General features: G+C 40.3%; 3 protein-coding genes and 3 non-coding genes across 6 annotated transcripts; 4 read left to right on the top strand and 2 right to left on the bottom strand.

Annotated features, from left to right (window-relative positions):
• Positions 1-2,778: 2,778 nt before the first annotated feature.
• Positions 2,779-2,885, top strand: LOC125996872 (U6 spliceosomal RNA). Its single transcript, XR_007491539.1, has one exon. It is a non-coding gene; the product is annotated as a U6 spliceosomal RNA (small nuclear RNA).
• Positions 2,886-16,902: 14,017 nt separating this feature from the next.
• STEAP2 (STEAP2 metalloreductase) lies at positions 16,903-29,922 on the top strand. The gene is given in 10 exon segments (XM_049769003.1): positions 16,903-17,046; positions 25,353-25,538; positions 25,540-25,569; positions 25,571-25,777; positions 25,779-25,857; positions 25,860-25,879; positions 27,911-28,438; positions 28,694-28,858; positions 29,470-29,564; positions 29,566-29,922. Coding segments are annotated over 9 exon segments (1,467 nt in total). The 5' UTR covers positions 16,903-17,046; positions 25,353-25,385; the 3' UTR covers positions 29,756-29,922.
• Positions 29,923-46,705: 16,783 nt separating this feature from the next.
• Positions 46,706-116,126, top strand: CFAP69 (cilia and flagella associated protein 69). The gene is given in 28 exon segments (XM_049768902.1): positions 46,706-46,825; positions 58,456-58,521; positions 61,485-61,538; positions 64,998-65,107; positions 68,509-68,585; positions 74,598-74,696; positions 77,228-77,377; positions 77,662-77,839; positions 80,676-80,799; positions 82,212-82,260; positions 82,941-83,062; positions 87,368-87,584; positions 91,923-92,087; positions 93,511-93,629; positions 94,839-94,859; positions 94,861-94,893; positions 94,895-94,959; positions 102,584-102,605; positions 102,607-102,666; positions 104,567-104,587; positions 104,589-104,762; positions 105,145-105,151; positions 105,918-106,049; positions 107,809-107,885; positions 109,686-109,883; positions 110,935-111,021; positions 113,098-113,202; positions 115,669-116,126. Coding segments are annotated over 28 exon segments (2,823 nt in total). The 3' UTR covers positions 115,840-116,126.
• Positions 63,700-63,806, top strand: LOC126025244 (U6 spliceosomal RNA). Its single transcript, XR_007501284.1, has one exon. It is a non-coding gene; the product is annotated as a U6 spliceosomal RNA (small nuclear RNA).
• Positions 116,127-119,043: 2,917 nt separating the features above from the next.
• On the bottom strand, positions 119,044-119,176 carry LOC126031625 (small nucleolar RNA SNORA51). Its single transcript, XR_007503463.1, has one exon. It is a non-coding gene; the product is annotated as a small nucleolar RNA SNORA51 (small nucleolar RNA).
• A 10,006-nt stretch (positions 119,177-129,182) lies between these two features.
• FAM237B (family with sequence similarity 237 member B) lies at positions 129,183-130,134 on the bottom strand. Its single transcript, XM_049769179.1, has 2 exons — positions 129,744-130,134; positions 129,183-129,292 (listed from the first exon to the last, which is right to left on the bottom strand). Exons 1-2 carry the CDS (start codon positions 130,132-130,134, stop codon positions 129,234-129,236), a joined length of 450 nt encoding a protein of 149 aa, XP_049625136.1. The 3' UTR covers positions 129,183-129,233.
• Positions 130,135-144,179: the final 14,045 nt, after the last annotated feature.

Genomic DNA, 144,179 nt, shown 5'->3' with positions numbered 1-144,179 from the left:
TTTTATATCACAATTTGTAGAAAACGAACTGCAACTTTCCAAAACAAACTAGGCTGGATTGCAATTATATAGATGAGTTTAGTCGATAGTTAAATAGTACTGCTACAACCTAGCTACATGCAATGGTTAGGTTTACCATATTTTGGTTTATTGCTATTAAAAGAACCCATTTGGACAAAACATTCTAGATACAAATTACTTTCTAAAGAACTTCAGCAGTTTGTGTCTTTGGCCATAATTACCTGAGTTTTGGCTTTCCTGGTAGACACAATGTAGTCACAATAACCTACCTGCAAATATGCCTCACCAAAAGGAACCCACACAATTCATTACAAAAAGATAGGTTCTCTCTCAGACTAAATTTTGGTGTGTACTAAAAGGAAATACACCCATTCATCATTTACCTACATCCTTACTAAAACTCTTCTGGATAGTGTTTAATAACACTGTGCTTGGGGCCAGAGAGATAGCATGGAGGTAAGGTGCTTGCCTTGCATGCAGAAAGTCAATGGTTCGAATCCCGGCATCCCATATGGTCCCCTAAGTCTGCCAGGAGCAATTTCTGAGTGGAGAGCCAGGAGTAACCCCTGAGCACTGCCAGGTGTGACCCAAAAACCAAAAAAATAAAAAATAAAAAAATAAAATAAATAAAAATAAAAACACTGTGCTAAGATATTACAGATACACAGGATTATCTAAGTGTTGCTCTAGAAAGAGTTGCCCAAAATTTAAAAAAAAAGGATTAAAAATAACTTGGAAGAGGTGGGTCTCTTAGTAGAGCCCAACCAGGAAAATAGAATATATATATATTGGTTTTTGGGTCTCACCCAGGGGTTGCTCCTGGCTCTATGCTCAGAAATCACTCCTGGCAGGCTCAGGGGACCATATGGGATGCCGGGATTCGAACCACCATCTTTCAGTATGTAAGACAAATGCCCTACCTCCAAGCTATCTCTCCGGCCTCTGTGGAAAAATAGAATATATTTTAAGCATATAGGATATAAGTAAATAAGGGAGCTTATTGAAACTAGGTAAATAAGAATACATTAAAGATTATTTGGGAAGTCTGGTTTTTAGTTTTGGTTTATTTGGGGTTTTGGGGGGGTTGTTTTGGATTTTTTTGTGTTGTTTGGGCCGCACCCAGCAATGCTTAGAGCTTAGTTTTGGCTCTGTACTCAGGAATACTTTTGGCGGAGCTCAGGAGACCATATGGGATGCTGGTGACCAACTCTGCCCCGTGCAAGACAAATGCCTTACCCACTGTATTATCACTCCAGTCCCACTGGTGATGATTTTAACTGTTTGTATTTTATCCTCTGGACAATGGAGATCTATTGGTTTTAAGTCAGCTGCAATAGTGTTTTTTTGTTTTTTTTTTTTTTGGTTTTTGGGCCACACCCGTTTGATGCTCAGGGGTTACTCCTGGCTATGTGCTCAGAAATCGCCCCTGGCTTGGGGGGACCATATGGGACGCCGGGGGATCGAACCCGCCGGGTCCCTTCCTTGGCTAGCGCTTGCAAGGCAGACACCTTACCTCCAGCGCCACCTACCCGGCCCCGCAATAGTGTTTTTAATGTTCCCATTTGACAATGAGAATTAAATCACCTTGAAATAGAGGCATAGGTATAGGAGAAGAATGAGCTTGCCTTGCACAAGGCTAACAGTATCAAATACCCAGGATCAAATATGGTCCCTCATGCACAGTTTTGAGCACCTCTCAAATCAAACTCTCCCTCATCAACAAGAAAGAAAAAAAAAAGAAAGAAAGAAAGAAAGAAAGAAAGAAAGAAAGAAAGAAGAGAAAGAAAGAAAGAAAGAAAGAAAGAAAGAAAGAAAGAAAGAAAGAAAGAAAGGAAAGAAAGAATGAAAGAAAGAAAGAAAGGAAAGAAAGAAAGAAAGCAAGAAAGAAAGAAAGCAAGAAGAGCAGAAAGCAAGAAAGCAAGAAAGCTAGAAACAAGAAAGCAAGAAAGCAAGCAAGAAAGAAAGAAAGAAAGAAAGAAAGAAAGAAAGAAAGAAAGAAAGATAGAAAGAAAGAAAGAAAGAAAGAAAGAAGAAAGAAGGAAAGAAGAGAAAGAAAGAAAGAAAGAAAGAAAGAAAGAAAGGAAAGGAAAGAAAGAAAGAAAGAAAGAAAGAAAGAAAGAAAAAAGAAAGAAAGAAGAAAGAAAGAGAAAAAGAAAGAAGAGAAAGAAAAGAAAGAAAGAAAAAAGAAAGAAAGGAAAGAAAGAAAGGAGAAGAAGAAAGAAAAAGGGAAAGGAAATGCAAATTACATTAGCCAGTTAAGTAGTCCCCAGATTCATACATGGAAAAAGCTACTTGCATATAAATTATAGTTATAATAAGTAATTTACATTCCTAATGACCCAGTGTCATGAAGAAACATAAAATTGCATAGCATTTTATTTAATATTGTGAAAGATTATTATTTTATTTTTAAAACTTTGAACTTAAAAGGCAAAATTTTAATTATTTAAATAATTTCATAATTATTTCAAATAAATTGTAAATTCAAAATAATGAGCGTGGAAAGTGGCATGTTTTTTTTGTTTGGTTGGTTGGTTTTGGTTTTTTCGTTTGTTTTGTTTTGACACATGGCAGAGCTCAGGGGTTACTCCTGGCTAAGCACTCAGAAGTTGCTCCTGGCAGGCTCAGGGAACCAAATGGGATAGAACCCCGGTCTGTCCCGGGTCATTGGCATGCAAGACAAACGCCCTACCGCTGTACTATCTCTCTGGCCCCAGGAAAAGTGGTATGTTTTAATTGGATAAGTATAAAAATTAAGTGCTCGCTTCGGCAGCACATATACTAAAATTGGAACGATACAGAGAAGATTAGCATGGCCCCTGCGCAAGGTTGACACGCAAATTCGTGAAGCGTTCCATATTTAAAAAAAAAAAAAAAAAAAGTATAAAAATTAAGTAATACAATAGGGGCCAGCCCTGTGGGGCAGCGGAGTTTGCCTTGCATGCACTAACCTAGGACGGACTGCAGTTCAATCCCCCGGCGTACTATATGGTTCCCCAAACCAGGAGAAATTATTGCTTTTTTTTTTTTTAGGGGGCACACACGCTGACGCTCAGGGTTTACTCCTGGATATGCGCTCAGAAATCGCTCCTGGCTTGGGGGACCATATGGGACATTGAGGGATCAAGCGATTTCTGAGCGAATAGCCAGGAGTAACCCCTGAATGTCACCAGGTGTGGCTCAAAAAAAAAAAAAAGTAATACAATAACATAAGGTATATAAAAGTTGCAATTACCTTAAATGTCCATATGACCTAAATTGTGACCTGTAGAAATACCTGGAATATACTAGCTCAACAGTCATTATCTTGTCAGATTTATTTATTTATTTATTTATTTATTTATTTATTTATTTGATTTACAGACCTGTAGAAATACCTGGAATATACTAGCTCAACAGTCATTATCTTGTCAGATTTATTTATTTATTTGTTTGTTTGTTTGTTTGTTTGTTTTGGTTCACACCCCACAGCACTTAGGGGATACTCCTGGCTCTTCATTCAGAAATTGCTCTTGACAGGTCGGGGAAGCCAGATGGGATGCCAGGATTGAAGCCATCGTCCTGTCCTTCTGCATGCAAGGCAAAACCTCCGTGCTATCTCTCCGGCTCCTTTAGAGAGTACTTTTTTTGTTTTGTTTTGTTTTTGTTTTTGTTTTTTGGGCCACACCCAGTGACGCTCAGGGGTTACTCCTGGCTATGTGCTCCTGGGCTTGGGGGACCATATGGGGACACTGGGGGGATCGAACTGCGGTCCATCCAAGGCTAGCGCAGGCAAGGCAGGGCACCTTAATTCTAGCGCCACCCCCCCCCCCCGGCCCCATTCCCGGGCTGTGCTTTTTTTTTGGGGGGGGGGCACACCCGTTTGATGCTCAGGGGTTACTCCTGGCTAAGGTGCTCAGAAATTGCCCCAGGCTTGGGGGGGACCATATGGGACGCCAGGGGGGATCGAACCGTGGTCCTTCTTTGGCTAGCGCTTGCAAGGCAGACACCTTACCTCTAGCGCCACCTATCACCGGCCCAGAAGTACTTTTAATTTAATTACAATGTTTCTCTAATGAACTGGAGATATAATAAGGTGGATAAACACTTGTTTGTATGTTTGATTACAGCTGGATCTCCAGCACTGTATATGGTCCCCCAAACAGTGCACTAGTGCTCTCTTGAGCACAGAGCCAAGAGTAAGTCCTGAGCATTCTTGAGGGAATAGAGGATAATATAGGATGTAGGACATTTGCCAGAGCAGGAGTAAGCCTGAACACCAATGGGTGTGGCCCCAAATCCATAAATAAATAAAGAAATAAATAAATAAATAATAAATACATCCTTTTTGTTCATTTTGGGTAGTTTTTCATTCTCTGTCTCTCATTGCAATGCAAATGCTCTACACTAAACCAGTCTTCGAATTCATTTTTATTTATTTTTTGTGGGGGAGGCCGACACTCTGGTGATGATAAGGGGTTACTCCTGGCTATGCACTCAGAAATCGTTCCTGACTTGGGGTACCATATGGGATGCCAGGGGATTGAACAGCAGTCTGTCCTAGGTTAACGCTTGCAAGGCAGACACCCTACTACTTGCTCCACTGCTCCAGCTCCCTGAATTTCATTAATTAATAATATTTGTGCTTCTCACCATAAAGAGCTTGCATGTTTTTTATTAGATTCTTTAACTATTACTTTGAATAACTATACTAAATGCATCTTTTCTTTTTATATTATTTAGGTATAATATTTTCCCTTTCATATTATTTTTCATTAATCAATTATTATTAATTATGCCATATTATTTTCCTTTCATATTATTTAGGTGGTTTTTTACTACTTTACAAATATCTTAACCTAGTAATTTTATAAACTCTTATTAAATTTTGGGTCCAGAGCAACAGCACAGTAGGTAGGGTGCTTGCCTTGCAAGTGATCAACCTGGGATCCATCCCCAGCATCACCAGAATGGTCCCCTGAACCCATCAAGAATGATTTCTGAGCGCAGAACCAGGAGTGAGACTGCCAAGAGTGACCCCAAAACAAAACAAAAAACTCTTATTAAATTTCATACATTATCTGTGGATTCTTGGGTTGTCTATATAAAGTCATTTCATTTATTTATAATAACAATTTTCCCCCTTTTCAACCATCATACCTATTTTTTCCTTTTGTTCCTATATACTACAGTACAATCAAGACAAGAATGATGATAGAGGGGCCGGAAAGATAGCATGGAGGTAGGGCATTTGCCTTACATGCAGAAGGACCAGTGGTTCCGAATCCTGGAATCTCATATGGTCCACTGAGCCTGCCAGAAGCTATTTCTGAGCTCAGAGCCAGGAGTAACCCCTGAGGGCTGCTGAGTGTGACCTAAAAAAGACAAAAAACAAACAAACAAAAAAGAATGATGATAGAGGCTATGTCTTAACCCCTGTTTCATCTCTCTGGCCCTTTCTTTTTCTTCTTTACATAGAAAAAAAACCTTTTTGTTTACTATGAACTTAATTTTTAATATGTATTTAGTTGGTTTGGGACTGCACCTGGGAATGTACAGGGATTACTTGTGGTTCTACGTTCGGGGAATTACTCCTGTCAGTGATCAGAGGGACCAGATGTGCTGCCAGGGATCAAATCTGGGTGGCCACATGCAAGGCAAGTACCCTACCCATTGTACTATGATTCTGACCCTATAGAAAAAATATTAAGTGTCATCAATAACTTGTCTTTAGCTTGTGTTCTCCCATTCTCTGAACCAACTCCCATGAGATACTAATGATCATCACATTTCAATTCTTTTCAATCATGCTTGATCACCCAGAAGCATTCTGACACAATTACTCTCCTTTCCTTTAAAATATTCTCTTCACTTGGTTTCCAGGACACTGATTGTCCCACTTTTCTTTCATCTTATTAGTGGCATCATCTGAATTTCTTTTGTTCTTTATTCCTGTCTCCCTCACTATCATTCTTTGGAATTCTTCTCCTTACTAATTATTCTCATTTCATTGGTAACTTTATATGACTTACATACTAATAGCTACCAAATTAATATTTCTTGACTAGATCTCCCACCTGAATCCTAGACTCATATTCAAATCCCCATTTGTCCTATGTGTTCATTACTGGCTCTTGCTCAGGGGTCACAGCTGTGGAAAGTACCTTACCTCCTGCTCCCCTCTTTTTTTGTTTTTTTGGGTCACACCCGGTGACGCTCAGGGGTTACTCCTAGCTATGTGCTCAGAAATCGCTCCTGGTTTGGGGGACTATATAAGAAGCTGGGGTCGTTCCTGGGTCAGCAACATGCAAGGCAAACACACCCTACTGCTGGGTTATTGCTCTGGTCCTGTGATCAAATCAAGCACTTCTCAAAAAGCAAATGAAAAATCTCTTTTCAGAAATGGGTTGTCAGGGCCGGAGAGACCCAACCCCCCCCAAAAAAAATTACAGAAATTGGTTGTCTTTGAATTATAAAATTCTAACATTTTATCTTTTATTTTATTTGTATTATTTATTTATTTATTTGGTTTTTGGGTCACACCCGGCAGCGCTCAGAGTTACTCCTGGCTCTATGCTCAGAAATCGCAGCCTGGCAGGCTCTGGGAACCATTTGGGATGCTGGGATTCAAACCACCTACCTTCTGCATGCAAGGCAAATGCCTTACCTCCAGGCTATTTCTCTGGGCCCCCATTTTATTATTAATTTTTTAATCTAACTTTTTTTTTTTTTTTTGGGCCACACCCGGTAATGCTCAGGGGTTACTCCTGCTATGCGCTCAGAAGTTGCTCCTGGCTTGGGGGGACCATATGGGACACCGGGGGATCGAACCGTGGTCCGTCCAAGGGCTAGCACTGGCAAGGCAGGCACCTTACCTTTAGCGCCACCGCCCGGCCCCTAACTTTTTATTTTTTGGTTTTTTGGGCCACACCCGGTGACTCTCAGGGGTTTACTCCTGGCTGTGCGTTCAGAAATCACTCGTGGGGGCTGGAGAGATAGCATGGAGGTAGGGTGTTTGCCTTTCATGCAGAAGGTCATTGATTCAAATCCAGCATCCCATATCATTCCCTGAGCCTGCCAGGAGAGATTTCGAGATAGCATGGATGGTAATGGAGGTAAGGCATTTGCCTTGCATGCAGAAGGCTGGTGGTTCGAATCCCAGCATCCTATATGGTCCCCTGAGCCTGCCAGGAGCGATTTCTGAGTGTAGAGCCAGGAGTAACCCCTGAGCACCGCTGGGTGTGACCCAAAAACAGACGGAAGGAAGGAAGGAAGGAAGGAAGGAAGGAAGGAAGGAAGGAAAGGAAGGAAGGAAGGAAGGAAGGAAGGAAGGAAGGAAGGAAGGAAGGAAAGGAAGGAAGGGAGGGAGGGAGGGAGGGAGGGAGGGAGGGAGGGAAGGAGGGAAGGGGGAGGGAAGGGGGAGGGAAGGAGGGAAGGAGGGGAGAAGGAGGAAGGAGGGAAGGGGAAGGGAGGGAGGAGGGGAAGGGAAGAGGGAAGGGAGGGAGGGAAGAGGGAAGGAGAGAAGGGGAGGGAGGGAGGGAGGGAAGGGAAGAGGGAAGGAGGGAAGGAAAGAGGGAAAGAGGGAAGGGGGAAAGGAAAGGGGAAAGGGAAAAAGGGAAGGAAAGTAAAAAAAGAAAAAAGAAATTGCTCCTGGCCTTGGGGGACCATATGAGATGCAGGGGGATTGAACTACGTTTGGTCTATGCTAGTGTGTGCAAGGCAGATGCTCTTACTGCTAGAGTCACACTCCGACCCCCAATTTCTAACATTTTAAAGGAGATTTTAATTTTATTTAATGAGCTTAAAAGAAATGAAGTGAAAAAAATGAAGTGGAGCTAGAGATAATACAGTGGATAGGGCACCTGCCTTTCACATGGCCAACCTAGTGGTCCCCAGAGCACTGCAAGGAGTAATTATTGAGTGCAGAGCCAGTAGTAACCTCTAAGCACCACTGGATGTGAGCCCAAAACAACCACAACAAGAAGAAGTGAACTGGGCCAGAGAAATAGAGTGTGTTAGATACTTGTATACACGGCTAACCTTGATTTGATCCCTACGTATGGCCGAAGCACAGCCAGAAGGTATCCTGAGCAAAGAACCAGGAGTATACCCTATGCATAACTGACTCAAAAAAAACTAACATATAAATAAAGAAACTAAGTAAAATAATATCTTAAAAATAGATTAAATAGGGGCCGGAGAGATAGCATGGAGGTAAGACGTTTGCCTTTCATGCAGGAAGTCATCGGTTCGAATCCCCGGCGCCCCATATGGTCCCCTGTGCCTGCCAGGAGCAATTTCTGAGCCTGGAGCCAGAAATAACCCCTGAGCACTGCCGGGTGTGACCCAAAAAACCACAAAAAAAAAAAAAATAAATAAAATAAAATAAAATAGATTAAATAGTTCCTTTTTCACTCCAATCCTCTCTGATCCCTTTATACTCATGAAGGTCAATATTTTATGTTTATAGGAATACTAGATTTTATTTCTTAAGCTTATTTAAAACTTACTTAAAGCTGATTTCCTGTGCCAAGTATTAATATCAAGATTTGTGAAGTTGGGATGACTGACTCAATTATTCTAAGAAACAGGCTGGGGCGATAGCACAGTGATAGTGCATTTGCCTTGCACGCTGCTGACCCGAGACAGACCCAGGTTCTATCCCCAGCATCTCATATGATCCCCAGAGCCTGCCAGGTGAAACTTTCAGAGTCGAGCTAGGAGTAAACCACTGAGCGCATCCAGGGTGTGGCCCAAAAAACAAAACAAAAATTATTCTAGGAAATTATGTCTAAATTTAGACATCAGAATGATGAGAAAATGACAGGAAACAATGAAATAAGGTCTTTGCAATTTTTTTTAAATTCTTGTTGTTGGGCCACAGAGGTAGAACTTAGAGATTACTCCTGCCTCTGTACTCAGAAATCACTACTGGTGGGGTCATGGGACCATCTGAGGTTCATGTAACGAACCCAGGTCAACCATATGAAAGATAAACAACCTACTCGCTGTACTATTTTTCCAGCCCCATCTTTGTGATTTAAGAAATTCGAGGGGGACCGAGTGGTGGTGCTAAAGGTAAGGTGCTTGCCTTGCCTTCGCTAGCCTTGGACGGACCGCGGTTCGATCCCCCGGTGTCCCATATGGTCCCCCAAGCCAGGAGCAACTTCTGAGCACATAGCCAGGAGTAACCCCTGAGCATTACCGGGTGTGGCCCAAAAACCAAAAAAAAAAAAAAAAAAAAAAGAAATTAGAAACAACCCCCCCCCCCCAAAATACCCAGAATGGTCAGAATGATGACACCAGGGGGGTAGGGCACCATAAAATAAATAAAACAGGGGCTGGAGAGATAGCATGAAGGTAGGGCATTTGCCTTGCACGCAGAAGGACAGTGGTTCGAATCCCAGCACCGTGAGCCTGCCAGGAGCGATTTCTGAGCATAGAGACAGGAGTAACCCTGAGTGCTGCCGGGCGTGACCCAAAAACCAATAAATAAATAAATAAATAAATAAATAAATAAATAAATAAATAAATAAATAAATAAAGCAGAAGAAGATAGTCTACTGGGGTAAATGACTAATGGCTGTAGTTTTTTTTAATTGTATGGAGAAACATAGAGAATATCTTTTTGATATTTCATCAGAGTAGTGACCACAACCTACCACTAAATTTCTTCACTATCTTTTTTCAAAATGCCAGGCTCTTTATCTCTACCTCTATTATTATTTTTCATTTTACTAAAGCATCATGTTTGTACAAAGTTGTTCATAATAGGTTTTTTGTTTTGTTTTGTTTTGGTTTGGTTTTTGGTTTTTTAGGTCACACCTAGCAGCACTCAGGGGTTACTCTGGCTCTATGCTCAGAAATCCCTCCTGGCATGCTTATGGGACCATGTGGGATGCCGGGATTCGAACCATTGACCTTCTGCATGAAAGGCAAACGCCTTACCTCCATGCTATCTCTCCGGCACCCCCCATAATTAGGTTTTAGACACACTATGTTTCAGTATGGACAGTGGGCATTTTCTTTTTCTCAGTAACAGTAAAACTACAGGATTTTAAACAAAAACATTGATCTGTACCTGTTCTATGAGCTTTTTAATCCAGCAACCTCAGTTTAGTACCATATGTGTGTGTGTGTGTGTGTGTGTGTGTGTGTGTGTGTGTGTGTGTGTGATGCTCAGAAGCCCTGGTTGCCCCTCAGAGTGATTATCAATTATTGGTCATCCAGACTGCTGATTCAGTTTAAGGGTCTGAGGAGGATGTTGTGTGGGACCCTTTGGTGCTGGGTATTATTTGTGACTTAGCACAATTTTTCCTGATTCATTTGTTCTTCATCATCTGCATAAAAAGGCTTTCTGAATAATACCTATAATATGGCTATCCATTTCATTATGCATTCATCAATTATAAAGATCTAGATTGTTTCTGCTTTTGAGATATCATAAACAATGCTGCAATGAGTATTTGAGCAAAATTTTTTTACTAGATGTTTCAGTTCTCTGAAGAATATAACTAGAGCAGAAGTATTGAGCTATTTTTTGGTTTTGGGGACCATACCCGGTGATGTTCAGGGGTTACTCCTCTGCACTCAGGCATTATTACTACTGGTAGTGCTAAGTGCACCACAGGGGTTGCTGAGGGTCAAATCCAGGGTCAGCTATGTACAAAGCAAGTGCCTTATTCTCTGACTATCAATCTAGTCCCATGTCAAGCTTTTTTTGTTTTGTTTTGTTTTGTTTTTGGTCCACAACCAGGCAGTGCTAGGGGGTTAATCCTGGGTCTGTGCTCAAAATCACTTGGAAGATTGTATGGAATACCAGGTCATCCATGTGTAAGGCAAACACCTTACCACATGTGCTATCGTAATCTCTCTGGTACATTTTTAGTACTTGATATGCTGATACTTCTTTGTGAGTTCTGGGGCCCTACTCTTTTTTTTTTTTTTTTTTTTTTGGTTTTTGGGCCACACCCGGTGACGCTCAGGGGTTACTCCTGGCTACGTGCTCAGCACTCAGAAGTCGCTCCTGGTTTGGGGAACCATACGGGACCCCAGGGGATTGAACTGCGGTTCGTCCTAGGCTAGCGCTGGCAAGTCAGACACCTTACCTCTAGCGCCACCACACCGGCTGGGGCCTACTCTTAACACAGTACTCTGAATCACTCCTGGCTGTGCTTGGAGTATTGTGAAGTGCTGCAGAATTCAATCCATGGTTACCACTTGCAAAGTCCATCCTTTATATGGAGTACCCATGTAATGAGTTAGTATGCAGTCCACTCCAGTTCTTTGACGCATCTATTTTTAGGCAATTGATTTGCATTTCAGTAAGGTCTAATAATGTTGATCTTTATTCCCCATGTTTTTATTGATCATTTATTGCTAAAACTCATATAGAGCATACACCCTGTTTTTTCCTAATCCCCTATGCCCTGTTTTCCTAATCCCCTAAACACAGGGCACACACCTTGTTTTAATCCCCTAAACATACAGAGCTCACACCCTACTTTCCCTAACCTGATTGGTTGAGACACACTATAATCCAATTCCCACCTAAAATAAAGTGAATTACCACCCAAAACCCCTGTCAAGTGGCTCTTGGGAGTTTTTTTGTAAACTCTCTTCTTTGGGGAAGTGGGTGTGTGTGTGTGTGTGTGTGTGTAGTGTGTGTTGGTGTGTGTGTGTGTGTGTGTGTGGTGTGTGTGTGTGTGTGTTGGTCTTTCTGGTGGAGGTCTTTCTGGGCTTGACCTGGCTCCTGCTGCCCCCTATAGCCTGGCAGGTCTGAAGGTTGCAGGATGAGGGTGGAGAGATTCATTAAAGCAGTCAGATGAAGTTCCAGGAGTCAGCCAGCTTTATTTCACGGTCCTAACCTAACATCTACATTTTCTCACTTGGTTCTATGCTAAGCCTTTTCTAGCAGCTACTTCTCTACTTCTGGCTCTCTGGCCTCTGTCTCCTTTTCAGCTGCTTTTCTCAGGCTTCCTTGCTGACTAACTCCCTTTACTGATGATACTGCTGCTGCTTCTTTGCTGCTGCTGCTTTGCTGATGCTGAATCTGTTGCTGAATTGCTGATGCTTGAATCTCTCTGTTGAATCTCACTGTTGATTCTCACTTCTGCCACACTTCTCTCTCTAACTCTCCTTCTTAATCCCTCTCTCCTCCCAAGCAGACTCCTCTACCTGCCCATTCCAAGTGTGGGTGGTTCTGATCATTCAGTTGGTACTATAAACAATTAGTTGGGGAAAAGGAAGCCCACACTAATCTCAGATTATATGTATTTATAAATCTTTTAAAATATAGTGAATGCACATCAGCAAAGTAAGGTAATTTTATTTAATTCAATGAAAAAATTTAACTTTATTTTATTGAAATGGATTATCAGTATAAGGACTTATAATTAACACAAATTTTTGTTTGAACCATTATTTATACTTCCTTACTTATATATTTACTTAACTCACCAAACAAAATCTATAAGAACAGGTATATAAATCTGTATCTGTTGCTATTTTTTTTTTTGTTTTGTTTTGTTTTTGGGCCTCAACCGCTGTCACTCAGAAATTGCTCCTGGCTTGGGGAACCATATGGGATCAAACCATGGTTCATCCTAGGTTAGCGCGTGCAAGGCAGGACATCTTGGAACTCAAATATTTTTGTGGTGAATGAATTGCAAAAGAGCATCTGAAGGGACTAGTACTTGAAGTTACACAATTTGGAAATTACTACTCTACATGATTCAATTGTATAATAATTTCAAAGGAAAAAATGTTAACACCTCCAGGCCACTAGAGATCCATTTTATAAATTATTGCTGTGCTTCAGTGGAATCAATTACTACTTCACGGAACTAAAGAGATTTCTCAGAGAGCAAGTCATGACCTGGAAAATCTTGCGAAATGTTTTTACTCCGAAGCTCCCAAAGTAAAACACAGCAAGAAAAATGACAACTTCCTTGGAATAAGCTCAAAGGAATCATGTATTGGTACATCACCATGTAGGGTTTTTTTCCTAACACATTAAGTGACATGAGATCTTCATAAAAGACAGATGCCATTTTAATAATTTCATGAAAAAACATATTACCTTGGGGCCGGGCGGTGGCGCTAAAGGTAAGGTGGCCTGCCTTGCCTTCGCTAGCCTTGGACGGGACCGCGGTTCGATCCCCCGGTGTCCCATATGGTCCCCCAATGCCAGGAGCAACTTCTGAGCACATAGCCAGGAATAACCCTGAGCGTACTGGGTGTGGCCCAAAAACCAAAAAAAACCCAAAAAAACCAAAAAAACAAAAACATATTACCTTCTGATCTAGTTGTTGCTTAATCTCTTTTTTAGGATGAATTAAAGGGATTAGTTAAAGCCTGAAAAAGATAGTTAAAGCCTGCTTTAAGAGTACTTTACCTTCTGAGCTAGTTTTCTTTTATTTTTCTTGTTTGTTTTTTTTTGTTTGTTTGTTTGTTTTTTTTTGCTTGGTTTGCTTTGGTGTGGGGTTTTTTGGGTCACACCCCGGCAGGGCGCAGGAGCTACTCCTGGCTTTATGCTCAGAAATCGCTCCCTGGCAAGCTCGGGGGACCATATGGGATGCCGGGATTTGAACCACCTATCCTTCTGCATGCAAAGCAAATGCCCTACCTCCATACTATCTCTGGCCCCCTATATATAATATATATATATGTTTTATATATATACTAATCTCTGCAGACAGTTCTCAAAAATCAAAAAAGTTCTCAAAAATGTCCTGGTTTGGGACCAGAAGTTCTGGCTGCTTCTAGGACCACCTGAAGTCTTGGGGATAAAAAATCAGCTTTAACCTCTAGACCTATCTCTCAGCTCCAGGTTTTTAAAAATATTTACAATATTTGGCTAGCCTATATATACACACACGTATGTATATATATTATGTGTGTGTGTGTGTATATATATATATATATATATATATGTACATATATATACACAAATACTCTTTTTTTTTGGTTTTTGGGCCACACCCGGCGGTGGTCAGGAGTTTTCTCCCTGGCTGTCTGCTCAGAAATAGCTCCTGGCTGTCACGGGGAACATATGGGACACGGGATTCGAACCAACCACCTTTGGTCCTGGATTGGCTGCTTGCAAGGCAAAGGCCGCTGTGCTATCTCTCCGGGCCCATACACAAATACTTATATTGCTTGAAAGTGATTGGCGGGCCGGAGAGATATCATGGAAGTAGGGCGTTTGCCTTGCATGCAGAAGGACAGTGGTTCGAATCCGGGCATCCTGTATGGTCCCCCGAGCCTGCCAGGAGAGATTTCTTTTTTTTTTTTCTTTTGGTTTTTGGGCCACACCCGGTAACGCTCAGGGGTTACTCCTGGCTATGCGCTCAGAAGTTGCTCCTGGCTTGGGGGACCATATGGGACACCGGGGGATCGAACCGCGGTCCGTCCAAGGCTAGCACAGGCAAAGCAGGCACCTTACCTTTAGTGCCACCGCCCGGCCCCCCCCTTTTTTTTTTTTTTGTTACTCCTGGCTAAGCGCTCAGAAATTGCCCCTGGCTTGTGGGGACCATATGGGACGCCGGGGATCGCACCGTAGTCGCGATTTTTCCTTGGCTAGCTCTTGCAAGGCAAACACCTTACCTCTAGCGCCACCTCGCCGGCCCCAACCAGGAGTGATTTCTGAGCGTAGAGCCAGGAGTAACTCCTGAGCGCCGCAGCGTGTGGCCCACCCCTCAAAATAAAATAAATGCTGTCTTTTTTTTTTTTTGGTCCTTTTGTGAAAATCATATACTCTTTTTCATTTAAGCTGAGCACTTTTTAAATTAAGATTCCTATTTTTCTAGAAGTGCCCACTAAAAATCTAGAAGTGCCCACTAAAAACTGCTAAAGCAACTATGTGAAAAATCTTGTGTGTGGTGAATAATAAAAAAGTATTTATTTGAGGGGGGGACCAGTAGTACAATGGATAGGTGTTTGTCTTGCATATGGCTGACCTGGGTTTGATCCCAGCACTGTAAGCCTGCCAGGAGTGATCTCTGAATGTAGAAGAATCTGGAGTATGTCCTGGGCACATCTGGTGTGGGCAAAAACGAAACCAAAAATTAATTTCCCTAGTTACCAAAAAATTGAAAGACTTTTCTTCCATCTGTCAATGCCCCCATCCATTAAAAAAGTAGCTTATTGGGGCCGGAGAGATAGCATGGAGGTAAGGCGCTTGCCTTGCATGCAGAAGGACGGTGGTTCGAATCCCGGCATCCCATATGGTTCCCCACCCCCGTGCCTGCCAGGGGGCAATTTCTGAGCGTAGAGACAAAAGTAACCCTGAGCGCTGCGGGTGTGACCCAAAAACAAACAAACAAACAAACAAAAAGTAGCTTACTCCTAAACTTTAAAAGGCCAGAGAGATAGTACAGGGGTTAGACAATCACTTTGCTTTTGTTTGTTGGTTAGTTGGTTTTGGGACACACCCTGTGGTGTTGGGGGTTATTCTTGGCTCTGCTCTCAGATCACTCCTGGAGTGCTAAAGGGGACTCCATGGGGTGCCAAGGAAGAACCAGGTCGACCTCCATATAAGGCAAATACCCTCCTACCTGCTGGACTATGGTTTTGCAAGCAGCTGCACTGATAGGAGTGGTCCTTCAGTCTGAAGTCAGTCCTAAGCACTCTGGCTGTAATCTCCCTGTTCTTTACCCATACCCCTACAAACCTCCCCCTCCCCCCCCAAAAAAACCCACAATCCTTAAATCTATTTAGCAAGAGGGGAAGAGATACAGGTGAAATCAACAGATATTTCCAAAGCAGACTTTGCAAAGGTAATCCCCATGGACCAGAGGAGGGGAAAGTGCAGTGTCCAAAGCTCGACCCAAGACCCCTTCTTAGTTACCCAAGTCCACCCCCACTCCCGGATAAATCACCTGGAGATAATTTCTCAAACTTAATTTACTGAAATGGAAACATACTAACCCAATTTTTAAATCTCCCCAGTTCAAAGAGTTTTTAATAGATTAATTTTATATCTGAGAATGTTCTCTTGCCTCTTCGACACAGAAGAAAGAGGATATCTGATGGTTTGGCAATCTGCAGGGAGAACATTTACAGAGTTCAGAGACAAAGGTGAACTCCCAAGGCCACAGAGGCGAGTGGGGAGTTAAGTGGCTCCCCTGAAAAGACTGTCTACCCAAGTCTTGTGTCTAAGGGCGCCTTTCTCGGATACCCCAAGTTTGTGCAGCGCCAGCTAGAGAGTGAAGGTCATAGCCAGCCGACGCATCTAGGAGAGCGAGCTGTGGGGGTCTCCGACTGCGCTAGAGATGCCAGATGTGGTTCATAAAAGGGCTCGTTTGAACACTTTTATTTTCAGGTCAAAGTCCTGCCCAATGATAAGTCGCAAGGGGTAGAGGTGAAGGAAAGAGCGCGTGCAGCAGAAAATACGCGTTCTTGCAGACTCGTCCAGGAAGAACTCGGCCGCCGCAGGGGGACAGGGAGGCGGGGCGGAGCTAAGGTGGAAGCGAAGAGTGCAAAAATGAACATGCTATTCAAAAGTAGTGGAAGAAGGGACTTAAAAAAAAAAAAAGCGGCTTGATTTCAAAAAAGAATTCCGCGAAGAAGCCCTGCAGAAGCGGTCTGGGGCCAGCAAATAACAATGTTAGGTTACTCAGACTGCTCCCACCTTTGGGGTGAGTCGGGGAAGTGACTCTGTAGCTGCAGGGCTCTGAGCCCCTCTACACTCTCCGGACTCCCCTCATATTTCCTTGGGGGGGGGGTGGCGGGTTAACGCAGCGCCCCAGATCTGCCCGCTGGGTCGCTGCGCTGGGCTCCGGGTGGGCGCGTCACCGCTAGGGCCCGCCCCCGTCCCACCCTCCGCTCCTCCCCGTTATAAGCCAGCCGGCCCGGCGAGGCGGGGAAGCAGCTGCTGCCGGAGCACAATCGCCGGCGCCGGCTCCCCTGCAGCCACGGGGTGGCCCCAGGCGCAGTCGGTCCCTAGGCCCCGGGCCCGAGCACCGGCCGGCCGGAGAGTCGACGCTACGCCGGGACAGCTGCCAGGCTCGTTCATTCCCCAGGCCCGGCGCAGAGGGCGCGAAGGTGAGTGGCGAAGGGGCGTGCGGGGCGTGCGACCAGGTGCAGCGGGGAGGTTGAGGGGGAGCCCAGATGCTGTCGGCACCCCGCGCTACTGCATCCCTCCTCCGGGGGCTCCCGCGCCCTCTGCGGGCGACCTGCCTCCTGGGGCTTCCTGAGGCTCCTAGCACCTCGAGGAGGTGTGGAGTAGGAAAGGTGGGAAGAAGGATCTCATTGGGGGGGCCCACCCCCTTTTGCCTGGCTCCCGAAATTCTCAAGGTTGGGCCCCAGGAGAAAAGGACCCCCCCTTCCCCCCGGCAGGACGGATCTCCTCCCAGGTAAGTGGATTCCCAAAGGAAAAGCGGCGCAGTCCCCTCAGGCTCCCCAAGAGTATGCTTGCCCTTTCCTGGAAGATCTTGCCTTTGGGGGTGGGGGACACAGGTAACTGTTCTCTTCCCTAATTATGTGCTTAGGGCCATTATAATGTCTCCCAGGGCAGTTTGGTCGATTGCCCGTGGGTTGTCTTTAAGCTATTATAATGTCAGAAGGTAATTTACTTTTTACTCTGGGTGTCCTAAATTATTTTTGAGCCCTGTTTCAGTCTCGCTAAAACTTGTTGAAAATTATGCCCTCAAAATCCGCGCTTAAAATAGAGCAGAAAGATGTAGAGTATTTCTTGTGAGATTTCTATTTTTCTCCACCCCATGGAAGAAGGTTTGAACTCCTCAGGCAGCTAATTTATTAAATAGAAAAACTTGTTTCAGGCCAGGATTAATTGTCAATCATTACTATAGCGGAAATTGAGAGGAGGGGAATATTGTTTTCCCCTACCTCCGTCCTAGTGCCTGACCTAATCCTACTATATAACCAAGTTTAAGATTTTCAGATTAGAAAGGCCCCAAGGTTAGTACAATGATGGTCTCTTGGCATGCATTCCCCGCTGGGTTTCTAGCACCTCCCAGGGCCCTCCAGGAATTATTCCAGAACACAGACCTAGGAGTGAGCCCTGAGCCTGCTGGGTGTGGCCCCAAAACAAAACAAAGATTATTTCTAGTCTTACCATCCCTTAATCATTGTGTTCTCACTCCCCTCCCCCCACCTCAAGGGGTGTTTTTTTCTTTGATTCTGTATTTCCTACTTTTTGTTTTGGGCCATGCCTTGCCCCGGTGTCTCATATCTTGCACAGAATTCCAAATGGAATTCCAAATGGTGCCAAGGATAGAACTTGGGTCGGCAGCACGTAAGCAAATGTCTACTTGTACTATTGCTCTGACCCCTGCACAATTTCTTTTATTTTTAAATTTTTTAAAACTTATTGATTGATTGGTTTTTGGGCCACACCCTGTGGTGCTTCAGCGGTTACTCCCTGGGCTCTGCACTCAGGAAATCACCTCTAGCAGGCTGGGAGACCTAATGGGATGCCAGGAAAGGAACCGGATCTTCCTGGGACAGCTGCATGCAAGTCAATGCTCTTACCAACATGCTATATCTGGCCCCTCCTGCATCATTTGTTTAAAAGTTTAAAAATTGTTTGTAGAAGAAAAATACCTCATATAGTATATTTATATTGCAGGCTATTTAGACATATAATTGGGATGGCTGTAGTTTGCTTAGGCAGTTTTAGCGGTTGGTGATGGGATGAGCAGTATCAGTGTTAAATTGAAGGTAATTGAACAGAAAGGGAAATTAAAAGCTATCAGTTTTCTTTTTCTATATTGGTGACATTGAAACTCTACATGTAGTGTATGAAATTAATTATATTCTAAAATATTAGAGATGAAGGGTGAATGCAGGGCAGGGGTCCCAAGTGATGTTCTGGAGTTTGAAGCCTTCACCTTCCATTCTCATCTAACCTGTTACTGTTCTATGCAAGGGCCTGAGGATTCACTACTACTCCAGCCTTACAGTGCTTTGTGACAACAGGGTCACATCCAGGGGGGCTACTTGGAGAGCATCCTTCATGCTGAGTTGGATGCTGAGAGTATGTGTGTGTGTGTTGTTGTGTGTGTGGTGTGTGTGTGTGTGTGAGAGAGAGAGAGAGAGAGAGAGAGAGAGAGAGAGACAGAGAGACAGAGAGACAGAGAGACAGAGAGAGAGAGACAGAGGCAGAGGCAGAAACAGAGAGAGAGAAAGAGAGAGAGAGAGAGAGAGAGAGAGAGAGAGAGAGAGAGAGAGAGAGAGGGAGAGAGAGACCACACTCCATGGTGCCTATCCTAGCTCTGGACTCAAGGATTTCTCATATGGGGCACCAGGGACTGAACTTGGGTCCAACTGTGCAAACTAAGTATAATATCCAGTGGTAACTATCACTTCATAGTGCCAGGAATATAAACTCCAGTCAGGGGTGCCTGGCAAGCATGTTCCATAACAGTTTGTGCTGTTATGCACAGTACCAAACAAGTTCAATTACTGCATTCAGGAATCTCTCCAGCTCCACAAATTTGAAGAAGAATCCTAAATGAGTTAGAAAGATTACAGAGTGCCTGGAGAGAGTACAGCAGGTAGGGTATTTGCCTTGCACAGGGCCAACAGATATCAATGGTTCCCCCCAAGCCCTCCAGGGGGTAATTCTGAGGCCCAGAAGATTAGAGAAATAAAGGACAAGAGTTTACAGTTTTAGAACTGCAACTTTGATACAGGATGCAGTCAGGATATCAATAGCTTCTGCTGTACTCACTAAGCAACAAACCATACTGAGATGAGCATGATATTGACATCTCTTACCTCCTTTGGTTCCATGTGTCTTGATTAGTAAAAGGGAGGATTTCACTTGAAGACTCATTACATCCATTTGGGTCTTGACAATTTATATTCAGTAACAGAAACTTTACTGAATGCTTATTTACGAATTGTTAGTATGATGAGGCAGTGATGTCCAAGATACTGTTCTACCCTCAAGTTAACCCTGGTGTATGGGGGACAGGAGTGGGAAGACAGCAAAAACAGTTACATACAATAATTACCAAAATACTTAACAAGAACTGAAAAGTTCACATAAGATACCCATAGTGGGGGCCGGCGAGGTAGCTCTAGAGGTAAGGTGTTTGCCTTGCAAGCGCTAGCCGAGGAAAGGACCGTGGTTTGATCCCCCGGCGTCCCATATGGTCCCCCCAAGCCAGGGGCGATTTCTGAGCATTTAGGCCAGGAGTAACCCGCTGAGCATCAAACGGGTGTGGCCCGAAAAACCAAAAAAAAGAAGAAAAAGAAAAAAAAAAGAGTACCATAGTGAATCATTCTACTGAAGAGATAACAGCATGTGAAAAATTCCCAAGACAAGAAAGTATCTATTTTTTTTTTTTTAGAAAAGGAGACTAGGGTCAGATTTATTAAACTGTTAATTGGAGAGCTGAGCAGAGGCTAGCTAACTAGCTCATTCGGACTTTCAAAGTTCTGGTCAGGAAAATTATTTGGGAGCCAGAGTGATAGTGGGTAGGGTGATGGCCTTTAACATGGTTTACCTGTTATTCCTGGCCCCCTTATAGTCTCTGAACCTACCAGGAGTAATGCCCTGGAGCAGAGCCAGGAGTAAGTCCTAAGTACTGCCAGGTGTGGGCAGAATGGAAGAAAAAGGGAAAGTAGCTGTAGTTCTTTTCTGTGTGTGTGTGTGTATGTGTGTGTGTGTGGTTTGTTTTGGGTCACACCCAGCTCAGCACTTAGGAGTTACTCCTGGCTCTACGCTCAGATATCACTCCTGTCATGCTCGGGGGACCATATGGGATGCCGGGATTCGAGCCACTGTCCCTTCTGCCTGCAAGGCAAATGCCCTACCTTCATGCTATCTCTCACAGTTTTGGCTGGAGTGATAGACAGGCAGAAAAAGTGCTTGTCTTGCCTATAGACAACCAGGTAAGATTTGGATTGCACAGAAATATGCCCTGAGCAACGTTTGGGTGTGATCCCAAAAGAAAAAAAAATAAGCTATGATTTTGTTCTGGCTGAGGGTATTTGGGTCACTTCCCACCACCAGTGTCCCAGTTTCCCTCTCACCCTTCCTAATGCCTCTTTCCTCCTCTTTCCCTCCACTGCCTGCTTCTGGGACAGGCATTTTACATTTTACTTCTCTCTTCTCTCTCTTTTTTTTCTCTCTCTCACCCACATTCTCTCGTCCCTCTCTCATTCTTTCTCTCACTTTCAGTCTCTGTCTCACACACACAATGCACACTCTCACTTTTTTGACACTGGTTTGCACTACTGTTAATGAAGGGGTGCCATGCATGTCATCTATCCCCTTTCAGCATCCAGCATCCAGTTCCTGCTATTCACTTTTCATGGTTGACAGGGGTAGTAGATATAGTAGACTTCTTATTTATTTATTTATTTATTTATTTATTTATTTTTTTATTTATGGCTAGTCAAGTGAATGCAGTGGGAGTGGAGAAGGAAACAAAGAAATCTGTAACTGGCTGTGATCCAATTAATTGTAAACACCACTATACTCGGACCAGCCTATGGTAGACTTATTAAGAAATGGTTCTGGGGCCCAGAGGAGATAGCACAGTGGCGTTTGCCTTGCAAGCAGCCAATCCAGAACCAAAGGTGGTTGGTTCGAATCCTGGTGTCCCATATGGTCCCCCCGTGCCTGCCAGGAGCTATTTCTGAGCAGACAGCCAGGAGTAACCCCTGAGCACCACAGGGTGTGGCCCAAAAACCAAAAAAAAAAAGAAATGGTTCTGCCGTTTCAGAAAGAAAGAGGATATTGCAAAGATATGAGTGATTCAACTTTCTGATTCCACTCCACAGTGGACAAGGGGAAAAAAACTTGATGCATGTTTATGTAGCTTCCTACACTCTAGAGCTTTTTGTCCTACATTACTTGATAATCTCAGCAACTGACTAGCACCAGCCATGACGAATCTAAGCCTTCTGCGGACTCTGGCATACAACTGTCCTCTCCCTAGTATTTTCCATTATTACAAAGTTACTCAAAGTCATTCCAATGTCTGACTAGGGTTGAGAACCACTGCTTAGTGTGGAAAAATTGCTATTCTGTGGTTGTAGCAGTTCTGGTTGCATAGTGGGAACCTGCTGTGATTGTAGCTAGCAGCAGGGTGCTGCTGCCTGTGGTCACACTCCAGGCATGAAAAGGAAGTAGGGAATATTTTTCAGAGGTGTGTTTTCTCTCAAACAATTGTGTTAAAATTTGAGTATTAGGCAGTTACAGCAGATAAAATGTTCTAAAATTGGATTGTGACAATGATTGTATGACAGTAACTTTTAATGAAAATCCTTTATTTGTACACTTAAAATTGCTTTATTTCAAGATAAAGCTTTTTTTATTGCTACATATGAGTTATACTCATAAGAATTCGTAATTTAACCCATCAAGTTAACTATATAGCTTAGAAAGGAGGGGCCTATTCTGTGCCTTTGAAGTGTCTTACTTAGCTAAAGCCTGGGGATAAGATTCAGTAAGATGGGGCTGGAGTACTGCAGGTAAGTGCTTGCCTTACCTGAGGCCTACTCTGCCTACAATTCCTGTATGGTCCCCCAAGGCCCACCAAGAGTGATTCCTGAGCTCAGCAGGAATAACTCTGAGCTCTACCTGAAGGTGGCAAAAAATAAATTAGAAAAGGACTCAGTAGTAAGATTCTTGATAGCTGGATCATTTGGGAATAGAAGGTAGATGGATCAGAATCATAATCTTTAGTTGTAGACTTTATTTCTAAACAGATATCAGAGTTTCTGTCTGTTTGGGGGCCACACCCAGTGGCACTCAGGGTTTACTCCTGGCTCTACGCTCAGAAATTACTCCTGGCAGGTTCAGGGGACTATATGGGATGCAGGGTATTGAACCCTGGTCAGCCATGTGCAAGGCAGTTGCCCTACCTGCTGTGCTAATTGTTCTGCCCCTTCAAAGTTTCTGGAAATGTTATAGTAGTTTATGCAGTCTGATGTCCCGGTTATACCTAACCTGGTAGGTTAATGGTGTTATAGATTATGGCTGTTGGATTTTTTTTTTTTAAAGCGGGGCACAACAGAAGCATCAGGGGTTACTCCTGGCTCTGCATTCAAGAAATTATTCCTGGCTGGGGCTGGGGAGAGATAGAGTGGGAGGTAGATAAAGAGTTTGGCCTTGCATGCAGAAGGACGGTGGTTCAAATCCGCATCCATATTCTCTTCTGAGCCTGCTAGGATTGATTTGAGTGTAGAGCCAGGAGTAACCCCTAGAGTGCCTGCCGGGTGTAAACCCAAAAACCAAAAAAAAAAAAAAAAAAAAAAAGAAAGAAAAGAAAAAGAAATTAATCCTGGCAGACTTAGGGGACTATATAAGATCCTGAGAATCAAAATCTCATTAAGAACATTGCAAGGCAAGCACCATACCCTCTGCACTATCATTCTGACCTCAAATGTGATATCACTTTGTCACATTGCAAATTAATCTTTTATTGGTTTTTTGGAAAGAGGGGGAGGGTTATACCCAGCAGTGATTCACACTTACTCCAGACTCAGCACTCGAGGAATCGTCAGGTACAGTATTGTCAGAGATCAAACTTGGGTTGGCCATATGCAAAGCAAGTATCCAATATTGTGCTAACTCTCTAGCCCCATTTGGGGGGGGGGGGGGGGAGATGAACACACCCAGGACTGCTCAGGGATTACTCCTGGCTCTGCTTTTATGAAATTATGCCTGGTAGTGCTCAGGGGAACCATATGGAGTGCTGGGGATAGAACCCAGGTTGGCTGTGTTTTAAAAGGCATTATGTTTCTCAATGGTATGTTCTCATTGAATAAAGGATGAATGACAAGTCTATGTATTTTATTATATTTTGATAACTTTGTTTTTTTAAAGTATGATTTAAATGTCAGCATTTGTATTTTGCTCTTTTCATCATACTATGTTTTAATAATTAAGTACAGTGAAGATTATAGAATTCACCTTAAAGGACTCTAGTTTTCAGTTACAAAGTTATGGTTTTTTTCTTTTGTTTTGTTTCTTTGCTTTATTGGGCCACATCCAGTGGCAATTAGGAATTACTCCTGCCTTGGGGGACCATATGGAATGCTGGGAATTGAACCGTGGTTTGTCCTGGGTTAGCGCTTGCAAGGGAAACGCCTAGCTACACTGCGCTATTGCTGCTGGCCCCTATTTTTTTCTTAATAGTTTTCCTACTCTGTCTTATAAGCTATATCCATCAAATCACAAGCTTTCCTACTTTTAGTGACATTTCTGATTATCTCTGATCTGCTGAGAAGCTGGGTAATCCACATGTGTTTGAGCTGATTGAAAAGATGTTCTGGGTGAAAACATCAATCTTTGTTTTGTTTTGTTTTTGGTGGCCACACCCATCGATGCTCAAGTTACTCCTGGTTCTGCACTCAGAAATCACTCATGGAGGGGCTAGAGAGATAGCAGAGCAGTAGGGCATTTGCCTTGCATGCACCCGACCGGAAGGGTACCCGGTTCAATTCCCGCATTTCCATTATGGTCCCTGAGCACTGCTGGGTGTGGCCCAACAACTAACCAACCAGTTAATCAATAAAGGTTAAAAAAAAAAGAAATCATTCATCGCAGGCCCGGGGATGCTGGGATCGAATCTAGGTCAGCCGCCCGGCAAAGCAAAACACCCTAACCACTGTGCTATTGCTCCAGCCTCAACTTACTCTTTCCTTCTTTTATGCTGCAGTACCTTGCTGCTCAAAGAGGAGTCTCTAAACCAGGGGTATGTGCATTGCCTTATTAGAAATGCAGAACATTGGGCTTTGCCTCATTCCTTATTCAAAATGTAAATTTTTACAAGATTCTCATGTAATTCCTGCACACCCCTTTTGGAAGAAGTTTAAGAAGATCCACTTGAACTATCAACTTTGTGACACTTTGATTATTATATAATATATTTATTTTATTTTATTTTATTTTTGGTTTTGGGCCACACCCAGTGATGCTCAGGGTTTACTCCTGGCTATGCTGATGGGGCCACAGCAGTAGGCCATTTGCCTTGCAAATGGCTGGACCTAGGATAGACTGCGGTTCAATCCCCCGGATCCTGTATGGTCCCCCAAGCCAGAAGCTATTTCTGAGCACATAGCCAGGAGTAACCCCTGAGCATCATCAGGTGTGGGCCCAAAACCAAAAAAAAAAAAAAGAGAAAGAATTTGCTTCTGAATCGAACCCAGGTCTGTCCTGGATCAGCGCTCGTTCGTACAAAGCAAATGCCCTACCACTGTGCTATCACTTTGGCCCCTATTATACAGTATAGGTAAGAGGTGGTTTTAAGTTTATGTTGTTTCTTGGGATATATAGTTGCCTTACCTTCAGAACAAAGAACATTGATATTCAGAATACTTTCGTGTTTGGTAATTGGTAATAATTAATATTCTCTTTTCTCTCCTAGAGTGTCCCTGGCAACCTTGGAAGGATCCATATCATGGAATCAATCTCTATGATGGGAAGCCCTAAGAGCCTTAGTGAAACTTTTTTGCCTAATGGTATCAATGGAATCAAAGATGCAAAAAAGGTCACCATAGGTGTCATTGGAAGTGGGGATTTTGGCCAAATCCTGACCATTAGACTTATTCGATTGTGGCTATCACGTGGTCATTGGAAGCAGAAAACCCTAAGTTTGCTTCTGAATTTTTCCCTCATGTAGTAGATGTAACCAATCATGAAGATACTTTAACAAAAACAAATATAATATTTGTTGCTATACATAGAGAACATTACCCGTCCTTGTGGGACCTGAGACATCTGCTTGTGGGTAAAATTCTGATTGACGTGAGCAATAACTTGAAGATAAACCAATATCCAGAATCTAATGCCTGAATATTTGGCTTCATTATTCCCTGATTCTTTGGTTGTCAAAGGATTTAATGTGGTCTCAGCTTGGGCACTTCAATGTGGACTAAAGATGCCAGCCGACGGGTAGGTATTTTTAAATTCTTATTTGGTAGGAATTTTGTACCTAAAACTATTTATTTTTCCATAAGATTTACCCAGCAGTGCTCAGGGGTCACTCCTGGCTCTATGCTCAAAAATAGCTCCTGGGCAGGCTCTGGAGGACCATATGGAATGCCAGGGGAATCAAATCAGCATCCATCTAGGGTTGACAGTATGCATGGCAAACATCCTACCTCTGTGCTATCATTCTGGCCCCTCTAAAACAATTTTATTTTATTTATTTATTTGGGGAGGGTGGGCCACAACCGGTGATGCTCAGAGGTTACTCCTGGCTATGCACTCAGAAATCACACTGGCTTGGGGGGACCATATGAGATATCGGGGTATGGAACCACAGTCTGTCCTGGTGTCATCAGCATGCAAGACAAACGCCCAACCATTGTGCCATCACTCTGGCCCCTTCTAAAATTATTTTAAAGCCAAATTCTTGGTTCCATCCCTAGGAATGATACTCAAGAATATTGCACTCAGAAATCTTTGAGTGGTAAAAAAATATTTTGATATTAATTTTTGGGCCACATTTGGCAGTGCTCAGGGCTTATTCCCAGTTCTGTGTGCAGGTATCACTCCTGGCAGGTTATGATTATATGGGATAGCAGAGTTAGAACCCAGGTTGGATGTTTGTAAGACAAGACCCTTGACCTCTATATAATTTTCTAGCCCCATAAAGAAAAGTGTTTTTTTGGGGGGATGGGTGGTGGATTCACCCTGTATTGTCTGGGGTCTCTGCTCAGGGATCAATCTTGGTGGGGCAGTTTACCCTAACCATTATTTGTTTTTGTTTTTGGGCCACACCTGGCATTGCTCAGGGGTTACTCCTGGCTGGCTGCTCAGAAATAGCTCCTGGCAGGCACAGGGGACCATATGGGACACCAGGATTTGAACCAACCACCTTTGGTCCTGGATCAGCTGCTTGCAAGGCAAACGCCGCTGTGCTATCTCTCTGGGCCCTACCCTAACCATTATACTATCTCTCTAGCCCTGAGTAGAAAATTTAATCAAGTTGTTTCCAAATTGAATACACAGTCAACAGCCCTATAACCTATCATTCATAAAATTAAAAAAGGAAAATTTAGGTTCAGTCCTTAAAACAGATAATCCTCAAAGTAAATTCTTACACTTTCAGTTGATTATCTTTTTATATGTAGGAGCTTCAGAAAATATATGTTTGGGGGCCGGAACAATAGCACAGCAGGTAGGGCACTTGTCTTGCATATGACTACAGAAGGTTCAATCCCTGGCTTCTCATATTCTCCCCTTAGCCTGCTAGGAGTGATTCCTGAGTGCAGAGCCAAAATAACCACTGAGCACTACTAAATATATATATATTTATATTTAACCTTGACAGGACACATTTCTGTTCCCAAAATGTGGGGAAAAAAGAATATTTGGATCATTGATTTTTTTTTTTTTTTTTTTTTTTTTTGGTTTTTGGGCCACACCCGTTTGACGCTCAGGGGTTACTCCTGGCTATGCGCTCAGAAGTCGCTCCTGGCTTGGGGGACCATATGGGACACCGGGGATCGAACCGCGGTCCGTCCTAGGCTAGCGCTGGCAAGGCAGACACCTTACCTTTAGCGCCACCGCCCGGCCCCAGGATCATTGATTTTATAACAAGTTAATTTAAGAAAAGGCATGAGTGACTTGTCTCTCCTCACTTCAGAAACAATTTTTTAAATGTCTTTTTCCCTCCTAGCTATCCTTTCTTCCTCCTTTATTGCTGATAGGTATTCAATATTTCATCTCTGTATGAATGCTATTGGATATAAAATTTGAGAAAATATTGGTGATTAAGTAGAACATCTGATGCTTTTATTTATTTATTTATTTATTAGTTTGGGGTTTTTGTTCACACCTGATGGTGCTCCAGGAACCATGTGGATTGCCAGGGATTAAACCAAGTACAAGGGTATAAGGCAAATGCCCTATCCATTGTGACCCTTGATGTTTTTTAAAAAGGCTAAAAGTAATGATGAATCTTGTGTTTTTCTGCAGGTTTATATATGCAGCAACAATATTCAAGCACGACAGCAGGTTATTGAACTTGCCAGACAATTGAATTTTGTTCCTGTTGACCTGGGATCATTATCATCAGCCAGAGAGATTGAAAATTTACCTCTACGACTCTTTACTCTCTGGAGAGGGCCAGTGGTGGTAGCCATAAGTCTGGCAATATTTTTTTTTCTTTATTCTTTCCTTAGAGATGTGATACATCCATATACCAAAAATCAGCAGAGTGACTTTTACAAAATTCCTATTGAGGTTGTGAATAAAACCTTGCCCATAGTTGCCATTACTTTGCTGTCCCTTGTATACCTGGCTGGTCTTTTGGCATCTGCCTATCAACTTTACTATGGCACCAAATATAGGAGATTTCCTCCTTGGCTGGAAACCTGGCTACAGTGTAGAAAACAACTTGGATTACTAAGTTTCTTCTTTGCTGCAGTTCATGTTGTCTACAGTCTCTGTTTACCAATGAGAAGATCGGAGCGATATTTATTTCTCAATATGGCTTATCAACAGGTATGCAGCACTTTTAGAATAAAATACATTATGATTTGGAGACCATATGGTGTGCCGGGGATCAAACCCTGGTTAGACTCATGCAAAACAAATGCCTTACCCTCTGTGCTATTATTCCAATAGTGGTATTAGAGTCAGTAAAATTAATGCAACTTATGTCAGGATATGACAAATTTTATTGTAAGAATCAACTCTATGCTGAACCAGTTAATGGTTCTATTAAATGAAGTAAATTCATATTTGCTTTCTTGCTAGGTTCATGCAAACATTGAAAACTCTTGGAATGAGGAAGAAGTTTGGAGGATTGAAATGTACATTTCTTTTGGTATAATGAGCCTTGGTTTGCTTTCCTTGCTGGCAGTCACCGCCATCCCTTCAGTGAGCAATGCTTTAAACTGGAGGGAATTCAGTTTTATTCAGGTAAGTGAGATTTTATTTGGTAAGGCAAATAAGTGGGTAAGCTTTATAACATTTATGGTTTATTAATATCCTTAAATAAATCCTGACTTTTTTTTTGGGTTTTTGGGCCACACCCGGTAACGCTCAGGGGTTACTCCTGGCTATGTGCTCAGAAGTTGCTCCTGGCTTGGGGGACCATATGGGACACCGGGGGATCGAACCGCGGTCCGTCCAAGGCTAGCGCAAGCAAGGCAAGCACCTTACCTTCAGCGCCACCACCCGGCCCCAAATCCTGACTTTTTATAGTTATATTATCAGAAATCATATAGCAGGAAATAAACCTATTACTTACAACTGATTTCAGAGTAAATTATCAGAAAGGAATATTATAGCACATCCATCAATATAATGTAATATAGCATTATTGTATTTCCACATGCAATTATTTTAAGGTTATTATAAGATGTATGCAGATCTAGCCTCTCTAAAAATTCATACATATATGAAATGTAATAGTAAACAAAAAAATAGCTCAGCAGTTTAAAGGTCAAAAGAGTTCGCTATAGCTAGCTGGATTTACTTATGAGTTTGAATAATTCTGTTTTGTTCTGTTTTCTTCCTTTTTCCCCAAGTCTACACTCGGCTATGTTGCTCTGCTCATAACTACTTTCCACGTTTTAATTTATGGATGGAAACAGGCTTTCGAAGAAGAGCACTACCGGTTTTATACCACCAAACTTTGTTCTTGCTCTTGTTTTACCTTCAATTGTAATTCTGGGTAAGATCATTTTGCTTCTTCCATGTATGAGTCAAAAGCTAAGAAAAATTAAAAAAGGCTGGGAAAAGAATCAATTTCTCGAAGAAGGTAATCAAGGAACAGTTCCACATCTTTCGCCAGAGCGGGTGACGGTCATGTGAAGATAAATGGTGCTTGGTGATGCCATAGAAAAGCCATTCTACTCATGCCATGTTTTCTTGTCTTCTGTTGGAAGTACAATGCAAATTAACTGTGGATAGGCTGAAATCTGTTCAGTGAGATCTCATCTAAACTAATGATTGACTTAAATAAATTTTCACAAATGTCATGTGTATATGGATATTTGTAGTCAATTTTTGTTGAAATTTAGGTATGTTTTGCATAATATTAAAATTTTTTGTTATTTTAAAAAGCTATTCTATAGTCATGAAATGTAGTTAATCATATTGGTACACAAAAATGTAAAAACTTTCAAACCAGCAACACACACAAATTTGTTTCAACATAATTCAGTGGATTTTTTCTGAAGGTTAAATAGGGCTTCACTTATTCAGCATATAAAAAAGAAATGTGCAATTATACATTATTTTTTAGGAAGAATAATTATATTGCCATTTAGTAAGAGTTGTACATGGTAACAGTTCTCTTTGATGAAGAAGGATTTGAATATTAGTTGATGGTAGAAAGTGATTGAGCAGCAATTAAAGAAAGAATGAACCTAAAATTACAAGTGCACATATGTACTGATACCTCATAGAAGATCTTATTTATTTTGTTAGAGATACATTTATTTGCATATTAATAATTGTAAATTAGTATTTTGCTTAAATGTGCATATTGATCAGTGGGATAAATGGCCATATTTGACCTCAAAATGATTTTTCTAATGTATTATGAATCCTGAGAATCTTGGTATTGTTTTTGTTAGAGGGAATGTGTTGATTTTGTACTTGTCATCTGTTTTCCTCTCTTGCACCTTAGCCAGTATCAAAGGTACTATTCATACTATCAAATGACACAGATGAAATCAATCTTTTTTGGTTTTTTTTTTGGCCAACCCAGTGATGCTAGCTAAGGGTTACTTCTGGCTTTGGGGGACCATATGGGACTTGGGATTGAACCCAGGTTTGTCCTGGATCAGTCATGTGCAAGGCACTTACCACTGTGCTATTGCTCTGGCCCGAAAACAATCATTAATTTACTATTTTTTATGGTGTAAACTATAGTTCCTAACCCTGGAGACATGCAATTAAAAGGCCATTCTAGGAGATGAAAAGGATTAATAGAGGTTATTTGTGGGTGAAGTGGTGAGGATTATTTGATACTCAGGTTTTTCCTTGGCTCTGTGCTCAGGGATCACTTCAATATTTCTCAAGGGACTTTATGTGGTGCCATCAATTGAATTGGGTTGGCCTTTTGCAAGGCAAGCACATAAGCCCTGTACTATCTCTCCAATCCAGAACAATAATAGTTAATAAATAGCAGAGGTTCCATTTAACTCTGTAGGTCTCTACAGAGCTGTTTATTTGCTTTTCTTACCCTGAGACATCCTCCAGTTTGCTCAACAGTTCCTTAGGGAACCATTTTTAAGTCTACAGAATATTAGGATTAAATGAATAATCATTAATCTAGACAGAATTATTAAAATATTGTTTAATTTTCTTATGGGAAAATTGTATTTTGTTCAAATTGCTTTCTATGCTAAACATTTTTTAATTTATTTTCCTTATTAAAATAGCTGCAGACAAATTACAATTATTTGCAGTCTCCTTCCTGAATAGTATTACATCTAAATTTACTTGATGAGGTATTACTAATCTTGCTACCAAAAATAGAAGCTTTAATTTAATGGAGGGTTCTCCTCTCCCTAGCAAAGCTTTCTTCTGATGTTGCTATATGTTTGGTACACACATTCTCTTGATAGTCTCTTGGTGATTTTAATTTCTTAGGCCTTCAGCTGTACCTTATTATTTTCTTTATTTCAATTGGTCTTCCCTTGATAATATTTCTTAGAGATTCATTGGGTAAAACTTGAAGGTAAATAAACACCTATAAACATGAAATAAAGGAGTAAAAATAACATATTTTTAGTATTTTCTTATATTTGTTTCTTTTTATTTATTTTGGTTTGTGGGTCACACTCGACAGAACTCAGGGGTTACACCTGGCTTTATGGTCGGAAATTGTTCCTGGCAGGCTCAGGGGACCATATGGGATACTGGGATTCAAACCATCCTTCTGCATGCAAGGCAAACACCCTAACTCCATGCTATCTCTCTGGCACCCTTGTTTCTTTTAAGATCTTTTTTTCTTTTTTAAATGATCTTATATTTTTTTTTGTTTGCGGGCAATATCCAGTAGTGCTCAGGGCTGACTCCTGACTTGAACCCCTGGCAGGATATGGGTCCAGAAGGAATACTGGGGATCAAACCCAGATTGGCCAGGTAGTGCCCATACCCACTGAACTATCACTCCTGACACATACAAACTTTTTCTTAATTAAAAGTTAGATTGTGGGGGCCAGGAAGGTGGCGCTAGAGGTAAGGTGTCTGCCTTGCAAGCGCTAGCATAGGATGGACCGCGGTTCGATCCCCCCGGCGTCCCATATGGTCCCCCCAAGCCAGGGGCGATTTCCGAGCGCATAGCCAGGAGTAACCCCTGAGTGTCAAACGGGTGTGGCCCAAAAACCAAAAAAAAAAAAAAAAAGGGCAAACAAAAAAAAGTTAGATTGTGGGTGGGAGTACATGGTCAACCTAGGTTCAATCCCCAGCCCCCTACATGGCCCACCAATCTTAGGTGTAATCCTGAGTTCGGAACGAGGGGTAACCCCTAATCATGATCAAGAGAGGCCCAAAAAGCACTGCTGCATGTGAATATAAGTAACCAATAAAATAAAATAAATCCCTATTTTAAGAACACGTGACTTCTAAAAATATAAAATGCAAAAGCTTACAAAAACGAATGAAAGAGATAACTTGTTTTAAATGATACTGCTTTCACTACTACGATGAGATTTATTTTTAGCTTTATAATGAATTAAATATCTAGAAGTATAAATATCAAAATTTGTTTTGAGGGCCACATCCAACCATGCTCAGGGATTATTCTTGGCTCTGCTCTGAAGAATCATTCCTGGCAGTGCTGGGGAGACTATATGGCATTCCAGGGATCAAATCTGAGTCAGCCACATGCACAGCCACTTGTACTATTGCTCTGCTCCCTCAATTGATTTTTTGTTTTGGTTTTTGAACCACTTCCAGTGGTACTCAGGAATTAATCATAATTCATTTCTCATTCATTCTCTCCATATGGAATGAAATAAATCCTGGTTGGCTGCATGTAAGGCAAGTGCCTTACCTGATGTATTATTGCTCTGTCCCCCAAGCTGATTTGGGGGGGGGTAGTAACACTCGGCGGTGCTCAGGGTTGCTCCTGGTGGGCACAGGGACCATATGGAATACAGGGATTTAAACCACAGTTCACCTGCTTGCAAGGCAAATGCTGTACCACTATATTATCTCTCTGTGCCCCCTCCCCAGCTGATTTTAATTTGCCTAGCATAGCTTTATTTTACTATTTCCTACCCAATTGTCTTTTTCTTTTTTTGCTTTTGGTTTTTGGACCACACCCAGTGGCGCCCAGGGGTTACTCCTGGCTATGCACTCAGAAATCACTCCTGGCTTGGAGGACCATATGGATGCAGGAGGATCAAACTGCAGTCCATCCTAGGTTAGCATGTGCAAGGCAAATGCTCTACCGCTTGTGCCATCACTCCAGCCCACCAATTGTCAAAAACATTTGCCCTCAAATGTAGGATGGGATTCTGCCTTTACAATATGTGAGAATAAGGTGAAAAATTTGTTTGTTTTGTTTTTGAGCCGCATTAGCTGTACTCAGGGCTTACCCCTACTGGTGCTTGGGAAACCATATGGAATGTTGGGGATCAAAGCTGGATTGACCATGTACAAGGCAAGTGCTTCACTCACTGCTCTATTGCTTTAGCTTCAATCCTTGGTATCCCATATGAGTGATAGACTGAGGGCAGACTGCCAGGAGTAATTTCTGAATGCAGATCCAGGAATAACCCCTGAATGCTGCTGGGTCCCCTCCCCCCCCACCACCAACAAAACAAAACAAAACAACTAAGCATTCATTTCTTTGTCATGATACCACATAAAACAGTTTTAATAGATTCAGTAATTTTTATCTTTAGAAGTTTTTAAATGAGTAAAATGAAAATTTTCCATCACTTGTCATTTTCTTGATCTTACATTATTTTTAATCTGCTTGGGAAGAAGTCTTTATATTGTGTAATTTGCCAAAACTCTATAAACTAAAATTTTGTTCTTAGATCTTGCACCATTTTCTTACTTTCCTCAAGAGATCTGCCTTACATCAAATTAAAAGGTAATATTCCATGGGTCTTAACTCGTCTTCTGAAATACTATTACAGATGGATTTTATTTTACAGAATAACTTCAATAAAATGGAAGCCATATAATATTTTTACTTTTGCATTCAAAAAAGAACATGTTTTGGGTTGAAGGGCAATGTTTTTTCCCACTAAAACTATTTTTAAAAGTATTCCATGCGGGCCAGAGAGATAGCACAGAGGTAGGGTGTTTGCCTGACACTCAGCCATCCAGGACCAACGGTGGTTCGAATCCCTGCATCCCAGGAGTGATTTCTGAGCTCAGAGCCAGGAGTAACCCCTGAGCATTACTGGGTGTGATCCAAAAAACAAAAACAAAAACAAAAAATTATTCTGTGCATTCATTAGTCCTCCCTCCCTGCCTCCCTCTCCCTCCTCCTCTCTCTCTCTCTCTCTCTCTCTCTCTGTCACTCCCTTGCCCCCCCTCTTCTGTATCTTAATTATTTCAATTATTTCAATATTTATTTCATATTATTATTTATTATTATTTCAATTATTTCAATAAGTATTAGTCAGACTCATTGTTTTCACACTTGGTCACTTAGTTTTTGTGCAATACCAGTATTTACAATTTGAACTTTTTAGGGACTACATTGTAGTTATGCTCAAGACAGTAATTGATATATACCTGGTCCCTGAGGGTTCAGACCTGGCCCCTTGATACACATCTTTTAATGCTTATATACATAATTGCAGAGCCATTGGTGCTTTGGTGTTCAACTATTCCAGAACCGTATGTCACAGAAACCCTTTGGATGGTCACTCAGTATCCAACAGAATTTGTTTCACGGGGCCGGGAAGGTGGCGCTAGAGGTAAGGTGTCTGCCTTACAAGCGCTAGCCAAGGAACAGACCGCGGTTCGATCCCCCGGCGTCCCATATGGTCCCCCCAAGCCAGGGGCGATTTCTGAGCACATAGCCAGGAGTAACCCCTGAGCGTCAAACGGGTGTGGCCCAAAAACCAAAAAAAAAAAAAAAAAAAGAATTTGTTTCACGACTCCACTTTCTCCATGCCAAAATCCTTAGGAGGCCAAAGTGATAGGATAGCGGGTAGGGTTTTTACCTTGCATGCAGCTGACCCAGGCTCAATCTCCGGCATCCCTAAGCCCGCCAGGAGTGATTTCTGAGCACAAGGCAGGAATTACGTGTAGCTCCCCCAATAAAAACATCACACCTTAGACCTCAAATAATCTAGATTATTTCAATAACCAATGAAGTGAAAGTACTTTGTATGTAGTTATGTTATTTGATTGTTTTGGAGCCACACTCAGTGGTGCTCAGGGCTTACTCCTGACTGCACTAAGAATCACTCTTTGGACTTGTCGAACCATACAAAATGTAAGGAATCAAACCTGGATCAACCATTCAAGACAAGCACCCTACCCCTGTGGCATCACTCTAGGCTTCATTGTTATGTTATTTAGGGAATAACAAGAAATAAATCTGTACAGTTGCAATCATCGTAGCCTAATTATGTAATATGTGTTTTCCATTCATGGTTGATCAGATTTGCAAATTGAATACTGAGAACTGAACAAAAATATCTAGTGCAGTTTGTTTCTAAGAAACCAATGAGACATTTAATAAAAAAAATTGTGCTATTTCCTCAATGCGTATGATTCCTACCAGTGCCCTTATATCTATACCCCTCCCTTATCTGTCTTCACTAGTGAAGATTGAAATCTAAAGGACTGTGGGGCTGGTTTTAAAGTTATGTAAGGGGCCAGAGCAATAATAGTACAACAAGTTGGCCATTTGCCTTGCACGCAGCCAATCAAGGTTCAGTCCTTAGCATCCCATATGATCCCCATGCCTCCCAGGAGTGATTTTTCCCCCCATTTTTCAAGTACACTTTTATACCTCTTTAATTTTTTAAAAATATATAAATTATTTAAGCATAATGATTACAAGCATGTTTGTAGTTGGGTTTCAGTAGTAAACAAAACACCCCCCTTCACCAGTGCATCATTCCCATCACCAAACATTTCCACCACCAGGAGTGATTTTTTAGTTCAGAGTCAGGAGGAATGCCCAATTGCTGCCAGTGAGGCCCACTACGACCCCACATACACCACACACACAAACCATTGATGTGCAAGAAAAAAAAGGCTAGAGAGATAGTACAGTACATCGAGCAATTGTCTTGCATGTGGCCTGTCTCCAGCATCTCTGAGCTGCTAGGAAACCTCTGAGTATTGCCATGTTTGCCCCCCTTTTCCACAAAATAAGATATTATACACCTGTTTGCAATAAAGTATTCTGTTAGAAACGGAATTGTGTTCATTGGTGAGGAAGTGCCACACTGCTGGCGGATTGTACATGACACCAGGGATGTCGGATCCCAGTTTTCACCTTAGGAGAGTCTTAGATAGAGTGCTTACAGATTCTCAAAACATTCATGAGTAACTTCTGGAGATAACTCAGTTTATTTTAGGTGAGAGTGGTATGGCCTCAGCCAATCGGGTTAGGGAAAAGCAGGTTATGAGCTCTGTATTTAGGAGATCAGGGGAAAACTGGTATGTGCTATGGTTAAGAATAGGTGGTTGGGATTGATGTTGGAATTTGTTGTTTTGTGTATATGTGTGTGTATGATGCAAAAGAAGTTTTTATTGGGCCGAAGTGGTGGCGCAAGGGGTAAGGTGTCTGCCTTGCATGCGGTAGCCTAGGACTGATGTGGTTTTTGATCCCTGGGTCCGTATGGTCCCCAAGCAGGAGCAATTTCTGAGCACATAGCTAGGAGAACTGAGTGTCACTGGGTGTGACCCAAAACCAAAATATAAAAAGTTTTTTATTGAAACTCATTTAGAAATATGTGAGGGGGGCAGAGAGATTGCTTAGAGGTAAAGCACTTGCCTTGGATGCAGAAGGACGGTGGTTCAAATCCTGGCATCCCATATGGTTCCCCCAAGCCTGCCAGGAGCAATTTCTGAGCATAGAGCAGGAATAACCTATGGGGAAGGAAGGAAGGAAGGAAGGAAGGAAGGAAGGAAGGAAGGAAAGGAGGAAGGAAGGAAGGAAGGAAGGAAGGAAGGAAGGAAGGAGGAAGGAAGGAAGGAAGGAAGGAAGGAAGGAAGGAAGGAAGGAAGGAAGGAAGGAAGGAAGGAAGGAAGAAGAATGAAAGGAAGGAAAAAAGGAAAAAGACAGAAAGAAAGAAAGAAAGAGAAAGAAAGAGAGAAAAAGAAAGAAAGAAAGAGAGAGAGAAAGAAAGAGAGAAAGAAAGAAAGAAAGAAAGAAAGAAAGAAAAAGAAAGAAAAGGAAAGAAAAAGAAAGAGAAAGAAAGAGAGAAAAAGAAAGAAAGAGAGAGAGAGGGAGAGAGGGAGGGAGGGGAGGGAGGGAGGAAGGAAGGAAGGAAGGAAGGAAGAAAGGAAGGAAGGAAGGAAGGAAGGAAGGAAGGAAGGAAGGAGGAAGGAAGGAAGGAAGGAAGAAGGAAGGAAGGAAGGAAGGGAAGAAGGAAGGAAGGAAGAAGAAGAAAGAAGAAGAAAGAAGAAAGAAAGAAAGAAAGAAAGAAGAAAGAAAGAAAGAAAGAGAAGAAAGAAAGAAAGAAAGAAAGAAGAAAGAAAGAAAAGAAAGAAGAAAGAAAGAAGAAAGAAAGAAGAAAGAAAGAAAGAAGAAAGAAAGAAAGAAAGAAAAGAAAGAAAGAAGAAGAAAGAAGAAGAGAAAGAAGAGAAAGAGAGAGAGAAACTGGAAATAAGCAAGCAAAGAAATAGAGAAAAGTAAGGAGAAACAAGCTCAAGGGTGAAGACTAAGCCTGTTGAAAAATTTAATGTCTGAAGCAACTTGGTAAATCACAGTGCTATTAAAAAAAATTAGGGGGTGATGGCAGAGCGATAGCACAGCAGTAGGGCATTTGCCTTGCACACCCAGAACAGATCCAGGATCAATCTCAGGCATCCCATATGGCTCCCTGAGCCTCCCAGGAACAATTTCAGTACAGAGCCAGGTGTGCCAACAGGTGTGGCCCCCAAACACACACACACACACACACACAAATATTTTTAAGAAATTATTTGCTGTGCCAAAGCGATAGCACAGTGGGTAGGTCATTTGCCTTGCCCGCAGCCGATCTGGTTTCAATCTCCGGCATCCCATGTAGTCCCCGCCAAGCCTACCAGGAGCGATTTCTTTTTGTTTGTTTGTTTGTTTTTTGTTTTTTTTTTTTGGTTTTTGGTTTTTGGGCCAACCCGGCAGTGCTCAGGGGTTACTCCTGGCTGTCTGCTCAGAAATAGCTCCTGGCAGGCACGGGGGACCATATGGGACACCGGGATTCGAACCAACCACCTTTGGTCCTGGATCGGCTGCTTGCAAGGCAAACACCGCTGTGCTATCTCTCGGGCCCAAGGAGCGATTTCTTGAGTGCAGAGCCAAGGGTAACCTCTGCTGGGCATTCCTCTGCCAAAAAAATATAACAAATTGTGTTCATAAACTCTGTCCTGAGAACATAACATGTCCTCACTACTGAACTGAGCAGCCTGGCATTTCCAATGGATTATGACTGTAGGGTATTGGAGCTTTCCTGATAGGTGTGTTGAGATGACGTATTTTAAGAGATATACAGGACTGTATATTTTGGTGGTTTCATATCTCTTTTTTTTTTCACTTTAAAAAACCTTTCTTGAGGGGCCTGAGTGGTGGCACAAGTGGTAGGGCTTTTGCCTCGCATGCACTAACATAGGACAGACCTTGGTTCGATCCCATGGCATCCCATATAGTTGCCCAAACCAGGAGTGATTTCTGAGCATATAGCCAGGAGTAACCAGGAATAAACCCTGAGAGTCACCAGGTGTGGCCCCAAAAACAAAAACAAAAACAAAAAATTCTTTCTTGGGCCTGGGAAGACAGTAATATGAGTAAGTTGCTGACTTGCACAGAACCAACAGGGTTTGATCCCTGGCACTCCACAAGGTCCCCAGCCTCTAAGCATGATCCCTGAGTGCAGCAGCAGGAATAAAGCCTTGGGTGTGCCCCAAGAACAAACCTTATGTTTTTGAAGTAAGACAAAGCTTTTTAATGACTTGTACAAAGAAGGATACACAATGAACACAGAAACAGAGTGGCCACCTCCTCGTGCTGGTTTATTAAAATACTTAATCTTCCTTGACATTTAACCTCAGGGAAACTTCCTGATTCATTCAACATCCGTTGAAAGTTACCAACATTAATTCAATAGATTGTAATAAATAATTAGGGAAATACATGGACTCAACCAATTGTACTTTCAAGCAATTATCACCTTCTTGAATATTAAACTATCAAAGTATCTTTGTATGTCTATCTTATTAGTAATCAGGTAAAAGCTTTGATTTATTTTTTCCTTTGTTGCTATAAAAACAAAAGGCTTTCAACTGAGATCAGAGTGCAGTCAATTTTGCTGCTGCCCTTGACCTTTGGCCTCTATCATAACTCCTCACCCACAATGACTGGAAATGCTGGGGAGGGATGTTAAATATGAAGTTGCCATACAAAATATATTGTCCATTCAGTGCAATTTGAAAACAATTTGTCAGTGTTACAAATAAAGCATGGGGGCCCGGAGAGATAGCACAGCAGCGTTTGCCTTGCAATCAGCCGATCCAGGACCTAAGGTAGTTGGTTCGAATCCCAGTGTCCCTTATGGTCCCCCGTGCCTGCCAGGAGCTATTTCTGAGCAGACAACCAGGAGTAACCCCTGAGCACCGCCGGGTGTGGCCCAAAAACCAAAAACAAACAAACAAACAAAAAATAAAGCATGGAAATTTTTTATTCCTTCGACTAAATCTGGCGATACCATTTGAGCAGTGAACTTTGATCAAAGAAATGCAGCACAAGAGGGAACTGATGATAAAGTTTCCTTTCTTCTTTTTTTTTTTTTATGGGACACTGGGATTAGAACCAACCACCTTTGGTCCTGGATCTGTTGCTTGCAAAGCAAACGCCGCTATGCTATCTCTCCGGTCCCAAGTTTCCTTTCTTTTCCTGACATGTCCTATACAAAGTGCAGGAATTCATAAGACTTCCAATGATGATATCCAAAAGAATGAGCAGGTCAGGGCCTTGTTCCAAAGTTATGATTCAGTAACACCTACATTTATCTCTTCTCCACTATCTGACCCTTTTCCATCTGATCCCCATTTCTGCTTCCCAGAGAGGGCACCCTACCTCCAAAAGCAGCAACAATTGAATGTTTGTCTTTAGGAGACTCTAGGGAAACTAGACTAGCTCAATACTTTTGATAGTAGATTCTACAAATGGATAAATGGACAATGTGAAAAATATGATTTTGACAAAGATATAGAGAATCTCATTCTCAAAATCTAGATTCATTGAAAGCTCTCAGGGTGAACATTTCTTAGTGATAAAATCAAAGTAATCATATACAGACTACAAATTCATAATAACAGTAATTTATCATTGCTGTGAGAAAATTCAATATTTTAGGAAAAGGAATCCCTATGTTGTCTTGACTAAATATTCTATTTTTGAATCTGGGTGTTATTTTTTTCTTTTGAGGCTTTTTGTTATTGTTATTTGGGACAGAGTGTTTTGTTTTATTTTATTTTGTTGGTTTGGTTGGGTTTGGATTTGGAGCCACACCTGGCAGAGGTGAGAGCTTACTCCTAGCTCTGAGCTCACGGATCACATCTGGCAAGCTCAGGGGACTGGGGATTGAACCTGAGTCAGCTGTGTGTTAAAAAAAAAAAAAAAAGCCAGGCCTGGAGCAATAGCACAGCGGTAGGGCATTTGCCTTGCACGCTGCCGACCCAGGACAGATCTAGGTTCGATGCTCAGCATTCCATTTATTCCCTGAGCCTGCCAGGAGCAATTTCTGAGCAAAGAGCTGAAGTAACCCCCTGAGGACCACCAAGTGTGGCCTCAAAACCAATCCAAATCAAAACTGTTTTACTTCACTCATACAAAATCTAAAATACAAGCTTGCTAAAGTACAATTATAATTTTATTAAATATTACTAAGTAGGGCCTAGAGATGGAGTATTAGCAGGTAAAATACTTATTTTACATGTGACCTGGGTTTGATCCCCAGCATACCATTTGGTCCTGGAGACTCTTCAGGAATGATTTCTGAACACAGAGCTATGAGTAAACTCTGAGCACCACAGAGTGCAGCATCCCTTCCTCAAGATAGAAAAAGAAATAGCTAACTAGGCAGTATACAAAAAGGTGCAAGAATTCTTTTTTTTTTAAATATATTTTTATTTAAGTAACATGATCATAGTTGGGTTACAGTCATAAACAGAACACCCCCTTTCACCAGTGTAACATTACCCCCTCCCCCCTTCCCATCTCCTGCCTGTATTCGAGACAGGCATTCTACTAGAGTTATTTGGGTTTTTTTTGTTTGTTTGTTTGTTTTGGTTTTTGGGTCACACCCGGCAGTGCTCAGGGGTTACTCCTGGCTGTCTGCTCAGAAATAGCTCCTGGCAGGCACGGGGGACCATATGGGACACCGGGATTCGAACCAACCACCTTTGGTCCTGGATCGGCTGCTTGCAAGGCAAACGCCGCTGTGCTATCTCTCCGGGCCCGAGTTATTTGTTTTTAAGTTCAGTAAATTGTATTTTTTTCCTTAAAGGATAAGAGTAAAAAAAATATAGTAAAGGTCTGATAGTGGCAATCACCATTGTTTGCATAGGTCCAGAAAAGTGGGGAAAATGGAAAAAAATCTTTGACCTGATTACAAAAAGGCCTCACCACAAAAGTTTATTGGCATAAGACCGACTCTGGGTTCCAGGCATACCAGTCTGTCCAACCCGAGTCATTTTCCGTGGTCCCGGTGAAACTTTTTCACAATTTAGCTATTGTTGGTATCAGATTCTTATATTTAAAGACTCTGGATTCTGTGCATTTCTTTCATCGATGTCAGGCTGATGTGGAGCATCCTCTAGTTTCAGTATACCATTAAATGAAGAGGGATCTGCCCTGCTTGCAGACTGTTTCTGAGTCGTCTGGGTGTTGGGAGCACTCTTTGGAGTAAGTCAAATGCCAAATGCCAAAGCAGTGGTAGGTCTTCCCTGGTAGAGGCTTGGATCCTGGTAATGTTATAGACAATTGTGGTTGTTTCCATAGATGATATCCATTGTTCAGGTGTGTGTGGGTGATGCCCATTCTTCTGAGGCCTGAGCCAAATCATTATGCCAATGTTCAGGGTAAAAGGCCTAATTACATTACCAAATTTGTGTTCCCATCTCTATTAGATAAGAACTTATTTGCATATGTATTATTTTCCCATTTTAATGTGCCTATGCAAAAGAGAAGCAATGCCACAAGATATTGTTGGTGCAACTGGGGGCCGACGAATAAAGTCCAACATTCCCGTAACTTGGTTCAAACATGAAATCTATACAGAGATACTCTTCTACCAGTATTGCTTATAAAACAGATCTCAAAGGGGGAAAATCAAACAATCAAATAACAAAGCCACTGGGCAAAATTGTCACTATATGAGGATGTTCGAAAAGAGTTATATGTTAAGGGAATATATCTGAGATATACAAAGGAGACACATGTGTCCCTTTTAAGTTTTAGAAATAGTCAAGAGGGAGGGTGTTGTTTCCGAGACACCACTTTGGTCTGTGATTTGGACAAGCAAAGAGCACATGGAGCCATGTCCTCCCCTTGTTGCCTGCTGAAGCTTCCGACTCCCCAAGAGGCGTTTGCTTCCTAATTGCTGGAAGTTGGAAGTTCACCAGTCCCCTTCCAGCCCCTTGCAGGAACAAGGAAGCCTGGGGTCTCTTTTAAATTACACCTCACCGGAATCCACTTGCTGGGACCCTGAGCAGGTGTCCAGGAATAACCCTAAGGACCGGAAGGAAGGAGAGAGAAGGCTGTGGGGGGCAGCCGAGCTGCATCTTCCCCTAATCTTGGCCAAAAAGCCTACAGCGTGGAACTTGGTGCAAGAATTCTTAATTTCCTTTTTTTTTTTTTTTTTTTTTTGTTGTGCTTTTGAAAGCTACGTGTGGTACCTACTATTTTGCTTCACTCTCTTTATTATTTCCCTCTGTTGAGTTCACTGCAATTACAATTATCACACAGGTTGAGGTGCTCGTATTCACTGGGTTGTGGTATGTACAGCAATCCTTTGGTTTTGAGAATCTGACAGCTGAGCTGACTGGTACAAATCGAGGAAGTGCCAGAATCCGATTAGCGGGATCGAACATGCCTCATGCTTGCAAGACAAGCACTTTAACAACTGAGTCATCTCCCAGCACCCTCTTTGTTACCTTTGAAGGTAAAAATTGGACAGAGGTCAACATGTTATTAAAACTTGGAGTTAATCTTTAAGTCAACAGCCACTTTTAAGACATTGTAATTTGTAACTTAACAGAGATAATAAGTTCTTCAGAACTGTGAACAGATTGAAGCATTTCTTTCTCTGTAACTAGCTTCTCTCCTATTTAACATTTTGCTGAAAGATTTTTCACTGTAATGGTCATTTTATCTGTATGTTCTTGGATATCATGAAAGTATTTCCTGTGCTCTTAATTTAGTCCTATTAACCCCCGTATTTAAGGACAGCTATTAAAATAAAAACTAAAAAAACATTAAAGCTCAGTGTACTTAACAACAGAGAAAAACAAATTTACAGCAAATATTATCACCAGTAAGGAAACAAATGACATGGAAAATCCACAAGCAGAATTCTTTATTTTATTTTACCTGTGGGACTCAGAGATTGCACACATTTTCTCTTATTTAGGTTTGCATTTTATCCTGTTGACTTACTTTTCTGCAGAAACATTTTATGATTTAGTGTAACTCACCCCACTTTTAATGGGGGGCACAACGGTGGCGCTGAGGTGTTACTCCTGGCCCTGCACCAGAAATCACTCCTGGCAGTTTCGAGGGACCATATGGAATGCTGGGAATTGAACCCGGGTGAGCTGTGTGCAAGGCAAACTAGCCCCCACCCATTTCTTTTCTTTTTTTTTTTTTTTTTTGGTTTTCGGGCCACACCCATTTGACGCTCAGGGGTTACTCCTGGCTATGTGCTCAGAAATCACCCCTGGCTTGGGGGGACCATATGGGACGCCGGGGGATCGAACCGCGGTCCTTCCTTGGCTAGCGCTTGCAAGGCAGACACCTTACCTCCAGCGCCACCTACCCGGCCCCCCCCATTTGTTTTCGATGTTAAATAAAATGCATCATTGCCAGGACCTGAGAGATAGCATGGAGGTAGGGCATTTGCCTTGCATGCAGAAGGATGATGGTTCGAATTCCGGCATCCCATATGGTCCCCGAGCCTGCTAGGAGCAATTTCTGAGCATAGAGGGAAAAGTAACCCCTGAGCAATGTTGGGTGTGACCCCCCCCAAAAAAGAAAGTATCATTGCCAAAGTCAATCTGAAAAAAAAAAGTGCAGGGAAATTTATTATCATGGACTTCAAATGCATTTTTGTCTCTACTTTTATAGATAATAAAATTATATTTGAATTTGACTTCCTGGAGTTTAATTAAAACAAGATGAAAGAATTTAGTGAATTTTAATAAGATTTCATAGCTATCATATTTAAGTATTTAAGTTATCCTAATGATTATCGGAAACTTTTTGTTAAAACTCTGACCCTTGGGGCCAGAGCGATAAAAGCGTAGGGCGTTTGCCTTGTGCTCTGCTGACCGGGGTCAGACCTGGGATGCACCAGGGACCCAGGTTGAAAGTCCAGCATCCCATATGGTCCCCAACTTTGCCAGGAGCGATTTCTAATCTCAGAGCTAGGAATAACTCAAACAAACAAAAAACGCCACAACAACCTCTGACTCTTCCTATAATGAATTTATGGTGTATTTACACATGGAAGACTAAGATATGAAAAAATAAATGAAAACCTTCACTTGCACATAGATCTGAAGTTATAGGGTATCGATCGTGCTTAGTGAAACCACAACACCTTATTTCACTCATACATATTATGTAGAAAAAAACCCCAGAATTTCAGAAAATAAATAAAATAAAAACTAATGCTGAGTGGTTTGAATATTTACTGCTTCTCAGGAGGCAGAAGAATAACAAATATATCTCTAAAAGGGACTGCTCTATTGTGAAGGATAGAATTAAAGTGGGAAAGTAAAAGTAATATTTAAGGATGTTGAACTTCAGTGATGCATACATTACTTATGTAATGTCATGTAAAATTACTTCAATTTAAAACTTAAACATATACATAAAATCTCTTTGTGGTCCACATTCAGCAGACCTCACGGGTTACTCCTGGCTCTGTGCTCAGAAATAGCTCCTGGTAGGCTCGGGAACCATATGGTATGTTGGGTATCAAACCTGGCTCCGTCTTGGGTTGGCAGCGTGCAAGGCAAAATGCCCTACCATTGTGCTATCACTCTAGCCCTATATACCAAAAGCTTGATACTAACTCAAGATTCTATTATTGATAAAACAATACTATTGAAAAAACAATACTTGATAAAACAATACTATTGAAGATAATTATAATTGTGACCATTGTTGTTTCATATGCCTAGTACCACTTTACAAAATTACCATAGCACTTAATCTTTCCACAGCAATCCTATATAACAGGCCAGAAAGGTGGCACTTCAAGGGTTAATGTGCTGTGGGTTCAGTGATTTGTCTCAAAAGGCTTCTTAATATTGGCAACAATGGCTTGCTTGTTTATTTAACTATGCAAGAGGATCACTGGAGTACAGAAGAACAACATTCTGAGGGATGTGGAGTCACCTCTTACTTTTGGGGTGTGATAAAGGGCTCTCTGCTTTCCGTCACTAGCTAGTGTCAATCTACCTTCTATAAATTTAGGAAAACCCAGCAAAAAGATTGAAACATCTGGCACCTAAGATAATATTCCCTTGCTACATAGTGACATTTTCTCTGGTCTCCAGGCACAAGCTAATTAACTAACCTAGAGCTCAGAGACACAGTTTTGACCTGGGATTATTTTTTTAAAAAAATATATCTTTATTTAAGCACTATGATTACAAACATGTTTGTAGTTGGGTTTCAGTCAAAAAGTACACACACCCCTTCACCAGGGCAACCTTCCAGCCACCAATGCCCCACATTTCCCTCCTCACCCACTAGGCCCTGCCTGTCTTGGAGACAGGTATTCTATTTCTCACTCATTACCATTGTCATGATAGTTGTCGGTGTAGTTATTTCTCTAACTGCACTCGCCAATCTTTATGGTAAGCTTCATATGGGCTGGCCCTTCCAGCTCTCTCTCTGGTCTCTGACTGTCTTTTATCTTTCTTCAGTCCCATAGATGAGTGAGACTATTCTGTGTCTATCTCTCTCCTCTGACTCATTTCACTCAGCGTCATCGTTTCCGTGTCCATCCACGAAGGGAAAAGTTCCTGCCTTCGCTTTTCTTGAAGGGCTGCGGAGTGGCCTTGGAGGTTATTTGGATCCGAGAGCTTCCGTAGCAGCCACACCTCCCCGCGGCCCTCCCCTAGCAACGCGCAGGCTGTGTTGGCAACGAGGAGCCCTACCCGGGGCGCTTGCTTGCAAGGCTGGGGTGGGGTGGGCAGCGGCGGGGCCATGCGCTGGGCGTCCGGGTGGCCGAGGCGACCGCACAAACCCTCCAGGATCCTTCGTGACCCTCAGCTCCTGGACGGCTTACCTTTCCCGGGGTCGGCTTGGCTCCCCAGCGGCGGGGACTGAGCAGGACCGGAGAAGCCCCACTCTACCCGACCCCCATTTCCGAGCCCTCCGCTGCAGCCATGTCCGTCGTAGAGGCCGCCGCGACGGCCGAGGGCCCGGAACCCAACGTCCGGCCGAAATCCTCCAGTCCTCGCCAAATGCCGCTGATTGGAGTGGTGGCGGAGGATGAGGACTCGCAGGTAGGGCCGGCGTCTGTCTGCAGGAGTGATGGGGATGGCGAAGATCCAGGAGCCTGGAGAGAGCCGTAGCACTGCGGAATGGCATGCTTTTTCCTTGCACGCGGCCAGCGCAGGATGGACCCTGGTTCGAATCCCAGCGTCCTATCTGGTCCCCTGAGCCTGCCAGGAGCGACTTCTGAGCACCAAGCCAGGAGTAACTCCTGAGCATCACTAGGTGTGACCCACACACACACTCAAAAAGGATCTAGGAGCCCAGGAAAGGAAGGCTTGGGGGCATCCAGGGCGGAAATGGGGTCCGCGTGGAATCTAGGGACCCCCGGGACGGAGGTGCCAGCGCAGCGCGGATCCCCCAGGGGAGTCGAGCCATCTGCTGGGGGAGGCGGGGCGCCCCGGTTGGCTGTCTGTCGTCAACCTGTCTGTCTGGGGAATTGGCCGCGGGTTCCTCCTCCTCCTCCTGCAGCGTCCCACGGCAGAGGAGGCCACATTTGGGAGCTCTGCTTGGAAAAGCCCCGGGGAAGGAGTTGGGATGATCATGAATTTTTACTCGCTCTCTAAACCTTTGTGTGTGGACCCCCATTGGATAGAGAGAGGCATACATTCTCTCCGGTTTTGCTTTGCTTCTGCCTAAGCGACTTGCAGTTTAGGAGGGGCAAAAACAAACAGCAACAAAGCGGTTAAATAGAAATTAAGCATCTCGCTGATCTAAAATCGAACTCTGGTTGTAGGGAGGGAATAAACGTTTCTTTTGCTTTTTTTGTTTGTTTGTTTGTTTGTTTGTTTTCAGTTATTTTTGCCCTGAACACGGAATTATTTCCAGGTGGTCTGTTGAGACTTTTTGCTTCGGATCCCTTTCTTTAGATCTCAATTCACAGTGAGGGTGTTTAGAAACAGAATCGTTAGTTTCCTGCAAAGGCTCCTGTGGCTGCTCTCCAGAGAGCCCCGATCTTGCCCTAAAAGGTGAATTCTACGGAGGAATCCAGCTTGCGTCCTCACACTAATGGCCCCGGGCCACTGTGGGAATTCCCGCGGCGGGTTCATTATGTCCCTGGCTGCGTCAGGAGCCCTGTCTCCTGCGTCCGCATCCCGGAGCATTGCAGCACTCCCTGGTTGACTGGGGACCTCGCCTGCTTCGGGAAAAGGCTTGGGCTCCGGAAGGATTCACAGACTTACAGAGAAACCCTTGGACCAACAACACTTTGGCCGGAGGTAAAGTGGTGTTAAGGGAATTTACCTAATCAGGCTTAGTGGAAGTATCCCAATCTGGATGGGAAGAACTCTGAGGAGCTGAGGCTCTCTTCACTGCAAGGGGGCTCTACTTCACCGCTGTTCTTGGGCATACTGCAAAGCAGATAAGTAGGTCATTTAGGTGCCTGAGAGTTCTTATTCTACTTTGGTATTTTGTTTTGTATTGTTTTGGGGCCACACCTGGTGTTGCTCAGGGGTTGTTCTTGGTTCTGTGCTCGGGAATCGCTCCTGTCGGGCTTGGAGACCATATGAGATACCAGGGATCCAACCCTGCCTGGTCGGCCATGTGTAAGGCAAACACCCTACCTACTGTACTTTGTGCTGGCCCTGCTTTGTTTTGTTGTTAAGGCAAGATTAATTCTATGAAACAGGCAAGTATGAGTGGGTGGGATTGTGTTTTGGGGATGGGGTTATCTTAAAGAAGCATTGCCAAAAAATACTCAGCTTTCTTCTGTGTTTTGTTTGTGGTTGCTTTTCTAAATAACGACTCAAAGACTGATGACCCAAAGACTTCCCAAGAGTCACTCAGTTTCTTAATTTATAAGGTAGAATATTTATTTATTTATTTATTTATTTTGGGGGGGGGCCACACCCGGCGGTGCTCAGGGGTTACTCCTGGCTGTCTGCTCAGAAATAGCTCCTGGCAGGCACGGGGGACCATATGGGACACCGGGATTCGAACCAACCACCTTTGGTCCTGGATTGGCTGCTTGCAAGGCAAACGCCGCTGTGCTATCTCTCCGGGCCCAGAATCTTTAATAGCACTAAAATGATAACTTTTTAGATCCTTACTTGAGGCCAGCTCCCAGTTCTTTCAAATATCCTACTTCATTTCCAACCAACCTCCAACCACTACTACCTGCAAGCCTATTGCTATAGACTAAAAGTGAATGTGAAGTCTGTAGTTTTCACAGCAATTCTGGAAGCCAGCCCATTCGTATATTTGAATTTCAAAGTTAAATTTCTTTTTTATAGGAGCCATTCCGGCAGAGTTCAGCCTAGCACTGACCAGCAGTGTTCAGGTCACTGGGGCTGCACTGGTGTTGCATTGAGCTATGCTCACAACCTCTCCTCCTGCACCCCTAAGGCAATTCTAGAGTGGGGGACATGCATAGCCAGGGAACTACTCCCTGCAGTCTTGCATCTGCACATGTCTACCTCTTTATTCTTTATCTTTGCTGCCCCTATATAACAGAATCCCATACTATAAAAATGAATGGGGAGGCATTGGTGATGAGAATGTTGCACTGGTGAAGGGGGTGTTGTTTACAATCATGGTGTTTAAATAAAGATATTATTATTTGTTTTTTTTTTGGGTCACACTTGGCAGTGCTCAAGGGTTCCTCCTGGCTCTATGCTCAGAAATCGCCCCTGGCAGGCCCCGGGGGACCATATGGGATGCCGGGATTCGAACACTGTCCCTCTGCATGAAAGGCAAACGCCTCACCTCCATGCTATCTCTCTGGCCCCTAAAGATATATATATATATATTTTTTTTTTTTTTTTTTTTTTTGGTTTCTGGGCCATACACATTGACGCTCAGGGGTTACTCCTGGCTATGCACTCAGAAGTCGTTCCTGGCTTGGGGGACTATATGGGACGCCAGGGGATCAAACCGTGGTCCATCCTAGTCTAGCCCTGGCAAGGCGGACACCTTACCTCTAGCACCACCGCACCAGCCCCTAAAGATACTATTTTAAAAAATGCAGGGTCTGACATTATTTAGGTTTCACTGGAGACTGGAATTCTAATTCGTTCGTTCTTTCTTTTCTTCCTTCTTTCTTCCTTCCTTCCTTCCTTCTTTCTTTTTTCTCTTTCTTTTCTTTCTTTCTTTTTCTTTCTTTTTTTTTTTTTGGTTTTTGGGCCACACACGTTTGATGCTCAGGGGTTACTCCTGGCTAGTTAAGCGCTCAGAAATCACCCCTGGCTTGGGGGGACCATATGGGACGCCAGGGGATTGAACCATGGTCCGTCTAGGCAGACACCTTGCCTCTTTTTTCCTTCCTTCCTTCCTTCCTTCCTTCCTTCCTTCCTTCCTTCCTTCCTTCCTTCCTTCCTTCCTTCCTTCCTTCCCCTCCCCTCCCCTCTCCTCCCCTCTCCTCTCTTCCCTCTCCTCTCCTCCCCTCCCCTCTCCTCTTTTCCCCTCTCCTCCCCTCCCCTCTCCTCTCTCCCTCCCCTCTCCTCCCCTCCCCTCTCCTCTCCTCTCCTCTCCTCTCCTGTCCTCCCCCCCCTCCCCTCCCCTCCCCTCTCCTCTCCTCTCCTTCCTCTCCCTCCTCTCCTCTCCTCTCCTGTCCTCCCCTCCCCTCCCCTCCCCTCCCCTCCCCTCCCCTCTCTCTCCTCTCCTCTCCTCCCCTCCCCTCCCCTCACCCTACCACCCCTCCCTCCCCTCCCTCTCTCTCTCTCTTCTCTCCTCTCCTCACCTCCCCTCCCCTCTCCTCCCACTCCCCCGTCCCCCTCACCCTCCCCTCACCCTCTAATCCTCTCCTCCTCTCCTCTCCTCCCCTCCCCTCCCACTCCCCTCTCCTCTTCTCTCCTGGTTTTACACTCAGAAATAGCCTCCTGGCAGGCTCAGGGGACCATATAGGATGGCGGGATGATTCAGGATCAAGGGGCAAACACCCTACCTCCATGCTATCTCTCCAGCCCCAGAATCTTCCTTTAAAAAAAAAAAAGAAAAAACTCCCTACTTGAGGAGCTAGGAGATAGCTTTAAGTGATAGAGTGTATACTTTGCATGTTTTGTCATTGAGTTTGATCCCCAGTATCACCTGGCCCCACTGAGCACAAGCTAGGGTGACCATGATAGCCCCCAGAACTGATAAACTCAAACAAACTCCCACAGTCAGGATTACTCAGTCATGCTCATTGGCTGAGTATCACTGAGAAAGGCCCCTGAGTCCTTTAAGCATTTCTTTTTTTAATATAAGTGCTACCAAAGTGAACACTCTAAGCATTTCTTGACAGCCCCCATCTGTCTACCCATAGAAGAAATAACTTGTAATCCTTTGCAAGCTCATATGTATGCTGATTACTGCCCCATTCATATGTGGGACATATGCGTCCTCAAACTTTATTAAGAAGGGAGCAAATCTGATAAGAGAAAAAGGAAAAAAGAAGGCTTGTTCTTCTATTTTTGTCATCATTGTGCATCATCGATCCTGAATCACTCTGCTGTCTTAAAGCCAGCTCTTTTTGTTTTTATTTTTGAGTTACACCTAGTGATGCCTGGCTTTGCACACAGAAATCTCTCCTAGCAGTGCTTAGGGGGATACTTTATTTATTTGATTTATTTCAGGACCTATAGTAGCTTATTTCACCATTTACCAAGTCATTTAACATCTCTGGGTGTGTTGAATTCCTTTCTATGAAAGGAATCCTTACAAGATGAGTGTTCTCAATCTACCAGACCTTTATGGCCATCTAAGGACTTTTCTTAGGCACCATAATGAGCAAGATAGGGAATTGGAAGGTATAAATGATGACAAATTACTTGGCCCTAGGTTATAGAAATGAGAATGCCACTGAAGGTGTGGGGAGTTAATGAGAAACTAGATTGGCAAGTAAATAAAGGTCAAGGGTGTTAGAAATTTTGGTAGTTTAGAGGTGAGTAAATCAAAACCATAAGCGTCAATCCTGGGGGCCGGAGAGATAGCATGGATGGTAAGGTGTTTGCCTTTCATGCAGAAGAATGGCGGTTCGAATCCCCCGGCATCCCATATGGTCCCCTGAGCCTGCCAGGAGCGATTTCTGAGCATAGAGCCAGAAGGAAAACCCTGAGCGACTGCGGGGGTGTGACCCAAATACCACCACCACACACAACACAGAGCCAGGAGTGACCCCCCGAGTGCTGCTGGGTGTGATCCCCCCCCAAAAAAAAGAATTCATAGTAGGGAGAGGGAGGTAACATAGAACAATGGTAGAAAGGATGTTAAGACTGGTTGTAGGCTTAGTGTTGAAGATTGAATTTCCGAAAGTGTCATCAGAGGACCTTTAAACAAAACAAAAAAATTTTTTAAATCCTTCATCTTCATTCTTTGTACTGTTTTCAAGATTTTTCAGTGCATAATTTCATCTTTGCCAGTGCCATTTGCTTTGCTACAGGCATGAGCAGAAACCTGTTCTGTGTGTTTCTGTAGTACACGCTTTAAATTGCCTGGTGTCCCCAATAGCACCCAGAATAGTGGCTAATACTGGGAAAGGAAATGGAAAAACTTATTGATTTCTCTTCCTTTTTCCTAATTTAAGTTGTCATTCTGTTTTTTTTTGTTTGTTTATTTATTTAGTTTAGGCTTTTGGACCATATTCAGCAGTACTCAGGGCTTATTCCTGCCTCATGTGATTAGGAGACCAGATTGGGGTCCTGGGAATCAGACCTGTGCTGTCTGTGTCTAAGGCAAACATCCTATCAACTGTCCTATTGCCTCGACTGTTATATACTACCCCATCTCACTTGCAGTACTCCCAGATGAAAGCACTCTTAAGATTTTATGAATAGGTCTAGTTCTGAATTTGAATCAGTTTCTTACCATAGTTGTCCACTTTCTTTTTTTTTTGTTTTTTTTGTTTTTTTTTGGGGCCACACCTGGCGGTGCTCAGGGGTTACTCCTGGCTGTCTGTTCAGATATAGCTCCTGGCAGGCTACAGGGGTACCTTATGGGACACCAGGATTCGAACCATCAACTCCTTTGGTCCTAGATCGGCTGTTTGCAAGGCAAACGCCGCTGTGCTATCTCTCTGGGCCCTTCTTTTTCTTTTTCTTTTTTTTTTTTTGTTTTGTTTTGTTTTGTTTTGTTTTGTTTTGGGCCACACCCGTGACACTCAGGGGTTACTCCTGGCTATACACTCAGAAATCTCCTGGCTCCGGGGACCATATAGGACTCTGGGGAATCTAGCCCAGGTCTGTCCTGGGTCAGCCGTGTGCAAGGCAAACACACCCTACTGCTATGCTATTGCTCTGGCCCCGTTGTCACTTATTTTTGTTCATTACTGTTTAATATGTTTAAAATATCCTATCTCTTTTGAAGTATAGGTTTGGTGGGGCCTACGTTTTGTTCTATCGCTCTCCCTAAAATGCTTAAACCTTGTTTTGTAATAATTGTTGAAATAACTGATCTGGTCACTTGATGAGTCAGGCAGAGAAAAAAGGTGCAAAGAACCTTTGTGCCGTTCTGCATTAGATGCTCAGTTTCTGCACTAGACAGCTGCCTAGCCGAGTTTATCCCTCAAAACCCACATTTGTTAAATTAGTGATAATAATCTTTTATAGGCATATTGAGGATAAATTAAGATATCAAGTACCAGACATAGCTAAGGATCATGTTGGTTCCATTCTCTGATGAAATACCAAATGAGCAGGAATTTTCCTGTTTTCCTTAATAAGGGTGGAAAAAAACAAGTCTATCCCAACAGTTTGAAGTGAAGGTCTAATATTCTTCAAAGCAGCTTATGAAACTTCAGATCTTAAAAGTGATTTATTAATTTTTATGATTTGTCCAGGAACTTCTTATATTAATGACAGTAATTATTTTTATACTTATATTGTATGTTCTCTTTTTGCATGTCCTTTCATGTGAATTCATTCACTAGAACTGTAGTATTTATTACTATAAGACTTGATTTAGAAATTTCTACTACAAACTTAACCCCTTTACAGCCTCCATATAAGTTTCTTTTCTCCCCAGTATTTTCTTTCTCAACAAGTGTTGCCACTTTATATATAATATATATATACCACTATATGTCATGTCTAAATGTTCTATTTATATATGTAAAATATTTATATAATTTCTTAAACAAGGAGTAAGCAAAGAATAAAATACATTCTCTCAATTAGCAGGGTTACTACTTGTTTATTGTTCCATTTTTTGGGGAGCAGGGCCACACCAGGCAGTGCTCAATTGTTATTTTTGGCTTTATGCTCAGAAATTACTCCTGAAACACTCTGAGGACAATATGTGAAGCTGGGGATCGAACCCTGGTTGGTTGCGTCAAATTGGCTTTGTGCTCAGAAATTACTCCTGAAACACTCTGAGGACAATATGTGATCGAACCTGGGTATCGAACCCTGATTGGTTGCGTGCAAGGCAAATGCCCTCACCCACTGTGCTATAGCTTCAGCCCCCATTTAGTTGTGTGTTTGTTTGTTTGGTTTTGCTGTGTAATCAGTTTGATGGTGTCTCATTTGTTTACTCTTGCTTTTTTTTTTTTTTTTTTGGTTTTTGGGCCACACCCATTGACGCTCAGGGGTTACTCACGGCTATGCACTCAGAAATTGCTCCTGGCTTGGGGGACCATATGGGACACCGGGGGATCGAACCGCGGTCCGTCCAAGGCTAGCGCAGGCAAGGCAGGCACCTTACCTCTTGTGCCACCGCCCGGCCCCCTCTACTCTTGCTTTATATATTTTTTTGCCATTAGTCTCCAAATATGTGTCTGAGGTCAAGATTTTCTTCTTGTATTTTATGGATTCAGGCCATAAGAGACATTTTTTTGAGACTAGATATTTCCGTTTATTACTGTAGAAAGGAAATTCTAAACTTAAGTGACACTGGAATAATAGTCGTATAAAGCTATGAAAAGGCATGGGTAGATATTAAGTCAGAATACAATAGTTTTTAACACTGTAGTAAAGTATTTAAACATAAACCAAAAATATAAAAACAAAATAATATATAAAAACAGATGTGTTTAGACTGCTAGGAATAAGTAGAATTTTCCCCTTTTGAATATTTTTCATATTACTACATCTTTTTAATCAGTTACTTTGTAAACAAGATTAGCTGTGAAAGCTTGACAGATAGGAAAGAATAAATTGTATTTGGGATGGCTAACTCCTATAGTAGAATGGTGGAATATTTTAATTTTAATTAAAAATGTCTTGCAATAAGTCATTAATCTCTAACATAAATATTGCTCAGAATGTATTTACTGTTTAGAGTTTTTTTTTTTATCATATTAAATACATTTGTTGTAGTTTGGGTTTTGGTCCTCCCAGGCAGTGCTCAGAAGGCAGGAGTGTGCGCCCATAAATTCTCAACCTATAGGGTATTGATGCAGGGGCCCTACAGTGCCAGGGGTTACCCAGGTTGCCCCAGTTGCTCTGGGACCTTTACCCCAACCCCAGTGGTGATCTGGAGCCCCCAGGGCCATATGCTGTTGCGCTCCAGGACCTCCAGGGCTGCTCCCTGCGCTACTCAGGAAACCAAGTGCTTCTCAGTATTCAAACAGAATCAGCTGCCTGCCAGGCCACCCACATTTTTCTATGCTTTGTCTCTGGCCCCATACATACATTTTGGGTGTTATTCCTTTTATTTCTTTCTACAACTTATTTACAAATAAGTTAATCATAAAGTTTTTTTTCCTTTTTCTTTTTTTTTTTTTTGCTTATAAGAATTTCCCAATATTTAGTGTGTCTATGCAAAAAGGGGAAAAAAAAAAAGAAAACACAACTCTTTGTTAAGAAGTTGCTGGTCTGTTATTTTGTTTTGTTTCGGATGGTTTTGGTTTTTTGGTTTATTCTTTTTTTTATTCTTTTTGTACTTTTGTTGTTACTCCCTTATTGGTTTTTTTCCCTTTTTTTTTTTTTTGCCTTGTTTTTTTTCTTTTGTTTTGCTACCTTTTTCTTTTTTTTCCTTTCTTCTTCTAAATGGATATTTATAACACCTAGATGGACTCCTCCTAGTTTTTCCTCTTTTTTGTTTGCCTCTTTTTTTCTTTTCTTCTCCCAAATCTTTTCTTATATCTCCAATAGAGCCACATACTGGGGTTTGATCAGCCTCATAAATGGAGGGGGAAAAATAGATGGTACCAAGACCAGACAGTTATATGTTCATTTGGTGGAAATAAAAAATAATCAGACTTGAATACCAAATCCAAAGTCGACAACAACAGTATCAAATACCTAATCTACAACAAGCTGTACAAGGGAAAAACAGTTGCACTAGCATTACAGGGGGTAAAGGAGGGAGATGTGGGATGCATGCTGGGAAGAGGGAGGAAGGACAACACTGGTGGTGGGACTGCCCCTCATTCATCCTCACTATGTACCTTAAATATTACTGTGAAAGATTTGTAATTCACTTTGACTGCAATAAAAATTAAAATAATTTATTGAACAATTAATATGACAGATCCAGAGCTGAGTTTGCAGCAAAGAAAGCTTTTAATGTACTTTGAGGCAGATTATAGTAAGAATAAATATAGACAGTTTTAGAATAACATGATGCAGATTGTTGTAGGCATTGTAGGAGTTCAGAGGAGGGACATTTGTTTTATTGTTTTTCATCTTTTGGGGAGCTGACAATTTAGCTATATCATTTTTATTTATATATTATATATAATATATTATATAATTATATAGTATTATCTATACTTTATAATTATATAATATATTATAATATAATATATTCTAGTGGATGCTAGAAATCAAACCTTGGTTGGTCGCCAGCATGTCAAGCACCCTACCTGCTCTAGATTGCTCCAGCCCCCTGCGTTATAAGCTTAAAGAAAAGAAATAGTATTGTATCCACATAAGTAGGGTGTGAATCAATGGAAACGGAATGACTTAGGGATATATTCAAATTTATTTATTTATTTATTTATTTATTTTGTTTTGGGGCCACTCCCAGCAGCGCTCAGGGGTTACTCCGGGATCTGTGCTCAGAAATCGCTCCTGGCAGGCACGGGGACCATATGGGATGCCGGGATTCGAACCAACATCGGTCTTGCAAGGCGTTTGCCCTACCGTTGCTCTATCTCTCCGGCCCCATATTCAGATTTTAATTATGTTACTCTCACCACAGAATAGGAATGATTTTGAAAGATGCACGAATAGAGACAGAGGGGACCAGAGCGATAGTGCAGTGATAGGGTGTTTGCCTTTCACATGGCTGATCCAGGACGGACCTCAGTTCTATTCCAGGCGTCCCATATAGTTCCCCAAGTCAGAAACGATTTCGGAGCACATAGCTAGGAGTAACTCCTGAGCGCCGAAGGGTGTGACCCCCCCCCCAAAACAAAAAAGAATAGCGAGAAAGAAAACAACAGGAAATCTTTACAACTGAGTAAGAAATGAAGTCAGTAAGATGGAAGGTGCTCAAGATTTAAGATGTGGGGGCAGAGAGAATATAGCAAGCAGAGCATGTACCTTGCTTGCAGCCAACCCGGGTTTGATCCTGGACACTCCCCAAGATCTCCCAGGCCCACCAGTCCCTAAGCATAGGTCGAGACGTAAACCTTGTGCAGAGCCAGGTGTGGCTCCAGACCCTCAAAAACAAACAAACAAAAACAAAAAAAAGTTTAAGATGTAAGGTCTAACTTGGAGGATACTGCTTTTTTTTTTTAAACAATTTATTGATTGATTTATAGATTGGTTTTTGGGCCACACCCAGCGATGGTCAGGGGTTACTCCTGACTCTTGCTCAGAAGTCGCTCCTGGCAGGCCTAGGGGACCATTTGGGATGCCAGGAATCGAACCGGGTCCGTCCTGGTCGGCTGCATGTAAGGCAAATGCCTTACTGCTATGCTATCTCTCTGGCCCCGATACTGTTTTCTTTTTTTTTTTTTTTTTTTTTTTTTGGTTTTTGGGCCACACCTGGCAGTGCTCAGAGGTTACTCCTGGCTGTCTGCTCAGAAATAGCTCCTGGCAGTCACGGGGGACCATATGGGACACCGGGATTCGAACCAACCACCTTTGGTCCTGGATTGGCTGCTTGCAAGGCAAACACCACTGTGCTATCTCTCCGGGCCCACCGATACTGTTTTCTAATGTGGAGGACTATAAGAGTGCTGATAACAATTGAAAATCAGGATTCCTAGCTCAGAAGTTCTATATAAACACATATACCTGCACAGGCAAAGAAGGTATGTTTATGCATGGGATGTGTAACATGTGCTTGATTTTCTTTTTCAATGCCTACAAATGCAGCTGTTCTTGATGTCTCCTTGGGCTTTGGAGACTAATGCAATTTAAAGACCTTAAGATAATTAAATAATATATGAGCCCAACAAATGTTCCTTTCCCTCTACAGGCTTTTGGATTTTTGGGGAAGGGCACACCTGGGGGCTCTCAGGGGTTACTCCTGGCTCTTCACTCAGAAATCACTCCTCGCAGGCTTGGAGGACCGTATGGGGTGCCAGAGATCGAATCCCGAATCCGGGTCCATCCCGGGTTGGCCATGAGCAAGGCAAATGCCCTACTGCTGTGATATCGCTCTAGCCCCTTCTACAGTTTATTGTGGTTAAGTGCTCATCTGCTTTTCATTCTCCCCTTACTGTCTATTTTGCCACAGGTATTTTTAATATTCTGGGATATTACATAAAAGTGGTATGATGATAGGATTTCCTGATATTCATCATAGAATATTAAGAGATGTATCTTTTTTTTAGGCTACCTTCAAGTCTATGGACCTAAATCGTATCATCAAACTCCTGGAAGAGACTGATGGAGTAAGTGTTGATTAAAAAAATGTCTTCACTGTAACAGTTGTAAACTGTTTTCTCTGAAAGCTAACATGTATTTTCCAAAACATAACTTTCATTTCTCTCATTTTTTGTTAAAAGCCTTCCAGGCATACTGTCTTATATTCAAATACTTTAAATTTACTAAATATATTTCATCTGGTACGGAGGATATAAGAGAAGAATAGATTTAATTTTGTAGGATGAACAAATCTACAGTGGATTGTTACAGACTAAATCATATGAATAATGAATCATTTAGTTTCTTTAAACTGCTTGTTACTAGTAGAATGTGAGAAGTAATAGTAACAAAGTGTTTCATGATGTACTATTTAAAAATTTCTTATATGAGGGGCAGGAGAGATAGCACAGTGGTAGGGCATTTGTAAGTTGCCAACCCAGGACCATCTGTGGTTCAAATCCTGGCATCCCATATGGTCCCCGTGCCTGCCTGTAGCGATTTCTGAGCAGAGAGGCAGGAGTAACCACTGAGCGCTGCCGGGTGTGGCCCCAAAACCAAAAAAAATTCTTATATGAAATATACACACACACACACACACACACACACTCATAGATAAATTGAGTAATCTTTTTTTTTTTTTTTTTGGTTTTGGGGCTACACCCGTTTGACGCTCAGGTTTCTCCTGGCTATGCACTCAGAAATCGCCCCTGGCTTGGGGGAACCATATGGGATTCTGGGGGTTCGAACCGCGGTTTGTCCTACACTAGCACTTGCAAAGCAGACACCTTACCTCTAACGCCACCTTCCCGGCCCCTTGAGTAATCTTTTTTAGATTTAATGAAAATATATTTATTTCAAATGCGTACTTCATATATGAGAATTTAGGTATTGGTAGAAAAGATAGTAAATGCATAGGCATATATGTTTATGTGCCAGATTCCCTTGAGGTTATCCAGGAATTGACTGAATGCTGAAAATAGATCACACACTACAAAATTACTACTAGGACAAAGAAGATTATGATCTTTTTTTTTTTTTTTTTTTTTTTTTTGGTTTTTTTGGGCCACACCCAGTAACGCTCAGGGGTTACTCCTGGCTATGTGCTCAGAAGTTGCTCCTGGCTTGGGGGACCATATGGGACACTGGGGGATCGAACCGCGGTCCGTCCAAGGTTAGCGCAGGCAAGGCAGGCACCTTACCTTTAGCGCCACCGCCCGGCCCCAGATTATGATCTTTTAATAAATAGCAAAAGGGTCGACTGTGGAAGAATCATCAAAACAAAATAATGTCTTGTGATTAGTAGGCCTAAGTGTCTGTTTTAACATTTTCAGCCTCTAAAATTTAGATGTAATTATTAAAAATAATTTATCTCTGGTGAATGTTTCTTATTAAAGTTATTTTTATTGTGAAAGGGTCTGCATTAAAAAAAAATCACACACACCAATTCCATAGAGCCCTATACCTTTAAATAAGGGTAGTCCAAAACAAGATCTAGTGTTGTTTTAATATATATAAACAGTTCACATGTGTTGGTGAGGTAAGAGGCCTTTCTTGGCTAGGCCCGACTCCTGCAGCCTCTATGGCCTGTCTTTAAATTTTCATGAGAAATTGGGGTATGATTTATAAAATGAAAACGTCATAATATAGAGTTTTTGTTTTATTTTGTTTGTGTAGGAACATTCTTGTCAGAGCTCAGGGACCATGCTATGATGGGAATCAAGCCAGAGCATGAAAAGCATGTGATCCAGCTCTGTCCCAGTTCTAGAGATTTATTTATTTATTTATTTATTTATTTATTTATTTATTTATTTATTTATTTATTTTGGTTTTTTATTTTTGAGTCACACCTAGCAGCAGTGGGGTTACCCCTGGTTTAGGGCACCAGATGGGATGTCAGGGATTGAAACTTGGTATGTCCTGGGTCAGCCTCATGCTAGGTAAACACCCTACTGCTGTGCTATCACTCTGGCTCAATCCCTAGAGTTCTGACTTAGTTATTTGTTTGCTTGTTTAAACTAACTGAAAGTCTTTGGTTTGCACAGCACACTGGACATATTTCAGAAGTTAAAAATACAATTTCTAGTTAGATTGCCAAATGTGATTCCTTCTTTTTTCTTTTTTTTTTTTTTCTTTTTTTGTTTAGTGGTCACACCGGGTGACGCTCAGGGGTTCCTCCTGGTTCTGCAGCCAGAGTTGCTCCTGGCAGGCTTCAGATTCGAACCGAGGTCTATGTCGGGTCAGCTGCATTCAAGGCAGTCTCACTACCCATTACACCATAGTCACTCTCAAATTTGATTCCTAACACGACTAGTTACTAGTAGCATGATTTTTGTTTTTGTTTTTGTTTTTCTGGGGGGGCCACACCCAGCAGTGCTCAGAGCTTACTCCTGACTCTGCTCTCAGAAATAGCTCCTGGCAGTTTCAGGGGACCATATGGATACCGGGGATCAAACCCAGCTTCGTCCTGGGTCTGCTGTGTGCTGCACTGCACTATCATTTCTGCCCCAGCAGTGTGGTTTTTAACAACTTTTTTTTTTTTTTTTTGGTTTTTAACAACTTAAGTGTTTCAGTTCACATGTCCTATTGTAAAAAAAAGTATAATATTAGTTAGGTAATAAAAATATATAAAAAATATTAATGAATATATGCAGTACTCATATGATTCTGTAAGACAGAAAAAATACTCAACACTTTATAGATATTGCTAATATTATTTCTGAAAAAACAGTTACTACTTATTACTAACCTAGATTTAATTCTCAATTTCTAATAAAATTTAGAGTAATTTAGATTGTTTAAATTTATAATGCCTATATTTTGTAATTTAAGAATTACTTGAATATTTTCGTTGTCTATTTATATTAAAGAACTTTTTAGTTTAATAAAGATTAAAAGAGTTTAAAGATTTAAAAAAAGAACTTTTTAAAATCTCAAGAGATTTAATGGCATACACACAAAACTAAAATACATTATTTGTTTTAGGATGAAATAAAAGAAAAAACAACTTTTATCTGTCAAGAAGTTGGTGCAGTGTTATCAGAATGGACTTGTATCCTTTTTATAATTATTAATTTCCTTCACTTTGAGATGGAAGATATTTATTAGACAATATGTTAGATTTCCATGGCTGTTATAATAAACTCTCACAAATTTATTGCCTTAAAACAATATGAATTTTGGGGAGCTGGACCAATAGCACAGTTGGTAGGACATTTGCCTTGCACTTGGCTTACCCGGGTTTGATCTCTGGCATTCCATATGGTGTCCTGAGCTTTTCCTGAGCTTTCACTGGTAATGCCCGAGTGTGGTCCAAACCCCCCTCAAAAAAGAAAAAAGGAAAAAGGAAAGAAAAGAAAGTTGGCAGGAAGGTTCTTTTTGATGCTCTAGAGGGAAATACCTTAGCCTGTCCTTTTCCAACTCTGAGGCTGCCTGGATGGCTACCTTCATGGTACCTTCTTTTAGTTTTGTTTTTGGGCTCAAGGGACCACATTGGATGCTAGGGATAGAACCCAGGTCGTCCGTGAGCAAGGCAAACACCCTACCCATTGTACTATTGCTCCAGCTCCAGTGGTACCTTCTTTTTTTTTGTTTGTTTATTTGGTTTTTGTTTTTTGGGCCACACCCATTTGATGCTCAGGGGTTACTCCTGGCTAAGGGCTCAGAAATTGCCCCTGGCTTGGGGGGACCATATGGGATGCCGGGGGATCGAACCGCGGTCCTTCCTTGGCTAGTGCTTGCAAGGCAGACACCTTACCTCTAGCGCCACCTTGCCAGCCCCGATTTAATCCTTTCTAATGGCTGTATTATATTCCACTGTGTATATGTACCATTGCTTATTTATTCATTTGTTATTTCCACTAGGGTTTTTTTTTTTGGGGGGGGGAGGGGGTCACACCAGGCAGTGCTCAGGGGTTGCTCCTGGCAGGCTCGGGCGACCATATAGAATACCAGGATTTGAACCACCGTCCTTCTGCATGAAAGGCAAACACTACCTCCATGCTATTTCTCTGGTTCTCTACTAGGGTATTTTGTTTTGTTCTGTTTTGTTTTGTTTGTTTTTGAGTGGGTGGCAAGGAACACCCAGTAGTTCTCAGGGTTTACTTCTGGCTCTGCAAGCAAGGATCAGTTCTGGCATGGCTTGAATGAACAAATGAGGGCTTAAAGTCAGGTCAGCCACATGTATGTCAGGCACCCTGCCTTGTCCTTTGACCTGCATAGTCCTTTGACTATAAATAAAATGAAATAAAATCTCAGTCAATTTAAACCTTTAACACAGTAAAATGCACCTGACTAATATTAATAGATTACTACAGGAAAGGTAGCTAGATATGGGTAGCATATTTGTGGGTTGTGGGTTAGTAAAAATGAAAATACAATCAAGTCATTTTGTTATTTTTTCAGTGTTATAATTTATACTAATTAATGGTTAATTGAATTAATGGTATAGTGGTTATAAAACATTCTAAATGTTTTATGAAAGAGGAGCATTTTATTAATTGGAAAATAAGACAAATATAGCTCTGTGTTGGGGATAGGGTTCTGCAATAGGGCACTTGCCTTGTGGGTTTGAAAATTATAATACAATGTGACTTCAAAAATTTTTAATCAAGGGGCTGGAGTGATAGCACAGCATTAAGGTGTTTGCCTTGCACGCAGACAACCCAGGACGGACCTGGGTTTGATCCCCGGCATCCCATGGTCCTCCAAGCCAGGAGCCATTTCTTAGCACAGAGCCTGTGAGTGTCACCTGGCGTGGCTCAAAAACTAAACAAAAAAAATTTAATCAAACAAAAATTAAATAGGAATTATGTCTTATTGCATATTTTTGGTCATCAAAAAATCTTCAGGCCGAGTGATGGTTCAGCAGGTAGGGCACTTGCCTGGCATACTGACCCAGGTTCAATCCCCAGCATTCAATATGGTATCACAAACTTTCCAGGTGTACTTTCTGAATGCAGAGCCAGGAGTAAGCTCTGAACACTACCAAATTTATCCACAAAATAAATACCCCCCAAAATCCAAAACTTCAAACTTCTAAAGACCCCAAAACATTTATATAACATTATAAAATAATTTAAAATTATGGTTCTGAATATTTCTCTTTAGACTTTAAAATTTGTCTAATTAAAAGTGCATTTTATAATTCACAAAAGAGATGGAATTCTGTAGACAAAAGTACCATAAAGGATACGTTAAGAAAATATGCTTGGGTGCTCGCTTCGGCAGCACATATACTAAAATTGGAACGATACAGAAAAGATTAGCATGGCCCCTGCGCAAGGATGACATGCAAATTAGTGAAGCATTTCATATTTAAAAAAAAAGAAAAAGAAAAAGAAAAAAAGAGAAAATATGCTTGGAGCTAGAACAATGGCATAGTGGTAGGGTGTTTACGGGTTCGATTCCTGGTATCCCATATGGTCCACTGAGACTGCTAGGAGTGATTTCTGAGCACAGTCAAGAGTAATCCCTGATCGTTGCCAGGTGTGGCCTAAAAACAAACAAAAACAACAAAAAAAAACTTTTTAAATTTTATTGAAACTATTGTGATTTACAAAATCCTTTATAGTTGGGTTTCAGACAACAATAAGTCAGGGCCAACTCCACCACCAGTCTTCATTCTCATCCACCAATGTTTTCCAAGTGCATCCCATACCACCCTCACCACCCCCACCCCAGACTGCCAGTATAACGGGTCCATTTTAAGTTTTAGATTGTTGGTTTGAGTTGCTTGATTCCATTGTTGTTTCCTTGGCTTGGATATTTAGTTCTGTCCTTTTTATTACACTACCAATGTACCCAAGACTGAAGAAAATATTCCTTTTTTTGTGGGGGCACACCTGGTGACAGGGGTTACTCCTGGCTCTGCGTTCAGAAATTGCTCCAGCTCGGAGGACCATATGGGATACCAAAGATTCAACCCAGGTCCCTCTCCTGGATCAGCCTTATGCAAGGCAAATGCCCTACTGCTGTGCTATCACTCTGGCCCCCAAAAAAATATTCTTTTTTTTTCTTTTTTTTTGGGGGGGTGTCACACCGAGCTGCGCTCAGTGGTTACCCTTGGCTCTGCTCAGAAATTGCTCCTGGCAGGCACAGGGGACCATATGGGATGTAGGGATTCGAACCACCGCCCATCCTGGATTGGCTGCTTACAAGGCAAATGCCTTACCGCTGTACTATCTTTCCGCCCCCCTCTTTTTTTTTTTTTTGAGGGGGGAGCACACCTGGTGACGACACTCAGGGAATACTCCTGGCTATGCGCTCAAAAATTGCTCCTTGCTTGGGGGACCATATGGGACGTCGGGGGATTGAACTGCAGGTTGTGCTGGCAAGGCAGATGCCTTATCGCTCCACGCCACTGCTCTGGCCCAAATATTCTTACTTTTATTTCTTTACTTTTCTTTTTTTTTTTTTTAAGGCTAGTCAAGTGAAGCAGTGGCAGTGAAGGAACAAAGAAATCTGTAACTGGCTGAGATCTTAATTTTATTTCTTAACTAAACTATTATAGCCTCTAAGAGATTTAGCGCAAATATTTAGGATTCTTAATCTATGTGCAAGAAAAATTGAAACTCAGCCTGCTTTTATAGAATCTGCTTATAATATTCTAAAATTATGTGGGTAAGTTATTTTTTGCTTGTTACATTGATCATAGTAGTTTATTGGGTTTTATTTGTTTTATAATCATATCATCTATAATATAAATAAATAAATAAATAAATAAATCAGGAAACTTCCATTGAAAACTTCATCCTAGCAGATTTCAAAGGTAGTGAATTTGGAGGTTGGGGTATGGGTCACTGAGAGAGTACCTGCCTTGCATGTGTGGGCCCTGGATTTGATTAGGGAGGTTGATAGGAATTATCACAAAGAAGAAAAAAGAAGGGGCCGGAGTGGTGGCGCAAGTGTAGGGCATTTGCCTTACATGCATTAACCTAGGACTGACCATGGTTCGATCCCCCAGCATCCCATATGGTCCCCCAAGCCAAGAGCGATTTCTGAGCTCATTGCCAGGAGCAATCCCTGAGCATCACTGGGTATAGCCCAAAATGCAAAAAAACAAGAAAAAAGAAAATGAATTTGGATGGGAGCGATAGCACAGTGGGTAGGGCATTTGCCTTGTACACAGCCTACCTGGGTTTATTTGATCCCCAGGTCTTCCTTAGCCTGCCAGGAGTAATTTCTGAGCACAGAATCTGGAGTAACCCCTGAGTGCCACTGGGTATGGTTCAAAAATCAAACAAACAAAAAGAACTCAAATGTAGTGAATTTTACAAGATATTATACTATGGGCCCGGAGAGATAGCACAGCGGTGTTTGCCTTGCAAGCAGCCGATCCAGGACCAAAGGTGGTTGGTTCGAATCCCGGTGTCCCATATGGTCCCCCGTGCCTGCCGGGAGCTATTTCTGAGCAGACAGCCAGGAGTAACCCCTGAGCACTTCCGGGTGCGGCCCAAAAACCAAAAGAAAAAAAAAAAAAGATATTATACTACAAGTATATTAAAATGTTTCCTCATAAGTATCTCCAGTGAATGATGTTAGGTAAGAAAGAAATTTCAGTATTTTGAGAATCTTTTATGTAAATTAATAACTAATTTTCATTCTTAGTTTCTCTTTATTTTTATTAATTTTAAAATTTTAGGCATCATGATTTACAAATCTTAATGATAGGGTTTTATGTATACTGCATTTTAACACCATGCCCTTCACAGACATTTTTTTTTTATTTTTTTGTGGCCACACCCAATAATGCGCTACAATCAGGAATCACTTTTAGCAGTGCTCCGCATGGGATGCCATGGATTGAACCCAGGTTGGCCACCTGCAAAGCAAGTGACCTATCCACTATCTCTCCAGCCCTTATTTTTTGTTTGTTTGTTTGTTTGTTTGTTTTTTGGGTTATACCCAGCAGTGCTCAGGGGTTACTCCTGGCTCTACACTCAGAAATCACTCCTGGGGGTGGAGTGAAAAAAAAAAAAAGAAATCACTCCTGGCAGGCTCAGGGGACCATATGGTTTTTTTTATTGTTTTTTTTGTTTGTTTTTGGGCCACACCCGTTTGATGCTCAGGGGTTACTCCTGGCTATGTGCTCAGAAATCGCCCCTGGCTTGGGGGGACCATATGGGACGCCGGGGGATCGAACCGTGGTCCGTCCTACGCTAGCGCTTGCAAGGTAGACACCTTACCTCTAGTGCCACCTTCCCGGCCCCCCCCCCTTTTTTTTTTTGAGGGGACCATATGGGATGCCGGGATTCAAACCACCATCCTTCTGCATGCAAGACAAGTGCCTTACCTCCATGCTATCTCTCTGCCCCCCCCCACTAATATATTTTTGAGTTTCTGGTCACACTAGCGATGCTCAGGGTTACTCCTGGCTCTATACTCAGAAATCTCCTGGCATTGTTTAGGAAACATTATGGGGTGCTGGTTAGAGAACATGGGTTGACTTCATGCAAGTCAATAGCTCTACCTACTTTACTATCTCTCTGTCCCACCACATGCTTTAATTTATTTTTTCTTTTGGGTTTTGGGCCACACCTGGAAACACTCAGGGGTTACTCCTGACTCTGTGCTCAGAAATTACTCCTGACAGGCTCAGGGACCATATGGGATGCTGGGGATGGAACCTAGATCTGCTTCATGCAAAGCAAATTCCCTCCCCACTGTGGTATAGCTCCAGCCCTTCATGCCTTAATTTTTTTTTTTTTTTTTTTTTGGTTTTTGGGTCACACCTGGCAGTGCTCAGGGATTCCTCCTGGCTCTACGCTCAGGAATCGCTATCTGGCAGGCTCTGGGGACCATATGGGATGCCGGGATTCGAACTACTGACTTTCTGCATGCAAGGCAAACACCTTATCTCCATGCTATCTCCCTGGCCCCCATGCCTTAATTTTTTTTTTTTTTTTTTGGTTTTTGGGTCACACCCGGCGTTGCTCAGGGGTTACTCCTGGTTGTCTGCTCAGAAATAGCTCCTGGCAGGCACGGGGGACCATATGGGACACCGGGATTCGAACCAACCACCTTAGGTCCTGGATCGGCTGCTTGCAAGGCAAACACTGCTGTGCTATATCTCCAAGCCAATGCCTTAATTTTTAATGAAATATTTTTTACCTTGTGCTTTCAAGAACCATTAATGTAGTGAGTGAGAATTATTACAAGGATGTGAGATTGTTGTATACAACAAATTTGAGTTTCTAAAACTGCATGTACTAAAATATATTCATAGTTATTGCTTTCAGCATTGATGCTACTACAAAGCATAATCAAGAACAAAGTAGTGGCACAGTGGTAGGGCTTTTGCCTTGGAGGCAGCTGACCTAGAACAGAATGCAGCTTGATATCCCAGTGTCCCATATGGTCCCCAAGCCAGGAGCGATTTCTGAGCACATAGCCAGGAGTAACCCCTGAGCATCACTGGGTGTGCTCCCCCCCCCCAAACAAAAAAGAACAAACAGACAGAGAGAGAGAGAGAGAGAGAGAGAGAGAGAGAGAGAGAGAGAGAGAGAGAGAAGAGAGAGAATATAGCTGGTAGAGTGTTTACCTCATGTGTAGCCTATCAGAGCTGACATTCCCTATGGTCTCCTGAGCCCCACCAGTAGTGATTCTTGAGTGAAGTCAGGAGTAACCTCTGAGTTACTCCTAGCAACTAGTTTTGACCCTCCAAAAAAAATGATTCTTGGACTGTAGAAATAAGTGCAGGTTCTAAGGATTTTGTCTTTTAGGTAGCTGTTTTTGGAATTCCCATACCATACATAGTCCCCTGAGCACCACAGAGGTCACCCATGAGCATATAACTAGGAATAGCCCCTCAGCACTTCAAGGTATGGCCCACAAAAATAAATAAAAAGAATTGATTGTCTAGAAAAGCTATACTGAATGATATGTGATATTTTATCATGTATGATATAAATATTTGAAATATACTCTTTACTTATATGATTATATGTATGTCTTTCATCATATCTGATGTTTTTCATCTTTAAGACCTTCATTAAACATAACTCATATTCTTTTTATTGAAGTCTTCCATTTTTGAAAAAGAAAGCATCAGATGAGATAACATATGCTGAAGAAACTGCTGAGTCAATAGGACTTCTGGGTAAGTTGATATTTCTTTTATATTTTTATATAAAGAAGTTTCTTTGTCTTCAGCTATAGATACTTTGAAAGAAGTTGTTGCAAGATGCCAAAGAAATTGAATGAGCCTGGGAAGTTAAGTAAGATGTCCTCAAATTTAGACAAAAAAAAAAAAAAAAACTAACAGAAATTTAACTCCTTGAATTTTAATTATTTGAAATGAGAGTCAGTCCTGAAGAGAATAGGGTAGTATTAAGGTATTTAAATGTAAGGTAGTTCTCCCCATCCTCTTTTGAAACCAAACTAGCTCTTCCTAGCTCTTCCCAGGAGTGACACCAGTTAGTGCTCAGAGAACAATGTGTGGTTGATAGGGTTTGGCATGATGCATGGTAGCTGCCTTAATCCCTGTATTATCTTTCCAGCCCTAAACTTGTAGGCATCATGTATAGCATTTCAAAAAAAAAAGTTTCTGCTGCCCTTGTTATTTTTGAAGTTTGCTGCTACAGTGTTGACAGATATTTATAAATACACACTTATTTGGGGGTCTGGAGCCATAGTATACCATGTAGGGTACAATATTTGCCTTGCCTGCAGCTGCTCTGGGTCCAATCCCATATGATCTCCTGAGCCTGCCAGCAGTGATCCCTAAGGATAGAGTTATAAGTAAGCCCTCCGCACTGCCCACAGGTATAGTCTAAACAAGTGCATATGAACATACACACATAAAAATATATATATATATTTTTCTTCCCTGATTACTAAGTACTACATTTTGTCCCTTTTCTCTTATTTCTTTTTCTTTTTATTTACTTTTTTCCTCTTATTTCTTTATAATGCTGAAAATAGGAGTTTTAACTAAAATGGATTTTTTTTTGTTTTAGGGCCACACCAAGCATGGTTTAGGGGTTACTCTTGGTATTGCACTCAGAAATTGCTCCTGGCAGGCTTAAGGAACCATATGAGATGCCAGCGATCGAACTCGGGTCCATTCCCGGTCACCGAGTACAAGGCAATTGCCCTATTACTGTGCTATCACTCCATCCCATTAACTAAAATAGTTTTATGTAATAAAACAACAACAACTTCAGTTATATTTGTATGTAATATAAAATTTTGAATTTGTAAAATTCATCATTTTACAAAGAATATTTTGTTTCTGCTATGTGCTAATAACATACTTTTTCATCTAAATGATAGATATTTATGACTCAATAGTGAGATTTTTCTCAACTACATTTCTAATTTGTATGAGGGAAGAAGTTGTTACTCATCCCTGAGATTGTGAAATAGAAACTATTATAAATTATTTAAACTTTCAAGAACTGAGAGGGTGGATAAGCAGGCATGGAATCTTAGAATTGTCTGCAAACTTAAATTTTTTTATTCTTTTTTATTTTTTATTTTTAATTATGAAAACAATGATGCAAAGAGGACAAGGTAAAGTTACAGTGAAAAGACAATCGCCCATAAACAGAGTTCTCAGAAGAAATCCCCTTGCTGACGCCTAAATATTGAACTTACAGTCAAAAAAACATTAAGAAAAATAAGGCAGAACCCATGTACAATTACTTTGTCCACAAGTCCCCAGATTGTAGTACATTATAACATTTCTTAGCAGTACACAAAGCAACCTAAAGCCATGAGATTTATGTGACTCCTTAACATTGAAGACATAGTATTTTTTATATATTAATGCACATACGTATTAGTTTAAGTTAACATCAAAAGTTTAAGAGGTTTTTTTTTTTAAGGGTTAGTCAAAAGGGCACAGTAAAAACGGTGTTAGAGTGGCAAATATTGTTTGCATAGGCCCACCAAAATATGGGGGTCATAGAAAGGAATAGCCTTGGTCTAAATACAAGGAGACCACTACCCCTGAAGTTTCCTGGCATAAGACCAACTCTAGGCTCCAGACAAACTAGTTTATTCAATCCAAGTCATTGTAGTGCCAATACAGTTTTATTTTTCATGCAGTCCTATTGTTGGCATCAGGTTTCTGTATTAAAGATCCTGGAATCTGCACATCCTACATTGAAGTCAGGCTGGTGTGGAGTATCCTCTAGCTTCACCTCACAATTAAGGGGCAATACAGAAAGCCCTGTCCAGTAAGCAGGTCATTGTTGTTGTTAAGTCTTCTCAGTGTTAAGGGAAGTCTCTTTTGAGTAGGTCGATGTCAGAGCAGCTGTAGGGTCTTCCCTGGTAGAGGATTGCCTCCAGGTGATGTTATAGACAACCTTGGATGTTTTGTAGATGTCTTCTCTAGATCAGGGGTGAATGGAGAGTGCCCATTCTTCTGAGGCCTGTGCCAGGTCTTTATGTCAATGTTCAGGGTGTAAGGTCCCATTGCACTACAAGATTTGTGTGTTCCCATCTCTATTAGATAATAACTTATTGGTATGTATAGTATTTTCCCGTTTTAGTGTGCCTAAGCAAAGAAGAAATAAAGCCACGTGGCATTATCAGAGTATATGGGGGCGTAAGAACACGTCCAACAATACCCATGACTTGGTTCAAATATAAGCATTAAACTGAGGGATTCTTTCACACCAAATTCCATATTGAGCAGTTCACAAAGAGAAGATAAAAGAAAGGGGGGGGAATCATTACTGTATAAGAAAATATTCAGCAAAAGTTATAGCCATCAAAGAAAACACCCATAAAATGTTGAAAAGACATACATGTCCTTTTTATGCCTTTTGGAATAGTTGGGTGGGTGTTAACTCCAGGGCACCACTTTGGTCTGTGACTTAGGACTCTACAGTACTTAAGTTAAAAAGGGTAAATGAGGAGTAATGATGATAGAGGTTAAGGAAGTTAAAGAGAAAAATAATCTTTTGTAGGGGTGTGCAAAAGGGCAGAGTACAAAATGGACATTCTGCATACATAAAAAACATAATTCAATGATAGTGAGTACTATGAATGTATCTAGACTAGAATGTATATAGACTGGAAAGAGGTTACCAGTGACTTTGTCAAGAGCTGGGAGGCCGGACGTTCAGAGCCCCACCTAGACCCTCCCTAAGGAGCCAAATGGATAATGGGGGAAAGCCTAGGGTACCTTCAAGCTCCGCCAAGGGACCCACCTCACTGGCTTGCCCAGGCATTTGGCCCAGGGAAGCCCTGGAGATCTGGAGCAAGGCGGTAGAGGGGTGCTGGGGTTACCCAAGTCCCGCATCCCCCCTCCCCCAGGCCTGGAAACTTAAATTTTTAATTAATTTTGCTGGAAAAGTGTGGTTGTTACTCTTGCATGTTTTTTTCAAACCACAATGACTTTCCAAAATCAAAGGAAGGGTTTCCAACAAAAACAAAATTTAAAAAATTATGTTGAGGGGTTGAAGTGGTGGCGCAAGCAAGTAGGGCATTTGCCTTGCACGTGCTATGGTTCAATCCCCAGCATCCTATATTGTCCACCAAGCCAGGAGCAATTTCTGAGCGCATAGCCAGGAGTAATCCCTAAATGTCACTGTGTGTGGCCCAAAAAGCAAAAAAAAAAAAAATAATCATGTTGAAATTTACTGTGGATGAGGGTTTCCTACTGGCTCCATTCATCTGTTCAATTGCTTTTCCACTTAGTGACTCTCTCCAGCAATGAATATTGTACAAAACTTGAGTCAAAACTATAATTCTCCTTCCATCATTGAATTTAGCCAGATCTGATTCAGCCCTGCAGCTTCTATGTCAACTTACTGAAGCTGTCCTTAGGAAATTTTCAGAATACTCTTCAATTTCTTTTTTTTTTTTTTTTTTTTTTGGGTTTTTGGGCCACACCCTGTGCCGCTCAGGGGTTACTCCTGGCTATGCGCTCAGAAGTTGCTCCTGGCTTCTTGGGGGACCATATGGGACACCGGGGGATCGAACCGCGGTCCGTCCTAGGCTAGCGCAGGCAAGGCAGGCACCTTACCTCCAGCACCACCGCCCGGCCCCTCTTCAATTTCTTTAGGGATCCTATTTATAGAACTTCACTAGGACAAATGCAATTCACTTTGAAATAAAGGCGATAATAACCAGAAATAGTTTGGAACCCTTCCTATCTTTCATCACCATCCAAATAACTTAAACATAAAACCAGGCCATCAGCCTCACAAGGCAGCTATCAAGTTGCACCTGGAAACCACTTGATCTACACAACATGGGTACTGTTTCCCCTCCTGATTTTTCAGGGGGCTACGGACTGAGGCTGGAGTAAGAAATTGATCTCTGCAGTAAAAGGAAAGTCATTCCGAATTCTTCCCCATATTTTCTAGAATTGTTGCTTTTTTTTGGGGGGGGTCACACCCAGCAGCGCTCAGGAGTTACTCCTGGCTCTACGCTCAGAAATCGCTCCTGGCAGGCTTGGGGGACCATATGGGATGCCAGGATTCAAACCACGGTCCTTCTGCGTGCAAGGCAAATGCCCTATCTCCACGCTATCTCTCCAGCCCCTAGGAATCTTGCTTTTTATCATAAAAAAGAATTTTAGAATGATGTGAACAGTGAAATAAAATAGTTTTAATTAGGAAAATGTAAACATAGAGAATGAACCCCACCCTCAGTTGTGACTTGGACAGCAGAGAATGGGTACTTCCAATTTGTTTAAGAGAAGAATGCATTCTTTTTTTTTTTTTTGGCTTTTGGCTTTTGGCTTTTGGTTTTTTGGTTTTTTGGTCACATCCAGCAGTGCTCAGGAGTTACTCCTGGCTCTGTGCTCAGAAATCAACCTTGGCAGGCTCGGGGGATCATATGGGATGCTGGGAATTGAACTATTGTTGTCCTCGGTTGGCATCATTCAAGGCAAAATCCCTGCTGCTGTGCTAGCTCTCTGGCTCAGAAGAATGCATTCTTCTAGGCCACACATAACCAGCTCTTTAATTAGGAAGGAAAAGTGCTAGCTTATGTCTAGCCAAGATATGTAATAGTAATTTACTATATGAATATATTATTATCATTCCTTTTCTCATACACCTCAATTTAATCTTTTTTTTTTTTTTGGTTTTTAGGTCACACCTGGCAGTGCTCAGGGATTACTCCTGGCTCCACACTCAGAAATTACTCCTGGCAGGCTTGGGGGACCATATGGGATGACTGGATTCGAACCAATGACCTTCTGCCTGAAAGGCAAACGCCTTACCTCCATGCTATCTCTCCAGCTCCCATCAATTTAATCTTAAGAGAGAAGTAACTGGGGCCAGAGAGATAGCACAGTGGTAGGGCGTTTGCCTTGCACACAACCAACTCAGGATGGACCTGTGTTTGATTCCCAGCATCCCATATGGTCCCTCAAGCCTGCCAGGAGCAATTCCTGAGCACAGAGCCAGAGTAACCCCTGAGTTCTGCTGAGTGTGGCCCAACAACTAAAAAACAAAAAAGAGAGAGAGAGAAAAATAACTACTAGTATACTTTGACTTTTTTGTTTGTTTTGTTTTGTTTGGGGACTATATCCAGCAGTGCTTGGGACTTACTCTTGGCTCTGCACTCAGGCATCAGTCCTGGCATGCTCACTGACCACATGTGGTTCTGGGGATCAAATCTAGGCCAGCTATGTGCAAAGCAAGTACCTTAACTGCTGTACTATCTGTCCAGTCCCCAGTATACTTACTATATAGATGAAAAAGTGAAGACCTAAGTTACTAGATAGTAATAGAAAGCCATAATTTAATCGTCTCTCATTCTACAGATTATATAGCTGATCATAATGATTTACTTCCTGGGAAGGAGAGGCTAAGTTGAAGAGCCAAATGTTAGAGTGACCCACAGTGATCAGAGTGAAAGATTCAGAGTGGTATACGTGTATGTAAAGTTATACAATTTAATTTTGAATCTCAGGAGTTACTCCTGGCTCTATGCTCAGAAATCGCTCCTGGCAGGCTCAGGGGACCATATGGGATGCCGGGATTCGAACTACCGTCCTTCTGAATGCAAGGCAAATGCCCCACCTTCATGCTATCTCTCCGGCCCCAGATCTGGATATTTTTTAATAATCATACTATTAATATGTTATGCTTAATTTATACATAATCTCATGACTTATTAAAAGCATATATGTTTTTTCTGATAGGTGACTTAATGAAAATACAAAGTTCTGAATTGAGGATACAAATTTGTAAGTGTATTGTTGATTTTTATCATGCAGAACCTCCAAAGAAGCACATTACAGGTAAGATTTTATTTTGTTTATTATTTGGGGAGGAGGATTGGATCACACCTGGTGGTGCTTTAGAGGCTATTTCTGGTTCTGTGCTCAGTAGTGATTCTGGTAGTATTTGTGGGACCTTACGTTGGGTGAGGGATTTAAACTGGGTCTGGCAGTATGCACAGCAAGCACCTTAACTCCTGTACTATATCTGGACTGCTGATTCCTCTTAGGTTATGGTGTGACAGACCATAGTGAATTTTTTTTTTGGGTCACACCCAGCAGCGCTCAGGAGTTACTCCTGGCTTCACGCTCAGAAATCGCTCCTGGCAGGCTCGGGGACCATATGGGATGCTGGGATTTGAACCGATGACCTTCTGCATGAAAGGCAAATGCCTTCCCTCCATGCTATCTCTCCGGCCCCAAGAAATTTTAAACTAAAAATAATTGTAGTAGCTTCTGTCTTTATAAAACAGTAATAGCTTATCTGCTTATAAAACATACTATTCTTACTATTTTTTTTAACTTGGATAACAGTGGAATTGTACCTCAAAAACAAAACTTTTTAAATTATGTCCTCTGCAACAACAACATTTTTTTAAATTTTTGATTTATGTATTTTGGCACTAAACATTTAAAATAGTTTTCAGAGTTATACCCAAAATAGTTTCATTGTAAGCATTATTATTAATATTATTTAATAGTTCTGATAATATTTGACTATTTTCTAAATTTTATAATAATTATATCTGTCTTGATGTCAAATATTATAGAAGTTTCTATAAATAAGGAATGAAAAAGCTAAGTTATGTGGCTTCTTTTTACAAGAATGATAATCAAAAGGATATCTGGGTATTACAGGAACAATAGCAAAAAGTAAGGAAAGAAGTGAAGGTTTTCATTAGTGAAAAATATGTACTCTACATGAAACTTTAATTTTTATCTTCCATTTGTTTTCTCCTGGTTTTTGGTTCTTGTACCTCAAGTTGGAGTGCTTGGTGATTGCCAGGAATTGCTGAAGATAGTATCTGGGTCTCCCTCAGCCCTGTTTGTGACTTTACCAATGCCTAGAGTAACAAGGAATCACAGGAATGCATAGGGTCTTGTCCAGTGTAGAGATCACATTTGGAAACACAATGGTACAAAGGAATAGAACTATTGTTTCAAGCAGCTACTTTACCGAACATAGGCTCACCAGTTCATAAACCCTGGTGACCCAATAGGCAGTTCATGCAGTACTGCTCTTTGAATTTGGCAGCTGATCTCTGTGAGCCCCAAGCTGCCATGATTTCTTACTGTGCTGCAGCTCAGGATTTTGAGCATCATAAAACCACACGAAAAGGGGTGAGATCTCTAGCAATCACCTCAAGTAAAAGGAACTGTATGGTGCTTAATTTGCACCTGGCCAACCCAGGTTTGATCACTGGCAATGCAAATGGTCCCCAAAGCACTGCCAAGAGTGATTCCTGAGTGCAGAGCCAGGAGTAACCCCTGAGCATTGCCAGGTATGGCCCAAAAAAACAAAAATAAATAAATAAATAAATAAATAAATAAATAAATAAATAAATAAAAAGATGTATTAGTGCCACAACCAAGAAACACAATCTCCCATAAATACCTGTGTGTTCACCACTGCAGTGACCCTGGCAAGCCCCACAACTATAATGTGCCTCAACTAACTGCAAATGTTGGCCAGCATATGTGTTAGTATCATCACTAAAAGGTAATTAAGTGTAGCCAGACATCGCTCCTGGCATATAGGATGCCAGGATTTGAAACACCGTCCTCCTGCTGCGCTATCTCTCCAGCCCCTTCTCCAAGTATTTCATTGCCAACATCACTCTGTTGTTCCTTGGTAGCTCTGAAATAATGCATTGATTTGGATAGTAAAAACACTACTTGTAACCATGTCATTTCCTATACTAGGTCAACTGACAAAGAATCATTCTTTTTTTGTTTGTTTGTTTGTTTGTTTGTTTGTTTTTTTTGTTTTTGTTTTTGTGGTCACACCTGTCAATGCTCAGGGGTTACTCCTGGCTCTATGCTCAGAAATCACTCCTGGCAGGCTCGGAGAACCATATGGGATGCCGGGATTCGAACCCCCGACTTTCTGCATGCAAGGCAAACGCCTTACCTCCATGCTATCTCTCCAGCCCCAGAATAATACTTTTTTAATAAGACTGAATGTCTTCCTATCAAAATTGTGTTTCTCTTCAAATACTGTGTCATGGTAGCCTGTTGTGAACCCCAGGCCTAAACTGGCTCACTGAAAATGCAGATTGGAGTATAACCATGCTCATTTATTTCATATTGTTTATTTCTGTTTCATGTTGTGTTAGAAACATTGAATGTTTGAGCTAGAAACCTTATACAAATCTTAAAATACTACCTGATCTTTACATAAAAAAGCTTACATATCTCATTCTTTGTACCTTCAATCTCATTTCAAAGGTTTTTATTGCTGCTGTTATTTAGTGATAAATCACTCATTCTTTTGTTGTTGTAGAGAATTGCTACAGAAAATATGTACATATTTATGAACTAATTGTTACTAGGTTACCAGCAAGTTAGTTCATCATATAAGATTAAAATGGCTGAAGTTGGAGGATTGGCAAAAACAATGATCGAATCGCTGGCCTTGCTTGAAAATCAACTTGTTGAGAAACTTTGGGTACTCAAAGCTCTGCAACATCTCTCAACTTCTGGTTTGTATATTATTAAAGTGAAAAGTTTTATTTTTATTTATTTATTTATTTATTTTTGTTTTTTTGGGTCACACCTGGCAGCGCTCAGGGGCTACTCCTGGCTCTACACTCAGAAATTGCCCTGGCAGGCTCGGGGGACCATATGGGATGCCGGGATTTGAACCACTGACCTTCTGCATGCAAGGCAAAGCCTTATCTCCATGCTGTCTCTTTGGCCCCGGAAAATTTTATTTTTAACACCATCAAGATTGTATAGTACAAATAAATTTCTTTTTAATTTTCAGAAGTTAATTGTACTTTAATGATGAAAGCACAAGCAGCAGGTGGAATCTGTGCTCACCTCAATGACCCAGATCCTTCTGGACAGCTCCTATTTCGCTCATCAGAAATACTTTGGAACTTACTGGAAAAATCTTCAAAAGAAGAAGTAATACAACAACTTAGTAACTTGGAATGTTTGCAGTAAGTATAGGTGATTTTAACCTAAAAAAGAAAACTAACATCTTTTTTGGATCTTTTCTTCAAGTGGCTTTTGATTCATATTGAAGGCCATCTGTGCTGATATAGAAATGTATCTATGGGGCTGGAGAGATAGCATGGAGGTAGGGCGTTTGCCTTGCATGCAGAAGGACCATGGTTCGAATTCTGACATTTCTCTCTCTCTCTCTCTCTCTCTCTCTTTTGTTTTTTGTTTTTTTGTTTTGTTTTTGGGCCACACCCATTTGACGCTCAGGGGTTACTCCTGGCTATGCGCTCAGAAATCACCTCTGGCTTGGGGGGACCATATGGGACGCCGGGGATCGAACTGCGGTCCATCCTACGCCAGCGCTTTCAAGGCAGACACCTTACCTCTAGCGCCACCTTCCCGGCCCCGAATCCTGGCATTTCATATGGTTCCCTGAGTCTGCCAGTAGCAATTTCTCTTTTTGTTTGTTTGTTTTTTTGTTTTATTTTGGTTTTGGTTTTTGGGTCGCACCCGCCAGCGCTCAGGGGCTACTCCTGGCTCTACATTCAGAAATCCTTCCTGGCAGGCTTGGGGGACCACATGGGATGCTGGGATTCAAACTACCATCCTTCTGCATGCAAGGCAAACACTCCACCTCCATGCTAACTCTTCAGCCCCAACCAGGAGCGATTTCTGAGCATAGAGCCAGGAGTGACCCCTGAGTGCTGCCAGGTATGACTCAAAAAAAAGAAAAAAGAAAAAAAGAAAGAAAAGAAAAGAAAAGAAAGAAAGAAAGAAGGAAGGAAGGAAGGAAGGAAGGAAGGAAGGAAGGAAGGAAGGAAGGAAGGAAGGAAGGAAGGAAGGAAGGAAGGAAGGAAGGGGGAGGGAGGGAGGGAGGGAGGGAGGAAAGAAAGAAAGAAAGAAAGAAAGAAAGAAAGAAAGAAAGGAAGGAAGGAAGGAAGGAAGGAAGGAAGGAAGGAAGGAAGGAAGGAAGGAAGGAAGGAAGGAAGGAAGGAAGGAAGGAAGGAAGGAAGGAGGAAGGAAGGAAGGAAGGAAGGAAGGAAGGAAGGAGAGAGAGAGAGAGAGAGAGAGAGAGAGAGAGAGAGAGAGAAAGAAAGAAAGAAAGAAAGAAAGAAAGAAAGAAAGAAAGAAAGAAAGAAAGAAAGAAAGAAAGAAAGAAAGAAAGAAAGAAAGAAAGAAAGAAAGAAAGAAAGAAAGAAAGAAAGAAAGAAAGAAAGAAAGAAAGAAGAAAGAAAAGAAAGAAAGAAAGAAATGTATACAGAAAGGCATTTTTTTTTAATGTGGAAGAATTTTGTTTTTCTGTTCGTTTGTTTTGGTGTCATACCCAGTGGCGCTCAGTAGTTACTCCTGGCTCTGAGCTCAGAAATCACTCCTGGCAGGCTGTGGGACCCTATGGGATGCTAGGGATTGAATCTGGGTCAGCCACGTGCAAGGTAAACACCTTACCTGCTTTGCTCTTGCACTAAGATGGGATGAACCTTTAAATTACGTGCTCCTTTGTTTTGTTTTGGTTTTGGGGCCACACCTGGTGGTGTTCAATTGTTACTTCTGGCTTTGCTCAGGGGTCATTCCTGGCAGTGCTCGGGGGAATGTATGATATGGAATGCCGGGATCGAAATCAGATTGGCTGCATGCAAGGCAAATGCCCTGCCTACTGTGCCATTGCTCCGAATCCATACATGTTAACTTTTTTAATAAGTTGTACAAATAAAATGATCTCTGCTTTCATGGAATGTGCCTTATGTTAGGAAAGAACAAGTAAATGGGCAACTAAAACAAAACATTCATATGCCAGAAAAGATTATTGCAACCTGATACATGTTCTTTTGAAAAGGGGTTAATCAGTACATTTTTGTTTGAAAGTGAACTCCAACATAACTAAAGTCAAACAGGAAATTCATAAACTCATGTAATATAAATCAGGAATAAAACTTTTCACTTGCAGCTGAGTTTATAGCTTAGTAGATTTCAGTGCCTTGGGCCTCTTCATCTCTCTGAACTGTCTTCCACAGTGTTGGTTTCATTTGAAAGTGCTGTGTAGTGATACCAAAGGCCAGAGTTTTATATCCTCACAACCCAAAATTAAAAGAAGAGAAAAATTTACCCTCAATCTGAAATATTCTGGAAGCTTAAAAAAAAAGGCATTAAATTTTGTCCCTGGTTATCTTGTGTAGTCTGATATTTTCCATTAGCCTGTTTCAAAGAGAATAACTAGTGAAAAAGAAAACTTAGTGGCTAAAATGAATCTTAAGGCAGCATCACAGCACTAAATGTGAGGTTTTGGCTTTTTTAGCCATATATATAGTATTCAGTGCTTATTCCTGGCTCTGTGCTCAGGGTTCACTTCTGTCAGGCTTAAGGGTCCATATAGGGCCTGGAGATGCAACCCAGGTCAGCTATGTGTAAGGCAAATTTCCTATTTGCTGTATTATTGATCTGGCCTCATAAGATTCAATGTGAAAGACTGAATCCCTTGGGCTAGAGAGATACTATAAGGTTTCTAGCTCAACACCTGTGTTGCATGCAGCTGACCCCTGTTCAAGCCCCTTTCCTCAGTACCATCAACAGTTATCCCTGACCAAAGAGCTAGAAGAAGCCTTGAAAGACTGAAACTTTTCAAAAGAAAAGTAGTATGACTGAATTTTTATTTTAGCGAGTACTGACCTTGTGTCAATTGTGTTATTTAATTCTTACCAAAGAATTTGGAAATGTGGAAGAAATTGGAAATACATTGAAATGAATAACTTAAAATAAAAAGGAAGATACGTTGTTGATGGGCACTTAAATATTATTTTCAGAGGAAGTTTTTAAACTAATATTTTTACTTTCTAGGGCTTTGAAGGAAGTATTTAAAAATCTTTTTATGAGAGGTTTTAGTCATTATGATCGCCAACTTAGAAATGATATACTAGTGATCACTACAATTATAGCTCAAAATCCTGCAGCACCAATGATTGTAAGTATTAGTTACAATGCCATTCATTCTAATGGTATGCATTTTAGTTGTAGAAGTAGTGCATCTGTGGAGAAGGAATGATAAGCATGATATAATATTTATGGACTTTAACGCTGGGTCATGTCATAGTGTCATGAGGCCCCCCAAAATACTTCCTGGACTGCCAGTTTGTCTTTACATTTCTTTGGAAACCTCAAAATTCCTCCTCAGAGTTTCTGATTTGGTTATTTAGCAGTAGGATCAACTTCTTTCTTTATTGATAAGTTTCTCTCTGGTATTATTTCTTCCCCAGAGAAACTGTCACCATTTTTTTCTTTTGTTTTTGAGTGGTGACAACTTGAACCACATCTGGCAGTACTCAGAGTTACTCTTGGCTCTTCACTCAGGAATTACTCTTGACTGTGCTTAGGGACTATATGGGACATCAGGGATAAAACCCGGGTGAGCAGTATGTAAGGCAAACAAACACCTTAATTGTTGTTCTAGCCCTCCTGCCCCCTTTTATCATTTCTAATAACATGGATACACTGGCCACTGACAACACACATTCTTGTTTTATTCTGTTTTAAAATGTCTTTTAATTTTTCGGAATTTTTTGAAATACCTATTCACAGACTCTGAAATTTTAGGTTGAATTTTTCTTTATTTCTAATGAAAAATAAGGATAGTGACACTTTTGGGGTAGGCACAGTGCATAGCACTGCAAGTCTAAAATGCTTATGTCAACACTGATTTGAAGGAAAAAATGTTCTTCTATGTACTTATGTACCACTTGACTGATTTCTATGACTGTTTTTAAGACTTTAACTCTATCTTTGTTTTGGTTTTTGGTTTTTCTATGTTTTGGGGTTTTGTGAAGATGTGTCAAGGTGTGATTTTCTTTGTATTTATTCTACTTGTGAACTACAACTGTGGGAATTTTATCTTCTACATATTTATGTGTGCCTGTGTGCTTTTCTGTTTTTTTGTTTTTGTTTTTGTTTTTGTTTTTGTTTTGCCTGTGTGTTTTTCCATTCCCTTCTCTTTCCTTTGTTATTTTTGTCATGACTGGGGTTAGACACATTTGGTTGGTGTGCCACACAGTCTGGTTGTGGTGCAGCAAAGATCGCACATTCATTATGGCACCAGGGATCACAAACTATAATGCTGCTTGGATTGCATTTGGCATATATGGAAGCATAGGGGATCAGTTCTAGGGCCTGACGACCTCAATGTATGGCAAGCACTCTCCCACTGAGCTGTCCCTACCTCCATGTACTTTATCCTGCTTTCACTAGTATTAGTGAGTTCAGAATCCAAACAGGTAAAATGAGAGAAATATGGTTAACATATTTAAATAATAGGTATAAATATCATCTATATTTTAATTTCTACCAAATAAATAATTTTTTATGTATTTTTCTTTATATTAGGAAAGTGGCTTTACCAAGGACTTGGTACTATTTGCAACTTTTAATGAAGGTAAAAACTCATAAACATTTAGTATTTTGATTATTTTTGCATTATATTCGTTTTTACTTATTTTTTCTTTTTTTTTGGTTTTTGGGCTACACCCGGTAACGCTCAGGGGTTACTCCTGGCTATGTGCTCAGAAGTTGCTCCTGGCTTGGGGGACCATATGGGGCACCCGGGGATGGAACCGCGGTCTGTCCAAGGCTAGCGCAGGCAAGGCAGGCACCTTACCTTTAGCGCCACCGCTCGGCCCCTACTTATTTTTTCTTTTTTGGTTTTTGGACCATACCCATTAGTACTCAGGACTGCTTACTGGTTCAGCATTTAGGATTCACTACTGGTGGTGCTTGGGGGACCATATGGAACAACTAGTAGTCACACCCAGGTCAGCTGCATGCAAGGCAAGCACCATACCCACTGGCTCTCTCCAGCCCCTATTTTTGCTTTTATTTTGTCTTTCTTTTTTTGTTTGTTTTTTTGTTTTGTTTTGTTTTGGGGCCACATATGGCGGCACTCAGGAGATACTCCTGGCTCCATGCTCAGAAATTGCTCCTGGCAGGCTTAGGGGACCATATGGGATGCCAGGAATTGAACCCAACCCATCCTGGGTCAGCCACATGCAAAGCAAATGCTCTACTGTTGTGCTATCTCTCCAGCCCTTATTTTGTCTTTTTTTTTCTCCCTCACAGTTAAAAGTCAACATCCTTTGGTAAAAGGTCTTAAGCTTTCTAATTCCTATGAAGATTTTGAGTTGAAGAAATTGCTGTTCAATATAATTGTGATCTTATGTAAAGACTTATCTACTGTACAGGTAAATAGTAATCTGGGGCCAGAGAGAGAACATGGAGGTAAGGCATTTGCCTTGCATTGCAGAAGGACGGTGGTTCGAATCCGGGCATCCCATATGGTCCCTCAAGCCTGCCAGGGGCAATTACTGAGCATAGAGCCAGGAATAACCCCTGAGAACTGCCGGGTGTGACCCAAAAACCAAAAATAAAAAAAAAGAGTAATCAAAGCAAAATTTGACATCATCCAATTTTTCTTATTATGGCTCTTTAATTATTGCAGAAAAGCTATCATAATTGAATACTTATCATAGAAAGTAATAATTTCTAACTGGCAGGACTTTCAAGTCTTGAAGTTTTCTTTTGTTTCTCTGATAATAAGCAGTGAACATACCTAAATTTGGAGGGAGGAATGGGAGCTATCTGGTGAATTTCACGATTTACTCATGGCTTTCTGCCCAGGGATCACTTCTGGTGATGCTCAGGGTACAGTATATAGTATCAGAAATAGAACCCAGATCAGTCACATGTGAGACTTAATCACTTTACTATTATCTGGTCCAACATTAAATTTAAGTTAAATTTCAACCATATAAACCAAAAAAAAAGCAGGAGAACATTAGATATTTGCTTACATATATAATTATAATAATATTACAATTGAATGATAGCTAAGATCAATAGGTCTAATATATATGTAATATACCCAGCCTATACTTTATCTAATTGTAGTAAATGGGATGATTTAATGCTGGAAGAATTAATCTCTTTCCCACCAGACTTGCACTCAGGAATTACTCATAGTAAGTAGTGTTTGGGGGAGCATATGGGATCCTGGGGATGGAACCCAGATCAGCTGCACCTTACTTCCTGCTCAAGCCTCCATCCATTAGTTTATCTAAATATTTTATTTCCTTCAAACAGTTTGATGTAATTTGAAGAACAAAGGAGCTAAATTTCTCTTTTTCATAGAACTTACTAGCTATGTGGCCTTGTCAAAAGCACCTCAACTTTTTGAGCGTTGTTTCCTCCTCCTACAAAGGGAGGTCATAATACTTCTGTCCATATTCATACTGTGTGAGACTAAGTTGAAGACTTTCTGAAGTATAATGTGGTAGAAAAAATATACCATATACAGTCGAGTATAATCCGACACAAGTATAAGCCAACCCCTCTAATTTTACCCTAAAAACTGGGAAAACTTAGTGACTCGAGTATAAGCCGAGGTGGAAAATGCAGTAGCCACTTATACATTTCAAAAATAAAAATATATACCCCAAACAATTACAATAATTGAGGAATCAGTAGGTTAAGTGTTTTTCAATATTTATTGCTAAAGGAAAACTGTAAACTAGCAACAATAACTTTAAAACTTTAAATAAAGTGCAGAAAACCATAGTTTAACAGGTAATTAAGCTAAATCACAAAGGTTAAAATCCTTTGAAACTGGATTCCTCCTCTTCCTCATCTGTATGTCCAAACAGAGCTTCAGCTGTATCTGATGGGAGGGTATCAGCATAGACATTGTCATCATCTCTGAGTTTGCAGATATCATCATCATGCTGTCAGTCTCATAGAAAGCACAGAATATTGTGGGTTAAATAGTTCAGCTGCATACACTTCAGTTCAGTTGCCTACTTCTTCAGCCGCGACTTGTGGACTGAGCTGAAGCACCGACCCCTCCAGCAGAGGGCAGAAGACGACTGGTGGGAGAATAAGTGCATTTGATTCGGTGCATGCACACCAAATCAAATTACCTGTATGACCTGAGTTCGGGGTTTTCGGCACAAATTTTGTGCCGGAAAAACTCAGTTTATACTCCAGTATATATGTTATGTGTGTGTATTATTTGGGGGAGACATATGCAGAAGTGTTCAAGGATACTCCTAGCTTTGCATTCAAAAACTGCCCAGAAAGGCTCAGGGTACCTACCATATAGGATACCTGGGATCAAACCTGGGTTGGCTGTGTGCAAGCTAAGTACTTTATCTGCTGTCCTAGCTCTCCAGATGACAAAACATATATTTTGATGTTTCATTATTTTTGACAGTTAGCTGTGGTAAGTAAACTTTATTTTTGTCCCCAAATATTTTTAATCTCCAAAGGCCAGAGTGCTAGTATAAACAAGTAGGGCACTTGCATTTTCATATTGCTAACCGAAGTTCAATCTTTTTTTGTTTTGTTTTGTTTTGATTTTTTGGGTCACACCCGGTGGCACTTAGGTTTTACTCCTGGCTTTGCACTCAGAAATCTCACCTGGCAGGCACAGGCAACCATATGGGATGCCTGGATTCAAACCATTGCCAATCCTGAATCGACTGCATGCAAGGCAAACACCCTGTCACTAAGCTATTTCTCCGGCTTGTAGGTTCAATCCTTGATGTACATATCCTGTCAGCAGTTATCCCTGAGCATAAAGTTGGAGTAAGTCCTGAGCACACTGGCTGTGGCACCCCACAAAGAGCAAATGTTTGGGTGTTTGTTTCTTGGTGTTTTGTTTGGGGGCCACACTCAGTGATGCTCAGGAATTACTCCTGGCTCTGCTCTCAGAAAATTATTTCTGGCAATGGTTGGCAGACCATATGGGGGGAAATCTCATGGATCAAACACATGTCAGCTGAGTTCAAGCCAAGTGCCCTACCCACTGTATAATACTTTGTTCCAGCACCACAAATAAATGTTTTAAGCTCCAAGGAGAATGTAGTTCAGTGCAACCCATATAGTCCGCTGAGCCTGCCAGAAGTGATTTCTGAGTGCAGAGCCAATAGTAATCCCTGAGCATCGTTGAGTGTGTCCTCCAAACAAAACACCAAGAAACAAACACCCAAACATTTGCCATTTGCTCTTTGGGGGGGCCACACCCAGTGTGCTCAGGGCTTACTCCAACTTTATGCTCAGAGGTCGCTGCTGCCAGGAGTGGCCAAAATTCCCCCCCCAAAATTAAAATAGAATTATTATATGATTTAGAAATTCCATTTCTGGATCTGTATTCAAAGGACATAAAACTAGTTTAAAAGATATTATACATATATATGTGCATATTTATGCTCCTCCTTTGTTCAGTGTAATTTATTCTACAAGTATATTTATAATTTATAATATACTTATAATTCACAGAAGCCAAGACATGCAAACAGCCTAAGTATTTTTGATAGATGAATGGATATATAGAAAAAGATGAATTAATATATCTATACAATAGAATACTGTACAGTCATAAAAAAAAGAATGATATCTTGCTATTTGAAATTATAAGTGTACATGGTGGTTGAATAAGTGAAATAAACTTGAAAAGAAACTACAAATGCCATGTAATGACTTTACTTATATCTGAAATCTAAAAGGCAAAACAGTAAGAAAACAATATGTAGATACAGCACAGACTGGCATTTTATAGTTCCCAGGAATGGGAGAGTTGGAGATGAATGAAATGGATGAAATAGATCAAGAGGTATACATCTTCAGTTATAAAATAAATATAATAAAAAGTAATCATGGGGGCCAGAGAGATAACATGGAGGTAAGGCGTTTGCCTTGCATGTAGAAGGACAGTGGTTCGAATCTTGGCATCTCATATGGTCCCCTATGCCTGCCAGGGGTGATTTCTGAGCCTAGATCCAGGAGTAACCCCTGAGCACTGCCGGGTGTGACCCCCCCCCAAAAAATAATCATGAGCACATTGTATATAATATGGAGTTAATAAGTACTAAGACTATATAGAATTTGAAAAAGATTTAAAAATAGATGGAAATAGTCTTATAATGTTCTCAACATATAAAATATCAAATTTTGTTATATATGGGCTGTAGCAGTGGCACAAACGGTAGGGCATTTGCTTTGCATGCATTAACCTAGGACAGGCCATGGTTTGATCCCCCAGCATCCCATTTGGTACCACAAGCCAGGAGCAATTTCTGAGCCACAATTAATCCCTGAGCGTCACCAGATATGGCCCAAAAAGTGGAAAAAATAGTTATATACACAAAACTAATATATGATAATAGTTTTATTTTTATGATAACAATTTTAAATGGAAATATATGTATATTCTATAATACCTAAATTTAGCTTAATACCAAAGAATTATGAATAAAATATGAAAAACAATGGAGTATTATATTAAAATATATTAAAAACCTATTAAAATGATAATCAAGAAAAGGAGAGCAGAACCAGGTGTTACATTGAGTTGCTTTGTTTGTTTATATGCTTTTTTGTTAGTTTGGAAACTATAAGAGTATTTTGAAATGATAAGTAATACTGCAAAAAAATTTTAATTAAATGAAATTATTTAACTATGCCCCTAACAAAGTACCTTTTTTCCCCCATAGTTATTAGTTGAAGGCAAAGTTATTCTGGCTTTGTTCACCTATGTTAAAAAACCAGAGAAACTCAAAATAATTGAATGGTCTGCCACACAATATGAAGAATTACAGTTGCATGCAATTGCCACTTTGTCATCTGTGGCTCCTTTATTAATAGAAGAATATATGCTATGCCAAGGAAATGTTCGAGTTCTTGCATTTCTTGAATGGTGTGACAGTGAAGGTGAGTAAAACTTCAAGATTCCGTCAAAAGTTTAGTCTCAACAGAACGCAATATGTGCATAGAAATAAAATGAAAGCAACAAAAATAAAATAAAAAGAATGTCTCCCTCTGACTTTTATATATTTGCAAACTGTTATATGGAAAAGCCCTGAGATAGATTTTATTTAAAATCAGACATAAATGTATAACTATTGTTGATGCCTTCTAAGTTAAAGGTATTTTTGGTAATCTGATTTAAATATCTATATTAGGAGCCTGAGAGATAACTCAGAATGCTGGAGTGCATGTCAGAGAACTAAAGTTGATGCACATGGTTCCCCTCGGCAATTAGGGGTATGGTGCCCCCCAATCTGTATCAGACTTATATAGCCATGAAAATTACATTCTGCCAATATTTTATTTATTAATTTAATGAATATATTAAATGACTACTAAATGCTACTTACTATTTTTACTATTATAGGTATTTTTATTTTCAAAATAAATAAAGGCCACTTAGATACTGCAGGTTGTAACATGCTTGCCTGTATGCAACCACTCTAGCTTCAATAGATTAAAAACCCACTTTTTAGAACTGTTCTCTCAGTCCTCTCTTGTTCTCTATTCTCTCTTGAACAACACTTGCTTGTCTCTTTGTCTTCTTACTTTTCAAGCTCATATTCTCTTTTAAATGCTTATTTTCTCTCCTACCCTGTTCAGATCTCTCTAAATTCATCCAATAAAAGCTATCTTGCTTCACTAAAAACTAAACAAAGCAAACAGTACCATAAATGCCCCCTTGGACATGACTAGGAGTGATCCCTAAGCACAGCTAGGACAAAGTCCTGACCTCCGCATAGTGTGTCCAACCTGCCTCTTTCTCCCACCACCAAGTCTTGTCTCTTTGGAGTTTAAGAGCTGCATTTCAACTGGAGAGAGTTCAAAAAGGCTGAACACATACTTTGCATGTAGGAGGCTTGTAATTTTTTTCTTTCCTTAAAAAAAATTTTTGTTTTGTTTTGTTTGGGCCACACTGGCTGTGCATGGGCATTACTCCCAGCTCTGTGTTTAAACACACTCCTGGTGGTGTGGTGGTGCTCAGGGTGCCATATAGGATGCCATATCAAACCCAGGTTGACCACCTTGCCCACTCTTATCTCTCTGGCCCCCCTTTTTAAATTGTTTTTAAATTTGAATTGTGAGAGACAGTTGCAAGCTATTCATGATTGAATTTCAGTCATACAGTGTCCAACATTATCTCTTCTTTAGTGTGCATTTCTTATCACTAATGTCCCCAGTTTCCTTCCTGCCTCTCTCTCCAGCCTGCCTCTATGGCAGCTATTTTTCTTCTTCCTCTCTCTCTCCATCTCTCCCATTCCTTTTTTTCCTTTTATGCTTTGTAGTTTGCAATAGTTACCAAAAGGATATCAAATCACTTTACTTCCTTTCAGCAATCAACTCTTGTCTGGAATGATCATTTCCACTTATTATTGTCACAGTGATCCCTTCTTTGTCCTCACTGTACTCCCCATAATACCCCACTTCTTCAGCAAGCTTCTTACCATCCTACTGAGGTCCAGTCTTCATGGGTATACCTGTATTTAATCTCTGGCACCAAATAAGACCCCCCATGCCTTGCTAAGAATGGCATCTAAGCAAGGAATTTTTATTCACTGCTGGTGGGAACACCATCTAGTCCAGCCTTTCTGGAAAACAATATGGATAATCCTCAAAAAACTGGAAATTGAGCTCCCATATGGTACAGCAATACCACTTCCAGGATATGCCATAGGAACACAAAAATATAATTACAAAAGTGATCTCTACTCTCCTATGTTTATCACAACATTATTACAATAATTGGTTTCTGGAAACAACCAGTTATCCGACAATAGATGAGTGGCTAAAGAAACTGTAGTATATCTATACAATGGAATACTATGTTAAAAAAATGAAGTCATGAAATTTGCCTATACATGGATGGACATAGATATTATTATTCTCAGTGAAATAAGTCAGAGGAAGAGGATAGAAATAGAATAGTCTCCCTAGAATAGTATTCCTGTGGAATATAATAAAAAATAAAAGACAGTATGGTAATAAAATCTAGAGACAATAGAGATGAAGGCTAAGAGATCATCAGTCCATGATATGAAGCATGCCACAAAGAGCAGTAAGTGCATTTAGAGCACTAACTGCACTGACATAGAAACTACCATGATGGGGCCGGGCGGTGGCGCTGGAGGTAAGGTGCCTGCCTTGCCTGCGCTAGCCTAGGACGGACCGCGGTTCGATCCCCCGGCGTCCCATATGGTCCCCCAAGAAGCCAGGAGCAACTTCTGAGCGCATAGCCAGGAGTAACCCCTGAGCGTCACAGGGTGTGGCCCAAAAACCAAAAAAAAAAAAAAAAAAAAAGAAACTACCATGACAATGATAGTTGGAAATGATCATGCTGGACAAGAGCTGATTGCTAAAAGGGAATAATTGTTATGCATGGCATCCCCTCATTGACAATAGTGTAAACCACAACATCAGAAAGGGGGGAGAGAGAAAGGGAGATAACTAATTATATAAGGCAAAGCCTTAAACGATAGAAATAAGAGTTGTATCTTTACTATGACTTAGAAATGTCTGTTTAATTAAAATCTGAAGAAAATTTACATTTGTTACCTTGTGATTGATTAAGAATTAAAATCCAGGTTCACAGGGAGCCTAAAAGGGAGGGAAGACAGACAAAGAGAAGAAAAAAAAAAGAGGCAGGTGGGCGAGGGAGTGCAGGGGAAAATGGGACGTTGGTGGTGAGAAATGTGCACTGGTGAAGAGATAGGCATTGCACATTGTATGACTGAACTCAATCATGAACAACTTTGTAATTATAGCATAATGGTTCGATTAAAAATATTTAGGTGGAAAGTGGGAGAATGGTTATTTTGATGTACAGTTTAAAATGATTATCTAGGAGTTCTCAACCTTTCAAAGCAATGAAGTTTGTAAAGGTTTCATTCCTCTTTTTTGCGGTGTTGAGAATAAGGTAAAATGTAGAATGTTTAATAACATTTTGTCTTGTGCTTAGTTCATGTCAGAAGTATCTCCTTCCAGACATTGAAGAATTTTCCCAGTTGAGATCCATTGAACTAATCCAATTCATTTTATGTATTTCACAGCTGTGTTGGTGTGATTAAATTACTTGATATAAACAAAAAAAATATTTAAAGCTCCAACTTCATTATGAACTTTTACATTTCAAAAATGAATGAGCTTAAGGAGAAGTAAAAAACAAATAGTCTGCCAAATAAGAGAAAAAAATTTAAAATAAATTCAACAGAGCATAAAAGACCCCATTGGTAGAAATATTAAAATTAAAATAACATTATACTATTTTACATTTATAAATTTGAGGGAAAACCTGTTACCTTTGTACATGGTATCTAATGACCACTTTAGGGACTTTAATAAAATTTTATGTGGGTATATCCTATATGATTGTGGTGTCACAAAGGAGAGTTCTCAGTGGAAATCAGATATACCAGATTGTTCATGATAGGCATTTGTTATTTATACTTGTAAATGACTATAGTTATTTATAAAACGAATGAAAAAAACAACTACAATAGTTTTTATCTATATCTGCTTTTTGCAATGTCAGTAATATATTAAAAATTATGGGGCCGGAGAGATAGCACAGTGGCATTAGCCTTGCTAAGGTGGTTGGTTCGACTCCTGGTGTCCCATATGGTCCCCCATGCCTGCCAGGAGCTATTTCTGAGCAGTTAGCCAGGTGTAACCCCTGAGCACCACCGGGTGTGGCCCAAAAACAAACAAAAAAATTATGTTGAGTGAGCCGAAGAGATAGCATGAAGGTAAGGCATTTGCCTTGCATGCAGAAGGTCGGTGGTTCGAATCCCGGCATCCCATATGGTCCCCCGTGCCTGCCAGGAGCGATTTCTGAGCATAGAGCCAGGAGTAACCCCTGAGCGCTGCTGGATGTGACCCAAAAACCAAAAATAAATAAATAAATAAATAAATAAATAAATAAATAAATAAATAAATAAAAAGATTATGTTGAGGGCTAGAGAGATCAAATAAAATGAGTATGATGTTTGTCTTGCACACAACCCCACTCAGTTTAATCCTACCTACCTCACCCCCTGCCTGTCTTCAAGACAGGCATTGTATTTCTCTCTCTATCGTTGATATGACAAAATCTTAATATTTGTTTGACATGTGGTAACTGATGTATGTTTTCTTTTTTCTTTTTTTTTGTTTTGTTTTTTGTTTTTTTATTTTGATGTATGTTTTTTATATCTGAATTATTTTTACTTTCCTGATGTATAGTACATTTTAACAATTTCTCCACAGATCCCTTCTTTAGTCATGGTAACAGTTTTCATGGTTCGGGTGGCCGTGGCAGCAAGTTTGCTCAGATGCGTTATACTTTAAGACTTCTAAGAGCCATGGTCTACCTTGAGGATGACAATATCAACAGTGATCTTTGTGAAAAGGGAATAATTCAGCAATTGATAGGTAAGGCGTAACTTGGTTGTGCACAGGTGAAAGGATATTTATAACATTTGAGAGTTTGCTTGAAATCTTACACATAAATTTGTTACACATAATAGGAAAGTAGCAAGCCTTCACCCAAGTAGGAGGTAAAAATGAAGTTATGTAGCAGGGAGAAGCAAGTCAGAGGCCAGCAAGATTGTATTCCTAGAAGATGCTCATAATAATGAAACATATTCCCTGTGTCTATAGCATGGCTCTAGATTCAGCCTCCTGCATGCTCAACTAGCCTCTCTCAAGACAGATCCTCACCTGGAATTTAGCATAACAGAACTAAGAAATGCCAGTTCACAGCTATCTATAGAGATAAGTCAAGGTCCTACTTTGAAACGTAGCCCAACACCTTCCTGCTATTCCAGTGCATCTTTTAACAGTAGATTTTATTTACCTGCATTAAAAATTAAAGGGAAAACCAATTTGAATTCAGGTTGTATTGGAAATCTCTATAGATACAAGTGACTGTTTTCAGGTGTTTGTAATTTTTATTAAAGTGGGCAGAAAATTTGACTTAGACTGAAAGTGGATAGATATCAGAAGAGGATGTGTGCTCAGGTCTTACTTCTGGCTCTATGCTCAGGCATTCCTGGTGTGCTTGAGACCTTGTGTGGTGCCAGGGAAGAAATCTGGGTCAGCAATGTTCAAGACACGTGTTTATTTACTGTACTATCCCTCAATATCAAAAGTTTAATGTAATATTGAATAGTTTTATTTTCTGGGTAAAGTATCAAGAGTGTTAGATCATCATTTTGTGACACTCTACTAATTATATTATAGGAAATACTATGCAAATATATGGCTACTGGCTGTACTTAAGCTCAGGTGGTTATGCTACTTGCCTAGTATTTGTGTGATCCACGTTCATTTCCTCGTACCACATAGTCCCCAGTGAGCATTGCCCTGGAAGCTCCAGCACCACTAGGTGCCCAGATTATCTTTGACATGAGAGGGCCCAAGCAGCCCTCCTCTGGACCTTGCATTGTGTAGCTCATGGGGTGGGGGGGGTGTCCTCTGGCCTCCTAAGAATCCTTCCACTTCTTGGGAGCCCATCCTCCAAACCAAAATTTAGATAATACATTTCTCTGGTGGTTAGGTAATTATGCAATGGAAATGGCTTTTTTTCCTTGGGCCAAAGATAGCACCAGAGGGTAAAGTGCTATGCCCTGTCCACCACTGACCTTGGTTCAATTTCAGTACCGCTTATGGTACCCACTGAGCATTGCCAGCATTACTACTGAGCACAGAGCCAGGAATAGCCACTGCGAATTGCCGGGTATGACACAAACTCCCTCATATATCCCAAAGTTGTCTAAAATTTTGTAGGGACATTTTTCAAGACAAAATAGATATAATATCCAGTAACTTATGTCCTTTAAATTTTTCATTTCAGCAATCTTTAAAAATACAATAAGCAAGTCTCATGATAAGGACGAGGCCATTGTTTTGGAAATTCAATCTGATATCTTTCTTATCTTATCTGGTCTTTGTGAGCATCATCTTCCTAGGAAGGTATGAATGCCTCTGTCTAGTCTGGGTTTAGATCTTTCAGCCCCTACCACAAACCTACACGAATACTGGTGTTTTAATCTTTTAAAGAGTTAATAGTATTATTTTTTTATAATTGTAGTTGATGTAAAATAATAGTGTTACCCACTTATATTAACACTGTACCAACATCAATCCCACCATCAGTCTGAGCTTCCCTCTACTACTGTCCCCAGTTTCCCCTCACCCTAGTAACATCAGGTTTTTTTGTTTACTGATTTTGTTTGTTTGTTTTGTTTGTTTGTATTGGATTTTGAGGCTTACAACCAAAGCTGGTGATATTCAGGAGGTTTACTCCTGGCTCTGCATTCAGGAATTACTCCTGGCTGTCTGGGAGACCATATTGGATACCATGGATCGAACCCAAGGAGGCCTTGTGCAAAGCAAAAGCCCTCCCTGCCATGCTATGCTTCAGGACTTCTAACCTCAGTTTTAAAGGTCAAAGAACCCCAAGAACTTTGTTTTACATTCTAAAATGTTATAAAAATAAATAGGTTTTGTTTCCCTGCTTACCATAAATGAGTGAACTAGACTGGTTTTTGTCTTTCTCTTTCTGACTTTATCCTCTAGGTCCATTAAATTTGCAAAGCATTGCAAGATTTCATCTTTCTTAGGGTTGCATAGTGTTTTTTTTAGGACTAGAGTTTGGTTATTTATCTTAAAGTATTATTATTATCATTATTATTAAAGTATTGTTAATCTCAGTATTTAGTTCAATGTGGTTTTTACTTGTTTGTTTCATTCCTTGCTAGGAACCCCCACACTGGGGAGCAGTCAAGTCAGGATTGTCTAGGTCTGCCTACACGGTTTCAGGAGTTAAGCTCACAACCTCATGCTTGCTCCATCCTGTCAGTGAGCCATCTTCTAGGTCCTTTGTCACTGTGAATCTCTAATAGAAGAACTGTCAGGCTTGCTGTAGCATGCTAGGGCAGTATCTGGGAGTTTGAACTCTTGACCTTGAACTTGTTGGGTCGTTATGCCTCTCAAAATGATTAGTTGTTAATAATTTATTTTATATGTTTTAGAATAGTGATTACATTTTTAAAATTTATTTAAAATACAGTTTCCCTAATGTTGTATGTGTCCTGTGGAGTAAGTTTCAGGTGACAGGATAGTATTGAAAGAAAGGTACTTATTTGTCTATATGAAAAATAATTTAAATAAATTTCTTAGGAAATTTTTGGAACTGAAGTGAGTGGATATTGTTCTTCATGTAATGAAAATAGACCCCCAAGAAATTTCAGAGTGGACTGGGTTATAATGTACTTCTTTTTGCTACACTGGATAGTATTTGGTAAGTATAATTAACTTAGATATAACCACAATTGGAAGAAAATTGATTTCATAGCTGTGTGTCTCACTGATTTTCCCACAAAACTATGCTAGAAAGGATCACTAAATAATGTGCCTTTTTTAAAAATAATTTTTATTGTGGCCAAAGTGGATTACAAATATTTCACAGTAATATTTTTAGGTACATGGTGACATTGAATCGGGGGCATTCCCACCACCAGTGTTGTCCTCCCTCCACCTCTGTTCCCAACATGCATCCCATATCTCCTTCCTATGCTCCCCCCCAGGATTCTAGTATAAAGTGGTTCCCTTTGTGTCTAGCTTGTTGTAGATTGGGTACCTATTCTGTTGTCATTGGCTTTGGATTTGGTATTTAAGTCTGATCATTTTTTTTATTTCTACTCAATGTTCATATGACTTGTTTGGTCTTGGTACCATCCATTTCCCCCCTCCTCTATTTATGAGGCAGAACAAGATGATTCAAGGTATGTGTTCTATTTGAAGGAAGAAAAGCAAAAAAAAAAAAAAAAAATGGAGGAGTCCATCTAGAGGTTATAAATATCAATTTAAGAGGAAGAAAGGGAAAAGGAAGAAAAACATAACAAAAAGTCAAAAAAAGACAAAAAAAAAACCAGACAAATAAGAAAACAAACTAAACAAAACAAAAATATAATGACAAAATAAATCAAGCAAAAAACCCCAAAAAGCACCACAGCAATAAACGCAACAACCAAACTATAAACCACGATCTCAAAAGAAAAAAGAAAAAAAATTATGTTTCTTCCGTTTTCTTTTTTTTTTTTTTTTTTGCTTTTTTGCATAAGCACACTAAATATTGGGGAGATTAGAAAGGGAATTCCCTTGGCCTAAGAGATACACGGTTTCTCTGCCCTTGAAGCATACTGTCATGGGAATAACTACAAGCTTCAATACATGCTGTTTTTCACGCCCCTAGGTCTTTTTATGGTGCCAAGAAACTTTCCACTCAGCTCGTGGATGATAAAATCGGGCTCTGTAACTAGAGATATTTGGATTTGCACAGGTCATAGTATGAAGCTCGGATAGAGTCTTTCTTAATGGTTCTAGGAGAGCTCTGTTCCATCACTGTTGTTTGAGTCAGTCTTCATAATTGGTGGGTCTTGGGTTTTGTACCAATCCTAGTAGGGAAGCCTAGGATAGAGGTCTTTTTATTATATTTCCAGAAGTTCTGCTCAGTTTGCATTTGTCTCAAACAGACCTCTGGAAATAGAGATCTTGGTTTTTGTACAGATTATAGATGGCCTTTTTTTTTTTTTTAATAATTCAGATGTAACAGATACTAATATACTTTGAAAATTTTCCATCCTTCAAATTTAAAACTGTCCTTGTATCTAAATGCATTTATTTTTCTTATTTTTTATTTGTACCTGTTTCATTTGTCTAGTCTGTAAAAGACTGAAACCTTGTGGCCAGAGAGATAACACTGTGGGGTAAAGTATTTGCCTTGCATGCACACCGACCTGGATCAATCCCCCAGCATCCCATATGGTCACCCCAGGGACTGCCAGGAGTGATTTCTGAGCATGGAGCCCAGAAGTAACTCCTGAGTGTTGCTGGGTGTGGCCCAAAAATAACAAAACCCTGAATTCTCTACTATCTTATACAGTATTCTTAGCCTGAATATATTAGATTAATGTCTCATTTCATTTTTAGTACAGGAGTAAAAAAAATCAATAGATTGAGTTTTCTTAACATTTCTGCAATTTGGTCTTGGAGAAAATGATTGACTCATATATTATACTTAAACAAATTTATTTTGTTTTATTTGGAAGGAATTTCTGAGAGCCAGCCATAAGGCACCATGAGTGAATGGTCAGATGCTTAAAGAGTTTGTCTTGCCTTTTAAAGAAGGCCTTCTTCATTTCTTCTTCAAAAACTGGTTTTGAGGCTATGAGTTTCTTTTTTTTTTTTGGTTTTGGGCCACACCCGGCGGTGCTCAGGGGTTACTCCCTGGCTGTCTGCTCAGAAATAGCTCCCTGGCAGGCATTTTTGGGAGTTGGGGGACCATATAGGCTGTGGATCAAACCTAGGTTGGCCACATGCAAATTTCCTACCCATTGTACTATTTCTCTGAGCCTAAGGACATCGCTTCTTTTTTTTTTTTTTTTTTTTTGGTTTTTGGGTCACATCCGGCGTTGCTCAGTGGTTAATCCTGGCTGTCTGCTCAGAAATAGCTCCTGGCAGGCACAGGGGACCTTATGGGGACACCGGGATTCGAACCAACCACCTTTGGTCCTTGGATTGGCTGCTTGCAAGGCAAACGCCGCTCGTGCTATCTCTCCGGGCCCTGAGGCTATGAGTTTTCTTAAGCTGTTGCCTGTCCCTAAAACTCTGTATTGTTCCTTCAAATCAGAACGATAATTTAGCTGGATAGAATATTCTTGGTGATGTGTTGATTTTATTGAATTTTTGTAGTCATTTTTCTTCTAGCTTATAGAATCTCATCTAGTAAACTATTATGAGTTTTTTATGGGATTTCCTTTGCATGTAAGTCTTTTTTTTTTTTTTTTTTTTTTTTTTTTTTTTTTTTGATCTTGCTGCTTTCAAAATTCTCATCTAGTAAACTATTATGAGTTTTATGGGATTTCCTTTGCATGTAAGTCCTTTTTTTTTTTTTTTTTGATCTTGCTGCTTTCAAAATTCTATGTCTTTAGATATTGAGCACAATGGTCTTGGAGACTTCCTATTTGAGTCTGTTCTGCTGGAATGCTTTATGCTTCTTGAATCTCAGTGTCTTGTATTCCTCAACTCTGGGAATTTTTGATCTATAATTTAACTACTGTTTGTTCATCCAAGTTTATTTTCATGTTCTTCAGGGATTCTGTTCCTCGTGAACTCATGCCATAGCCCATAGTTCTTTGGTGTGCTATTCATTTCTTTTCAGTCATTTTTGTTACCTTTCTTTTTTTAGGGGGGTGGGTGAGCCACACCCGATGACCCCTCAGGGATTACTCCTGGCTATGCGTTCAGAGGTTGCTCCTGGCTTGGGGGACATATGGGATGCTGGGGGGATTGAACCGTGAGTTCGTCCTAGGCTAGCGCGGGCAAGGCAGATGCCTTTACAAGCCACCACTCTGTCCCCTTACCTTCTGTTATCTAGTGATATTCAAAACTTCATCTCATCTTGGAGCACTTTGGTATTTTTTCAGTTTCTGTTATACTGCTACTCAGAGCTAGTATTAAGTGGTTGTTGTAGTTTTTTCTTTTAAACAGCATCTGCTATACACAAACCTCTTCATTTCTGCTTATTAGTTTTTGCATTCTGTTTTCATAATTTTGGGGTTTTTTTATTTGTTTGTTTTTTGGTTTTGGGTCACACCCGGCAGCATTCGGGGGCTACTCCTGGCTCCACGCTCAGAAATCGCTCCTGGCAGGCTCAGGAGACCATATGGGATGCCGGGGATTCAAACTAATTGACCTTCTGCATGAAAGGCAACGCCTTACCATCCATGCTATCTCTCCGGTCGCTGTTTTCATAAATTTTTTATGCTTTGTTAACACGACCTGGTATTGTTGTTTCTTTCAGCTCATCAAAGTCATTTTGTGAGGGTTTTCTGAGCTGATTGGTGCTGATCTAGCCTTCTGTGTTACCGTTGTTTCTTGTTGAAACTCAATGGGCTTTTTTTAGGTGCATTTCCTCTTGGGGTTTGCTGTGCTTTCTGCTATGCTGAGGGTATTATCTTTGTTGATAGCTCCTCTGGGACTCTGATGAATAACTCTTTCCTTCCTTTCCAGTATTCATCCAATGAAAGAAGTATTACTGTGAAGAATGTGAATTTTTGTATATTTGAAGAGCACATGTTTTAATTTGGAGTTCACTTCATCAATATGTTGATAAAATATGGATAAATGCTTCTGGTGCTGTATCCTAAAACAATTTGTCTTTTCAAAATTACAAAGATATTCCTGTTTTTAATACAATATTTATCATTTTAGTTTTATATTATAAAATGTAAATTATGATTCACATGGCTCCTGTATATCACACGAATACTTTGCAAAAAAAACACATACAAAGCATAACTGATGGTCTGCTTTCTTATACATGGATATTCAATTTTTCCAGCATTTTTTGTAGAACAGGACTTATCCCTTCTGGAGCTGCCCTTTGTACTTTATTGAAGTTCATCTGCCTATGTATGATTGGATAATTTCGTATACTGTTCTATTACACAGATGTATTCCACTGGTCTTACACTGATATCGTATATTAATAAACAAATTGTGTATCAGAAAGTCTTGGCTCTTCAACTTTATAGCTGTTTTTGTTATTCCACTTACAGGTATTTTCCTTTCTGCATATATTTTAGAAACATCTTGCCAAGTAAAAAAGAAAGAAAAAGGGTCTCATAAAGACTTTTGTCCGTGAGATATAACATGTTTACTAACAACAGAATGGTTTCAATCTGTGTGTGTGTGTGTGTGTGGTATTGAGAATGGAACCCACATACATGGTAGAAGAGCTCTAGCTCTACCCCCATCCCTAGATGTAGTGCTTCATTTAATATTCATTGTCTGAATGAATTATATTTACTACCCGTTAGTAAACATCCCTTGTGTATTTCTTCTACTTCCTGATGCCTTTACAAGGCTCATCTATCAGTTCTAAACAGTTTTATAAGAGTGTCTACAATCATCGCATTCAAGTTTATTTTGTTTTACAAGGATACTTTAACAAACACATGCAGGAGTTGAGGCACTTGCTTTGCCTAAGGCGGACCCTTAACTGCACCACATATAGTCCCTACCTCCTCCCCTACCACCACCCATGCACTACTACATATAGCCCCCAACAGAGTAGTCCCTGAGCACACTGGATGTGGCCCCTATATTCAGTCCCTGAAAAAGTCACTTTTACTTCTTCTTTTCCATCTTAAATGAATGCTTTTCTTTTTTCTTACTGAACTTCATTGGTTAAAAGAGAGGATTAAAGCAGCCAGCCTTGCCTGTTCTGGACTCGGGAAACAGCAGTTTTTTTTTTTTAAGAGTATTTTAATTTTTTATTATAACACCATGATTTACCGAGTTGTTATGCATTAAATGTTCAAACACCAATCCCACCACCAGTGTGACCTTCCCTTCACCAGTGTCTCTAATTTCCCACCTACAACTATAGCCTGCCTCCTTACACAAATTTACTTCATATTGTTTGTTTGTTGCAATATAAAAGCAAAAGGAATTATCAAAACTTAAATCAACAAGGGTTGATTTGAAATAATTGTTATATCTCACAACAGTGTTGCTAAAATCAGTGTCTGAGGATTTACTGGGCTGTGCTTGATGCTAGTTGAGTCATCAGTGTGACTGTTTAGACTTACTGAGCTTGGTAGATTACTGTGTAACTTTCCCATCAGATTTCTTGTGACACTACTGTGCTGACAGTGCTATAAACTTTTGAGGCAAACAACTTCACTGTCAATTTCAGTTTTATAAATTTTAATCTACTTAATTATAAATCTATAAATTTAGATTTATAAATATGAAACAAATGTTGTGGTTTAGCAATGTAATAAGATTAAGTTTCAGAGCTATGCCATTTCTTTCAAGTGTAGGATGTGGTGCTGGGTTGCTATGGTTCAAGCAGAAAAGGAAATCTAAGCCACTGTGGCCCCCTCCTGGGAAAATCTGGGAGCCATTATTTTCTTTTTTTCCATGTTTTTTTTTTGGGGGGGTGGCCCCACACTCGGCAGTGCTCAGGGGTTTCTCCTGGTTGTGCACTCAGAAATTGCCCCTGGCAAGCATGGGGGATCATATGGGATGCCGGGGATTTGAACTACTGTCTTTCTGCATGCAAGGCAAAACCTTATCTCCATGCTAATTCTCCAGCCCCAAAGGTCCTCTTCTGATTCTAATCTCCTTTGAGTTGGGATGCAGAATGAGCATAAGGTTGTCAGATGTTCCCTGGGCTGCTGCCTTGATTGATTGCAAAGCTGTTTCAGTCATTGTGAATTTTGATGAGAAACTATGGCTTTAGGTGATATGGAGTTGAGCCTATTGAAATAGCAAAGGTCAGAGGTTAGTCTCACCTGGTAATATGTGGCAGTGAGCAGAGGTTCAGTAGTTGTGAATGTGGGCCCATTCAGTTATTAATAATTGAATTATTGGGGCCGGGCGGTGGCGCTGGAGGTAAGGTGCCTGCCTTGCCTGCACTAGCCTAGGACGGACCTCGGTTCGATCCCCGGCGTCCCATATGGTCCCCCAAGAAGCCAGGAGCAACTTCTGAGCGCATAGCCAGGAGTAACCCCTGAGTGTCACAGGGTGTGGCCCAAAAACCAAAAAAAAAAAAAAAAAAAAAAAAAAAAAATAATTGAATTATTAATAATTAAATAATAGCCATATTGAATAGAAAATTGGCACTGTGTTATTGATAATGAAATAATAGTCATATTGAATAGAAAATTGGCACAGGAAGTAGGATTGCAGTAACTGAAAATAGAAAATAGATGAACCAGCAACAAAAACTACCAACTTGTTTAGCTCATATTTATTAATTCTCACTCTGAAAAGCAATGAAAAATAACCTTGGAAGAACTTAAGTCCCTCACTCCAAATAAAGAATCCGGGAGTTTATTTACATATATATAGTTTAGTGACCATAACCAACCATGCTCAATCGCTGACTCTGCATTCAGGGATCATCCATGGTGGGCTCGAGGGACCATATGGGGTGCCAGAAGTCACACCTAGATCAACTGTGTACTAAAGTAAATGTCCTATTCCACTATATGATAACTTTGTCCCCGGAATCAGCACTTAGGTAATTCCAACAGCAAAATGAGGTGTCAAAAATTATCCAATATTGGGCCGGGTAGGTGGCGCTGGAGGTAAGGTGTCTGCCTTGCAAGCGCTAGCCAAGGAAGGGACCGCGGTTCGATCCCCCGCGTCCCATATGGTCCCCCCAAGCCAGGGGCGATTTCTGAACACATAGCCCAGAGTAACCCCTGAGCGTCAAACGGGTGTGGGCCCCAAAAAAAAATGTATCCAATATTTGGAGCACATTGAAAGAGCAACCATGCATGACTAAGTCCTGAAGAACCAGTTGATGAGATTAACTAGGAAGAGACTTAAAAGTAGTACTGTAATTAAGATTTTATCAAGACTGAGACTAGGTCAGCAAAAGAGTATTTGAGATTCTTGGATTCATTTTCCAGCCACCAGCAAAACAAACAAAAGATTAATTGTAATTATCATCATGAAGGAAATTAATATTGAGTCTTCAGAAAAATAGGCAATTATATAAAAGAATATTGGTTTAAAAATTATTAAAATTTGAAATTAAACTAAACAATATACTCAAGGTTCATTTTAAAAGAAAATTACTTTAGTGCTCAAGCGATAGGCACAGTGGGGTAAGGATGGGTTCAATCCCCAGGCAGCCCATATTGTCTCAAAGGCCTGCCAGGAGCAATTGCTGAGGCGTGGAGCCAGGAGTAATCCCCTGAGCACTGCCATGTGTGGCCCCCCCCCCAGATGAGAGTAAAATTGCTTTGATTTTATAAGGAGAAAAAATTGTCTTTAAGTGTGCTTTTAATTGAAATAACTCACAAATAAATTCTTATTAAAATAATATTTCCTTTTCATTTAAGGTGCTGCATTTTGGGATGTTATTCCCTCAGAGGATTACTTTCTTGAAAAGGAAGGCATTTTTCTTATTTTGGACTTACTGGCAGTAAGTAGGATTACAACAATTGTTCAGAAAAGAGTTTATTTCTAATATTTGTCCCTGATTACCCTCTTCTAAATAGAATATTAGCATAGAAACCATTCTGTGATTAGAATTGTTCAGAGTGTTTGGTTTTTTGTTTGTTGTTTTTTTTGGTTTTTTGGTTTTTTGGGCCACACCTTGCGGTGCTCAGGGGTTACTCATGGCTGTCTGCTAAAAAATAAGCTCCTGTCAAGGCACGGGGGACCATATAGGGACACCGGGATTCTGAACCAACCACCTTTGGGTGGCTGGATCGTGCTGGGCTTGCAAGGCAATACCGCCGCTCTGCTATCCGTCTCTGGGACCCTCAAGGTGTTTGTTTTAAAGAAAACTTCTGCAGTATTAATAGGAACATCAGTATGTTCACAATGTCTAAAATATTTCACTAATGAATAAATGTTTTCTTACCCAAAGTGTTCCAAATGTAACAGATTATTGTTAGATGGTTAGTTTTATTTTCCATCAACCTTGTAAGTGCAACCATTTTTGAAGTCTAGACTTACCCTCAAACCCTAGGTTATTTATTAATAACTTTTACCTTTTTTGTACTAAAGAACTGCAACAGACAAAATAATGATCAGCACTTTTATCTTTTTTTGGGAGGGGGGTTATTCATGGCTCTTCACAGAGGAATCACTTTGGGCTACTTGGTGGACAATTTGGGATGCTGGGTATTGAAGCCGGGTTGGCCAGATGCAATGCAAGCACCTTACCTACTGCACTATCCCTCCAGCCCCCAAAATCAGCACTTTTAAAGAACAATATACAGTTCATAGATAATGCAAAAAATAGTGTATGCTATAGGCCACAATTTTACAGAATGATCAGGAAAGAGAATAAGAAGCATCCAGTAAAAACAGTTACATCTAGCAGCTGTGAAGCCAGCAAAAATCCTCAATCTTCAAAGTCACTTCCTACTTGTTTTAAGTCTAAGTGGTTGTATCATAGTTACTGTTATAAAAAAAAAGTATAGTTTTATTTTATTAAAACTTTGAGAGATATTCTAGCCCAGAGTTCTAGCTAGGTCACTACTTGTGATAGCTGTCATTCTTTCTTTTATTAACAGAATAATTTACCTTGATTTAGTTAAATCTACTGTTATTTGTGCCCCCTCATCTCTCTGAAGGAAAGTGGCTTAGTACTAAAGATGAGAGAAAATTCAGGAAGTATAAAACATAACAAAAATAAGTAAATAATGTAAAATAATAACCCACTTTGATAAAAAAGGAAAGAGTCATAACCAGAAACCCAGAGAAAGTTCAGATAATTGGGCTTGATACAGAACACAGTAATATAGCTCTGTTAAGGCAGTCCTAAATGATGTATTGATCAATATATTTCTCTGACTAGAATACTAGCATGCCCATAGGCTCATGATGATAGGTTAGAAGATGAAAGTCGCAAAATGAATCTGTCATGTTTTCCTGAAATTTTGCTTTACTCAAATATTTATAAGGTTTTTTTATTAGGCACATATATAGTAAATAATTAAACCATATGTTTATTTGAAAATTATATATAAAACTTCAAAGACATTAACCATAGTGTTTCACATAGCCTTTCATTAGCATTTCTTGATGTAAAAGCATAAGGAAGACTAGTAGGTCTTTCACAGAGCTTATGCTGGGCTCAGTATGACTGTAACCTCAATCCTTTTTAGTTCCGATTGCTTACCTAATTTCCTAATTAAACTGTGTATTTATTTTAATAGGAAATTATGTACAAATGAGGTCCCTTCAGTATCTAATTTTATGACAAATTATTTTAGAAGAAACTTACTAGGTTAATTGTTTCTCCTTTTTTAAGGCATTGATTCTTAATACTATATGCTTCTTTTTTCCTTTTTTTGTTTCACTTGCAAAAGTTGAACCAAAAAAAATTCTGTATATCTAATACTTGGAATAATGGTTGAATTTTGTGATAATCCTAAAACTAACAAGCTCACGTCAAAGCTTGGGAGAGGAAAGAAGGATCTAACAGCTGCTAGTCTTTTAATTAAATTATGGAGAAAGGAAGAAAAAGAACTAGGAGTAAAACGTGATAAATATGGAAAGATCATTGTAAGTATATTTAATTTGTGTTTTGGTTTTTGGGTCATAACCAGTTATGCTCTAGTTTTACTCCTGGCTGTTACCACTCAGAATTAATCATGGCGAAGTACGCTCAGGAACCATGCTGGGGTGCAGGATCAAACTTGGGAAGGCTTGCAAGGTAAGGCAAGTGCCCTCCCTACCACTGGTACTATCACTCCATCAATATATTTTGTAGTTAATTGTTAGAAAAGAGAAATAGATGGCATATTTTTGAAGAGATTTTTTCCATGTTATTAGGAAGCTTTGGGCACTGTCACCTCTTAAATATTTTATCGTGTAAAATATTGTGAAATTTTGCAGAATTACTATAATTCTTAATGATTGAAAAACCAAGTAAATTAGGTAATAGGATTGTAGTTTTAGAGAATATTTTTCAGGAGGGTGAATTTTAGCTATAACTGAGGAAAACTAACTCAATTTTTTTTTAAAAAAAAAAGCTTTTTTGTGTTACCTGTCTTCATAACTAGATTCAAGTACTATTTATTTACCAATCAAATTTGGAACATACTTAAGAATTCTTCAAAACCATTTTATAGTGTTTTTTCATATTTCAATAATTCACAGTTTATACGATTATTTTTGTTTGTTCATGGGTCACACCTTGCAGTGCTTAGGAATTATTCCTGGCTCTGCAGGAATAATTTACTCAGGATTTACTCTTGGCAAAATTGGGGAACCGTATAGGATACCAAAGGATTGAACCCAACTTGACTGTGTGTAAGGCAAATGCCTTACCCACTGTACTATCTCTCTGGCCCTAATTTATATAGGATAAATTTTCTAAATAAAAAGAAGTGAAATAGGTCCAGAACAATAGCACAGCGATTAGAGCATTTGCCTTGCACAGGGCCATCTTGGGTTCAATCCCCAGCATCCCGTATAGTCCCCCTAGCCTACCAGGAGTGATTCCTGAGTGCAGAGCCAGAAGTAACCCTTGAGCACTGCTGGATGTAGCCCCAAAACAAACAAACAAAAGTAGGCATATGTGTGTGTGTATACAAGTCACTATTTTTACTTTAATGTATTTTAATAATGTCTAGAATAAAATCCTAAAATTAATTTAATCTACTATTTTATCTATTCCTCTCACATTTCATGGTATTAAATTGATAAGATACGAAGGAAACCTCATGTTTACCAGTTTTCAAGAAGAACAGAAACTCATGCCTCTGCCAGCTAATTGCCCCACTTTAGCTGTAATGGATGTTGCGGAGAATATAAGAGCAAAAATATATGCTGTGCTGGGAAAACTAGGTAAGAAATTATTTGAAATTTTTTCAAAAATCCTCTTCATTGCAGAATATATGTTATTTTGCCTTGAAGTTCATTTCACTATGAACAAAAGTTCCTTTATACACATAAATGCTCATTACATATGAGGTCAATTTGCCACTACAGTGAAATTAAAATCTCTTGGGCTGGGCCAGTGAGGTGCGCTAGAGGTAAGGTGTCAGCCTTGCAAGCGCTTGCCAAGGAAGGACTGCGGATCGATCCCGGGCGTCCCATATGGTCCACCCCAAGCCAGGGGGCAATTTCTGAGTGCTTAGCCAGGAGTAAACCCCTGAGCATCAAACGGGTGTGCCCCCCCCCAAAAAAAAATGCTCTTGGGCTGGAATGATGGTACAGCAGAGAGGGTGTTTTGTCTTGCATCCACCTAAACTCTGGTTTTGATCCCTGGCATTCCATATGTCCCCTGAGTCCATCAGGGAGGTGATCTCATATCTAGGAATAGCCTCTGACTACCACCATGGTGTGGCTCCAAAACAAACAAAAATAAAATCTGTGGTTTTGGGGACCCAAACATTAATAGTTTTTTGAAGTTTTCCACCAAGGAAATTTCAAACTGGGGTTCTTGCAAAATATTTTGCAAAATATTCGCTCTGGGGCCGGAGAGTTAGCATGGAGGTAAGGCATTTGCCTTGCTTGCAGAAGGACGGTGGTTTGAATCCCGGCTTCCCATATGATCCTCTGAACCTGCCAGGAGCGATTTTTGAGCATAGAGCCAGGAGTAACCCCCGAGCATTGCCAGGTATGACCCAAAAACCAAAAAAAAAAAATTTTTTTTTTTGCTCTGGTATTTGTGCCATCTCTCCATCTCTAAACATAAAAGGGGGTTTTGTTCTGGTTATTTGGTTTTGGGGCCACACCCAGTGGTGCTCATGGTTTATTCCTGACATCTGCAGTAAAGGAATAAAGTGTACACAGTTAAGTGCAGAAAAGTAAAGTACTCCTGATAGTACTTAGGGGCCCCTAACGGATGCTGGGGATCAAACCCAAATTAACTGTATGCAAAGCAAGTACCCTACCCATTTGATTCCTCCAGCCCCTAAACCTAACTTTTTCTTGGGAGCGGGCCATATAGGCGGCGCTCAGGAGTTACTCCTGGCTCTGTGCTCAGAAATTTGCTCCTGGAGGCACAGGGGACCATATGGGGTGCCAGGATTTGAACCAACGTTGGTCCTAGGGTTTGCTGCTTGCAAAGCAAACACCCTACCGCTGTGCTATCTCTCCGGCCCCTAAACCTGACTCTATTTTTTTTGTTTTTGTTTGTTGTTTGTTTGTTTGTTTTTTGGTTTTTGGGTCACACCCGCAGCGCTCAGGGCTTAACTCCTGGCTTTACGCTCAGAAATCGCTCCTAGCAGACTTAGGGGACCATATGGGATGCCGGGATTCGAAACACCATCCTTCTGCATGCAAGGCAAATGCCCTACCTCCATGCTATCTCTCCAGCCCTAAATGTGACTTTTTTAAGTCCTTTGTTTTTTCTATTAGGGAAAAAGTTCTCATATCCTCTACATCTTCTGAAAGTACTGCACAGAAATATTTTTCTTCTAATTCCTAGGAATTAGAAGAATTACAGAAATTTGTTTGGGGAGAAATATCATCAAAGTAACACTTTTATAAATTGAAAATTAAGTTAAATATAAGTTTGCATTTATTTTTATGATAGATATGTGTCTTTTGGAATCAGTTGTTTCATTAAAGTAATTCTTGCTTTATTAACTTCCTTTAGATTTTGAAAATTTACCTGGCCTATCTGCTGAAGATTTTGTCACCCTCTGTATCATACATAGATATCTTGATTTTAAAGTGAGTACCTTCCTAATAATGTTTTATTTAATTCTACTATGGCAAAAAAAAGTTATTGGGAAGTGAAAGATTTTCCCATAGCTTGTAAGCATTTATCCATGTAACTGCATATACCTTATTTTACATGTTCATCTCATCCTGTTCAAAAAAAACATTAGCTGACTTTTTCATTGGATAAGATTATTATTTTATATAAAAAGATGAATATAGCTGGTATAGAATTATTTAGAAGCCTAGCTGTTTAAAATATAATTTTCCTTCTTAAGACGATTAGAAACTAGAATTAAATTATTCATTTATAAAAATATTTTATTAGGGCCTGGAGAGATAGCACAGCGGCGTTTGCCTTGCAAGCAGCCGATCCAGGACCAAAGGTGGTTGGTTCGAATCCCGGTGTCCCATATGGTCCCCCCATGCCTGCCAGGAGCTATTTCTGAGCAGACAGCCATGAGTAACCCCTGAGCACACCGGGTGTGGGCCCAAAAACAAAAACAAAAACAAAACAAAACAAAAAAAAATTCTTATTAATGTGTTATTTTTAGTACTTTATGTGATAATTAACAATAAGTTGAAGAATATTATCTTGCTTACCTTGCTTTGTTATATTTTTATTGCTAAATAAATGTTTTAGAAGTCTTAGGCAAATTTTTAAGTAAAATTACCATAATAATATTTGAACATTATAAGTAACTGAACCTCTATTTTCAAATGAAAAGAAAGCTGAGGGATTTTGTTGTTTTTTGTTGTTGTTTATTGTTGGGTTTTTTTGGTTGTCGGGGTCACATTCAGTAGTGCTCAAGTGTTACTCCTGGCTCTGAACTCTGGGCTCACTCCTGTAGTGCTCGGGGGAGATTATCCATATAATCTGGGGATTGAACCCAGGTCAACTGTATGAATCACAAGAGCCCTATCAGCTGAAATAATACTCTGTCCCAAAATCTGAGTTTTAACTCTAACCTGAATATGTGATTTTTATCTAAAGCTCAGCAAACCAGGCTCAAATAAAACCAGAGTCATGAGCTTAAGGTTCAGTTTTAACTTTATTAGGTGAGGGACGAATTTTCCATTTCCCCAGGGTAGTAGAGTTCTAGGATCTCAGGAATCCCTGTGTTCATTGTTCTACAAATCTCAGCTTGAAATTCTCTCAGTACAAGGATTTTAGGGGAGGAAAATCTCAGTATTTCAGGATGATGGGGACTAAAGCAGCATTTTCTGCATCTGTGAAAATATACCCAAAATTAAAAGAGAATAATAAGACACTTAGGGGCCAGCATGATGGCGCTAGATGTGAGGTGTCTGCCTTGCCAGCGCTAGCCTAGGATGGACCATGGTTCGATCCCCTGTGTCCCACATAGTCCCCCCAAGCCAGGAGCGACTTCTGAGCGCATAGCCAAGAGTAACCCCTGAGCGTCAACGGATGTGGCCCAAAAACCAAAAAAATAAAAAATAAAAAAATAATAATAATAAGACACTTTATTATAACTGGATGTTGATCATGGAACCTCATCCATTGAAGAGTTTATCATTATGAAAATTTAATAAATTACTTCTGAGTAACTATTGTCCCCAAATCATTCCTTGTGCACTGAATTTATTCCTAAGTATAAGGTAGAGCTAACTATTTTGTTACACATTTTTGGAGCAATCATTTAAATACTGGATTACCTAATGATGTATCCTTTGTTTTAGTAAATTTATTGTAGGGAAAGTTGATCCTAAGGATAAATATGCAAACCAGTTACCTGAAAATGTAAATCCTGACCCCTAACAACTTATAATACTTAAATTTTGACATAACAGATTGGAGAAATATGGAATGAAATATATGAAGAAATACAATTAGAAAAGTTCCGACCAGTCACTACAGATAGAAAACTTTTGGAGTCCATTACAACGGCATCAGAAAATATTGGCAAGATGGTTGCTGCTTTGCAAAGTGAAATGATTGAAAGCCAGGCTCGCCAAGATATACAGAATGAACAAAAAGTATATTCAAAAGTAAGCCACACATACCATTAAGACATAATAGAATTTCACTATAAGAACTAACTGCAGTTACTCATAGGATATATTTGCCTTCATTGTAAATGCTTCAGCATTTTAGGGTTTTTTTAGTGGTAGTGGTGGGGTGGGTACTCCTGCAATATTCAGAGATCACTCCCGGGGGTGCTAGGGGGACCATATGGGATGTCAGGTATTGAACTCAGATCATCTGCATGCAAGGCAATCAAATGTACTGTCTCTCTAGCCCCATTTAGAATTATCTTGTAGTTTTCTCTTACAGTTATTCAGTGTCTTGCTGCAGTTTTTTTAAGAAGTCACAGAATTCAGAGTTTGAGATTCAACTCCTGTGTTCAATAGTAATAGTTTAGTAATTCAAAAGGCAGACATCTGCTATGTTGCCTAGAGATTATTGCTCTTGTTAATTTGTTAGAACTTTGACCTTACTTTGTAGCAGTTATTGCTTAATATTCCTATGTACATGATTTACATTTGATAATGTATAACAAAACTATAAGGGGCATGTGCTCAGCTTTTATATTTTGTGTCTAGTCTGTTGAGAATAATCTTTGCTGTTGTTTCTAGTTGCCTCTCTAGAATTGATTACCACAGCAAATGCGACACCATCACAAAGTGCCTTGTCTTGCTTAAACTATTACCATTGGTAACAGAAAATTTATTTTCTCCTGTGAATGTACCTATTGAGTCATTTTTATAGCTTGTTTTGGATTATAGTCAGTCTTGTAGAGGTTTATTGTTTATAATATTTATGTGTTTGTAACAACTGTTTTATATTGCATTTCATGAGGAGAAATTCAGACCATAATTATATATTGAAAGAAGTATTTTCTGCCCTATTTTAAATTTTTTCTTAAGTTTTCAACTCTATAGATTGCAAGTTCTTTTGCTGTATAGCCTTAAAATTTACCTTGGTAAAACTAGATCTTCCTTCCCAAAAAGATGGAGGGACAGGAGATGGGAGATGGTTTCAACTCCTTTGGGAGTCTGTGACAGAAACTGGAACTCTTAAATAACTTTCTGATTTCAGATACATGCCACACATAAGCAACGAGAATTAGCCAACAAATCATGGGAAAATTTCGTGGCTAGAACATCAAATGCTAAAACTTTAAAGGTATTTATTTATTTATTTATTGATTGATTGATTGTGGGGTCAAATCTACGGGTGCTCAGGGGTTACTCTTGGCTCTGCACTCAGAAATTGCCCCTGGCAGGCTCAGGGAACCATATGGGATGCTGGGATTCGAACCACCATTTGTCCTGGGTCAGCTGTGTGCAAGACAAATGCCCTAATGCTGTGCTCTCACTCCGATCCCATATTTATTTATTTATTTTAAGTACCATGATATTCATAGCTAAAAGCCCTCTTTCTGATTTTTTGTTTTTAGGGAAAAATACTCATCCACCTTTTCCTGGTTTTTGTTGTTATATTTCACTTTCTGTACGTTCCTTACTCTGTGAGAAAAACCTCATAGGTAATGTAGCATAGCCAGCAATAGGCTTTTAGATACAAAGCCATCCTGGGTTTCATTTGATTTAGCACTGGGGACCAAGAACGGCGTTCCTAACCTGTAAAATGATGATGATAGTTAATCAGGAAAATCAGAAGAAATGTACTCCTACTTTTCATTCTGATTTTTCTTTTTTTGTTTTTGTTTTTGGGCCATACCCGGCTGTGCTCAGGAGTTACTCCTGGCTATTTGCTCAGAAATAACTCCTAGCAGGCACGGGGGACCATATGGGATGCCAGGATTCGAACCAACCACCTTAGGTCCTGGACTGGCTGCTTGCAAGGCAAACATCGCTGTGCTATCTCTCCGGCCCCATCATTCTGATTTTTCTTACTGATTCTTTTTTTTAAGAAGCAGTGTGAAGGTCATAAAAAGAATGTTAGCCACATACATTCTCCCACAGTGTTGCTCTTCATGTCCACCAGAAAGAATCTATTAAAGCTATTAGGGGGAGGGCTTAAACATACTTTTGCAGAAATATGGTAAGCTGTTTTAGCTAGATGCTAGAAAGTAAGCTAAAACATTATAATGTTTTTTGTTCAATTATAATAATGTGAGTTGCATCATTATTTCTATTTCTTTACATACTTTGGATATATTTTATGTAATATTATAATTCTCCCTCTAGAGGAAATTTTTTTTGGCACACTGTGGTTGTTCAGGGCTCTGCATTCAGGGATCACTCCTGGCAAAACTTGAGAGGCCAATTATGGTGCCATGAATTGAACCTTGGCTTTCCTCATACAAATCAACTAACTGCCCTACCCACTGTACCATCACTGCAGTCCTTCTAAAGGAAAAAGTTAAATGTTAAATTAATGCATAAAAATAGTTAATGACGGGGCCGGCGAGGTGGCGCTAGAGGTAAGGTGTCTGCCTTGCAAGCGTTAGCCAAGAAACGGACCACGGTTCAATCTCCCGGCGTCCCATATGGTCCCCCAAGCCAGGGGCGATTTCTGAGCACTTAGCCAGGAGTAACCCCTGAGCATCAAGCGGGTATGGCCCAAAAAACCAAAAAAAAAAAAAAAAAAAAAGGAAAAATAGTTAATGATATTGAAAAATGGCAAAAATAGTAAAAACACTCAGGTCATGTGTTTTTTTCTTCTCACCAAAATTTTTTTCTCAAGTTTACTTACAAATTAGCCAGTCCATTAAGAATATAAATAAAAATCATCCCTTTCCATGCAGACCATTTGATGTCCCACATTTCACCTGTTCTAGTACTTTAAATATTGCTTAAGCACAAAAAAGTATGACATAATATTCTGGATATGTACAATATTTAACAACAGATTATATGACATTATTCTGGATATGTGAAACATTTAGGCATATTGAATTAATATTTAATTTATGCAAAATATTTTGAAAATATCACCAGATTAAATTTAGTATCCTATTAAATGATGTGTCAAAAAATTTGAACCATCTTTATTTTTTGGCTAAATATCCATAAGTTTGTAAATTTCTACATTTTCAGATGATAGGTATCTTCTGCAGTATATGAAAGACCTAACATACTAATAAGTCTCTTAACCAGGTAAGTAAATGCAAAGTATAGTATTACCTAATAAAGCATAGGCCACACCAATTAAATGTGCTTTATACACTTCAATATAAATACTGTAGCTAATATTTTCATAGTGATTAATATTATTTTCTAATTTAACAATCTTTAGAAAGCAAAAAGACTCCAGGAAAAAGCTATAGAATCTTCTAGATACAATGAACGCCCCCCAAATGCAATATTTCATCGGACAGATATTAAAGGTCTTAATACCACGGTAAGTTTTTCTCCCTAATACAGTTATTTCTGGCATTCAATGTCCCAACACCAATCCCACCACCAGTGTAATATTCCATCCACTATTGTCCCCAGTTTCTCACTCTCCCCCCCTTGGGAGGTATGAATGATTTATTTAATATTGCTTGTTACAAATAAATGGTAGTAAAATTATCAGAAAAACTTCATTAAAAGAAAATTTGTGAAATTGTTCACGTCTTACAGTGGAATCGTGTCATTGTCTGAAGGTTTACTCAGCTGTTTGTTGTTAGTTGAGCATTTTGTTGTTTTTTTTGTTTTTGTTTTTGGGCCATACCTGGTGACCTTAGAAATCGCTCCTGGCTTGGGGGATCATATGGGATACCTTGGGATCAAACTGCGGTCTGTCCTAGGCTAGTGCGGGCAAGACAGATGCATTATCGCTTGTGTCACCACTTTGGCCCCTTGTTGTTAGTTTTTTTTTTTTGTTTTTGTTTTGTTTTGGTTTGGTTTTGGGTTTTGGGTCACACCCGGTGGTGCTCAGGGGTTACTCCTGGCTTTCTGCTCAGAAACAGCTCCTGGCAGGCACAGGGGACTATATGGGACTCCGGGATTCGAACCAACCACCTTAGGTCCTGGATAGGCTGTTTGCAAGGCAAACACCGCTGTGCTATCTCTCTGGCCCCTTGTTGTTAGTTTTGATTGGGTGGGTTCTATGATAATTTCTCATCTAATTTGGTGCATTTATACTGGCCATATATATGTCCATGTAACCCAAGACTCTAAAGATCTGTGGAACTGGGATAATAGGCAGGTATGGGATAGCTGTGGTTCATGGGCATGACCTCCCTATAATGGTTTTAGGTTAATACTGAATTTAGCCCTCAAAGAAAATTATTTCCAAGGAGTTTTTTTTTTTTTTTTTGGTTTTTGGGCCACACCCGGTGACGCTCAGGGGTTACTCCTGGCTATGCGCTCAGAAGTCACTCCTGGCTTGGGGGACCATATGGGACGCCAGGGGATCGAACCGAACCGCAGTCCGTCCTAGGCTAGCGTAGGCAAGGCAGGCACCTTACCTCGAGCGCCACCGCCCGGCCCCCCAAGGAGTTTTGTGTCATATTTTCTTTTCTTTTGGGGGGCCATATTCTATGGTACATAGGCATTACTCCTGGATTTGTGCTTATGAACTGCTCCTGGCAATCCTTAAGGGACACTTGGGATATGGGAGGTTTAATCTAGGTCAACTTCATGTGAGGCAAGTGACTTCCCACTTTACTATTTCTTTGACCCCATATTTTTCTTTCAAATGTCACTCTTGGGGGCTAGTGAGATAGGACAGCTAGTAAGGAGTTTACCTGTGTGCACACAACCAGGAACCAGGTTTGATCCACAGAACCCCATATTGTCTACCAGCAATATTCTCTTGCACAACTGGGTGTGACTCAAAAACAACCAAAAATTTACATAGTTAAGTCCTACCTAAGCACCTCCATCCTTACTTGGTGCTGATTTAACTCAGACTTATACCTCTAGGATTTTCAAGAAATTGCTGTTTGCATTAGTGTGAATATACTGCTGCACTTCTCTCATAGAAAATGAGTAGTGCATCCTTTACCAACGTTCTGTATTCCTGATGTTCTCTTCTGCTTTCCACATTATTTTTCCCTGATTGCAACTCTAATATTTATTTATTTATTTATTTTGGTTTTTAGGCCACACCCATTTGATGCTCAAGGGTTACTCCTGGCTAAGTGCTCAGAAATTGCCCCTGGCTTGGGGGGACCATATGGGACGCCCGGGGATCAAACTGAGGTCCTTCCTTGGCTAGCGCTTGCAAGGCAGACACCTTACCTCTAGCGCCACCTCGCCGGCCCCGGTTGCAACTCTAATAAGCAGAAATGGAATCAAACCTAGTTTTCCTTTCTGCCATGTTTCTTTCTAGTTACTTTTCGTGTATTTTTCCCTAAAAAGCATAAGAATGAATGGGACAGCAGAGCCATAGTGCAGTTGGTAGGACATTTTCCTTGATTGCAGCTGACCCAGGTTCAATTTTTGGCACCTTAAATGGTCTCCAGTGTACTACCAAGAGTGACCCCTAAGCACAGAACACAGGAGTAAGTTCTAATCACCATTTGAAGTGACCCCAAAAATATATATATTTTTTTTTGTTTTTGTTTTTGTTTGTTTTTGTTTTTGTTTTTGTTTTTGGGCCACACCCGGTGACGCTCAGGGGTTACTCCTGGCTATGCACTCAGAAGTCGCTCCTGGCTTGGGGGACCATATGGGATGCCGGGGAATCGAACCGCGGTCCTTCCAAGGCTAGCACAGGTAAGGCAGGCACCTTACCTCCAGCGCCACCGCCCGGCCCCAACCCCAAAAATATTTTTAAAAAGAATAAATTTTGCCCTTTTGACAGTGTTGTAAATGTTAAATACATATATATGTGTGTATATATATATGTGTGTGTATGTTTTTTTTCCTTTGTTAGGTGCCTTCTGGTCAGATAGTGACAGTGGAAAGTACTCCTAACAGATTACTGGGAGGCCCTCTGGCTGATACAGATATCGCTGTTAAGAAGCTGCCTATTCGTGGAGGAGCCTTGCAAAGAGTGAAAGTAGTGAAAGCTGAAGATGAGCCAAAGAAGAATGTCTCAACATAAATACTATATTTAAAAATAAATCCTGCTTATAATTTTTTAGACAAATTATCTTTATATACAAAAGTAAAGCAAATATTTTAGAATATATGTTTTATAAGATATAAAAATAAAAGCAAATATAGTTTATTTTTAATAAAAAATTAACAGTTTAGATGAGCAATCACAATTTCTTTGGAAAGACACCAATTTTATTAGCTGAAACTGTAAAATGTGTTGTATCAGTTAATACTCTTGGTTGCATGTGAATTACTACCACTGTTTATTAAAACAAAATAAAATGCTTACTGGCTCTATATCTATGAAATCTAGAAAATATTAATACTATAAACATTGTTGAATCTAGGTACTGAACGTATGAATGGGACCTTCTATTAAGTGCCTTTATCTTAACAGTCTCTGCAACTGACTGAGCTTGGAATCCCCAACTATCCTCCACTCCCCATGGCTGTGGCCATAACTAAGTACTCTCAGCTCCTGGAGCCAGTATCAGATAACCCCACCCAACAAACATCAGTGAAGTAGAGGTCCGCTAATATTGTTATTAAAAAGATGGGGCTGGACTGATAGCACAGAAGTAAGGCGTTTGCCTTGCACACGGCTGACCTACAATGAACCCAGGTTTGATCCCCAGCATCCCATATTGTCCCAGCCTGCCAGAAGTGACTTCTGAGTGTAGAACCAGGAGTAACCCCTGAGCGCTGCTGAGTGTGGTTCACAAAAACAAGAAAAAAAAAAGAAATATATATATATATATATATATATATATATATATATACACACACACACACACACACACATATATATATATATAATCACTAGGTAACACAATTTTGCAAAATATATTCTGATCAAAGTAAAATAGATTATCTTTGTTATAGAGAACAAAGTTAATCAAGAGGTGAACAAATGAAAAGACAGATGGTCTTAACATATGCTAAGCAAACTCTAATGTTACTCTAAAGGGAAGGGAAAAGGAGATGGGGAGGGTTTTCTAGCCTTGAAAGTGGAGGTATCTAGCTAAAGAAAAGACTGATGCTATAAATATCTGTTTCTCTATGTATGAGATTTTCATAGTCTTTCTCTACTCTTATGAACTTTGCTTTCATTCAGATTATCAGATAATCGAGTTCATTCATATCTAGGCCTGAGAAAGACACAAAGCTGCCTAAATTTTAGCCAATTCTAGCATACACTGGTATTATATCACAACACACATTTTCTAGGTAGAGCACGACCACATTGGTAGAATTTGCCAAATAACTACAAATACTTCTGTGATAAGTTTGAAGCTACTTACATGATGCTATTTAATGCAGAATCAGGAATATATTATCAAAAAGAAAAGGCTCCATTTCTCCACTGACCCCACTTTCCTGATTTATTTTGGCTCCTCTAGGGATTCTCAACCCCTACTCAAATCTTTTGCTGTGAGGATAGCCAAATCTGTAGCCAGGGGAAGAATTTACAACTATTGTGGTTCTCATTTAAATGAGTTTACAGCACCGCTAGGTGTGTCCCAAAAAATCAACAACAACATAAATGAGTTTACATTTCACTTTTGACCTAACCTCACCCTGACCTAACTGCCCATTCTGTGGTCTCAGGAGTACATAGATCATATACTTCATTTAGCTCATCAGCAATCTTTGTTCTCTCTTGATTCTCTTTATTATTAATTTGTTAATGGACCCCAGGGCTCCAAAACAAGGATCTGGTGAGACAAAAGTCAAGAAGCAAATATTGATGCAGGAAATAATCCACACAGTGAAAGGTACAAGAATGGGTTCAGAAATCCAGCACTCAAGCAAGATATCCAACCACACAAGCTTTCTGCTTTTAAGAAGAAATGTAGCTTAGTGGAGGAAGACCAAAGAATGAGCGCCTGCCTTCCTCAGACCCATGCTTTTATTAACAAGACCCTACAGTGGGAGAGGAATACCACGTAGGAAATAATCTAATGATCCCATCACCAGATCACACCCTAGGGTGGAGTATGAATATTGATTAGGGTAAGACCAGTAATCCAACACTAATATACCCAACAAGACACTAGGAGGTATAATTTGATCCTCCTCTTCACAGGAAGTTCTTTGTGCAAAGATGCTATGGGAAGGGCAATTACTGAGAAGCATGAGTGAACTTGGATCTGGAAACCAAGCAATAGATAGCCATTTTCCTTTCTTTTCTTTTTATATTTTTTGTTTTGTTTTGGGTCACATACGGCAGCACTCAGGGGTTACTCCTGGCTCTCTATGCTCAGAAATCATTCCTGGCAGGCTCGGGGGATGCCAGGATTTAAACCACGGTCCTTCTGCATGCAAGAACCTTGCATGCCTTGGATCCATGACATCTCTCTGGCCCCAAATCGTCTTCCTTCCTTCCTTCCTTCCTTCCTTCCTTCCTTCCTTCCTTCCTTCCTTCCTTCCTTCCTTCCTTCCTTCCTTCCTTCCTTCCTCTCTTTCTTTCTCCCTTTCTTTTTTCTTTCTCTCTCTTCTTTCTTTCTCTCTTTCTTTCTTTCTGTTTTCTTTCTCTCTTTCTCTTTCTTTCTTTCTTTCTTTCTCTTTCTTTCTTTTTTCGTTCTCTCTCTTCTTTCTTTCTCTCTTTCTTTCTTTCTGTTTTCTCTCTCTCTTTCTTTCTTTCTTTCTTTCTTTCTTTCTTTCTTTCTTTCTTTCTTTCTTTCTTTCTTTCTTTCTTTCTTTCTTTCTTTCTTTCTTTCTTTCTTTCTTTCTTTCATTTGGGGCACACCCGGTGACACTCAAGGGTTACTCCTGGCTATCGCTCAGAAATCGTTCCTGGTTTGAGGGACCATATGGGACGCCAAGGGATCAAAGCGTGGTTCATCCTAGGCTAGCACTTGCAAGGCAGATGCCTTACCTCTAGCGCCACTACCCCAGCCCCTCTTTTCTTTCCTTCCTTCCTTCCTTCCTTCCTTCCTTCCTTCCTTCCTTCCTTCCTTCCTTCCTTCCTTCCTTCCTTCCTTCCTTCCTTCCTTCCTTGCCTTTTAGGCCACACCCATTGATGCTCAGAGGCTATGCACTCAGAAATTGCTCCTGGCTTGGGCGATCATATAGGATGCCGGTGTATTGAACTGCGGTCTGTCCTAGGTTAGCATGTGCAAGGCAAGCACCCTACCGCTTACACCAACATTCTAGCCCCTGGATAGCCATTTTCAACCGTGTCTTTTTTATTTTTTTTTTATTTATTTTTTGTCCCCCAATTCACAATACATACCCGGCAAGGGGCCTGTGTTGAGGTGTATATGGGGTGCCTTTACTGTACCTCCTCTTTCTATACAGCCAGTGTAAAGAACACAGCCTGTGGTAAGAATTGGGAGGCCTTATCTTATCTTTTATTTATTTTATTTTTTTTTCTTCAGGGCAAACTAAAGTTGTTTTTTTTTTTAAAGTAAGAATTTATTTAAAGGACAAAATTGATTAACATAATGAGGTAAACTAATATAACATAATATAGTGACATAACATAACATATAATATAATTGATATAATAATAATACATGTAAGTCAAAGAAAGTTTCTGATTAAAAACACAATTTTTTTTTCATAATGGCTTACATATCTTTCACTGTAGTATTTTGGGTACATATTCACATTGAATCAGGGGAATACCCATCACCTAATATGTCCTCTTCCCAATCAAAAATCAAATATACTGAAAATAGGCAGAGTCCTGTCTAGAGGCTTCCAACCTCAGTTTGAGAGAGGATGTGAAAAAAGTAATTAAAATACCACAACAATACAAAAAAAAATATTGAATTAAATAACCGATAAGCACTACAGCAATAAAGACAGGCACCACACAATAGTCTCGGTTCTGAAATCAAATCATGCTCAAGTGCAAAAAGAAAGAGAAAGACAAAACAAAATAAAATAAAATAATATTGGAGGGGCCGGGTAGGTGGCGCTGGAGGTAAGGTGTCTGCCTTGCAAGCGCTAGCCAAGGAAGGACCACGGTTCGATCCCCCGGCGTCCCATATGGTCCCCCCAAGCCAGGGGCGATTTCTGAGCACATAGCCAGGAGTAACCCCTGAGCGTTAAACGGGTGTGGCCCAAAAAACCAAAAAAAAAAAAATAAAAAAATAATATTGGAGACATCAACCGTAATCTCCACACCAAAATAAAGACGTCAAAAAAAATAGATCAATCGATAACTAAACGTGGGAAAATGATTGTTTTGTGCTTTTTTTAAATTTTTTAATTGATTTAAATAAAATGCATCATATAATTCACATACTTGATCATAATACATTTGTTTCTAATATGTGAAAGCGAAGTTGTTGAAAAAGTGAAAGAGAAAAAAGATAAAACAGCAATCTCATTTGTGAAAATTATTGTATCACCAATTAAGTCATTAATACAATGGCAGAAGGTTTAACAAGCTCTTTTTGTTATATGTCCAGTCTATTAAATTGGGGTGTTCCTTTAGGGATGACAGCATTAAAAAATGAAGTTGTCCAGAAAGTCAAAGCTGATCTTCCAGCCAATGAACCCAAACACAACGTGTAGAAAACACCACACTGGGGCCGGAGATATAGCACGGAGGTAAGGCATTTGTCTTGCATGCAGAAGGATGGTGGTTCAAATCCCGGCATCTGGAGTAGACAGCCCAGCCCAGCCAGGGAGGGTAAGGAATAAATGTCCTTTTGAATGAATGTGTTCTGACCTGGGACTAAGTAACCAAAAGTGGAATTGCTTGCTGTATGTCAGCTCAACTTTGTTTACCAATAAAATCCCCATTTTTAAGAATGTACTTGAGCTAGAGAGATAGTACAGGAAGTAAGGTGCCTGCCTTGTGCATGCGCACTTGCACAGACAGACACACACAGACACACACAACTCTCTTGAGCACTGCTAGGAGTGGTCCCTGAATACTAATACCAGGTGTGCTCAAAAACCTTTTTTAATCACCACACCACCACCACCACCACCACCAAACCACCACCACCACCACCACCACCACCACCACCACCACCACCACCACCACCACCACCACCACCACAGACACAGACCCTAAAAAAAAAGAAAAAGAAAAATTACAAAAAAAAGTTTCATTGTACTTCAGACACATCTCATGTACATACAGATCATAAAAAAGTGTCCATAGTCCTTAGTTCAGAGCTAAGAACTAAGAATTCTGGCACTTCGTAGACAAACTTTTTTGACTTTTGCTCCCTAAAAACAATAACAGAAGTGGAGAGGGTCTTGAGTAATTTGGTGGTGGTGGGAGCAATAACCTTATATTTTGTGGGTTTTGTTGTTGTTGGTTTTTTTTGTTTTTGAATCACACCTGGCAGCGCTCAGGGGTTACTCCTGGCTCTATGCTCAGAACTCGTTCCTGGCAGGCTTGGGGTACCAGATGGGGTGCTGGGATTCGAACCACCATCCTTCTGCATGCAAGGCAAACGCCCTACCTCCATGCTATCTCTCTGGCCCCATTATAATTTTTAACATTATTATAACCACATTAACCAAACTATAATTTGTATAGGGCCACACTAGAATATACTCAGGGGTTACACTTGGCTCTGCACCAAGGGGGTGATTCCTGAAGATACTCAGGGAACAACCAGATGGGGTGCCAGGAATTGAACCCAGGTCATCTGCATGCAAGACAAATACTCTACCTGCTGTGCTCTCATTCTGCTTCCCCTCACAAAAAAATCTCTTCTTTTGAAAAAGAAGAGAGACAAGATAGAAGCCATCTCCTTCATTATTGTAACCAACACCTGAGATAATAAATTACTGAGTAAATATGATGGTAGTCTCAATTGGCAGCCTTTTTTTTTTCTTAAACTTTGCAAATGGTGCAAAATCCTTAGCAAAGTAGGAAGACAGTCACAAAATAGGAGTAGATCACACTCGGAGGTGGGATTAGGTGGTCTAAACACCAATCAAAGGTACTACATTCAAAGATGTTTCCAACTAATGAGTAACAAGGCATATACTGAGTGGGAATGGCTTCTGGTTACCCCCACATGAACAGTGCTCAGGGAACAATAAGGGATACTGGAGATCAAACCCTGCAAGATAAATGTCTTACCTGCTATAATATCACCCTTGTCCCATTAGTTGATTTTTTGTTTTGTTTTGTTTTGGGGGCCACACCCAGTGGCACTCAGGGGTTACTCCTGGCTCTGTGCTCAGAAATTGGTCCTCACTATGAGGACTATATAGGTTGGATGCCAGGGATGAAACCTGCACCTATCCTGGATCAGCCGTGTGCAAGGTAAATGCCCTACCACTGTATCACCACTCCGGCCCAACTAGTTGATTTTTTTAAAGATTAATAATTCTTGTAAATAAAATAATGACTAACTTTAATAAAACTTTATAATAGAAACCAGAGTGATAGCACAACAGGTAAAGCATTTGCCTTGCATCCAGCAGATCTGGGTTCTGTTCCCAGCATCTTATATGATCCTCTTGGCACCATCAGAAATGGCCACTGAGCACAGAAGTAGAAGTAACCACTAAGTACTGCTGGGTGTGGCCTAAAAGCCCTCCCCCCCCAAAAAAAAACCTTTTTAACAACTATAAGTGATTGACATCTGGTTGAATAATTTTCTTTTTTTTTTTTCCTTTTTGGTTTTTGGGCCACACCCGGCGGTGCTCAGGGGTTACTCCTGGCTGTCTGCTCAGAAATAGCTCCTGGCAGGCACGGGGGACCATATGGGACACCGGGATTCGAACCAACCACCTTTGGTCCTGGATCGGCTGCTTGCAAGGCAAACGCCGCTGTGCTATCTCTCCCGGTCCTGGTTGAATAATTTTAAGCTAAAGTATAGTCTTGTTTTATGTCACTAAATTTTTGACCTTCAGTTATTTGTGCACATACTGTAAAAGACAACTATTTTATTTTATTTTTCATAATAATCATAATTGATTATTTTGACGTCACAATGGAAAATATGTTGTGCACCAAAATGAGGTCATAATTCATGATTCTGACTTCACAATGGACATTGTGGTGCATTCCACTGTGAGGCCATATGTCACAGTTGTGATGTCACAATGAACATTAAGTTGTCCTAATACTATCAGATCATAATTCACCATTATTATGTCACAATTAACATTAGGATGCACACTGCTGTGGGGTCATTATGTTTGTCACACCATAATGGACATTTTGATACACCCATCTAGGAGGTCATAACTCATGGTTGTGAAGTCACAAAATCCTTTATGATGTGCCACCATTATGAGTTCATATTTCATAATTGTGACATCACAATGGACATTATGATGTGCATCATTTTGAGGAAATAATTCAAGTTTGTGTCATCACAATAGACATTATGAGGTGGGCTACTATGTTGTCATAATTAATGATTATGACTTCACAATAGTCATTATGATGAGTTCCACTATAAGGTCATATTTAAGTATTGTGATGTCACAATGAACTTTATGATGCATACCACTATAAGGACATAATTAGTGATTGTGGCATCACAATGGACATTTTGATGCATATCTCTATGGCTGTGAGTAACTCATAGTTGTGAAGTCACAGAATCCTTTATGATGTGCCACCACTATAATGTCATATTTCATGATTGTGATGTCAAAATGTACATTATGATACACACCACTATGTGGTCATAATTCACGAATCTGACCTCACTGTGTACTTTATGTTGCGACACCACTATAAGGTCATCATTCATGATTGTGACTTCACAATGAACATTCTGATGCAAATCACTGAGTCATAATTCATATTTGTGACCACATAAAATGTATTTTATGGTGAGCTGTACATCAGGTCATATTTCACTATTGTGACATAATAATGGATATTATGATGCACACCACTATGGCATCATAATTCTTGATTGTGAAGTCACAGAGTATACAAAGTAATTTATGATGTGCCACCACTATGATGTTATATTTTGTGATTGTGACATCACAATAAACAATAAGATATGACACCACTATGACATAATAATTGTTGATTGTGATATTACAAAGAACAATATAATACATGCCACTATGAGGTCATAATTTAAGTTTCTGTTACCACAATAGACATTATGAGGCCAGCCACTATGTCATCATAATTCATGATTGTGACTTCACAATGATCATTAGGATGCATCTTACTATGAGGTCATAATTGTTGTGATGTCACAATGGACACCGATATGAGGACATGATTAATAATTGCAGCATCACAACAGAGCTTTTGATGCGTATCTCTATGAGGTCATAATCCAAGTTTGTAACATCACTCTAGACATTATCATGCGCAATACTATAAGATCATATTTTAGTTTTGTGACTTCACAATGTATTTTCCGATGTTTAACCACTATGAGAACATAATGCATGATTGTGGAAGGAGAATGGACATTTTTGAATGCACAGATCTTTGGATCATAATTTATGGCTGTGATGTCACAGAATTTTTTGGAAATCATCACCATTATAAGGTCATAATTTACAGTTGAGAGCTCACAATGTACATTAACTTGTGCACCACTCTAAGGTCATAATTCAAGTTTGTGATATCACTATAGAAGACAACTATTTTCAAAAGAAATTGGTTCCTCTGTGCCTCCAGTTACCTTTCCAGATCCTGTGGGATATAAATGAAAGATCTTGTTGGCTAGCTCCCCAGCAATTTTTTTGTTTTGTTTTGAGTCCAAACTCTGCGGTGCTTAGGTGTTATTCCTGGCTTTTTCTGACTCTGGGCTCAAAAATCGCTCCTGGAAGGCTTCAGAGACCATATGGGATTTCAGGGATCTAACCCAGATCTGTCTCTGGTTAGCTGTGTGCAAGGCAAATGCCCTATCGCTGTGCTATTGCTCGGCCTCCATCCCTAGAAATTTTTATAAGACAACATTAGCCTTTCCCTTCAATCAATGAACTTTTTTTATCTGAAGGAACTATTATTAATTGGCAAGATATTTTAAATCTAGATATTCATTGGACTTTTAATTTCTTTACCAACAAAGTATGATGCTAATTATTTAAAAAATCAACAAAATTTATACAGTACATTAACAAAGTATTACAACACTGTAATTTAGCAAATTGTTCATAATATAGTTTTTTCAGGTATTAAATGTTCAAATACCATCAGTAGAATTACCATCTTTATGATCTTCCTTCCACCAGTGTCCCCAGTTTCCCACTAATCACCCTAGCTTTGCAGACATAGATTTTATTATTAAACTACAAAGGCAAACGGAACTATCAAAATTTAGGTCAGTGGGTGTTAATTTGTAACATTTTTTATATCTCCCAATGATGCTACTAAAGTCATTTTCTAAGAATGTACTGGGCAGGGGCCAGAGAAATAGCATGGAGGTAGGCCATTTGCCTTGCATGCAGAAGGATGGTGGTTTGAATCCCGGCATCTCATATGGTCCCCTGAGCCTGCTAGGAGCAATTTCTGAGTGTAGAGTCAGGAGTAACCCCTGAGTGCTGCCGGGTGTGACCCAAAAACCAAAAACCAAAAAAAATGTACTGGGCAATGAATGGTTGATGTTAGTTAAGCCCTCTGCTTTTCTGTTTAGGCTCACTGAGCTTGATTATCTTCTATGCAACTTTCCCATCAGATTGGCTCTGATTATAGTAGGCTTGGTTCTAAAATTTTTGAGTCTACATGATTCTACTACATCAAGAATCTATAGATGATTTGGAACAAATTTTATGGCCTGGCAGTTTATAAGATTGAGTTGAAGAGCTGAGCAGTTTCTGTCGGAAGGTGTCTGGTGTGATTGCACTGCTATGCCTGAAATTCAGGCAGAAAGAATCTGCGTGCCCCATCCAAGAAGGCCCAGAGTTCTCAGCCCCTTCCAGTTGGCGAGAGAAGAGTTGATAGCCATCATTTTCTTTTGGAGATTAGTAAGTGGAGCTGAGCCACTTTTCTGGCAAAAGATAGTGAAAGTGGGTGGGTGCTGCTGGATTTTCTGGTTCAGGGGAATATCAAGAAACTCGGCCTGCAAACCCACAGCTGTCATCTATAGACTAGTCTTACCTGGAGGATGTAGCTACACATCTTTTTTTGATTAATTGACTTTTTTTCACAAATATGCTATTATAGAGTTTTTCATGATTGAGTTTTAGTCATATAATGTTCCAACACCCTTTACCATATACATTTTCTGCCACAAATTCCCAGTTTCCCTCTTATACCTCCATCATACAAGTAGGACAGAAAAGTGATCAGTATGACAATTAAATTAGAATTGGTATTTGTGTGTGTGTGTGTGAAGCTTTGCCATTTCTTTTGGAGGGTGTCTGGTTTGGCTATGGGCTGCTATGCTTTACCTAGTTTATTTGGGGGAGGGGGTTGGGTCATATCCTGTAGAGCTCAGGGGTTACTCCTGGATCTCAGAAATCGCTCAGAAATCACTCCAGGCAGGCTCAGGGGACCATATGGGATGCCAGGATTAGAACCACTGACCTTCTGCATGCAAGGCAAAAACACCTTACTTCCATGCTATCTCGCCAGCCATCAGTCCATTTTTTTTTTTTTTGGTTTTTGGGTCACACCTGGCAGTGCTCAGGGGTTACTCCTGGCTGTCTGCTCAGAAATAGCTCCTGGCAGGCACGGGGGACCATATGGGACACCGGGATTCGAACCAACCACCTTTGGTCCTGGATCAGCTGCTTGCAAGGCAAACGCCGCTGTGCTATCTCTCCGGGCCCTCCATTTTTTAATGTTGGAGATTTTTAACCTCCTGAAGTTAGACAAAATGATAATGTGTATATAAAATCCCTACTGAAGGGTCCATCACTTTAAAAAAAATTTCAAAGCAGTTTCTTTTCTTTCTTTCTTTCTTTCTTTCTTTTTTTTTTTTTTTTTTTTTTTTTTTTTTTTTTTTTTTTTTGGTTTTTGGGTCACACCCAGCGGTGCTCAGGGGTTACTCCTGGCTGTCTGCTCAGAAATAGCTCCTGGCAGGCTTGGGGGACCATATGGGACACCGGGATTTGAACCAACCACCTTTGGTCCTGGATCGGCTGCTTTCAAGGCAAACACCGCTGTGCTATCTCTCCAGGCCCATTTTTGCAGCTTTTAAGATTGTATTTCAGTAAATGTGGTTGTGCTGGGAATGTAGCTATGTAATAAAAAAAAAAAAGTCATTGGAATATTTGACAGCAGTATTATATACCATGGTAGTAGTTTTTATGAACAGATAGTGATGGGCTATTAATCCTAGCAAAGACTAGACCTCTGAAACATGTAGTGTTTAGCTAAACATGTAGTTTAGCACAATCTTGAATTTATTCTTCACCTTCGATAGTAGGAACACAGATCAAATTTAGGGCTACTATTTAGGGTCTAAATGACATAAAATATGCTTGCTGTTGGTGAAAAAAGGGTTTGGAGGGTCACTTGTGGTTATCAGTGGCTATTTCTGCCTCTATGCTGAGGAATAATCCTGGAAGTTCTTGGGATTACTTCCTTCTCCCATCCCTCCTTCCCTTTTATCTTCCTTCCTTCCTTCCTTCCTTCCTTCCTTTATTCCTTCCTTCCTCCCTCCCTCCCTTCCTTCCTTTCTTCCTTCCTTCCTTCTTTCCCTCCCTTCTTTCCTTCCTTCCTTCCTTCCTTCCTTCCTTCCTTCCTTCCTTCCTTCCTTCCTTCCTTCCTTCCTTCTTTCCTTCCTTCCTTCCTTCTTTCCTTGTCTTTCTCTTTATTTTACTCTTTTTCTTTCGCTCTTTCTTTGTGTCTGTCTGTCTGTCTGTTTTTTTTTTTTGTTTTTTTTTTTTTTGGCTACATCAACCTGGGTTTATGCTCCTGATTCTACAAACAAGGATCATTCTTAATTAGCCTGAGAAAACATGGGGTGCTAGTGATCAGCTGGGGCCGGAGAGATAGCATGGAGGTAAGGCATTTGCCTTTCATGCAGGAGGTCATCAGTTCGAATCCTGGCATCCCATATGGTCCCCCGTGCCTGCCAGAAGTAATTTCTGAGCCTGGAGCCAGGAATAACCCCTGAGCACTGCCGGGTGTGACCCAAAAACCACACACACACACACACACACACACACACACACACACACACACACAAACCTGTGTCAGCTAAGCTGGAATGATAGCGCCTACTACAGGTAGGCAGTCAACCTAGGTTTGATCCCCAGCATTCCATATGGTCCCCAGAACCTGGCAGGAGTGATTTCTGAGAGCAGAATCAAGAATAAGCCCTGAGCCCCACTAAATGTGGCTCCAAAACAAACAAACAAACAAACAAACAAAAAACTGTCAGCTGTGTGCTGTACTATTGTATAAATAGTATATTTATATATAATATATATTATATTGTATAAAATATCTTTAATTAAATGCCATGATTACAAACATGTTTGTGGTTGAGTTTTAGTTATAAAAAAGAACACACCCCCTTCACCAGTACAACTGGTGAATCCAGTTAGAGAAATAACTATACTAACAACTAACTATCATGACAATGATAGTGAGTGAGAGAAATAGAATGCCTGTCTCAAATACAGGCAAGGCGAGTATAGGAATACAGGGAGGTGGGAAGATGGGGGCCCAGGTAATGTGGCTCAGTGGTAGAACATTTAAATGGAAGAAAACTAGGTATTGAGTTTGATCCCTTGCACATTGGTAGGAGAGGGGGGTTAAAAACAAAAGACATCTATTGAATCTGCACTTTAAGAAAACACTTAAAAGAAAAGAGAGAAGGAAGGAAGACAGATATTAGAAGATTAAAAATATAGCCTCATTGTGTAGAAAAATAATTTAATATATAGGAGGCCTCGATAATGAACCATACATTTCAAGGGTCACACAGTACACTTCATCAAGATGAACTCTACTTTTAAGACAATATTGGGCTGGCGAGGTAGCACTAGAGGTAAGGTGTCTGCCTTGCAAGCACTAGCCAAGGAAGGACTGTGGTTCTATATCCCGGAGTCCCATATGGTTCCCCCAAGCCAGAGGCAATTTCTGAGTGCTTAGCCAGGAGTAACCCCTGAGCATCAAATGGGTGTGGCCGAAAAAAACAAAACAAAACAAAAAGACAGTATTGGCTTTAATTTTAGTAGCTTTAAATTCAATATTATGATTAAGAGGTTTTATAGAATTTGCTACAATATTACTCTATTATATTAAAAATTATCTAAAAAGATGGAAATATTAACTCAATATAAAGCTACAAAGCAATTGTACATAAAAACAATCAATATTAAAGAATTATAAGCAATTAAAAAATTTAATTGAATTACCATGAGATACAGTTACAAAGTGGTTCATGATTGAGGTTCAGTCATACAATGTTCTAACACCCTTTACTAGTGTACATTTCTTACCACCAATGTCCTCATTTCCCTACTTCATACTACAGAAAATAATTTGACCACGTGAATGCTGACAAATTTCAATTTATAGCATCTTGTTCAAGATATCTTCCAAGTTCTTGTTCTTATATGTAGAACATGTTTTATAAAATCCAGTCCTATAAGGTTAAAGAGAAAAAATTATTAATATTTAATATGGCTCATAAGATTCCTTTTTTATACAGCTCTATTAAAAAATCAAAACCACAATAAAGTTTCATTTTTAAATGTCTTTAAAAATATTAAAATCAAGACCTCAGATGTAGCTAAGTAGAAAACAAATAGATAATGTTATACATATTATAAATAATTATTGACTTAAGTTACTTATTATAAACTATGCAAATAAAATAATTTTAATAAAATAATAAAATGTCATATTCCAAAGTAATTTAGAATCAACCGCTTGCACACCAAACAACTGCTTCTGTGATTTCTAAATGATATAAAACCACTTCTGTGGTTATCATTAGCTTGCTTGTTAGATAACTTGAAAAAATCTGAAGGGGTAAAATATCGACTTTTTAAGAAAGCTAAATTGATGTTTTCTTAAGTACACATTTAGATTACCTCTAGTTATTGTCTGTGGAAAATTAGTCTCCTGAGGCATCACCTGTCTGCGGCCCATTCCATGAGATCTTGAAAGCAAGCAGTCCACATACATATCCCAGAAATCCTGAGCTATGCTTAAGAAAATATTGTAATGTCTAGGTCGCTGGGATTTTTGCAAGAACAGCATAAAATTCCAGAGAGCATCTACACTGTGGTCTATCTTGAGTTCCTTGAGCTCTATCAGTGTCAGAGAACAAGCATTCCAGCACTGGAGATCAATGTCTTCTGCGATCCCTGGGCTGATGCTGGCCAGCACTCCCTTCTGAAATTTAAAATCGGCTTGAATCAGACTGGCGAGAATCAGGCAGCTCAGAGGTAGGCAAAGCCATTTTCTTGTGGCGAAACCCATATTCTATACAGAAGAAAAAAGAAATGGGGATTATTCTTAAGTTAAAAGGTTAATTATAATTTAAATATTAAAAATACAAATACATAAAATTCAAAGTAATTTTAATCAAAACAGATATGCCTGATATTTTGATTGGTTTTCTTTGATTATTCACTCCTGGACTGTTTTTGAAAAGATATTCCAATTGATTTATCAATGTTTTGATAAAGTCTCCAGGAGCATCTGCGATTCAATACAGATTTATGAAGATGGAATAGTTTAGTTTCCTCACAAATCTTTAGAGCTAGAAGAGACTTGAAAAAAAGAATATGTGTCAACCTTCTTTAAAGATTAGAAAAAAACTTCTTTAAAGACTACAAAAAAAAATTTCAACCCATGGGGCTCAAAATGAAGCCCAGTCTAAATGGGGAATGGGAGTTGACATTTTTTTTTAAATAGGGATTTTACCAATCTATTAGCCCCAGTGGAGTTGGACTGCTCAAGTACAGTATTAAATATAACAAAAGGACCTGTAGCTTCATTCTTATTCATTGAAAAATAATTAAGTATTCTAAGTATTAAGCACTGGGATCTGGTGGGTGCCTGGCTTCTCTCAGGTTGTTGGAGAGCTGGCTGCAGAGATAAATACCCCTCTAATGAAGGTGATAAAAGCCTGGTCACAGATTCCACAATAAGATGCAGAATAAGGTGACCTCAAGCCCAGATCCAGGTGGAAGCCCAGGACTTAGTTGGCTTTGAATGAATGGCCAGACAGCAACGTCTCCGGGCAGCCTTCGGAGGAGTAGGTGAGAGGCCAGATGCTGAAGAGTTCTCAGTTCTCACCTTCTCTTCCCCTGCACTGTCTTCAGCCACCTGCCTTCAAAAGTTGGGACAGAGAGACAAACCAAACCCTAGAAATATCAACTTTGGTTACGAGATCATTCTGCAAAGTGCTCCAAACTGAGCTGGTAGCGACCAGGGAATGAGGGAGTCTAAAAGGGAGGGAAAGGATCAGACAGAGAATTGTCATCGCCGAGAACTCCAGTGGCTCTCCAGGGCTCCCGGGCCACATCAGGTCCCGACACCGGGGAGAGAAGAAGCCCGCGCGGGAAATACCTCTCTGGGCTGGGAGTGTCGTTCTCTCTGCCCGCTCTTGCCCGGGACACGTTAGCTGCTCCGGACCCGACCGAGAGGGACGGAGGTCTCGGAGATGCTCCTAGCTCCGGACACCTGCCAGGCCACCGCCGCCAAGGAGTAGTGGGAGCTGCGAGCGCAGGGAGCTCACTTGGCCGCGCAGCGCTCCGGAACTGCACAGGCTCAAGTCTGTCCCGCAGCGCCCGCCGCGCTTCTTTTCAAGGGAGCGAGAGAGCTGCGCGCCCGGGCCCCGCCCTCACCGCCCCCCACATCCCAATAAGGAGTCCAGGGACTATCTAGCCCCCCCCCACTTTTATGATTAACCTCTCAGGGGTGTTTCCTTGCTTGCTCATTCCTAGCTCGCTAGCTCTTTATTCTCCATTTCCCTTGGAAATAAATGTCCACCCTGGTGGAGTCGGCCCACTCACCTGCTTCCTCTACTCATCGGCCAGTTCCCTATGTAGAAAAAAACTTTCATAAAACGCCATTAAAACCCTGGAGCTCCCTGACAACTTCTAACTGGTGTGTGTGTGTGTGTGTCTGTGTGTGTGTGTCTGTGTGTGTGTTGAAATTATAGTTTAAAATATAGTTTAAGACCATTAGCACTAAAATGCACATAGGCACAAATATAATCTCGCTTTACCTAAATGATGGTTTAACTCTGGATAGACAGGAACCCCCTTCTTCTCCTTTTTTTCCTTTAAAAATATTTTTTTTAGTACCATACCTTGCCCAAGGTATGGCTCTATTATTAGTGATGACTCCTCGTGGTATTTTGGATATTTTACCCACTACTGTTTCATCTCTCTAAACCCCTCCCCCTTTTGTTTGTTGTTGTTTTTAGTCCTTAAAATAATGGAGACTCCAGACAAGAACTCATCTGTGTAGTCTTTAACAATTTCAGCCTTGACATATCGTTTGGACTATCTTTATGGATAAATCTATGCCCAAATTCCAATTGGAATCACTAAGTGGGACAAGATAGAGAATGAATACAAAGTTAGTTGCCTCAGCCTCACTTACCCTTTTTGGCATGGGGTGGGTTTGGCTAATTAGGTGGTGCTCAGGTGTTAGGAGGATTACTCTTGGCTCTGTGCTTAGGAGTCAATCCTGGCTGGCTCCAGGGATGAAACTCAGTCCTACTCTCTGCAAGGCAAGCACCCTATGTGCTGTATAGGTGCTCTGTCATCCCTTCCCCCTACACACAATTTACTCTTGTTCTTTTTTTTTTTTTTAATTTTTTTTCGGGCCACACCCGTTTGATGCTCAGGGGTTACTCCTGGCTAAGCGCTCAGAAATTGCCCCTTGCTTGGGGAAACCATATGGGACGCCGGGGGATCGAACCGCAGTCCTTCCTTGGCTAGTGCTTGCAAGGCAGACACCTTACCTCTAGCGCCACCTCGCCGGCCCCGCCTTTTAAATTCTTGAACTGGAGTGTACTTCATATAACTGTAGAGTACTCCTAGATGCTCTATTATAAGCATAGTGAAGACATATCTAATTTTAACTGATATCTGATACATAATATATATTAAATATAGAAAAATATAAAAGACAGGTAATAATTTGTTTCTTTTTAGATATCCTCCTCCCAATGCTTGTTAAAACACAAAAGGATCAAGAAAAGAGCTGAAGCAAGAGTATAGTCAACTGGTCATTTGTTTGCTTTGTAATTGGCAGACCCAGGTTCCATCCCTAACACCCCATATAGTCCTCCATGTCACATAAGGAATTATCCCTGAATGCAGAGCCAGGAGTAAGCCCTGAGCACTACAGGGTGTGGCCAAAAAAAAGAGGATATGTTGATATAATATAGGCATTAAGGGACTGTCTTGCATCCTGAAATCTCTAGTTCAATTTTCTGGCTCTACATTTGGTACCCTGATCATAGCCAAAGGTCATGCCTAAGTACAGCACCAGTAATAGCCTCTAAGCACCCATGAGTGTGGCCCAAACCTCCCCCCTAAAAGGGAAGAGGAGAGATAGCTCAAAGACCTGGACTGCTCATCTGGGAACTAAAAGGTCCCCTAAACACTGAGCAAGAAGCCCCTGATATCTACTGGGTGTGGAACAGTAACAAAAAAATACAGATCATACCATAAGCTGAAGCTGAAGATACAGTACAGTGGGTAGGGCATTTTTCTAGCATTTGGCCAACCCAGGTTTGATCACCATCATCCATGTGGTCTCCTGAGCATCCCTGCCAGGAGTCACCCCTGAGCACAAAGCCAGGAGTGATCATTGAGCACTGCCAGGTGTGTATGGCTCCCCCCAAAAGAAAACAAGCAAGCAAACAAAAAGGTCATGTCATTAGCATAATGAATAAAAAATAAATCAAATAGACATCAATTTTCAACAATTTCAAAAGTTGCAATTATTAGATTTTGTTGCTTGGTCATCATATAGAATATTTACAAAAAAGATAACAGTGTGGGGCCGGGCGGTGGCGCTAATGGTAAGGTGCCTGCCTTGCCTGCTCTAGCCTAGGACGGACCGCGGTTCGATCCCCCCCCCCCCCCCCCCGGCGTCCCATATGGTCCCCCAAGCCAGGAGCGACTTCTGAGCGCATAGCCAGGAATAACCTCTGAGCATCACCGGGTGTGGCCCAAAAACCAAAAAAAAAAAAAAAAAAAAAAAAAAAAAAAAAAAAAAAAAAAAGATAACAGTGTGCGGCCGAAGAGATAGCATGAAGGTAGGGTATTTACCTTGCATGCAGAAGGATGGTGGTTCGAATCCCAGCATTCCATAAAAAAAAAGATAACATTGTGTTATATGGATATATGGAGTGATAGTATAGTGAGTGGCTGACCCAGGTTTGATTTCAGCATCCATATGGTCTTGTGCCCTACCGGGAGTGATTCCTGAATTTAGAGCCAAGTGTAGGCCCTGAGCACAGCATTGATTGGGGCCCAAAACAACAACAAAAAAGAGATAATCTATTTATTGAAAAAATTAATAGTAAATATTAAAATTATAAAGAACTATAAAATACTTATGACTGTATAATAAAAATATTGTGAGGTAGAACAGATGATTCAAGTTATGTGGTTCTGTTTGAAAAAAAAAGAAAAGAAGAAGATGAAAAAAGAAAAAGAAAACCAACAAACAAAAAGAATGGGATGCGTTCATCTAAAGGTTATAAATATCAATTTAAAAAGAAGAAACGGAAAAGAAGAAGAAAATTATAACAAAAAAGGCAAAAAAAAGAATACAATAAAACAAAAATCATCCACAACAACAAATAGACAAAACACAAAAAGAAACAAAAATCAAACAAAAGACCAAAATCAGCAACTACAAGAAAGCCCTGCAGCAACAAGTACAACAACCAAACAATAACCACAAGACCAAAAGAAAGAGAAAAAAAAAAAAGAAAGAAAGAAAGTTGATGTGGAAAGATTTTTTTTGTTTTTATTTTGCATAGGCATAGTAAATATTGGGGAAATTAGAAAGGGAAGTCCATTGGCCTAAAAGATCCAGGGTTTCTCCACCCTTGAAGCTTATTATCGTGGGAATAACTACAACTCCGTACAGGCTCCTTTTCACACCCCAAGGAATTTTTTTGGTGCCAGGAAACTTTCCACTCAGTTGTAGCTGATAGTATCCAGTCACTAACTAGAGATCTTGGTATATGCACAAGTCATAGGATGAAGTCTAAGATAGCGTATTTCTTCACGGTTCTAGCAGTTCTGTTCCATCATTGTTGTTGTAATCAGTCTTCTGTAATTGGTAGTCTTGGTTTTTTGCACAGATCCTAGGAGGAGACAAGGATAGAGTCCTTCATTGTGTTTCCAGAAGATCTGCTCTGTTGCAGTTGTCAAAGTCGGACCTCTGGAATTAGAGATCTTGGTTATTCTACAAATCTTAGGCCAAAGCCTAGGGTAGGGTCTTTCTTATTGGTCCTAGGATAAGTTCTGCCTAGTCATAGCTGTCAAGGTCAGTCTTCTGTAGTTAATGATCTTGGTTTTTGCACAGATCCAAGGATGATGTATATTCTGATTTCATCTTACCATTAGGTGATTAGATCAAGTTGTTGCTCTTAGGGCCGGGCGGTGGCGCTAAAGGTAAGGTGCGCCTGCCTTGCCTGCGCTAGCCTTGGACGGACCGCGGTTCAATCCCCCGGTGTCCCATATGGTCCCCCAAGCTAGGAGCAACTTCTGAGCGCATAGCCAGGAGTAACCCCTGAGCGTTACCGGGTGTGGCCCAAAAACCAAAAAAAAAAAAAAAGTTGTTGCTCTTAGATCAATTTGTTGCCTTTTCCTCATATTCAGGATGTTATATCAAAACTGGCACAAGTTGGTACTAGAGCGGTATTAGGAATTTCCCAGGGGGAGTTTGGTTCATGGATCTGTTGCAGGGAATTGTTTCCATTCTAAGTCTGGGCTCTAGCGCTTGGGATTGCATAGTCGCTGTCTGGTCACATGGGTCCACATGATACATGTTCAGGATGGCATTTGTTTTCTATTTCTGTTTGTCATCTACTATATAGATTGTTTTTTCCATGAAACCTCTACTAATAAGTCTCTCTACAAATTCTTTAAATTGTCTTTATTTCTTGTTTTTCGTTTTCTTTAGAGGTGGAGGGAGTACATTTGGTTGAGCACAGTGCTTACTCCTGGCTCTGAACTGGAGTTGCTGCTGGCAGTGCTCAGGGACCACAGGTAGTGTTGGGATTAAAATTGTAATGGCAGCATGCAAGGCAAGTGCTCTATGAGCTGCACACACTTTCTCTCAGCCACTATTTTATGATTTCCTAGTGATCAGCATAAAATATAATGGTCACTCCAAAAACAGCCTTAGTAGTTGATTTTGACTTTATATCCTTTAGCATTATACTTCAGAAGTTTTGTCAGCTACCTAAAAGCCATACTGTTGGGTTACACCTTATTTTACCTAAAACTAAGTTTATCCCTAGTTTCTTTGCATGTGTTTGTTTACAACTTGGTTTCACCCAAAACAAAGATTGTCTTACTTGTAAATCTGGGTGGGTTTACTGCCCCACCCAGGGGTGATCTCTGTACTCAATAAAAATGGTAGTTCTGGCAAGCAGCGAGCTCCACACTAGGTAGAAGACTCCCAGACTACACGTGTTTCGCCCTCAGTCTGGTCTGGATTATTTCTTGTGCAACCCTGATTCTGACTCTTTTACCCAGGGCTTGGAGATATGTCACGTGAGATTACTTTACACCATACTCAAATTTTATAGAATTCTAGGATTACTTCTGAAGATTCCCTGATTTAGTCAGGTCAGAGACTATTCATTTGCCCCCATGATACTTCCTTCCAATCACTTAGTTGCAGATCTGTCACACTTGTGTTGATCACATTTCTCCTTTATACAGCATGCTTCTCCAGGAAATATTGCCTTCATCACACCTCACAGAATTCAGAACACTTCACACACAGCAAGGGCATTTGACTGACTAATGCTAGATATCCACGAAAAGAATAAATTTTCATTCATTGCATTTTCTGACTCATGATAAGGAAAGACATTATTAAAAACATCTACCATTGCAACTGCCTCTAGTACACCTTAATAACATTGTGTTAATCAAAGTGTGATTCAATAACCTGGGGCAGAAAGAAGAGCAGGAAGTGATGTTGAAACAAATAAGTACCCCGCAGGGAAAATAAGTGCTCTTGATTGCTGAGTAATTGACGAGAAAGAAGGCATTATTTTTTTCAGGTACATCAAAGACAGTGATGAAAAAATACTGTACTGGAGTTGGGAGAAAAAGAAAAAGTTCAGGAGAGTTTAGTTTAAAAAAAAATCCCTATCAAAAAGTTCTCTAAGGTTTGACAATTTGCTAGAGTCACTCACAGAACTCAGAAAGGCAATGTACCTACAATTACAGTATTATTATAAAATAAAGCTATCAATATTAATCATTGAAAAGACCTAGACAGTGAGATGTGTGAGTTCCTCAGAATACTTTACTTTGCAGGCACACTGAGATATAACTGTCAGTCAGAAAATTTCACTTTGATGTTCATTGTTTTTACTGGAGTTTTATTACATAGATTTGATTGACGAAAATCACTGGTTATGTGAGTGAACTCAGCACTAAAAATTTGGACAATCAGAGGTCAGAGAGATAGTACTGGAGCCAGAGTATAGCACAGTTGGTAGGGCATTTGCCTTGCACATGACCTACTGGAGTTTGATCCCTGGTATCCTATATGTTCCCTGAACCTGCCAGGAGTAATTTCTGAGTACAGGACCAGGAGTAACACCTGAGCACCACTGAGTGTGGCCCCAAAACAAAAACAAGCAAACAAACAAAACAAAACAAAACAAAACAGAGAGATAGTACAATGGGTAAAGTGGTGTTCTATATGTGGCATACCCAGATTTGATTCCCACACCCCCACATGGTACCCCGAGTATTGTGCTCAGAGTATTGTGATCCAGGAGTTGAGCTCTGAGCACTGGGTGGCTGTCTCCAAAAATGTCAGGAGTATAATAAAGTGGGGCCTTCAAACTGGATAATATTCTAGTAGCAATAGTCAGATAATTGAGAATTTTAAACTGTAATAGTAAATTATCTATTATCAGTCTACTCAATAGAACATGAGATAAAAGTGCCAATGATGGGTAGGAGAAAAATTACATAGTAGATTTTTTTAACCATATTTACAAAAAATAATAAATAAGAGTGAAGATGATGATGGAGTATTGGAATTAGCAAATATTTAGGAGATTCAGTCAACAGAAGCCCTGAAGAGAGAAGTCAAAGTTGAGTGAGAGTTTTGGCTTGATCTGTTAGCTAGGTGAGTAATTATGCTCATAATTAAGACAGGGCTTCCTGAGGAAAGACGATTTTAAACAAAAGGTGGAAATCAGGTCTTTATGTTTACAGGAATAGACTGCAGGATCCCCGAGAACCCTTAGAGTGCTAATTTTTGTGTATATATATTTATAGGAACTTTTGGTGAGAAGCATACAAGAGTTCCATAAAATTCTTTTTTTTGTTTTTGTTTTTGGGTCACACCCTGCTTCGCTTGCAATGGTCCTCAAACTATGGCTCGTGGGCCACATATTGTATTTGTATCTGTTTTGTTTCTTCATTGCAAAATAAGATATATGCAGTGTGCATAAGAATTCATTCATGAGTTTTGTTTTTACTACAGTTAGACCCTCCAATGGTCTGAGGGACAGTGAACTGGCCCCCTGTTTAAAAAGTTTGAGGACCCCTGGTAGGGAATACTCCTGGCTCTGTGCTCAGAATTCACTCGTGGCAGGCCCTGGGAACCATGTAGGATACCAGGATTGGAACTGCCATCCATCCTGTGTTGTTTGCATGCAAGGCAAATGCCTTACAACTGTGCTATCACTCCAACCCCATTCATAAAATTCTTTTAAAAATTAGAAAAAAGAATTATTGCAAAAATGTCTTTCATTTTTCTTAAAACCCATAGATCAGTGAGACTGTTCTGCATCTCTCTCTCTCCCTATGGCTTATTTCACTCAGCATAATATATTCCATGAATATCCAGGTATAGGAACATTTCATGACTTCATCTCTCCTGATGGCTGCATAATATTCCATTGTGTATATGTACCATAGTTTTGTTTTTGTTTGTTTTTTTGGTTTTTGGGGCAACACCCGTTTGATGCTCAGGGGTTACTCCTGGCCTCCTGGCTAAGCACTCAGAAATTGGGGGGACCATATGGGATGCCGGGGAATCAAACTGTGGTCCTTCCTTGGCTAGCGCTTGCAAGGCAGACACCTTACCTCTAGCGCCACCTTGCCGGCCCTGTACCACAGTTTCTTTAGTCATTCATCTGTTGAAGGGCATCTTGGTTGTTTCCAGAGTCTGGCTATTGTAAATAGTGCTGCAATGAATATAGGTGTGAGGAAGGGATTTTTTAATTGTATTTTTGTGTCCTAGGTTATATCCCTAGGAGTGGTATAGCTGGATCATATGGGAGCTCAATTTCCAGTTTTTGTAGTAATCTTCATATTTCTTTCTATAAAGGTTGGACTAGACGGCATTCCCTGTAGCAGTGAAAAAGAGTTCCTTTCTCTCCACTTCCCTGCCAGCACTGCTTGTTCTCATTCTTTGTGATGTGCGCTAATCTCTGTGGCATGAGATGGTACCTCACAGTTGTTTTGACTTGCATCTCCCTGATGATTAGTGATGTGGAGCATCTTTTTATGTGCCTTTTGGCCATTTGTATTTCTTCTCTCACAAAATGACTGTTCATTTCTTCTCTTCATTTTTTGATAGGATTAGATGTTTTTTTCTTGTAAAGTTCAGTCAGTGCCTTGTATATTTTGGATATTAGCCCCTTATTTGATGGGTATTGGGTGAATAGTTTCTCCCACTCATTGGGTGGCTCTTGTATTCTGGGTACTATTTCCTTTGAGGTGTAGAAGCTTCTCAGCTTAATATAGTCACATCTGTTTATCTCTGCTTTTATTTGTTTGGAGAGTGCTGTTTCCTTCTTAAAGATACCTTTAGTCTTGGGGCTAGGAAGGTGGCGCTAGAGGTAAGGTGTCTGCCTTGCAAGCGCTGGCGTAGGACAGACTGTGGTTCGATCCCCCGGCGTCCCATATGGTCCCCCCAAGCCAGGAGCGATTTCTGAGCGCATAGCGAGGAGTAACCCCTGAGCATCACCGGGTGTGGCCCAAACCCCCCCCCCCAAAAAAAAAGAAAGAAAGATACCTTTAGTCTCAATGTCATGTAGTGTTTTACCTATGTGTTGTTCTATATACCTTATGGTTTCAAATCTAATATCAAGATCTTTAATTCATTTGGATTTAAAAAAAGAAAATTAGAAAAGATAATTCTGAAAGGTAAAGTTAGGTATTCTTGGTATTTTGTTTTCTTTTCTTTTGTATTTATGATTGCATCAAAGAAGTGAATAGGGTTATTCACTATAATCTATTGTCAACAATAGTTTATGTAGTTAACAATTTAAAAATACCTGCCTACTAATAGAACTTTTGAAAATTCTCTATAAATAAAATAATATTGACCAGGTACTAAGACATTTCTCTCTGATAAAAAGAAAAATGGGGGAGCTGAAGTGATAGTACAGTGGGTAGGGCATTTGCCTTGCCTATGACAAACCCCAGTTCAATCCCAGGCATCCTACATGTTCTCCTGAGCACCACCAAGAGTGATCCCTGAGTGTAGAATCAGGAGTAAATCTTAAACCTGATTGGGTATGACCCAAAATGAAATAAAAAAGAAAGAAAAAGAAAACCAAACTGTTCATCTATGAGAGAACTTTCTGTCAAACATTTTATGTGAGTGGTAAAATCTACAATATTGACATTTTTCCCTAAATGACATTTTATATGAGACAAATTTCCTAAGTGGAAATGCAATCATTCCTAACTGTTGGGGAGACAATTTACATAGTAGGCAAAAAGATGTCCAAATTTGAAATTATGTCACATGTAAAAGGCAGTTTTTATAATCTATGATCAGTCCTTAGAGGTTTATTTGAAGGGTTATTATTTTTTTTGAGTATCAGAAAAGAAAAAAAGAGATGAGATATATCATCACAAAATAACTGCAGTAAAATAGAAAAATTGTAAAAAATTACATTAATATCTTTTTTGGTTTTCCATAACTAAACTGTAAATTAACTAAGAGAAATCACAATATAGTTTGTTTCCTGCACAAAAGAATAGAAATGCTTATGTTTTAATAAAATGTTATTCATTCTCTAAATTGCCCAAATCAAATAAAATCAAATTAAGTCAAATAAAATAAAACAAAAGTTTCTAGGGGCCTGGAATACAGCTCAATGGCTAAAAGACCATCTTCATAAGCTTACAGCTCAGTGCTCAGTGTTGTCACAAGCTTTCAGATGATCCTTGACAGCTCTATCATCAGTTCTCCTATCTTCCAGGTATAGGAAAAAGGCAAAGTGATCTGAGCTTCATGAACTATATTACCTTTTCATTACTTCATTTCTTCCTTCTCCTATTAGCTAATGGTTTCCTCAACAGCAGCAGCAGCAGCAGCAACAACAACAACAATATATAACATATGTACCATATAACTAATTGCCTCACTAAAATAATCAAAGTAGAAATCTAAATAAAATATGAACTGAAGGCCCTGAGCATATCACAGTGAGTAGGAATTTGTTTTGCATGCAGTTGACCTGGGTTTCATTCCCAGCATCCCATATGGTTCCCTCTGCCTGCCAGAGTGATCTGAGTGCAGAGACAGGAGTAATACCTGAGCACCACAGGATGTGACCCTAAAACCAAAAAGGATATATATATATATATAATATATATATATTATATATATATATATATGAACTAAGAAATCGAGCTCTTCACCCAGTACCATACAAAACAACAACAAACCGCTGTCTAAATGAAAACAAACTCATTTACAAAACTAAATGTTCTGTCTCTTTTAAGTATCTATGACCCTTATTATTTAAATATATATAATTATATATAACAACTCAGTAAACTTTTGTACATACAACTATATTGTTAACAAATCATGTTATTCTCAGACTTTTCCATGTGTCCTAACTATGTAGGTTACATAATGCAATCCATGTGGACAAATGCACTTCCATTTCAAAGTTGAAACTAGTATATTTGGTGGAGGGACAATTTAACATACATGCTAAGGACTTAGTATTACACATCCTTACATATCTTCTAAAGCAGAATAGAGAGTTCTCCCCACCTTTTTTTGAGTAGAGGGGTATGCCATACTTTGAGGTGCTCAGGGGCTCTTTCAGACTTTGTTTTCAGGACTGACCCAAACAGCGTTTAGTGAACTAGGGTCAACCGCATACATTGAATGTGGCTTACTACTTATATTATCTCTCTAACCCCAAGAGGAGAAATTTTTAGCTAATCAAGCTATGATGTGGCAATAAGACTAAAACAATATTTTTATGTATGCTAACATATTACTTTTCTTATTATAAACTATACTCAAATTATCTAAGAATTCTATTTTACTGTAAGTAGTTACTACTTTATAAAATTTTAATAACAATAAAGAAAATGAATTATAAAAAACAAAGAAAAGAAAATGAATTATATAAAATGAGAAGCCTTAATATACTAATTCTTCTATATGAGCATTTTATTTTGAAGAAGTAAGAAGCATCATTATCAATGATACTTCTAGTAATCTCACTTCCATTCTTCTACATGCAGATGATTAAAAGGAAATATATGAAGAGCATAATCACTCATTAAGATTGTCATGATAGTTGTTAGTGTAGTTATTTCCCTAACACTCTTAGTGGTGAGCTTCATATTGTGAGCCAGTCCTTTCAGCCCTCATCCCTATTGTCTCTGGGCATTATTACAATAATGTCCTTAATTTCTCTTAAAACCCAGAGATGAGTGAGACTATTCTGTGTCTATCTTCTCCCTCTGACTTATTTCACTCAGCACGATAGATTCCATGTACATCCATGTATAGAAAAATTTCATGACTTCATCTCTCCTGACGGTTGCATAATATTCCATTGTGTACATGTAGCACAATTTCTTTAGCCATTCATTTGTTGAAGGGCATCTTGGTTGTTTCCAGGATCTGGCTATTATAAATAGTGCTGCAATGGATATAGGTGTGAGGAAGGGATTTTTGAATTGTGTTTTTGTGTTCCTCCTGGGGTGTATTCTTAGGAGTGGTATAGCTGGATCATATGGAAACTCAATTTCCAAGGGTTTTTTTTGTTTGTTTGTTTGTTTTGTTTTGTTTGTTTTGGGTCACACCCGGCAGCACTCAGGGGTTTCTCCTAGCTCTATGCTCAGAAATCGCTCCAGGCAGGTTTGGGGGACCATATGGGATGCTGGAATTCGAACCACCATCCTTCTATATGGAAGGCAAACGCCTTACCTCCAGGCTATCTCTGAGGCCCCAATTTCCAGTTTTTTATTTTTCGTAAAGGCTGGGTTAGATGGCATTTCCACCAGCAGTGAATAAGAGTTCCTTTTTCTCCACATTCCCGCCAGTACTGATTGTTCTTGTTCTTTGTGATGTGTGCCAGTCTCTGTGGTGTGAGATATCTCATTGTTGTTTTAATTTGCATTCTCCTGATGATTAGTGATGTCAGGAGGAAAAGGAGCCAGAATTTCCAGGAAGCTAGTGAACCCCAAAGTGTGAAGTTAATGATGCCACCTATACACTTTCACATTCAGGTCATCTGAATTGATGATGTTGACTCCTTATGGACTAGCAGAACTGCAAGCATGGTAGTTGAAAGATAGAAATTCAATTAAGAGATGAAAAGGGGCCGGAGAGATAGCATGGAAGTAAGGTGTTTGCCTTTCATACAGAAGGTCATTGGTTCGAATCCTGGCGTCCCATATGGTCCCCCGAGCCTGCCAGGAGAGATTTCTGAGCGTGGAGTCAGGAGTAACCCCTGAGCGCTGCCGGGTGTGACCCAAAAACCAAAAAGAGAGAGAGAGAGAGAGAGAGAGAGAGAGAGAGAGAGAGAGAGAGAGAGAGAGAGAGAGAGAGAAAGAGAGAGAGAGAGAGAGAGAGAGAGAGAGAGAGAGAGAGAGAGAGAGAGATGAAAAGACACAAGATTAATGCAGATTGTCTGCAAAGCAGATAATTTAATCAAGTTTTTTTTTGTTTGTTTGTTTTTTTGGTTTTTGGCTTTTGGGCCACACCCGGCGGTGCTCAGGGGTTACTCCTGGCTGTCTGCTCAGAAATAGCTCCTGGCAGGCACGGGGGACCATATGGGACACCGGGATTCGAACCAACCACCTTTGGTCCTGGATCGGTTGCTTGCAAGGCAAACGCCGCTGTGCTATCTCTCCGGGCCACTCAAGTTTTATTTTATAGTAACATTATGGAACAGTTTTATAAACAGATTTGTTAATTATGTATTGTATTTTGCTTAAAATAATAGCGACTTTACAATGTTTGTTAAATATAATGTAGTATCCAGGATTAGATCCTGAAACAGAACA

The sequence above is a fragment of the Suncus etruscus genome, chromosome 1, assembly GCF_024139225.1.
Source record: "Suncus etruscus isolate mSunEtr1 chromosome 1, mSunEtr1.pri.cur, whole genome shotgun sequence".
Classification (NCBI taxonomy): Eukaryota; Metazoa; Chordata; class Mammalia; order Eulipotyphla; family Soricidae; genus Suncus; species Suncus etruscus.
Note: the sequence above shows the minus strand (reverse complement) of the source record. Positions and strands in the feature narration are given on the sequence as shown.

What these genes read in the sequence shown, in the direction of transcription:
- FAM237B (XM_049769179.1), bottom strand. Translation starts at nt 130,134, where the DNA reads ATGGGTTTCGCCACAAGAAAATGGCTTTGCCTACCTCTGAGCTGCCTG. An exon ending in TCCACAGACAATAACTAGAG is followed by an intron (nt 129,293 to 129,743) that starts GTAATCTAAATG and finishes TTAACCTTATAG; the next exon opens with GACTGGATTTTATAAAACAT.